General features: G+C 39.5%; 2 protein-coding genes across 2 annotated transcripts in view; one reads left to right on the forward strand and one right to left on the reverse strand.

Annotated features, from left to right (window-relative positions):
* Positions 1-3,843: 3,843 nt before the first annotated feature.
* On the reverse strand, positions 3,844-84,399 carry LOC139463986 (ETS translocation variant 1-like). The gene is made up of 10 exons (XM_071245464.1): positions 84,296-84,399; positions 72,378-72,488; positions 64,100-64,147; positions 51,043-51,102; positions 34,550-34,817; positions 29,999-30,246; positions 23,288-23,353; positions 22,635-22,721; positions 6,340-6,542; positions 3,844-4,291 (listed from the first exon to the last, which is right to left on the reverse strand). The coding sequence occupies exons 2-10, from the start codon at positions 72,478-72,480 to the stop codon at positions 3,851-3,853; spliced, it is 1,524 nt and encodes a 507-aa protein (XP_071101565.1). The 5' UTR covers positions 72,481-72,488; positions 84,296-84,399; the 3' UTR covers positions 3,844-3,850.
* A 56,233-nt stretch (positions 84,400-140,632) lies between these two features.
* LOC139463987 (arsenite methyltransferase-like) overlaps positions 140,633-144,179 on the forward strand; it is an 11,591-nt gene continuing 8,044 nt past the window's right edge. Inside the window, exons 1-4 of the mRNA XM_071245465.1 lie at positions 140,633-140,713; positions 142,281-142,456; positions 143,449-143,599; positions 143,837-143,967. Coding sequence (XP_071101566.1) covers positions 142,314-142,456; positions 143,449-143,599; positions 143,837-143,967 — 425 coding nt within the window. The 5' untranslated portion in view covers positions 140,633-140,713; positions 142,281-142,313. The remainder of the gene's footprint in view (positions 140,714-142,280; positions 142,457-143,448; positions 143,600-143,836; positions 143,968-144,179) is intronic.

Here is a 144,179-nt window from a genome sequence, read left to right on the forward strand (position 1 = left end):
CATCATGTTTCAGAAAATTTTAAATTTGGTATTTTCCTATCCCTGCTCTTGTACAAAACATTGTTTCTCACGCATCCATTTACATCAAGGACTGGTCACAATCATGTATTTATTGTCCAATCATATACTATTAAAACGGTTTGCATCCGAAAGTCCCGTGCTTGCTTCCAATTATTTTTATGATGATAATACGTGAACTTCAATACCATCTACATGGGATCTACATCAGATGAATATTACATTAAATTAAATTAAGTTAAGAATATGTAGAATGCATTTTCCAATTAACAACTTCTTAAATGCACTTAGACCATGATTTATCTGTCAAAGGCTGTCTTGAAGAGACAGGTTTTGAGTGTCTTCTGAAAGTTTGTTAGATTTTCTATTTCTCGGATATCTTGTGGCAGGTTGTTCCATAGCAATGGGCCAGCATGTTAAAATGACCTATCACCATATGTTTTGGTACGTGACTTTGGCAACACTAACAGATGTTGATCTTTTGAAAGGAGAGAACATGCGGGCTCGTATGGCGCCATCAGTTCCTGTCAGTATGCAGGAGCCACACTACGCATTGCCTCGTAAACCAGAGTGAGTAGTTTAAATTGCATTTTTTGGTGGATTGGCAGCCAATGCAGTTCAGACAATATAAGGGTGATATATGCAGTTAACCTACATTGTCTGTGTGGAGGTATAGTATTTGCAAACAGTACCAGGTCTGACAAAATGGTTTGATGTTTACGTCTTCCAGATACATGGATATTTTCACACTAGTAAAGACCACAATAATATTATCAACAAACAGGTTGTTTAACTGCTTAAACTTAAACAAGTGTTCATTGAGACTTGGACAATGTCTGCATCACCTTGGTACCTTTTCCAAAGTAATGTATAAATAATAATTTAAGAACCATATTCCTCCTGGAATTTGTGTAGAAGTAGAATTTGGGGCTCTTGAGCAGGGAGTATCTTTATATAAAGATGCACTATATAAATCTTTAATATATTACTATCATATATGGATGCATTTAATGCATATGGCCACAGTTTTTCCTTAAGATACTGCAAATTGTTTTAGTATCCGTTTATAAATACTGCAGTCATAGGTTTTAGCCCATTGATGAAGGGCCTTGTTATCATCTTCGTGTTGTCTGTGTTACTCAACTACAGCATAGCACTAAAGGATGTAGACAATGTGCCGATACAATGAATGAAACTGTACAGTAGAGACACACAATATGACAATGTGAAAATAGCACAACACTAAACACTGATAGAATCAACAAGATAAAGCCAAAGAATTATACACATAATTTGTTGAATATAAACCATATAACAGATATAGCTCATATAAATATATACATCGCACCAGCATCTCGGAACAAAATGAAAATATAACTTTTCAGATAAGTGTTATCTGAGCTGTATGTTCTAAACGTAGCTCTTGAAGAGTATATATACATCTCTTAAACAAGCTACATGTATCAGTATAGATATAGTTGCATTTGACAGTGTTTTTAACTTCCCTTACTATACTACTCAAAAGAAGTTAAAGAACACTCAATTTTATCATATTGCTATAGTAAATATGGCATTACAGATTAACTATAGTTATATGAAAAAATTGGGTGTTCTTTAACTTCTTTTGAGTAGTATATGAAGGTAATTAGATACCTCATGCTGCTTCTCTCACAAGGTATATCTGCCGGTATTATTTTGGTTTCAACTGTATCCCAGTTATCTGATTTTACCAACTTTCAGGAAAATGACAAATCCATTTTTGTTGCATTTTTAAAAAAAATATATTATTTTTTAAATCATTGAAAAAAGTCTCCCAAAAGACATGAAAACTAAACCAGTTTGGTTTTAAGATGAAACAAGATGATTAAATGAAAATTTCAGCATTAGATATTTTCATATTTGCAGAGTTGTTTAGAAGCCGGCATGAAACAGTCCTCTTGGATGTAAAAACAATGAGAAATGACAGTACATCATCTCTTATATGTGACAAGGTAGCATGAGATCTAGACTGGACAGCATTGTTGGACTACTGAAATGAGTCATCAGTTTTATGGCTATACCCCATGAGTACTTGAAAAAAGCACATTTCATTTCATTATTAAAAAAACATCCTTTGCAGGAATTGATATTAAAAAATATCATTTTTTTAACAATATGCATTTTGACAGTATTCATGATGTAGATTAAGGTAGAAAATACCTTAAATGTTCTACAAGAACTCCACGGCACTCTGCCACAGACTCGTTCTGTACAAAGTGATGGGTGATCCACTTCAAAGGATGTCAAAATAGTTCCCTGATTTGAATTGAGGAGGATGAAAAGTTGACTTTGTGAGAGGCTGTCTTCCATAACCAACCATTAATATTTTGGAGACAGATGGGATTTTTGTGAGGAACATATTATTTTTTCAGTCATAAAACCATCATAAAATATTTCATGAAATGCTGAATAATCTTTTTAGGAGTTGCATCATGTTATTTTTCAGAAGTTTGGGGAATAGATAAATTTCTTATATATTTTTCAAATCCCAGGCCTCCACAATATCAAATGGCCAGGTTCTAACATATTTCACCCAGATTCCTGAGACCTATCTGTTCCTTAAGCCTAACATGAAACACAAGCACTCAAACCCTGTCAGTCAGCCAAAATGTACAGTTACATTAATGTTATCTAAGACAGTAAAATAATAACAACTACCGGGTACCCATATACTGGTTTGACAGAAATAATCAAGAAGTTTCGTGAGATTGTATTCGACCTCAGTCTGTCTGAGACCTCAGAACACCACATAAAGTAGAATTTATGATTCCCCTGTAAATACAAATAAATATATATTCAACTGTACAACACATCTGTAACAATTCAAATCTGCTACACAGCTTTAAAAGGAATAACATGTTTGCATGCCCATTTTGAACTTTATTCAAATATTTGAAATTCTTCATGCAATTTATCCAAGATTTCCAAGATTGAAAACCTCCTAGCACCAGTAGAGACAGAAACTGGTTTGAGAATGATATGAAATATCTCTCAAAAATATATAATGAAATTGAAAGTTTCAAATTCAGGAAATTGATGGTGATGATGAGGAGTCAACTTGAATTTTCAAAACAATTCCAGATGAACTCTAGGATTCTTTCTCACTTGTGTCCATTTATGTTCCTCTACACTAAAACACTGCTAGTCTGGACAGTGTTCCCTCTGAACAAATACTGTGGGTCTACAAAGACTGGTAATCAAGGGGCGTTTAAAAGGATGCTTTATCCGATATTCCAGAAGTTCTTTAATCTCACTGATTTCACAGGGAAGATTTCACATCCAGAATAATGTGAGTGAGTGAGTTTGGTTTAACGCCGCTTGGAAGAGTATTCCAGTGTCAGATTATTATGAGGGGAAAGCCCGAAGTGTTGCAGGTCTCAGACGTTTACCACATTGGTGAAGCCAATGAGCACAAACCTAGAACCATAACAGGCGCACCCCAGGATTCGAACCCACGAAAATAGGTTACTGGTGCACCAAAGGGACACACGTCTGCACAGAGAATTGCGGTGCCTTAGATGACTGGCCATCCGTGCCCCCTCAGTTGGTATGTCAGCTTGATAAGTGGGAGGAAAGCCTGAAGTGATGCAGATCTTAAGCCGTTTACCACTTCAGTGAAACCCATGAGCACGGGTATCATTCATAGATTCCAACCATCCATTTTATCATCATCATAATCATTTAAAGTAAATTTAGATCATTCATCCCATTTTGAATATTGGGATTGAAAGAAAACAAATTGTAACATCTGATTTATTGTGTAACAGATTTGAAAAGGTTCTCCATGTTATAGTCAGTAGACACACCCCTCCATGTATGGGCCCGGGGCGTACATTCGCTGTACTTCTTGCATATATTGTAGACGATGTTGTTCTGCTGTCATGGGACTGTTGGTATGCTGGGACGGCATGTTGAAGCCACGCATACTGTGGGACATGTGAGGATTGTGGGCATGTGGGGGTGTTGTCGTTAACGCCAGCGGCTGATTATCTAGCTGCTGATTGGATGATTTTAAAAAGTCCTCTTTGTTTGGTTCGCCTTTCAGTATTGGACGATGGTTATCTGGGAATGCCATTGAAAACAGAGCCTCTGGGTCACAGACAAATTTATACACATAGCGCTCCCCAGCTACCTTCTGCATGATGCCTTTCTCATAGTAATATCGCAGAGACCGGCTAAGTTTGTCATAGTTCATCGCAGGGCGGTTCTTCTGAATTCCCCATCGCCTTGCCACCTGTAACATGGAATGTATTATTTATATTTTTTACATGCTGACATAAAAATACTGTGATCAATCACAAAAGCATGGTAAACAGTAGATTAAGGAAAACCTCATCCTGGAATAAACATCTTCTAAATGTAAAATGTCGACACCAGAGAGCAGTCTTGACACCAGTCTTGATTATCCAATGAAACAGATTACTTTGGGCATAAAAGGCAAAATAACAGTGAAAATGATTTGAAAGGATCAGTTATCTGAGTAACTGCTGACTGATTCTCTGCAGCACTGGTGACTCAAGAGAGGGTCGAGAGGTGCACATCAATCTCCAGACACCTGATTTTGACTGGTATTGTGGGCTACCAAGCCACACCCAATTCACGTCATCCCACAGCTTGTTATAAGAACACCATTGCTGCTATGTTCATATATGAGATAGCTATCCGATAACTAGCAAAGAACAAAGAAGAATGAACATGGTTTATTTCACGATAACCCATTGTTCTATTATGATGTCATTTCTGGATATTCGAACATGCGCTCGCAACTTCATGACGTCGTAAATTGGACAAGGTTATTTTTTACTGGGAAGTGTCTTGTGAGATGTAGTTGGGCAACACAGATAAATGCAATCACCTCCTAAAACGGGGGAGATATGATAAACATCATTGGGAGGAAAGGTACAGGCAATTGACGTGAGGATTGTGAGACTGTCTGAAATACCCACCTGTGCATAAAATGGACTTGTCCAACATTTCTGAAGTCAGAGTCTATTGAGGGAGTCATCATTATTAAAATACAGGTAAATATTTTTTCATCATCTTCCTGTACATAATGTTGATATATCATATGAGAAATAAATGACTCATGGTTGTTGTTTCTCGTACAATAAAATATGAGGGCCGCAGACCCGTGTGATTTATTCTCCCTGCAGTGTTTAATTGTGCAACACGCCCCAAGTGGGTTATTCTCCCTGCAGTGTTTTATTGTAGGATAAACAACTCCACTTGTTTAATTCTTGAAAACATTGCTACCATGGAGTAAATGCCAAAATTCACTGCATCTTCCAGATCAAGTGAAATGTTTTCAGTGCATCTCACTCTGCCAGTGTCCTGGCTTAGTGGGACTACTGTGTAACACACTGACCTGTGTGGAGGCCAAGGAATATCTGTTACCAGCCCTAACTATGTATAATCAAATAATTATATATATCACATCCAACCTGCAGGAGCACAGCCAGTATGTGACATCCTCAAGGACTTAGCACCAGATCATTACCACACCAGCACTGTACCACTGATCAATACCCTGTCTTGCCCTGGACATATGTACTGTCACTTCATGGAGGTCACTTATTTCCATGTAGCACGACTTTTTCAAGAATATTTGCATGTTGGGAAAAAATTAAGGAGGGAACAAACAATTACACTTTTGCCTTTAGTCAAACAGATTTGTAAAACATAAAATGTCAATGTCTCTCCAAAACAGTCCATTAGGCATAAAAGGCAAAATAGAGGTGAAAATTATATGCATGGATCACTGAAAATCACAGTGATGACACCAGGCGTTCACGAAAAAGGGCAAGCATGTCCTCCCCAACCGACAGAACCCGCCACCGCCATCCACCACAAAAGTGAAACAATTTCTATGTGGGAGTGGTCATGTTTGGATTTTGAAAAAAAAAAGACAGGAGAAATAAGAATGCTTGCTAAGGGGTGAGGTCGTGTTTTCTTTCCCACTGTTAAATATTGAAACTGTTATTGTTTCTACAATTTATGTTGGTAATACCAGAGACCATATAATAATCTATTATATGGTCTCTGGTAATACTACAATCATATCTGGTGATAATCACTAAAAGTGTTCAAGATAACAATGCTCCCTCTGACTGGCTGACAAAACAATGACTGATTATCTAGTACTCTAGTGTCATGTTTATTTTCCAGACTTGTTTCCCTGCGAACAATGACCTGTCATCATGACCGTCCAAGACACAATCGGGAAATGAATTCTGTCTATTCAAACTTGTGTATTGAAAGTTTACAGGCAGTTGGAGTACCCACCTCTTCTGGTTCGATGAGTTTAAACTCCAGTCCTCGCCCTGTCCAGGCGATGAAGGTGGAGTTTGACGGGTCGTCCAGCAGCGCCACCAGGAACTGCCACAACTGCAGCGACCCACGGCGCTGGTATGTGGGTGGGGCACCGTCTCTATGGTGATAGCGCTCAAGATACAGGTCTCTGTAAAACTCTGCCTTCATTTCCATACCTGGAAGAAAGGTAGACCATTTACTTTCAAGATACAATGAACTGACAGACATTATCATACAAATGTATGTCTTACCATATTGTTTTGAGTATAGCGCACACATTTTTTCAAAACACAACAGCTGTGTAGAAGGGTGTGTGCATTATACATGTCATTATGATTTGTGATGTTTTTTCTGCCAACACAAAGATATTACGGTGAGCATGTAACGACGGAAATACCATGTCAACAAATCCGTACTTGAGTATGCAATGTAATTTTGTAATTACACTGTAATTTTGAAAATACTTAATCCCCTTGAGGGGGATGTGCATTATACTGGGTGTGCACTATACTCAAGAAAATATGGTACTATCATGAACTATATCGTGTATAATTTACCACATCATGTCTACATAATTTACCATTTCAATACAAATTTACTATTTCATACCATGAGCTGCAAACCTGACTCTCACTGGTGTACATGAATAGGTGAACACATGTTCTGTTAGGTACATAAAGTACAGATGATATCAATAAAGCAACTTGAGATACATAGATGATATCAATAAAGCAACTTGAGATACATAGATGATATCAATAAAGCACCTTGTGGTACACAGATGATATCAATAAAGCACCTTGAGGTCCACAGATGATAACAATAAAGCAACTTGAGGTACAAAGATGATATCAATAAAGCAACTTGAGGTACATAGATGATATCAATAAAGCAACTTGAGGTACATAGATGATATCAATAAAGCACCTTGTGGTACATATACTAAACTATGGTTATAACGAACTCAATTGGCGCTCTTATTCTCGTTCGTTATAACAGTAGTTCGTTATAATCGCTTTTCGGCATATATACAGCAAATGGCCGGGACAGAAAAAACGTTACATCCGTCAATTCATTATAAGCATGTTTGTTACAAACATAGTTTACTGTACATGATATCACTGAAGCACCTTGTGGTACAAAGATGATATCAATTAAGCACCTTGCTAGTACTTTTACACTGAAATATTGATCGGATATATCAGAATCAAGGAAAGATAAAATATAGGTGAAACCTTGAATTGACATTTAAAAACTCAACATGCTCAAAGTCATGATTTGCAAAGCTTTCTAAGCTTAAGGAATAAAAGCAAAATATTTTACTTAATCCAAAATCCAAAATGTAAATTCAAATTTAATTCCCGAGCCAAAAAGACAACATTTTCTTTGACTTCAGCTAAGGACCATCTCATTATTCAACAATCATAAAATACTAAATCCTGCTAGTTTCTTTAGGGCGAAGTCCCTGATGATAAATTTACACCGCAGGTACCCAAACCAACACTGTTGATAAACCCAATCCATGTCACCAGCTTCAGCAGGGAAGTTTTCAATCAATCATGTCATTTTTTCATTTAAACGTCATCTCAGTACTCTGAATGAGAAGCGCTAAAAACCCAAGCCCAGTTGCAGCAAATCTTGAAACTATAGCGCCACTCAATCGAAATCCTTTGTTCGCTGACTCAATACAAAAACCTGTGTTTTTCTATACAGATTGCTCCATCTTGAATAATCAGGTGTTACTACAGTTTCATTTAATGAGATCATGCTAATCTTGACCTGAATACAAGATCAAGTGAATGTGAGAAGCCTTATTTGTGCATCAATCTCGCTATTGCTGTTTCCGTGGTCTCTAAACTGTCGCACATTGACGACAAATAACTTGTTGCTTTGTGGCCTCTCAAAAACAATGACAGTTATAAGATAGACACAGCTAATAAATCTGCCCATTTAGTGACAAATGCAGGGTTTTGACATAGTTTGGGGCCTCAGCTAACATAACATCAATTACTCTCTTATCCTGACACGGTTGGAGGGTGGTGGTTGTTGTAGTCAATTCAGCCACTACCTTATGCAAAACAAATAGCAATGGTCTTCATATTAAAAACATACATAAAAAGATTGTTGTTATTTTTTTCAGACAAGTCCCAGTTCAAATTGGTTTCAACACCAGTCTCAGGTCCAAGTTACTCCCAGTTCTGTTTACTAGACGATCACTATATGGAACAAGCCCATGGGTATTCCCGGTCTCCAACTACCTATGCTGGACGTGTGAGATGACCAAATGGATTGAGTCGTCCAGTTCGGTCACTTGGTTGATGGTGTGTCATCGTACCCCGACGACATGGATCGTTGTTTACACTATCAGTCACTGGATAGTCTGGTCCAGACTTGATTATTTACAGCTTACTGTCATATAGCTGGAATATTCCTGAGTGTGGTATTAAACAACAAACAACCAAACAACTATGAGGAACATCTACATTTATACCAACAGACATTACAATCATCCTGAAAATCCTGGTTCAATCATCCTGAAAATCCTGATTCGATCATCCTGAAAATCCTGGTGCAATCATCCTGAAAATTCTGATTCAATCATCCCTTGCAAATCCAGACTAAGTTATAAGACATTATGTCGAAATGTGTATTTGTTGTTTAATGCAACGCTCAGTATTATTCCATTATTATTATTATTGGTGGTTAAATAATCGAGTCTGGACCACACAATCCAGTAGTTGATATTGCGGTTGATTTTATTAACAACATTCGACACTGTCAGGTATTTAAGACGTGCAATTAACCGAGTCAGCAAGTCTGACCACCCGACTACAAGAAGCATGGGTTGGACCTTCTCTAACGCGGAATTTCCACAGGGATAAACCATCGCTTGAGCTAATTGCCTCGCCCTTCTGTGTTTGATATTTGCACCATCAACATCTAGATGTCAAACTTCAGGGTATGTATGCTTTGTAAGTACTTAGGAATTGGGAATTTATTAAACAGAGGTGTGGACCTGAGTGAAATCAGGAGTCACCAAAATACAGATACAAACTGATTGTGTCCAGGTTGTCTGCACTATATCCATGCTCGTGGGTTTCACCAAAGTGGTAAACATATTAAGACAGCCATAGCTTTGTGCTTTCCTCCCACATCAAGCAGCAATGCCGTGACATGGCGGAGAAGCTCAGAGAGCCATGTTGAACCCAACTCACAAAAACATTAACAGATTCAGGGAGACTGGGTCAAGGAATAAAAGACACACATCTGGGGCAACACTCTGGACATCTTGTTGGTGAGTGATCTCAGTAACAGGAGGTGTTGTTGAGTACTTCCCAAGCTGAGCTGTCTCCATCCTACGATCCCTGTGATTAACAAGTACACATATGCTAATCTAATATGACACTAGACGTGCAGTTTACTCCCTGTGGAGGAGTTACTGCCCTTGGCAAGATTTGGCACACTGATCCTGTGACAAAATCACCAAACTTTCTTTGAAGCTAGCAACACTAAAAAATATTCTGAGCATAAAAAGGAATAATTTATTAGGTAGGATTGCTTTGGGGTGGAGTCCCCATGGGGGGTCAATCTTGGGTCTGTGACATTTCTGGTTCAGTTATGGGAGATGGGTTTCAAAACGGATTGAAAATGTTAATTACAAAATATGGTAAATGTGACATTGTAATATGTCTATACCAAAATCGTTAAGATCTTGGGTTTGGCTACAGCGGAATATTAAAACTGACCAAACCTTTTTACTTCGATGGCAAGACCACTGGATAATACTGGTGATTACAGATGTATACGGACTGAACATTAGAGTCAACATCAGTGTCAACATTAGAGTCAACATCAGTGTCAACATTAGAGTCAACATCAGTGTCAACATCAGTGTCAACATTAGCGTCAACATCAGTGTCAACATTAGCGTCAACATCAGCGTCAACATCAGGTGAACATCGGAGTCAGCATCTGGCAACATCAGGTCAACACAGTAGTGAGCGTCAGGTGAACATCAGGTGAATATTGGAGTCAACATCAGGTGAACATTCAGTGAACATATAATCTAATTTCATTGGAGGACAAGCATCACCACCATTTTTTGGACAAGTAAATGGCTGTATATGTTTATCTAAGGGCATAAGTAACCAAGAATAACCTCTAACCACAAAAATAATTTCATATTATCAATTGGAGAACCTACTATGCATGGTTAACACCTGTAGAAAGGTATAAACACCAACAAGGGAAACGTATAATCTGTAACTATGGACAAGCATAAGCTTCTCTTTGGGCAAATAGAACCTTATCTATGAACAAGGATATCCACCACAAATTGACAAATAGTATTCACTAACTATGGACAACCAAAACCTTATCTATGGAAAAGTAGAACTTCATCTATGGACAAGCATAACCACACTTATGGACAAGCATTGCCTCAATCTGTGAACAAGAATAACCTCACCTATGGACAAACATAATCTCCATCTGCAGATACGCATAACCTCCATCTACAGACACGTATAATCTCCATCTGCAGACACACATAACCTCTATCCGTGGACAAGTATAACCTCACCTATGGACAAGAATAACCTCATCTATGGACAAGAATAACCTCACGTATGGACAAGCATAACCTCCATCTGTGGACAAGAATAAACTCCATCTGCAGACAAGCATAACCTCCATCGTGGACAAGTATAACCTCACCAATGGACAAGGATAATCTCCATCGGTGGACATTCATACCCTCCATCTATGGACAAGTATAACCTCATCTGTGCACAAGTATAACCTCATCTGTGGACAAGTATAACCTCATCTGTGGACAGGTATAACCTCACCTATGGGCAAGTATAACATTAATCTATGCCTGACCTACTGGTAGCTACCAGATTGTGTCCCCCCTGACACACATGAGCTGTCCGCAGGCTGCACCTTGCAGCTGTATAAGCTCTGTCACCAGCACATTAAGTATTAATCTTTCATTCAGATGATATCTGTCTCACAGAGACAATCATCAGCCTGCTCTGTAGGCACAAACCAACTTTAGAAACATAATTAATTTTGCAACGAAGTAAATTGACAAATTACAACACGATGTAAGATAGTTCGGACATTGGATGGACACTGCCATAGGTTACACTGAAACTGTATATCTTAACAGTGAATGATACGTTATCATAATAGGAAACTCATATATGGATGAAATATGTACAAAAATATATCTTAACAATTATTGTAGATCAGACTGTAATAACAAGTTATTAGTTTCACTTCGTCATTCCTTAGGAAGTATGACATGAACGTTAATTTGAAATTGCATTCTGTATACAAGGACATAGCGACTCGTGCCCCTCTGGTGGCCATTTTTGCGACCGGGTTCCGTCTTTGCGCAAACGGGCATACCTAAAACAATTGTCAACTCTTTGCGTAATGGTTCACATATATTTCCCTATATATTGTATATATTTCAGATGCAAGTTACAGCACATCGGGAGATGCGGAATTATACAGTATGATTGAACACACTTAACTGTGTCTTGGGTATATTTTAAGATGCAAGACATAATTAAAATCAAAAATTATTTCCGAGGGATTCTTTGACGACGAACTTGAAATCATACGCGCATTCTGATTGGTTTGTCGTATTTTCGCACATAACATTCATCGATAGGGGGACGAGTCTTCTTGCAGGTGACGGAAAGGGGCGAGTGATGACGAATGGGACATAGATAGCTGGTTTATGAGTGGGCCCGTTTCATACTGTATTGCTTCATATAAACACATTAAAAAGACACAACAGTGATTGATTATAATATATAGACGATATACAAAATTAATTATGAGATTCATGTCCCACACAGGAAACACACCAGGGAACTTCCAAGGCTTTCAAACAAAGTGTCCTTGGCAGGCAAACTGGGAAAACCTTTTAAAAGTCCTACTTTCTTAAGTTTAGAAGTACATATGTATCTCATCATTGCATTCAATCTAATCTCATAAAACTAAGCATAAAAGCCTCCTCTTCTCTATTGGTTCTGTTTTAAGTGAAATGCAAGTCACTCTACAAAACTATTGGGTGGTGGGGTAGGCTAGTGGTTAAAGTGTTCACTGTCATGCCGAAGACCTGGGTTTGATTCCCCACATGGGTACAAATATGTGAACCAAATTCAGGTGTCCCCGCCATGATTTTGCTGGAATATTGCTAAAAGGAGCGTAAAACAATACTTACTACAAAACCATACTACTTGTTAAAACTTCAATGATATGAACTAGAATTATTAAGTTTCAATTTGGGACATTTGACTGACACTTGCTGCAGACCTGGAGTGACTATGGCCTGTGGGCAGGTCCCGAGAACTCCCTGTATACCAATATGTTTTTGTACACATCAGCAAGCACTAATTGTCATTAGGCCTATCGGGCATGTTGCCGCTTTCCATTTCTAATTCAACACATAGCATGGGTCTAGAACGTAGTGACTCGAGTGGAAAAAACAGTATTTTTGTAAATTAGACTACACTTTGAACGCACTATAGCATGACCATACACAAGTTTCATTAATATTAATACCCCTACCCTGCTCCTTCCTCCCCCTCCCATTCACCTCCCCCTTCCCACCCCACTCCTCCCCTCGCCACAACTTCTATACTACCCTGTGGTGACAGCAGACAAGACTCTCTGTGATTCCCTCAATTATACGATAATCATCAATACTAGCAATTTATATTGGAAAAATTTACATAATTACCCTTGAAAATGAACTCAAACCTCAAGCTGTATAATAAAGGGTCATTGACAACCCCACAGTCATGAATTATGGCCTAGTAATTGCTAACCTAAAGATGATAAATTTTCACAAAACCTAAGAAAGGCTTTTGTAGGAATATGATATGGCATCTTCACATTATAGTAACCGTGGCAACGGGGCACAGCCACTTGACAGGAAACAACTAAGGTGGGTCATCAGTGTTGGAAATTCGACTTTTCTGACAGAAAATTTACTTGATGTGATTGAGATGATTGTAGTGTATTTTGACAATGTTCATGTTTCACATCACACTTGATAAGGTGGACCAGCACCCCTGATTGCAGTGAGGTGGTAGGCACTGATTTGCACAACTTATTCCTCCTGTTATTGATATCGGACAGATTTGCATGCCGTTGTCGTGATCATGTCTATTTGGCTGATTTTCACATGTCACTGGTAACTAATGTGGATTTTGATTCATGTTTTGAAACATTTTAGTGTTGAATCCTTCTAATTCAAATGTTCATTGACTTCGTGAGTGTGATCTCTAAATACAAACTGTGAAACTTAGGTTTTACGGCAGATACTTGTGTATAATTGTTTATGTATTTCTTACATAAATTCTTTAAGCTACTTACATATAAAATATTTTAAATGTAAGCTTATCTTTTAAAGATTTTAAGCACTAATTTTTCTTTTAATAAATATAATTTAGACCAAAAATTGTTTTTTCTAATAAAGTGTATATGCATAAAATAATACCGACGAGACATTGTTTAACAAAACAGAAATAGGCATCCTCAACTCAGTAACTATCTTCACAAAAATATTTACCATTCTCACAAAAATAGTATGAGACAACACAGTAAGTTTTATCTACTGTCTTGAACTGGTGTTTTAATAAACTTCCGTGCAAAGTAAGTACCAGTATACACCCATGTTTGATGGTGGCTAGTGAAACAAACAAGACATGGTTATTCAATGCTGATGTATTGAATAAAGGGGTCATAGTTGTTATTTGGACCTTACGCTTGCAGTGTTTCAGTGACTGTTTTCAGCATAGTAACGTTTCAAATTTTTTGGTCAGATTCATTTTTAACGTGTATATTTGTTTTAGGTTGGTAGTTTAGATTATTAATTATGGAAAATGTGAAAATAATCTAAACTAGATTGAATTACTTTAATCTTATCGTTTCAATTACAACCAAACCCACCCACCCCCCCCCCCCCCGCCTCCCCACCCCCAAAAAATGATCTTGTTCATCTAAATTTCCTAACAAAGCATATATTTCTTATAATATTGTACTGTCTGATTCTGATTCATAACTCCATCTCAGATAAAGACCTGTGAAATCAAACAAAAAAATTCCATATTTAAATAATCCACTTATTTCATGTTCAAAGTCATTATCAAGTGATTGAAATTTGATTAATTACTTCTATTAATCTTAAACATAGGTGACGACAATCTCTATTTCATTCCCATTTTGAAATTATGTAAAAATCAATGATGCCACTAAATAGACAAAATTACAACGGAAATCCTAAACGCACGGAATGAATGGATGGGCATTCAATTAGGATAATTCCCAATTAATTTTGCAAATGAATCCAATGTATTAATATTATTTCTCTGTCCCTTTCCCTTCTGAAGCATTAATCAAAGTGTTCATTTTGCCTCTTGTTATGCGTGGACAGAGAACAGGCCATGAAAAAATAAACAGCATTCTTATATGACTTTATACAGAAAATTCCCAATTATCAAAGTTCAACAAAATCTCTACAAAGGAGTATTAGAAATCCCCTCCCACCCACCCCACACACCTTTGCCATATGTTCCATCACACTATATCTGTCTATGAATACTCATGTCATAATTTAATTCACTATTTAAATCTCTGCATTTTGAATCGGCATCACTTACATGATTGAAAAAAGTAACTATTTTGAGAAAACATTTTTTGTTTATCTCATTGGCTTTGTCATTATATTGTTATCTTTGAACATTAATCCTTGTGTTAACATACAATCACATACAGATATATATACTCCATACTCCTACTGACTATTCACCTGATGAAGGGGAAAGAAGTAGCTCTGAAATGTCGTTAAAAAGAAAAGAAGTTATTTATCCATAAAAAGTGTCATGTAGTCATAATTTTGATGAAAAGGTTGTTTTGCTATTTACATACTCTATTTTAAGCTAACAAAAACAACAACTCCTTTGATAGGATATAAATATGACACATATATTCTGTGAAATCCTACGACAATCGCTTTGGACAAAAATATGAAAATTTCACTTCAATTTCATTCACTTCAGAATATTACTACGATAATTACTATAATGCACAATGACATTACAATAAACATACTATTCAATTAACAAGTCCTTGTCCTTGTTGTTAAATCACATGACAACAATGACCTTTGGCATTGATCAACTCATATAAAACATTATAGTGGCCAAACCCCAAGACCTTTGCTAATTGACCAATTATATTGCACCCATCACTTTCACTCGGCACACGACCCTAATGAAATTGCCACCAAACTTCAGAACGGCATCAGGGCAGGTCAGGGCCTGCACAAAGATCTAAATTAACCGTTCAGCTTGTAGATGTCCCGATCTATTGAAACTCAATCTAGACGTGATGAAAAGACCTCTCATAATGAACATCAAAAAGCCAGGGTATCTTGCAGCCAGACTCTCTGAATTACACGCATCTATTGGATTTGAAATTCCTCTGTGACTTTGATTGTACAAGGGCTAATTTCGTCAGCGCGATCAGGACTGGGATAATTGCAGGCCTCGACATGAGCCATATGTTAGCTGTAAACCAAATGCTTCATAAGACTCTATCACATCGCGATGAAATCACTTGAGAATGTCCGCAGCGAGACGATACAGCCCTCTCACAGCGCTGCTGAGTGCATTGCTCACGATGTTGAAAAATCATTTGGCTTGCCGTGACAGCCTCTTTCTGGCAAAGCCCAGCTGATGAGCACTGCTAGTCGCCTCACTGTGAAATCATCAGGGATTAATCGCAGCATGATGATACAAGATTGTCCACACTGCTTGATGAACAAAATCCAATTTGTTCAAGGAATCGCAGAGAGTCAAAGCAATGAGAAACCTGGCCTTGCTAATTCCGCATAGAATACCACTAAATATGCTCAGTGATTGCTATGTTGAGAGAGGTGCCTGATTAAATGTAAAATCAGATTTCAAACCCCCCTGTTCCAACTCTCAACACTAATCTTATTAATTACTGCCACTTTCGGGTATTTGCACTCAAATACTGTTATGTAATTTGATTGGAATCTCCACTAGAAAATATTGTTGTATTATGTGGTAGAGAGCAGAGATGTTGAAATAAAACTGACAAATACACAAACAATAATTCGAAACAGTTTTATCAGTTTTCAGTTTAAACTAAATCAAATCGTAAAACAAACATTTTATGTTTCTGGAGGTTAAGGGATAGCATTTGATATTTTCTTTCAATATAACATAGTTGAAGTTGAAAAGTAGCATACCTTTTTAAAAATGCATGTTATCATACTAAAACCATATCAGTGTAATGTCATGTTAAAACTTATTTTTGTGGTCAGTACACCAGGAGACCAGTGGCACAGAGACCTAAAGTTCATCAATTGTTTATTGAATGTCGCACTTTTGTCCATTGTGACAAGTGACACAGATCAAAACTAGGACGTTTTTTCTAATCTCAAATAGGTTATATTTATTACTGACAGATAAAGTTTACAACATATTCACATTTTTCCTTGTTTTCAAAAAGTGTTTTTCAATAGTTTTCCTGTCTGATTGGCTTAATTCCTTTTTCAAATCTTTCCCCATTTTTCTTCACGTGGAAGGAAAAAGAAAGCAACAGAAAAGAAGGTGCCGGGTTTGATTTGAAGTTAATTATAAAAAAAGACTCTTTGCATAGTTTTTTCAAAAAATATAAATGAAACATTTGGATAAAAGTCAATGCCTGTTTTTTTTCATTTTAAAAGTCGCATACAGTACAGTGTAAAATTTGTACCTGTAGAACTTGTACACAACCCCAACTTCACCAAAGTTTCCCCTGATGTACCATCTACGTAAAGAAAGCCTGTCAAAGGTTTCACATTAAGAAGTTGACAGAAGCAGCTATTTTAAACATAGGGCAGATAAACAAGTTCAGTTGAAAAACTGAAATCAAACAGCAATTCAGGAAAATTGTTTGTAGGGGACTGTTGAGATCAATAATGATTTTTTTCATCGTTGACAGCATTTTTGTTTCATTGGCCATTGCTGCAGACTGCGAAACCTTTGATTTCTAACCCTTCAAACGAGCAACGATGCAGCCTCTGTCATATCTAAGCTTATGATTAAAAGCCAAAGGACTTTTCTTGTTAAAAAGCTCTTAACTACCCATTGTGAATATTTTTTTCTTCCTCCAGGTAAATGGCAAATTTTCCTGACATCGTTTAACTGTATTTTATGGGACGCAGTGTTGAAATCAATGTGAAACTGCCTCTGCACTCATGTTTTCGTGTAACCTGCAAATCCCACATCCTAAACATCCCCCTCAGGTTTTGGTCCTATCAATCACTACAAACATAACGTTTGATTACCATTTATTAATTATTCATAATTACACTAAATAGGGTCAATTTTGGCATCTAACGACCATCAAGGCAGCACTATAAATGCACTAACCCAGCTTGGTCTTTTCACTACCTCTACTTCTAATGAACGAAGAGTATCGTGATTCTGCAGTCATATTCTATGTGTTACACAGTAGAATTTGACAAAATAGGCAAATTACGTTATCATCGACATGGCAGTAATAGTCTTACTGAGAGGCTTTCTAGGTGTGCACTTGACATTAACGTCAATGCAACTACTGTTGGGTGCAGTCTATTGTTCCGATGTCAGCGCTGTGAAGGTGTGCGCACAAAAGCATTTAAACTCTGTCTGAGAAAATTGGCTCAAAAATTATTTTGAACCTGTTAACACCTTATTAAACTACAATCCAAATCACCAAAGCATGTCACACTTTTACAATATTTAAAAAAGTACAATTATTTGTTTCAAAACTTAAAAAATTAATGCCATTAAATTTTTTATTTTAATTGATTGATGAATTCCTATACCAGTATTTGGAAAGAGTGAAGAAGTAATAATATAAAATGTTACTTTTTTAATGAAAAAATTCTTTCTTCACATGTTTGTTTGTATTATTGTTAAAAACCATCATTGCAAGATCTATAATAAGGAAAGTAACATCAAATCATCAATCCTGACACACCCAGACACTTTCTGAAAGGCTTGCATATTCACAATCCCTTCACATGTCATCTTCATGTTAGGGGGATTTCTGCTTCTAGAGAATTTCACCAAGAAAATGTGCAAAACAATAAATTGAAAAGGTCTGGCCTGAACAGAAACTACATATCTCAAGATATATTCACAAATCCCCAAAACATAAACTGACATCTTATTTTACCTAATACAAACTGAGTTCATTAATTTTTTGTTTTAATTTTTTTTTAAATAATTTAATGGATATTTTACAATGGCAAGCAATATTTTCTTTTCAATATCTATCAGATATTATCAAAAATAATCACAATATCACTTTAAACATGTTCAATATATTACAAACATAATTGGCTAACAAGCCTCCCACACAAGGTTGTCCCGATATAAATGATGTCAAATTTATGAAGTAATAAACATTGGAAAGTGATCAATCTCATGACACAATGCAATATTATTTATTCCATGGGTGTTCTAATTACATGGGGATCAAAATTCATGGATCACCCTGCACCTGCAAACGTTAACTGTCTCCAACAATGGTCTCTCTCTCTCCAGGTTAAAGGCATTATGAGGATGCAATTCTAATCCCCCTTGGCGGTCTGAGAATAATGGCAGAGACAAGTTTAAGGGAAGAGAAAATTTCATTTGAAATATAATTGTGGGCATCAAAATCTACTTTTCTTGTATTTTCCTTTATCAATGTGTTTCTGTAATAATAACCCTAATCCTACATTCTTCATAATATTAAATAGGGAAGTACATAAACTGCATGTCGGAGGTACTTTGTATGAGGAATAAAAAGGTAATAATATTTTTGTTAAAAGTTCGAGTTTTGTTACTTTATAAACAAATACACATTTCAGAGCACTTGCTTATTCAGATAACATAAATGTCCATAAATATATGTAACACAATTGGTAATGGATCTACTTTGATGCTAGAAAGGAGGAAATCTGTTATACAGAATGTACAGATATATGGCACACTACTTGTTTGATTGGTTGCAAGTGAGGTAGGGTGGCCTTGTGGTGAAAGTGTTATCCTGTCATGCCGAAGACCTGGGTTTGAATCCCTACATGCATACTACGTATAAATTCATAGACACAAATTATTAATGCCCGTCACTGTCATATTACTGGATTTGTGCTAAAAGTGACATAAAACCACTCACTCACTCTCGATTACACATGTTAACAAACATGACTTTTCCCACACACAAAAAAAATTAAAATTATTTTTATCACAATTTCAAAAAAGTGAGGAAGTTTATATGAAGATAATAACAATAATCCTATTTCTTGATATAAATTGTAACAGCAAAAAACACATCATAAACCTTGACAACACCTGACACAAACATCATTGTGTTATTCATGAGAAATTCCCTATAGGAAAACATGCGTGTATAGATGATTGTTCATCCATGCTAGACACGAATCATCTGCCATGTCAACGTGGATCATTTATGCTGTTGAGTCAGTAAAGAACTGGGTGATTAAGATTATATTAATGCCAGCCCGTGGAAACTGTTTGTTCAGTGGACAGTTTTATGACCAATTTATGATGTGAAAATATGGAAAGTGCTTCACAATTGTTTTAGTAGCTTAAGGCGCAATTAGTTACATTGTTTTTTTCACTAGAAATGATACTTGATATAAATAGTTGTCATCTCATTTATTGAGTGATGTCAAGTTGTATTATATCGCAAAAATTAGAGGCATTAATCAATCTCATTGACCTATTGTTTCAAAGATGTGGGGTTTCATTGTTTTAAGCCAGTGTGTGTGTGCTTGAGTGTGAGTGCGTGTGTGTGCATGAATGTGTGTGAGTGTGTGTGCATGAATGTGTGAGTGTGTGTGCATGAATGTGTGTGTGTGTGATTGTGTGTGCATGAGTGTGTGTGTGAGTGTGTGTGCATGAATGTGTGTGTGTGTGCATGAATGTGTGTGTGTGTGATTGTGTGTGCATGAGTGTGTGTGCAAGAGTGTGTGTGCATGGGTGTGTGTGTGAGTGTGTGTGTGCATGAATGTGTGCGTGAGTGTGATTGTGTGTGCATGAGTGTGAGTGTGAGTGCGTGTGTGTGCATGAATGTGTGTGTGAGTGTGATTGTGTGTGCAAAAGTGTGTGTGTGCATGAGTGTGTGTGAGTGTGTGTGCATGAATGTGTGCATGAGTGTGAGTGCATGTGTGTGCATGAGTGTGTGTGAGTGTGAGTGCATGTGTGTGCATGAATGTGTGCATGAGTGTGAGTGCATGTGTGTGCATGAATGTGTGTGTGTGAGTGTGTGTGCATGAATGTGTGTGTGAGTGTGATTGTGTGTGCGTGAGTGTGTGTGCAAGAGTGTGTGTGCATGAGTGTGTGTGAGACAGAATTAGACAGATGAAAAGAGCCCAAACAGAACATTCGAAACATTACAAGTACTATTTTCCTAGGAATAACTTAACTTTTATTAAGAGTAGTTTATATTATATATATAATAATATATGTGCAGCCCTATATCACAACTACTCTTAATGCAGTGCACAATGTGATACTTCAAACCACCCCAAAAGGACTGATTATATAAAGACCTAATCATATTTACTAAACTTTGGTTGATCAATTTACTGGGTCTGCATTTTTTAAGCCCTGGGCTTATTTATGTATTTTGCTTATTTTAATTGCATAACATTTTATCCATATTTAAGCCCAGGGCTTAAAACAAAATAGGACAAAAATAGGACAGGAAAAATAAATATCCTGCAAATGGAAAAAATGAGACAGCAACACTTTAACATAGGACATGATTTTCTTTTTCAACTTGAAAATTATGAGCAAAGAATTATGGATTTCCAAACTGAAATGACAGCTGTCAAAAAAGTAACAACAAACCAATATCGCAGTTATGCCTGTCTGCCCTATGCATTTGAAATGTCATACTGAGTATCCAGAATATCACCTACACTAGGGGTCAGTTTGGCATGTACATGTATGTGGAAACCTCTAACAGCCCTTAAGGTGCAGTATAGGGGCAAACTGGCCACATAGAAGCGGGCCACAACACTTGTTAAAGAAAATCCTGTGACTGAGATCAATCAATTCTTAAATTAAATTTAAGCCCATGGGCTTAAAATCGTTCATTTGTTTTCATTTTTAAGCCCGAGGGCTAAATAAGGAGGGAGTCCAGAAACTCGCAGTCCTGGTCCCATGTGGCGTGAAGACCATTTCTGGTGTACCCAACCGTGACATTGTACTCACTCACTCACTCAACCAAATCAACAACAGATGGAGATGTTTTGTTTAGCCAAAACATAAAAGTGGTCTATAATAACCATAATAATGCCAATGTTCTACGTTCAAATATCATATTGTATCGGTACATGATCAAATGATACAATACTTGTCACATATGGAACATAGTATTTCTATTCACTGACAAATTGTTAATGATTACAGCTTTAAACTAATGAGAGCCCATTTGCACAAGTCACAGTCATCATGGTCATAGGAATTAATACCATATTCGACGATTTTACACTTTGCACTAGTAAGCCCTCCCCCTGACCAAATTCTAGTCCAATCTGTAAGTAATCTTTTCAAGTGCCCTTTTCTTGTGTATATTACTGAAACCAGTAGCATAGAAGGGTGTGTAAATACATTGTAAATATTTTAGTTTTAATTGCTTCCACGTTTGAACTAAATTTGTTCCCTACTGCTAGATCTCTGAAAACTAAATTAACTTATTGAGTATTGTTTTTATAAGCACCCCTTTGTCAATTTTCTAAGCGCCTAGGGTGTTGATTGCAGAGAATACGATATAGTATTTGGGCTAAGAATGTTTGTGGAAATGGGCCCTGTTGACATAAGGAGGCGGGCCCATTCCACAAAGTGATCTTAGCACAAAGGTGATCATAAATCCCATACTTTAACACAGGGCTAGGATCATCTTCTTGCTAAGATCACCTCGTGGGACGGGGCCCTGAGCTATAGAGAGAGAGCCAGGTAGCTGGGAGTGGGAGGCCGAACACTGTTTTATGCCGCTGTTAGCAATGTTCCAGCAATATCATGGCAGGGGACACCAGAAATTGGCTTTACACATTGTACCGATGTGGACAGGCACTCTTGAACAAAAGAGAGCCTGTTTTCTTCGTTCCCATGACGTTGGGAGGAACTATGCCAGGGAGATTATGATAAAGATGAAATCAAGTCACTAACCTTTATGTTTTTCTCTCAAATGACTGAAGTATGCTGATTCGTCGTGATAGAAAAATCGCATTGTGTTGTCATACGGGTAGGGCATTCCTAGAAATAAGGAGTTCCACATAAACCTTTTGTAGAAAAATTCATCCAGTGAAATCATCTGCATGATTTTGTAACAGTTTGATGAAATTATCCTTTATATAACTGGTTTTGTTCACAACTCAACAAAGCTATTAAAGATATTTATGGGAGGATTTTATTCATTATTCCGAAATGTAGGGCTAGTCGGTATAAGGTTGTGTCTTATAATGTGGAAATTTAATACAGATTTAAATTTACTTGAGTTTCGTGGTACGGTACAGCATTTGAGAGTCAGGAGCATGGGATCTTCTCAGCATAAAACCCCACAATATCAACAATACAACACAAATATAACAAAATATACTTGTTCAGGTAGGCAATTGTATATTTGTCAAACAACAGGAAAAACATGTTATTTTTTAGAAATTTATGTCTGAATAATACCCAAAATTAAATATCTTCCACATATTTGGAGGAATCAAATTTGTCCAAATATTGGTGTGCTATGAGGGAAAGAAAATTTTATTGCAAAAATAGATTTGCTTTTGAATAATTAAAATAAAATATATATGTTAATGACAACTCACCTTCCTGCGGACTGCCATGGTTGGTAAAGTCTGGTCTCGGGAAGGTGGGACAGGGCCGTAGACTTTCTGATAACATAAAACCCACAATATACACACTTGTTTCAGTTGTACAAACCACTGTTGATACTCACTGAGCTGACTATCTCATAACCATCTCCAACCGAGGTGCAACCCACAGCCTACACGTTCATACCAACAGTCGGTCTCAACATTCTTGATAGCTCCAAGTTTCTCTCTCGCCCCTAACTTCCAGGTCATGTGACACCTCTGAACGTCAAGATAATGTGAGTTGTTCTTACTTCAACACAACATGAATCCTTCTAACTTTGATACAAAGTGAGTCCCTCAAACTTGATTATAATGAGAGTCCTTCTTACTTAAATATAATGTGAGTCCCTCTTACTTCAATATAATGTGAGTCCCTCTTACTTCAACACAACATGAATCCTTTTAACTTAAGTGAATACTTCTAATTTTGATATAATGTGAGTTCCTCTAATAGCCTATTTGACATAACCGAGTCTCTTTAATTGAGGTAAAGAGAGGCTGCTGTAGCCCACTGAACCTCAGACCTTTTACTCCAATACGATCATGACCAGCATCTAAATATTGGGAGAGTGAGTGAGTTCAGGAGGAGACTGTGTACAATGTCTGCTGATGGGGTACATTAGTCACAACAACCCACAAACCACAAACCACGATGAATTTGGGGACTTTTGGAAGGACGTTTAACAAAAGAAGCTTCATGTGGCCAGATTAATGCCTAACATATTTATCTTAATCTTGAAATATAACTTTACTTGTAACTAAACTTATGTCATGTTTGTTCTGAAATAAGTTCAAGTAGATTGGTATCACAATGTCACACAACATTATGAGGTTTTTTTATAGACAATGAAAACAAGAAAACCATATGAACTGAATTCATATTGACAAAGAAGCCTTAGGAGCTTGTCTAATACATTTTGTATAAAGAAATCGTAGCAAATTACAGTCAAGTCCCGTTAATCCGACATGGCTTGTTGCATATGATTATGTCGGATTAACGAGTATGTCGGATAAATTAAATTAAGTAGTACCAATGTTCGTCGGTCATAGTTCGTGAAAGATTCTTCTGATGTGACCTGTAATGGGATGTCCTCGGCGATAGCGAGAACTTGTATCTGATTTTAATGGGATGGAGGTAATCTAAGCATGTGATTAATCCAGTTTTCTTTATTTAAAGTATTAATTGTTTATTGTTAAGCATCATTCCCATCATTAGTGTTGGATAAAGCCGAATGTCGGATTAACGAGTGTCGGATTAATGAGACTTGACTGTAGTAGTATTACAAAAATATGTACCATTACATACAAAGTGATGAACATGAACAAGACTTCCACCTTTGTCCAGTGCTACTACCAAACTGGTTACATTAGATATTTTAAGAGTATAAAGTTATTTGATCATCACCACACAAAATTTAATTAATATGATTAATTTTTTTTTAAAAATACATTATACAAAGTTAAACTGGATTAATCACATTTTACCAATTTAATTTTAGAACCATTCAAAAATTCATGATCAATGGTGTAGTTGAGAAAGGATTGTACTTCAATGATAATGCTTCCTTGGGCCCACATGTGTCTCTTGTAGCCACAAATTAACAAGCAATTGTGAACCTTTAATGCTGTATCCCTGAATCCAAGACTTGCCTTCACAAAATCTCAAAACCTGATATGCTCTCTCACCATCAGGCTTAATTCAATTACATAGCCAGCGTTCTATATAATCAGACATCGTTCCATTCTCCAATGCACACTTGGATTATCAGGTAGAATTCATCCCTCTACATCTCCTCCATCCCTGTAAATTGAAAAACTAGACCCGTACTGTTATGGTGTCTTATTTTAATTCATTTTAATTAGATTCTAGCATAATATATGATCGAAATTCAGATAAGCTTGAAAGAAGACAAAACCTTCAAGACTGAATTTGGATTTATGGCAACATAGCTTTAATTCTGTGTAATTTGTGTTCATATAGTTATTCCATATTTTATTTTAACTTTTAAAATTTGAATTAAAGTTGGACCAAGTTGTCCTGTCTACATTGTTCAGTGTTTTCATATTCACTTGATATTTGAAATACACTTGTGCTCCACATTTGAAACTGATTAAAATGATATTATTCATCTAAGATATGTTTATGTATTTTCATAAAACATCTTGTGGAAATGTGTTATCAATCCACGACAGGAACTGAACTGTTTCTTTTCATAAAATGTAGAACACAGGAAAAGGGAATGTCTTTTAACTTTTATGTTTATAGTTTCGTTCAAAATTTGCAGAAATAATGCTAAGAAATGTATTGACCCGCTCTCCCTTTCTCACAAACTCGAGTGATGTTGCTTAATGTCATGTAGCAGCTCTATAGCTTGATTATGGCACCTATACAATAGCTTTAACGGGATGACCCAGGGTCAATAGTAGGAGCATAACCAGCAATCATCTACAGTGACACACAACCAGTAGCCATGTGCGTTTGTCATGGTCATTGAGCTTGTCATGGTCATTGAGTTTGTCATGGTCATTGAGTTTGTCATGGTCACTGAGTTTGTCATGGTCCTCTCCTACTCAGTGGCCATGTGACCATCCAATACCTATTCCACTCCAATTGTTGCAAATTGATGTAACAATGCCACACCTGGACCTTAAGTTAAAAAATCTACATATATACAGTGAACTTAATGAAAAGAATCTACCGATGATGTATGACAAGAATTCCTCCTGCCCAACAATGCCAAAACACATTTGACAAATTTTAGAAATGAAGAACTCTAAAAAATTAATTGGTTATGAAATTTATAGAAAGTGTTTAAATAACTTATAAATGGCATTTTTTCAAATACCTTTTACACTTCTTAGGGAAATAAAAAAAACTCTGAAAAGAGCTAGAAATGGCTCTTATGACAAGAAAGTGTTAAAGACATAGAGAAAGTGGTCAGTCTAATAAAGGGTTAAAGGGCTTGTTTTTCTATGTTTCTCCAAACTGTGATTTGGCAGTTCCAGCTGACTACAAAGGGCCCTTATCATACCTTTTTCTTCACGTTTTTTAAATTAACTTTTATAATAAATCAGTGGTGAATCCATGATTCATTGAATATGAATAGGTTGGCACAGAATACATGATTATGAAATAAATATAACAGCCGAAATCCCTATTGGACATACATGTTGACAGCATCCATGTGAACAATTTTCATAATACTGCAAAATAAATGGAAAGATGGTGAAAAGGAAGATTTGATTGATCACAATCATAATTATTCAAAATAATCTGCTTGTTGGCCACTGACATGACACATTCATCACAGCAAGGAATGTTTGTTAAAACCTGGGGATAGATCAGCAGTTGGAGAATTAAATAAATTGAGTCCGCAGTAGACTGTTTGAAATATGACGACAGAGTTTAAAAGAGTTATACAACACTAGGTGAAGATACAATATTTGTACAAAATACCCATAATAACTATAAAAATATATTCTGTACAACTATATCAGTTTGTATGTTATGATAGATAACAGTACTTCTGTGCTTCTCACGATTTGATGCTCTCAATGCCCACAACAATAGAATGGTTTTCATTTTTTTTAAAGTATATTATTTTCATATTTGCAAATTCGTGGCAGACACAAGAACAAAATGTCCATGATGTAGGTTCTGAAATTAGGTAAATAAAATAACATCCAAAATTTGATTTGTTGTGGCCTGTATATCCATCTAACACACGAACCATGCTCAAGAACTGGTGAAATAAACATCCGCATAATGAATTACGTCTGTGTCACACATTCAAAAATATTATTTTTTTTAACTGATATATTTATCACCTTTTTAAGCAGTACATTAATCATAAAAAGCTCAAATTGTAAATCAAATAATATCACTCACAAAATGAGGCGACAGTCAGTGATATTTAAATTGACATGACAGCTCTCAAATGTAAATTGATGTATTATTTGCTATCTTTTTCAATTTAGCAAAAAATATATCAATAGAGCAAATTTCTCATGTACCTGCATATCTATATTAAAATTATGGTAGTATCATTGAGAAGAACAATAATCAAGTCCAAAACTACATTACCTGTTTGGGAGATGTAGATACAAGAATAATATAAGTGGGTTTCGCAGTATGTGGGTGTAGAGGGTAGGGTGTGTGGTATATTTTAAACTTTTACATTCTGTGTACCGTATTTTCTTGAGTATAGTGCGCACCGATGTATAATGCGCACCCCCTCTAGCGGATTCAGTATTTTGGGGGAAAAAATCGAAAGTCAAGCGCAGAAAAAAAAATACACCATAGATCTACCCCTTCAGCGAATTCCGGTAAACGAACGGGTGATGAGAAACTTGGTCAGTACAATTTCAAAATTTGAGATAAAAAATCATGTATGTGTGTTGTGGTAGACCCTGGCCTTAATGTTCAGTATAGGAAATACTCCAGAAAAACAGCCTATGTTTAAGTGCGGGGTTTACAGGGATGGCTATGGGGATGAGGGTGCTGGTGTATTTCTCTAACACTAGGCCCTGATTAATATCTCCACTGATTGATGATTTGATGTGGCTGAAGTTGCAGGAACATTTTGTAGAAACATGTACAATTTGCTCGACATATGCAAGCACTTCACTTGAAATACATCCGCCTATAGTTTGTATTTGGTCCTGGGCTAGAGGTGTTTTTTAATCAGCTAAACGCTACTGCAATTGTAAATTAATTACCAACCATTCAGTACCACTTCTTCACATTCTAAATTTATCACAATAAATCTTTTTTACGAGAACAGAGTCTACTTTCAAACACAAACGTAGCAGGACACCTTTTCTATGCTCTTTGGTGAATTTCGGCTCTATACACAATTGTAGTTCTTGAAAAAACTCACAAAAACATGATACAAAATAGAACTGAGATCAAACTGCGCTCTTCAGACAAGGAGGTGAAAAAGAAAGGTGGTGTCGCCCTCTTGTGACCTGAGACAGGAACTAAGCCATTGAAAATCCTCCCACATAAGAGGGGAAAACTTGTTGGCCCTTAAGATAATCTAAACAATTGGGAAGGCCTGGATTTGGACAGCTTGATTGATACCATAGCTTTTGTATTGCCAATGCTTAAGAATGGGTGTACCAAGAAATTACATACACCTTAAAGTTCCATGACAAGTCAGATAAATATTACTATCATGGTAGATATTATTTGTGTTTGTTACCATGGTTACATGGAACAGAACAACTGGTTAAAGCAAAAGCAACATTATTACAAAATATATGTCAAATAATTATTATCTTAGGTATTATCATTTATTCTATCATCATCATCATCATCATCATCATCATCATCATCATCATCATCAACCTGTGAAGATCCGGGGTAGAATAGGTCTTCAGCAACCCATGCTTGCTGTAAAAGGTGTATGCTTGTCGTAAGAGGCGACTTATGGCATGGGCGGATACAGCTTTTTTTTAAAAGGGGGGGTGCACAATTAAGATCTATTTATTGTCTTTGGTGGTAATTTATACAGAAATAAAGATTTCTTTCGAAATAAAAGGGGGAGGGGGGTGCGCACCCCCGCACCCTCCCTCTGTATCCGCCCATGTTATGGGATTGGGGTGGTCAGGCTTGCTGACTTGGTTGATGCATGTCATCGCATCCCAACTGCATGGATCAATGCTCATGATATCAATCACTGGATTGTCTGGTCCAGACTTGATTATTTACAGACCGCTGTCATATAGCTGGAATATTGCTGAGTGTGGCGTTAAACAACAAACATTATCATCCAACAAGAGATATAAGAATCATGAAATGGAAAAGTCTTGAATAAACAGAATTAATTATTGGGACATTATTGTGAATGATAAAATATTGACAATATGGCATGAAGAATATACACATAGATTCACAACATAAAATGTCAACTTCAAAGAAAATGTATTTCCGACCATCTGCCAAAACAGACTCCAATGAGTATAAAAGGCAAAACCTGTGATGAAAATCACATCAATGGATCACCGAAAATCAGTGACGAAACCAGGTATTCTGACACCAATAAATGCTTTCCCTGATTCACTTGCATCAGAAACACCAAAATATACAAATGTTAGAGTAAAAATCAAATTCACTACTTGTTGATTCCTTAACACCCACCGTCTCCCTGAGACTACCCTTTATTCACAGGGGCACTTTAAGTAATATATTTAACATATGACAATACATTCTCGATTATTTAGACCACTATATCTCCATTCTATAGTTGTAAAAACCCTCGACCCAGCGTCGTCCCGGAAGTGACGTCATAATCCCATGTTCACATCTCTCCGCACAGAATTCTTTTCGCACGTGATTTGATTGGGTATCGTCCTATTTGACTGTCGCTCAAAACGAAGTTATGGTTGTGAATGTATCTTCCGTATGATTCAGATTGAATCGAGTTACAGTACTCTAGTTGAGACATTGTCTGTTGTCTTGGATATTTGAGACATAATTCTTTGTTCACATATAAGGGCATATTTTATTTTATTAAGAGAAATCCATTTAACATGTAGTAGCATTAATACCATGATATATAGGTATTTGAAGAACCATAACACAGCCCATTCGTGACCAACTCGTGTTAATCAGGGACAAGCCGAATAGCGAACATAGTCCGTTCTAGAAATACTACTTACCACAGCACTGACTTCCATCAAATGAAGTTTCTCGTGGTTCCTGTTTGATGGCCAGAGCTCCCGTGTGAGCCGCAGGGGCAGATGGGTACCCATGATTCCTTCCCATGTCGTAGTTCCGCTCATAGTCGTGTTTCAGCATTTGTTGATGGTAGGGGTGGGGCAGCACTGGAGGGGGGTGGGGAAAGGCTTGTGGGCGGGGCTCAGGTGTAGTGTAACCACTGCTTGGTTCCGAATGAGATCGCTGATATCTGAAATAAATATCAATAACATTAATATGGTTTTGTTGCTATACAGACAAGCACAAGTAGCGACGCACACACACGTGCCTGCAAGTGGCTATACACCCGAAATCTCCTCGAAAAGTAGATTTCATTGTACGATTCCGACTATATCATGCGCATGTGTAGATTGATCACTATCAAATACACAAATACACCGGTGATACCAATCATAAACACACTCAAAGGCAAGTCAATTTTCACCTGAAAAAGCACGGGAGCATGTTATACAAGTCAAGATAGGAATTTTATTATATCCCATCCTTTAGAACGATTCTTTCATATTACTATTGTCAATCTGTCATGACATATTAACTGTAGTAGAAGGGAAGAATCGGGTGTTCTTTAAGTTCTTTTGAGTGGTATATATTCCAATCTAACAGTCAATGATCGTGCATGAGAGATGTTGTCTCGTCTTGACACGTGGCATAATAAGGCTAACGTCTAGACATTATCAGGAAATAGGCACCAGACTGCGGACCACATATCCCCTTTACATTCACAGCTACAATGGTATATTAACCTACAACTGTTGTAAGTCTATGATTACTTATCATTATAATCTGAGGGCTAAGCTCGCTTTGTGCAGATGTATCCTTGGTTTAGAAAATCGAATATAGAGAGGACCCGTGAAGATGAGGGTTAGAATTTGTCTTCACAACCCATGCTTGGCGTAACTGGCGACTATGCTTGTTGTAAGAGGAGACTAACAAGATTGGGTGGTCAGGCTCACTGACTTGGTGGATTGCGTATATCGATGCTCGTGATATCAATCACTGGATTGTCAGACCGCCGTCATATAGCTGAGTGTGGCGTTAAACAGCAAACAAACAAAGACAATAGAGAGACTTCTAAATGACAGCAGAACCACACTGTTCCAGAGGCCAAACCTATATTTCGGAGACAGGATGTTAATCTTCTCAAAATAAACTTTTGACAAATGAGAATATCGCGCACAACAGTGCCTTAGGATATTCGTATTCTTACAAAGGTACATATTACTGACAGGTCTGTCTCGGAATGTAACACGTATTAGGTCTACCTAAGTGTCGACAACTGTGCTTCCTTCATTGTATATATTACTGTCAGACTAGGTGAGACAGATGTATGGGAAGGGCAAACTGGTGGATTCAAACACCAATGATGAGTGTTCACCCTAACATCACAGACACATGAAAGGAAAAAGGATGTGAAAAATGGAATGGACAAATTTGTAGTTATATTACAGAACGACAATTTGGATGAACACATTCAGGAAACGTTTATTATTTCATGCGAAACCCAACCCAACATTAAAATAATTTTATATTTGTTTTCTTTTACCCTTTTTAAAATTCATATTTTCTATTTCATATCTTTGTCATACAAACAGGACAATTTATTAACATAACATTTATTTATGATAAAGTATTACCTAACCATAAACTTTAAACCCTTTCTGACAGATAAGTAAAGATTTATAAACCAAAGACAACCATCTCAGAATGAACCATTTCATTTGAAGACTGTGCTATAAAAGGACAGAAAAGTGTGCACGTAATCCCATAAAAACCGCAGTGCACGTCATCTGCACGCGAAAAAATGTACGTCATTTGTGCCTTGTTTTTCAACCCCTGTCGGTTATTTTTTCAATTATGAATTATTGAAAACCAAAGAAACACGGATAATAAATAGGAATGATCGTCAACTGTCACCCAAAACGTATTCCATTATTTGTTTTTTAACGCAAGCACACATGTACAAATTGATGCAAGCAGCTACGGAGTTTCCCTTACGTAGCCGCGGGCAGTGATGACAACCCACGTCAGGACCGCGCGATCCCTCGAATCGAGAGTGCAATCAAACTATATTAATGGTCCAGAAAATTCCAAAGACACTCTCCCATACTGCAATTTGAAGCCAAATGTGCCCTTTTGCCTGCTTGACAAATAGAGAAAAAGCGAGAGCTGACAGAGGCGGTATGGCCCGGAGAGAAACTAACGCGACATCCATGCCTTGACTCGCCCCGTGATTCCAAATCATAGCTTTTACAATATCCACTATTAACACAAATTACACCTTTGAGCAATCGCACGCGTTCTCCCTCTCTATGAGAAGATTTCAATTTCACACAGAGATGCCGCTTCTTAAAACTGGTAACCAGGGCGACTGAAAGCTACCCTAGGTGGTTGCAACGCTTCGTCCTAATGGCTAGGATCAGATCTCGGACAATTACAACATTTAAACCCCTGATATGCTTGTTCGCGAATTCAACACCCTTATCCTAGCAGGAGAAGTGTTGATGGCTCTTCATATAGCTTCGAGCAGTTTTATGGTTGGAATTATTCTGATATGAATACAGGATGGCTATCAGTTTGTGCGACTGCCTAACTTACAATGATGTGAACTTCCCACATGAACAAAATGTTCTTAGAAACTCGTCTGTGGAAAAGTCATGGCATCAGAATCAGTGAGCTAACTAATGATAATGTAGCCTCTGCCACCGCAAGAGGCCCTCAATTAGCTGGCACAATAGCGACTGTCCTGTTCCCAAGCGTTCGGCCACTAATGTATTTTGAATCATTCGATGTCTCAAGCTGAAGATTTAATAAAAAAAAGACACGAGTACGTCTTCATTTGAATCGAAAACTATTGAAAACTCTCCATTTGGGTAATGCTTCTTTTGACATAGAAGGGCACGTCTAGGTTTCTATTAGTTTGTGTACTGAATGAAGAACAGTCACTTGTTTAGAGTTTTACTGACTTCGTAATATGTGTACAGTAAACTACGTTTATAACGAACACGTTTATAACGAACTGACCGATATGAAGAACTTATTTTTTAGTCCTGACCATTTGTTGTACATATGCTGTATGTGTGCTTATAACGAACTACGGTTATTACGAACTATAATTAGTGGTCCCCCCGAGTTCGTTATAACCGTAGTTTACTGTAATTGTGTCTGGTTCTGTCGGTGCCACTTTTGGTTTCGGTCTAATTTCGTTTGAGAGATGAATCTTGCCGTGTTGGTCTGTTTTACTGATTAGCATGTCAAAATGTTGATATAAATACAAGGGGCTTTAAAACTGGACCCAATTTCCGAATAAAGAAAGCGAACATGTGACGATCTGTAAATTGCCAACTTGAATGTTCAACAAAATGTTCACATTGTTATCTACATATGTCCATTTTGGCCAAGAAATCGAATCTTATAACAATTAAAATAACCACCAAACAAGATTATATCAAATTTACAGCGCTATGGTGACGTTTGTCTGTGATCATCATGTCAGACTACCGTTAATTGCATCGCGTAGACTTGGGAAAACCACTCTAAATAATATGTAGATATGACAACCAGCTACAATGAAGCAGTTATCGTCCAACCTATCATGGAAAATATCTTGGTAATGTGAAAGTATTTCTGTTCAAACTCTTAAATGATTTCCACGCGACTCTTCCCTGCCGTCATCGTCCCACGTTATCGTGTCGTGTCGTATATGGGCCTGCTCCCTCTGAGTATTGGCTGTACAACGAATGGATGGCTCTGCGTTGTACTATAGTACAATGAACACTTCTAACAGCGCGTTGTGAACACAAAGTTGAGGAATTGACACTTTATGTAGACTGAAATCAGTCTCTATTTCCTATATGAATTTAAAAATTAATTTAAAAAATCCAAGATATATTTTTGTTTGTCCCTGGTACGTTTTGGATCAATAACACCTTTGGAAACACGGTGGTAAAACGAAGACTGCTCCGGTCTTCCCTTCAAGAGGTTAAACACTAGGCTAACCATGCATGCTGTCACCAACACAAGGAAATGAATACACCATCGACGTGCCTATAATTCCTCATGACCTGGTGCGTATGTTTCAGCAGGATTCTTCTTAAACGACAAACTCGAGTATTTCTGAGTTAAAAGGATTGCAGCAGATTGCAAAATTAACTGTCTACAATTTTCCATTGGGCGCCTTGTCTGGATGCGTGATTGTGCTGGTATTAACGTATGTGTTCACATTGTATGTGTACATGTCGAGTTCATCCCATGCTTACCGTAACAGGCGACTATGCTTGTTGTAAGCGGCGACTAACGGGATCGGGTGGTCATGCTCGCTGACTTGGTTGATGCATGTCATCGTATCCCAATTGGATCGATGTTCATGATGTCAATCACTGGATGGTCAGATCCAGACTCGATTATTTACAGACCGCCGTCATGTAGCTGAAATATTGCTGACTGCGGCGTTAAACAACAAACAAACAATCACAAATACTGTACAGCCCACATACCTCTCTGACCCCGGCGGATATAACTCCGTGTGGTTACTGAAAGAGGATTCCTTGTAGGAGCCCGATGACACGGACTCTTTCCCTGAGGCGGAGGAACACGCGGACCCTGTTGGTGATGGGGTTGCATGTTCATATGGACTGTTTACAAATGTTTTTTCTCCATATTCAAACTTGGAGGCGGAGACAGCTTGTTTAGAGACGATTTGACTGCATGGCTTGGAGCAGTTGGTCGACTTCTGTTCAGCCTTGACCTTCATGTAGGGGTTCCCTGCAATAAGAACGTTACATCTTAAGTATGCAATACAAATACATATACAGTAAAGTACGTTTATAACGAACACGCTTATAACGAACTGACAGATATAACGAACTTGTTTTTTAGTCCCGACCATTTGTTGTATAAATGCTGTATATATGCCTATAACGAACTATGGTTATTACTAACTAAAATTAGTGGTCCCTTTGACTTCGTTATAACCGTAGTTTACTGTACTTACAAGTATTTGAAAAACCACCCCCATGAAATTTAAATTGGATAAATTAATCTAGACAACATGGTTCTCTGGGAATAGTTCCAGAACAATATGCATCATTACTGATGTAACTCCGGGCCGTTTACAACTTCGACATACACAGTGAAACCTCGTTAACTCGAACTTCATTAAGACGATATAAGATTCCCACAGAATCCTTAATTGCACTTGGTTTAATATCGTCCCTATCATCTCAAACTAGGGATGACTCGAATCATTCTATGGTCGAGAGGACTTCGAGTTAACGACGTTTAATTGTACATGTATTTTGTTGTAGTCATGCAAAAAATTACAATTGTATTCTCACGATTCATATCTAAGCAAATATTCAGTAGAGAAATCTTGATAGCGCATGATACCCGTGAAGCATACATGTTTCTTTAGTATATTCATGTGTAAACTTTTATATAGATATTTATACCGTTGTCATGTCAGTCTTGCTTGACAACGGTAAAAGGATCTCTACCGATACGTCTACTTGGTTATCAAAATTCTTGTAAATCACAAGGCCAAGAAGACTAAACAAACGAGCCCTTATTGAGTGTAGCAATGTTAAAAAAAATATCTGTATAAACGAGCTTGTCATGATGAAAGAGAACATCTGATTCGACATACATATATCATTCGACTCTAAAATCATTCACGCAAACACACGATGGGGGCCAATAACAGACAAAGGAAGGCTCTAATCGAGACTTTCAACCTGTGCCTGGTTCGTTGTAAATGTTGATAGTGATATTTCAAACGGATCCAATAAACAAAAAACACCCCATTCGCATTCATGTAATCTGAAATCCAGCCATGCAAAGAAGTGAAAGACATTTATCCGTTCCGCTATATTTATATTCATCACGGAATAATGGAATAGCAGATTGCATTTGTTAATTGTGCATACGATATCGGTCTGGGTAACCTAGATGGAACATTTCTATGTGTTTCATCTATTCAAATATCTAAAACTGGATAATATTGTGGTTTATTTTAGACTCAGATAATAATGACGGACAATAAACGACGACGAGTATGATAAAACTCAGAGGTGAAAAAACTGTGATCGTGTTTTTATTCATACTGTTTTTTCAAGATGCACATACTCTAAATTTCAACAAAAACATATTCTTCCTCAAAACCTTTGTGTTCGTTATACACGTTATGGCGAAATGTTAGGTTCATTAAAGTGGGGTTTGTTGTTTATGTTTTGTAACTTTTATTGTGTAAACAGTTGGGGGACTGCTCTTAATGCCATGCCGACAATAATATACTTAAATTATACAAATTATTTGCCGTATATGGATAACTATGTCCGACAACAGTCATGTTAACCTTAAAACATGCGTTTGAAAAACTCTTAAATGGTTCGACTGGACAGTGATTCTTGGGAGCACTAATGTTCTCAGTTATTGAGCCACGTTCTACAGAGCGATCGTAGCGCAACGACTATCGTACGTCTGTGTTAATGTATGGGCGTTACGAGGTCTAAGCTCTACGTCTATCGTACGTCTGTGTTAATGTATGGGAGTTACGATGGTCATAGTGGTAAAATCGCTTTGTTGAACGGGCCCTGAAGGGGCTGGCACGTCCTCTGGGCATAACTATGCTAAAACCACCTGATCCTCCTCAAAATTTGAAACTTTTGTTATGATAATGATGATAACTATAATAAAAAAAATAAAAAATTACAGTGACAATGATGACGACGATTATTCTAAATCCGATTTTCTTCCAGAAACGTTGTCTCTGTGCATAACGCTAGCCATATAACATATTGGTAGGGCGTAGACGTAATTAAATCGCCCTCTGTTCTGACTACAAAGCAACACGTGCCCAATTATTTCTTTTACCAATTATGTTTTGAAGGTTAAATAGACGTAATGCTATGTCCCATCTGTATCGATCCTTGCTATTATATTTCTATAAATCAAAATATCAGCTGAGGTTTATATTATATTGTGTAATGAGATTGTGGCCATTTATAAAAGCGTTTTGCCCATTTCGCTTACCTTTGTATAAATCATGGATTTTTCTTGCATTCTTTTTCATTGAACTGGGCTGTGTATTCTACGGGGCCTTGATTTACAATACTATTCATGAATAACCCTCCTCGTTTATAATCTCAGTAACCACTGTACGCAGCATTGATTCCCTTTCTGCAATATTCATATAATAATTAAAGAAAGCCATTACTCAGAAGAACTGCATCTCAGGTGGCAAAAGCATTACAGGTAGACGCTAAAGAAAGCAAACCAATGACAAGCAAAACATTTTTATTTGAATTCTACATTTTCAAACTCACTAATTCAAAGTTCGCAATGAGGACATCTATGGTTATTAACATCATTTCAATCCTCCATCAGTGATTCTGGATCCGTTTCGTTTCTCTCACTGTCCTGTTTCTGCCGCAGATGGTTCGACTGTGGATGATGTATATAGGTGCTCGACCCATGCCAATAAAAACTCGTCAGAATCGAAGGGAAGCTTCAAACTGGTCTCAGATTCGGTAATACTAGACTCTGGAATGGTTTCCTAATTAAAACGCTGAATGAAGATCCATAGCCATTATAGGCCCAAATGCAGGAGCACACTGAAGGCGAGAATAAGAATGTAATCCCGTTCTGTCAGTAAATTTGGATTGGGTCGTCCTGATATAATCCGTCATTGAACGACATAATTCTGTTGATGAATCTGTCATAGTCGTCAGTATGATTATTGTAGCAGTGGTAGCAGTCAGGGTGACTGCACACGCCCACGTTTATCGATGCTATAAAACAACAAACTCGCACGCAATTAATTTTAGAAGAAATACAACTGCATTTTACTTTATAATGGAATAAACAATTATATATTATTGATAACGAAGTAAAAGATGTATAGTTCGGCGAAATCTTCGTGTGTCTATACTTTGATTTATGAGAAAGGTTTATTTTCAAACGTCAGAATTGTCATGAGTAAATGTGGTGAAAAAATCAAAGCCTTGAAAAGTACATATGGTTTGGAAGTGGTAAAGTCTTTGCCAGTCGATAGCTGATTGAGCACCTGTGCTTTATTGAGCATAAAAATGCTTTCACAAGAAGAATAAACTCCCTAAATCACAAAAATACTGTCACCAAACGGCGTCTCTTGGTTTGGCCATACAGGCAACTCCGTGTACAAATGAGAAGAATGCATGAAGACAAAACTGGAAAGTCTATTACTGTGTTGATTAGATCGTTGTGGTCTACCGCAATTACCTTAATGAACAATCTGACACGTTCTTATTAGCAACTGATTCCAGTAATGTCTGTCAAACTTTCACATTTCACCTGAAACTGACAAGCTGCGATCCATCTTCATCCGTTCTTGTCACAAGCTGCACCCTCAATCTTGTCTGGTATTAACGACTTGGGGGGACTGAGAGAGTAGTACACCGATAGAGGCGACGGAATCTTGGATGTTTCCAAGAGAATACGAATTACTTAGAATACTAAATGATTTTGTACTGAGGTCATTTGTAAGACGAGCACACTTAATAAAGCCGACTGCATCTACTAATGGTAAGCCAACAGCGGAACATTATGGAAAAGATCATTCGCGTGATCGATATTATACAAAAACTAATTTTGACAAATATTTTTGTTGATTAAGTCGTTCTTTTCTATGTTAAGGAAAACTTTAATTTCTCCATGATTATCTGAATGTTAGATAAGTACATGACATGCATCTTTAATAGGATTTCGCTGTTTGGGAAATTATTTCTAGGCGTCATACAGCAGAAATTAATACAATATTTTTTCCATGAAATACTTTTTATGTTAGTTACTTTAACATTCAAACAATTAATGATGTTCAGACTGTAGAGAGAACAGCTCTCTTAACTAATATTTTTCATATACAAATGCAATTCATGAGAAAATAAAAATGATAAATTACATTAGAAACAAATCAAGCGTCTTCCCACAAATTCTTTGAACAAACATCCAAACCAAACAAACAACAATCAGTACAATAAATGTTACCGAGTCTGACCCCGACCCAATGCCTTCATCGTATATAACAAATATAATACTGTTTTGAGAAACCCGAAGAATTATGTTCCGGCAAGCCACAGCTCTTTCGGCCCTCATTACAGTCCCTGCATGGTAATACTACATCTAAATCATGTCTATAAAATACTGAAATGCGCATCAAGTTAGAGAAATCTATAAAGTTCTCGGACACTCATAAATAAAGGAATCACAGATCACGTTGAGTAGTCCCCCCAGAAAGTCCCCTTCAATCCTCAAGGGTTTGAATTACTATGCGGATAACGTTTGCCGAGCTTATTGTGAATGGGCGTAGGGGTCTCTCGCATTAAGGGCTCAATAAATCTAACTAACACTAGGGAACAAGGGGCGAAAGTCAATAGCAAATGCATAAAAGATCATCAGTCTCAGAGCTGGGACTGATTGATTGTTGTTCACCGCTATTCCGTGCATCCAAATCGAATCAATTGTCCCTGCCGTGGCTCGGCGTAACATAGGGTCATCTTTGACAGCCAGAAACATGCTCTGAAAGGTCGGGACTAACACTTAAGGGGCAAGGGTGCGCTTTTTACGACGTAAGGAAGACTTTGGGGGCGGGGGTGAGTTCCCGGGAGCAAAACAGTATGTTATTTGACAGAGGTGATGTCGAAGGCCCGACAGTCAATCTGGTAACGGCCCATGGCAAATTACATTGCCGTTTACGTCAAGATTTACAGGCCGGAGTGTGAACACTAGAAGTTGTTTGCATTAGTTTTGAGTGAAATACGGCTTTCCTTTTCCCATTATTGCCAGTACATTTGTATATTCCGGTTCTTATATAGACAGCGTGTGCAGGATATCCTTAATACTTCAACCATACGGAAGGTATATGACAAGAACGATATCGAAATAGAAATCGCCATATTTGACTTTCATTTCGGTTTGTAATAACTCAAACTAAGCTGATTAATACAGCCATATGTATATGTACGTGAAAATACGAACCACCGTTACCTAGCAACGGAATTATTTTTTTTATAATATTCCTACAGTTTAATAGTTGTGAATCAATATCGGAATTAACGATATACTATCATTAAAACATCTTTTGTGAAATAAAAACCTCAAATTGTTTTTATCTGTCTTATCTCACTAGTAACCATTACGGGGCAAAATGGATGAACAGCTGCAATGCGAACCCTACTGTCAGTGTAAGGAGATAATTCCTATCGTTACAACATTGTTTGCTCAGCAGCAGGACACCTGGGTAGATTGACTGACGGGTCAAGTGCATCCATTGGACACTGTCCATTTCTGAACTATGTCCATTACGCTGGCGCACGTCTCACATCAGGTGGTCAGCTATTAATGACATCACGTGACAATCACGTGACCGACACCCGTCTCCAATGCTGGCAGGTGATAGCGTCAATGGAAGGATCACACATTCAGTGTTATTATACTGAGATTAATATGGCTTTCTAATAGGTACGGGCGAGGGGGGTCATAGAAATTGCGAGAAATTAGCATGAGTGGTTTGTGGCACGATAAATGCATTTAAATTAAGCATGAGTTGCTAAACCCGAACACAATATGTCAACCGTCGGGTGACCTCTTTATTCACGAGGACTAAGGTATTTTTAGACATAAGTCGAGTTCATTATCATAAGTGGACTTGTCAAAATAATTGAAAATGCAAACGTTTGTCTCGATACCGTTTCGCAGTAGGGCTGAAGGTTAAGGAGAGAGCATAATGTGTGTATTCAGTGTGTGTCCACTAACGTGCAAAACGAAGAGAGGGAGGAATTCGCGGGAATAGTTGGGTGAGGTGAGGTGAAATTGGGTTTAACGTTGCGTTTAAGATTATTGCACTTATATAGCGGCGTGCATGTACGTGTGCGTGTTTGTGTGGCTGCTTGTACTGGTCCGGACTGTTGCCGATTTATAGTGCTAGCTCACTGAGATATCATACCGCAGTTTAACATGAATACCCCACAGTATACTGACTCCGAGCTGACCAGTCCTTGTTTTATCCCCTTAATGCCGATCGCCAGACAGGGTAACAACAAGTACCCTCTTTTAACGTCTTTTGGTATGACGCGGTATGACGCGGCCGGGGATCGAACCCCGGACCTTCCGCTCTCCGGGCGGACGCTCTACCACTAGACCACGGAGGCGGTCGTGAGAATAGTTGGAACAGAGAGAGGTTGGATGAACTGGCCCAGGGCTATGTTTAAGACAACCGAAAATGGAAATGTCACTAGAGTGAGTGATTATGGTTTGAAGCTGATTCTAGCAATATTCCAGCAGAATCACGGGGGACACTAGAGATGAGATTCACATATTTTACCCATGTGGGAATCGAACCCGGATCTTCGGCGTGACGAGTGAACACACAAAGAACTCAGTTACCTCGATTACCTTTTTAGGAAGGAAAGGTTTTAACTGAAAAAAAATATTGCTTAAAGAGAGACTAAGCTCTATGGTCTAGTTCTCATTTTCGGTCTAACTCTAGACGTAATTAAATACGCGACAAAACCCTTTTATAATCATAAGACCCCAGTGTTCGATTCGGAATATATCATATATCATATAATATGCATATAAAATCACGATCAAATGGTGATAATTCCAGGCGTACGCGAAAAGGTTAGCATAACCTGCCCTACCGGTGACACCCGTCACAAACACACGCAAAGGCAAATCAATTGTTGAATAACAAACACGAGAACATATTGCACAAGTCAAAATAGGAACTGCTTCTAGCACCTTATGCGTCACTGATATGTTAAATTGTCTTTTGGAAAGCTTCACTAAGGCCTTGAATGTTGCAACCTTCACCAAACAACGTTTTTGCTGCAGTAATATGCTCGACAATAAGGGAAGGTTGACTGTGGGAAAGCCGTAAATCTTGTCGTGTGATAGCATGTGACAGACTGAGACATTGTATCGAAGTAAAAACATACGAAGTGCTGTTAGAAGGACTTCAACCAAATTTGCTGGGACTGGCATATAGACCGAACCTTTTCCCTCCCTCTTAGAGAGGTCAATCATAAATGAAAGTGCGAGAGAATCGGGCTACTTTAGAGAAACTGTTTATTAAAAAGGCACAATATATGCTATTTATGGGGCGTGTCTGTTGCGTTATTTACTTTGATTTGTAGGAAAATCATTTGAAATTATAAAATCAGAGACAGTAAGTGTATAAACAGTTTAAGTAGCGGTTTGTAGCACTTACTCCTCCTTACAGCATCAACTAGACATTTAACACAACTTACGCATAGCATAAATGCTTTGAATACAAAACTATCCTGTATTTGTTGAAATAAAATCTCACCATTATGGTTTTAAGACTGCACGAACTACAAATAATTACCATAATAATTTGGGTGAATTTAATTGATCCAGTGCTGAACTAGGTTTCTGTATACGACGCGCAGAGCGGCGGCGTTTCTTCTAGTGTTGATGCACTCGCTTCCCTCGCGTCTCTATCGACAATCACTGTACAATAACACAAAGATGCTTGTAGCGCTATGACCACAAGACAGCGAGGAAGCTGGCTATTGTCTGGAAAATCTTTCGGAACTTTCGTGTATGCCGATGAAAACTTGACTCAACAAGCACCACAAAAGAGCAAAAGAGAATTACAGCCTAAGATCAATACATTCTTATTCAAGGCATGTAAAAACAGTATTTCTATTCGATGACGCTTTTCAGCTCGTCTGATAAAAGGATATGTTGCCCAATGGACATTTGCAAAGAAGCCATGCTTCGCCCTTTCATAGATGGCCAGTCGAAGCCATCATTATTTTACCCAGCGCAATACCAAAGAGAATGAGCCATTGTTGCCACACTGGGCAAAAGTCCGCCTGACGGGAAGAAGAAAGGGACATTGTAATTAGGCATTTGGCGTCCCAAAAGAATCCAAACACAGATTAAGCAAGCCTATTCTCGCTGATTTTCATAAAAGGTTTGATTTCATTAGTGGATAAATCCCTCTATCGGTACCTTTTGACACACGGCGACGAAATTCATCAACAAAATTGCAATTTACTAACGATCTTAATCCAAGGTGATGGTGCTGATGTCTTGATATGATTTGGAAATAGTTATGATATGTATACTAACGCCTAATCAGGGTGTTTGAGTGCATGTCTCTAGAAATATACACATATACACAAAGAACTTTAACGGTAACCTGTTTACATGGCGCTATGGGGAACTATTACCACGCCGATTGACGTATATATTTCATTTATTATACATGGGATGCAAAGTTCATTGTAGTGTACTCACGAATAATTTCAATATAACAACAAAATAGATACATTGTTTGTAAACATAAACAAGAACAAATTCTTGATAAAAGTCACGCTTCTGTTTCTCGATAAAAGATCATACGTCTGTTTCTCCAAAGTCTTTTTGTAACCGTTACAAAAATTTTTTTCTTTATTTCATACGATCATTGTTTCAGACCATCTGAAACTACGGCTCTAAATCCGGCATAAATCAGATACACCTCAAGTGTGCAAACAAAATAGATTAATTATAACCAGCTTATAATCACACATGATTATCTTTTTCAATTAGTAATCGGTCTGACCCATCCTAAATCCATGCGTGAAAAGAATCCGACACCCGAACAAATATTGGCATAGAACAGCATGATGCTCGAGTCCCGTATTGTCGCCAGCATATGTCGCCAGGCTAATTACTCTGATCAAAGCTTCCACCAAATCAGTCAAGTCACAGACATTGGGGTGACTAGTGGAGAGGAAAAACTGACAAAAACTATTGTTTTGGGCATTTAACTAATGAATGCTTTGTGTTGATGTTCTCTGACCTGCCAAGCAATTAGCACCCGTGCGGTTGTCGGCCCTCTTCGATTGGAACACGCGATTCATGTATTGCACGTGCATGTAATTTTCTTGTCAGTATGTTTGAAGGGGTATCAAGATCTTAGAAAAGGAATGGAAGGTTTGAGTCTCATGTTTCTTGATATCTGACTTGAGGTTTTAATAACCTTATTAGACAAGCAAATATTGCCCTCAGTGATGTGAACAATATAATAAGAAAGAGATTTTGTTTGTTTATTAAAATAAAATTTCGTAATATTTAAAGATCTGATTTGAATAAAGTATTTCGAATTATAGACAAATGCAAAACCAGCGATACAGTTAAATTGTTTTGAAAGTGTTTGCAAATAGGACTAACCTATATCATCAAACACATATTTGTGCAAAGAGAAAAAAACCGATCATGTTCTACTTAAGTCTCTTCTAGAGCTTGAACAGAGTGAATTCCACGATTTCGTTTCGTTACAAAAACCTTGTTAACATTTTACGGTTTTGATTGCACCACTTGTCCTATGAGGTAACCTTTCAATAATGGCCTTGAGGTGTACTGTAGAGCAAATGATCCAATCAAGACATTTTTGTAGAATATCTCTGATTATTCTAGTCCTTGTGGGCTGTCACCATATGGCGAAGAGGCTGGTCTAGCCTCTCCCATCTGTCACAAACTGCCAATTATCCCAACAGTCTTCTTATGGGTGTATGATATATTTTAACCCTAATACGTGCACGTTATTGAACGCGACGATTTCAAAAACTGAACCTCGAAATGGTTATTTTCTGAAAGCTAATTTTCAGCCAATTTAATCGGATTGTCACTTTTATAGATTGTTACTAAATGTTCAAGCTGGTTTTGACAATTTATGAATTGAACTTTTATCAGACAATGGGTTATCAAATGTATCCTAAGGCTAAAGTGACACTTGAAGTCTCAGGTGGCATAGTGGAAACATGCCTAAAAATTATTTGTGGGCTCTTATATGGCGCCAAAAACATTGTTAAGAAACGCAGGCGGTTTTAATTGGTTGTCCTGAAACACTTGGGATGCTTGAACAGAAATGGCTGCGCTGAGACAGCCGCTCTGAAATACCATGTAGTCAATATGATATGAAACGTCCACGCAAGAGAATAAAACCAGTCTTAATTCCACCGAAACAGATTTCATTTGGCGTTAAAGACAAAAAAGCGGTGAAAATTATATGAATGGACCACTTAAAATCAGTCATGACACCAGGTGTTCGCGAAAAGGGCAAGTAGGTCCTGACCTACCGGTAGGGCGTTCATAAAATCCTTTACTCCAGGTATTACAAGAAGGTATGGTCATAGGACGTTTGAATCCTTTAATCTAGGTATTACATGGGCGTTTGAATCCTTTTCTCTGGGCCTAACAGGAAGGGACGGTCATAGGGCGTTTGAATCCTTTACTCTATGCATTACAAGAAGGTAGGATCATGGGCGTTTGAATCCTTTATTCTAGGTATTAGATGGGCGTCTGAATCCTTTACTCTTGGCATTACATGGGCGTTTGAATCCTTTACTCTAGGCATTACACGGGCGTTTGAATCCTTCACTCCAGGCATTAGATGGGCGTTTGAATCCTTTACTCTAGGCATTACATGGGCGTTTGTATCCTTCACTCCAGGCATTAATGTGCGTTTGAATCCTTTACTCTAGGCATTACAAGAAGGTATGATCATGGGCGTTTGAATCCTTCACTCCAGGCATTAATGTGCGTTTGAATCCTTTACTCTAGGCATTACAAGAAGGTATGATCATGGACGATTGAATCCTTTATTCTAGGTATTACATGGGCGTGTGAATCCTTTACTCTAGGCATTACATGGGCGTTTGAATCCTTTACTCTAGGCATTACATGGGCGTTTGAATCCTTTACTCTAGGCATTACAAGAAGGTATGATCATGGGCGTTTAAATCCTTTACTCTAGGTATTACATGGGCGTGTGATTTTTTTACTCCAGGCATTAATGTGCGTTTGAATCCTTTACTCTAGGCATTACAAGAAGGTATGATCATGGGCGTTTAAATCCTTTACTCTAGGTATTACATGGGCGTGTGAATCCTTTACTCTAGGCATTACATGGGCGTGTGAATCCTTTACTCTAGGTATTACATGGGCGTTTGAATCCTTTACTCTAGGCATGACAAGAAGGTATGATCATGGGCGTTTGAATCCTTTACTCTAGGCATTACATGGGCGTGTGAATCCTTTACTCTAGGCATTACATGGGCGTTTGAATCCTTTACTCTAGGTATTACATGGGCGTTTGAATCCTTTACTCTAGGTATTACAAGAAGGTGTGGTCATGAACATTAGCTATCGGCTGTATTATTTGTTGCTTTGGTGTTATTATTTGGTAAGAAAGGGATTGATTGGGAAGCTTGCGGATTGCTTGCCCGATGCAATTCCCTATTTGAAATTGTACTATATTTTCCCGTGTTATTTTCAGGTGAACAATTGACTTGCCTTTGTGTGTGTTCGTGAAGGGTGCCGACGTCTGGGGAGGATAACACTTGTACCGTCACTATTTGATAGTGATTCATAAAAACATGCTCACGACAGTATCGTGCAGACTCTGGAAAGGAAACCATCGAAAGGTGGAAAGGATTTTGTCGCTTTCATCTACGGATAGAGATTGGTTATTTATCAATATTTTGTCATCATGTATCTTTCCCCGTCACGAAGTTATTTATTTTTCATTGACATCTTATGATTCAATCTTATGTTTGATAAGTTGATAGGAGATAACACTATCAGTTAGTTGGAAGATTAATTATTTACAGTTGCGTTGTTGTTTTTCTGGAGCTTCAAAGGACAACATAATGAGTGAGTATGGTGTTACGCCGCTTTTATCAATATTACGCAAGGGGGCTGAAATGGGTTTCAAACATTGTATCCATGTGGGAATCGAACCCGGGTCTTCGACGTGACTAGAAAACAGTGGGTTACACCACCACTTCAAACGACAACAGAACACGCTAATGGATCTACTGAAAATATAAGATAAACATAATACTAATTTTATATGATAAAAAGTCAGCTGAAACATCAGTATAGGAAGTAATCCATGTTGAACGTGCACAAATTATGTTCTTTCCTGCGTCCAATGAATGACATACAATAACAGAATGGGACATACATGTGTATGCCTGTGTCAAAGAACATACAGAGCCAGTATGAATGATGTATTGTATTGAAATCGGTTGAGGATATTCCAGTATTCCCCTTGAAGTACAGACATCAGACCACGTTGTGCAAACATAAGCTGGATCATTCAATCTCCCAATACTCGAGATGCACAGACTATCAGGGACAGGTCAAGACTAAACGCCTACACTAGAACGTTCCTCTGAGGTTCCATGGAGGACCAGACGTGGTCATCTAAGTTATAAACTGCCCAGGAAACCCACGTCATCGGCCTGTCTCATCAGACATTATACACAGGAGAAGACAGTGCAAACAACTTGCCTGGTCTAGACTGACCATCCCTCACAAAACCTCTAAGCTGGCACTAGCCACAAATCACGCCCAAACACTACGGCCAAGGCATACTGAGACCTGTCTAAAAGCTAGAGCCTCTCTATTTACTAACACCAATGAGCAGGTGCTCGTTCTGCTATAACGTTTCCCGTATCTCATTTAGGGAGAAGCCATTCTCGTAATGATCGCAATGGGACCTAGATCCTCGAATCCGATGCATATACAGGTGTTAAAAGTTCATCCATTCACGTTAATTACCTTCAAATCAAGCAAATATAGCAGGGACCTCACCTGGGCTTAGCGAGGGCAAAACCCAAGACACCTAATTAGTGTTTGATCGACGCACTATGGTTCGCAGTCAACGCAAGTTATACACTGTCTCCTAGGCAGAGGCCGTATTGTTATCCCACTCCTATAGAAAAGATTGTTCACTTTTTCTTACAAATGTATTTTTCCTAAAATGTATTTTCCAGAATAAACCTCTTTTTGGCTGAATTTTACACTCGGTCGTTTCTTTCTTCAGTTTTTTTCAAGAATGCCGCCAGCTTTGGGAATGTTCTTTTATTATTCTTTCATTGGAACGGTTCCCATTACAAATCTATATCCAACTCCTTTGGAACATAAAACGGTTCTTTTGAAAAAAAGAAAATCATATTAGTTATTTTAGATATGTTTCTTTGATATAATTTTTTACCTTCAACCAAATGACACGTTTTAATTATGACATTTGAGGCTGTAGGTCCCCAAGGTCGGTATGAACGACGTTGTTTTTGTTCAATTTATTATTTATTAAAGGTAACTGAACGAATGTTGTCCTGAGATAGTTACATTTGAAATATCTCAGTTATATCTAAATACCATAGCTACAAAATATGTATGTCCGCCATTGACATTTTAAGATGGTCCCATTGGTAATATTCATTCCAAGCACATGGCCACTGGAATGTAAACAACCTATATTCATCGCACAGCAACTCTATTAATAGGTATCATATTATACGTCAAAAGACCTTATTAGTGGGATGATGTCTCGCATGAAAAGACTTTATTCAGAAAATGAAATATTTGATTAAAACTTCCCAATTGTCATTGATAGTTTTCCCAAACGTGTACTTTTTTATAACGTATTATCTTTTACACGTCATAATTACTATCAATGAACCATATGTACAAATAATATTACTTAAATGCATTATGAATGACTAAAAGGAATATGCCTGGTAATAAACTGGTGTTTACTTTCATAAATCAAAGGAATCGGGGTAGCCACATCAACATAATTAGTTTGTTATATGAAGCATTTATTTCTGACATAAGCCTCTTCATAAATTCTTCATCTTCTCACAATATATACTTGTGTATCAAAGGATGAGAGATAAGGTCCATGTCAGGGTTATCACCTGAGTATGCCTCTTATCAACCTAAACACACCCCTTTAAGACACCTATGTGACAAATCCATTTCTGAATTGGACAAATATTTCTTCAACTAGCTACCTTGTCCTGGATGAGATTACAATGGGTACTATCATCCCTTGAATCGTTCCCTCCACAGATACAAGTCTCGCAGCACGCAGTCATTTTCATTTTGCACGGAGCTCCAAAAATGGCTCAAGGCTTTGACTGACGCTTGTGATATGATGTTGTATCTGACATAGAAATATTTTCTTGGCGAATGTAACGACGGGTCCGCGAATTCCTGTCTTTAATTACTTCATTCCAATCTAGGGGTTGGTTGTTCCTTAATAAGATTACCCACCGTAAATGCAGTGATTCCATCAGGATTTGTATTATACACTGTCTATTGAGCTTTTGACTCTCAACAGCCCCTCTCTACACATGCGTGGATGCGTGGGGTACTTAATAATCGTCATATTGAAACTTACGAAGGGGTAGAGAAGCACTTAGATAAAGCAATACATTTTCGATCGGAATGTTTTTGCTGGACAAAAATTGAAACTGACGTGTTTGATAACGAATCACAAAGCCGAAGTCCACATGTTTCTCATCTGACATATTGAAACTGAATGAATCTTGCCATTTACCATGTGATGATTAGTTATTAACATTGTGATGAGCTTTTGTCATTCAATTGGATGTGATTTTACGTACATTTAGATGTTTATAGTGGCTCGAAACAGAAGATGGATATCAACTCACATTATAATTTGTTTTCTAATGCAACTGCTTTCAGTTATTCTTTAACAATTCTAGGTAACTGTGATGTGAAATATTACAATGACAAGTACACTGATAATTAATTAGCTCCGACTCCATACTACCATTGTGCTATTCATACTCAAACGTCTTAACCAGAAATGCTATATTAGGATTCCATATTTCATTCGCACAATGACCACTACAAAGTGACCTTAGAATTGACAGGGTTAACAGGAAACGATTTAATGTCCATGTCTAGACTTTGTACCAAACTGAGCCATTTTCTCTGTGCATTTAGGATCTTTATCAACTGCTAGATTGATAGACAAAATAAAATTGGATCTTAAAGTCAAACAAAGTCGGTTTTGAATTAAATTGTCTAGGTTTGCAAATTATCCCGATCCTTGTTCTCTTTAAGTGTTTATTGTATCAACCAATATCTCATGACATTTCCGCATCTCAGTGGACGTCATAAGATATATATTACCTCAGCATAGTACCGACACAGACTACACTATTTCCTTTGGCCGCGTGAACAAGAACTGTCTTTTTTCCCATATTCTACATTGCCAAACAAAAAAATAAAGGGAAAAGTCTCTCCGAGCTAAGCTGCCAGATTTACTAGGTCCAAAAGAAACGCATTTGTAGATATTTCCTTCTGTTGGTGTTTACCCAAAAGCTGTTGCTCCTTGCTAAAGGTGAGATTTAAACTTGTATGTTTGACTTCTCTGTCACCTCTACTACTTTTTTCCTCTAGAAAGCGAAGGACACTTAAAGTTTGGACATTTCTGTCGATTTTTTGGTCTCCTCGACCTTGTTACGGGAGGATAAACAGTCTTTGCCATTCCAATTCCGGTGAGAATTTTAATTATTTGCCGATAGCTAGTCAGGCTTCAGGCATGCTGTATAAAAATTAGATAATTGAGTTAAAGGTATTTTTATTCTGTTTGATTTGATTACGTAAACTAAAGAACATTTTCACAGTGTACATACAGTAACACCGCTCTTGAATTGAATGATATCTAGAACTTGGATGAAAGAAAAACGACAACGTCGGCGTGTAACCAATGACACCCTCAACTTGTCATGCTTAGCCTGATCTTTTGAATTAGTTGTAAAGACTTAAAGTTTCTATATAGCCGCTATTGCAAACATTACTTTTGTTATTATTATGATATACATAACAAAACCATTTACGGTCGTTCAGTGTAAAAAAGGAGGCATGTAGAAGATCTGAGTTTGATTCCATGTGTGGTTACAATTTACTAAGTTCGGTCCTGGACGCACAATACCGAAACCATTCACCTATTCTCCGCTAAAGAAAGGGTGTAAAAGAGAGAGAGAGAGAGAGAGAGAGAGAGAGAGAGAGAGAGAGAGAGAGAGAGAGAGAGAGAGAGAGAGAGAGAGAGAGAGAGAGAGAGAGAGAGAGAGAGGAGGAGGAGGAGGGAGAAATGGGGTCTGGAGAGACTCACCATTGGCTGCAAATTCTGGGACGTATTGTTCACCCTCTTCGGTGCCCGAAGTGTAGCGGGCTGCAATAAGATTAAAAAAATAAAATCAATTAGCTGAAATTGGGATGTATTCTTTTCATTGTATAAGAACAATTGAGTTTTCATTTTAAATAAGGGCATGTTTTCCATGCCATTTCAGCTAAGCAATCATTTTGAGTTATCTGTTTTTAAGTAAAGTGTTTGCATGATTTATTTGAAGAAAAAAAATAAGGTATCCAAAGCAACCGCATCAGAATATGTTAATCTATCATCCAAAACTGGCTTCCACAAGAGATATCGCCTGGGAGATATCGCTACAATTAAACTGCATCACAATGCTTTTCAGATCATTGTATCGTCAACGGTTACCATGAAGTCACAATCAAATGACATCACTATATCGTTTATCTCGTAAAATATATCAAAAGACACTCTGGAGAGATGCCGCGTCTTCTGTATTCTAAATTCTTTCAGGCATAAAAATGTCAAAGAAGATTGTTTGGGGACACAACCATGTAAAATGACTACTGGATAGGAGAAAAAGGTCATACCCAGGCATATGTATCAATCTGTTTTCAGAATGATAGGAATAATTCGTATTGTTAGATATTATTCAAACTGCATAACCAAATTGGTTGTATCACGGGCTGTGACCTCTAACTGGTGTTCTCATAACATCTGTTGGTAGGGCAAATATTTTGTTTCTCCATTTTAGATCACATTGTTGACTCAATTTGAGTAAATAACCCTCCTCTCATTGTCAAATATCGCCAATCTCTGGCATTTTATGTCACAAATTGCGGACATTATTCACAAAACTGTTTTTGCTTTCTTCAAATCTAACGATTGGTAACCACACATACGAGCATTGGCTTTTACACCATCGGCATCATTCTTGTCGTTCATATTTCAGCAATTTGGCATATTAAACACTACACTGTTTGAAATGATGCATGTTGATAAATAGTGTCATGCCGTGGAAGGAAGATAATCCTCCATAGCAAGGCAATGTCAATCGTACAAGGAAACCAACACAAGGCGAGAAGTTTAAACATCAAACAACAAACTTAAAAAATATTTTTAAAAAAGATGATCACGGCTCCATGCCCTCTGTTGCGATGATGTCATACTTTGGAAAATCGTATAATTCAGCTGTATCAGACATTATTGAATTCCATAGGTTATGTTTGGACCATTTGCGTTAGATTTGAAACTTCTTAGATCAACATGGAACGTGATTATTGTCGCCACTAATTTTATTTGAATATAGTCAGTGGCCGTTGATAAATATTTCTTGTTTTTCAGTGTCCCATTCGTTATAATGTTTATCACTATTCTGTCTTTTACGCCATTCGTTATAATGTTTATCACTATTCTGTCTTTTACGCCATTCGTTATAATGTTTATCACTATTCTGCCTTTTACGCCATTCGTTATAATGTTTATCACTATTCTGCCTTTTACGCCATTCGTTATAATGTTTATCACTATTCTGCCTTTTACGCCATTCGTTATAATGTTTATCACTATTCTGCCTTTTACGCCATTCGTTATAATGTTTATCACTATTCTGCCTTTTACGCCATTCGTTATAATGTTTATCACTATTCTGCCTTTTACGCCATTCGTTTTAATGTTTATCACTATTCTGCCTTTTACGCCATTCATTATAATGTTTATCACTATTCTGCCTTTTACGCCATTCGTTATAATGTTTATCACTATTCTGCCTTTTACGCCATTCGTTATAATGTTTATCACTATTCTGCCTTTTATGCCCAATGGAATCTGTTCGGCTGATTCAATGCTTATTATTCACTAGCGTTGACGTTTTGAATTTACTGAATTCATTTTGGACTATATAAATAGTATTTGAAACTCTTCATTGTGTGTCATGTAAAATGATTACGTCGCTGATATGTGTATTTGAAACACAATTTGAAGAAACCTGTGTCCTGAGAGTACAGACTAGCACACAAGAAAGGTACCCACAACTCAAACTATTCAAATCTCTGATTGGAGTATGATCATGATACTGTTCATAATAGAAATTATCTTAACCAAATGGGTCTATTTTGCCTCCTTTATGTACTTTCCCCAACACTGAAATGTTAACAGTGACGTTACTTTCAGTATCGTTATTATCAAGTAATCGCCTGTCAAATGCATTCCTTTTAAGAGATAGTCTATTTCAGTTTATCAATGGAAACACTTGACGGTCTTCCAATTTGATAGTAATATCTGATACAATCGATGGTACTTTCAAAGGAGCATTCAATTAAAAATGCTGGTACCTGTTTAATGAGTAATCAGATTCAGAATAAACAGGCCTGTCATGTGAAATATTTGACATGCACTCAAGCATGGCACACCCATTGCAAGAAGACGAGTTCTTTTAAGGACCAGATATCAATCGCGAAGGCGTTATAGACAAATGACAATCTCTTGATATCTTGGTATTTTGATTCACTCAATAATCTCCTTTCTTGGCCATGCACCATTACTACCATCGATAAGTGGCTCTGTGGGGCGTTCAATGGAAATTTACGTGAAATAGATTTGGTCATTGTGAGATGTGTTTATGACAACGTCTAAAGGCAAAAGTACAATATAGGATTTGGCGGATAAAGACAGTCATGTGTAATACACAAGAGTCAATATCACTTAAATGGGACATGAAGACAAGAACAATGTCTATATCGTGTCAATACTCGTTTTTCCTTCCCGTTGCTTTTTTCTTAGTTGTTGATGGAGGAATGATTTCAGATTGCGCACTCCAGCTGGCGATCATCCATTTTCTAGTGGTCTGTGTACGATCTCAGCAACGCGGTACATGATGCTGCTATCATGCTGGATTGTCGTTCAAAATATATGGTTTTAGTCAGGTATGTGACATTCAAGCATTAACGTTTTTCAAACTAAAACAATATTTGCTGCTTTTGAACGTGTTCTTTCAATCTCAAAGAAAATTAATCTGAATCATAAAACACCTCAGCTTTTTCGGTATTAGGCTCTTCAGTTATCCTGTTTCACAATAGCACACAAACCAATTCAAGTTCATTTTTACGTTGCTCAGTTTAAAGGCGTTTGATGTTTGAAAACTATGTCTACCGCAGGATACAGACATGTTTCAAATCCTTTTGTCTGCATGCAGCATGATTGCTGTGTTCAACTGCAGCCACACCAGGCATCTAAATGCTTCTCTGAGGAGAAAACAATCTCTATACCTGTTGAAGTCGTGCAAATGACCATCACTATAAACGCTCCCCAGATCCAGGATTGATCAACATACGGAATCAAAATTCTCAAGCAGCAATACAAAAGACAGTTTGTGTGACGGCTACCTCAGCGTTTGGATTCAGTGGCGAACATCTTGTCAATATTAGCTATTTAAACACCGCAATCATTCTAAACAATCGATCTCGCGAAGAGAATTTAATCTTATCATTGCTAACACTGAGGGGGGCATTCGGGAAGTCCGAGAAGGCCATGCAAGGGCCCTAACAGGAGGGACGACTAGAAGGTGTTTGCTCACCGCCTTAAATGGATACACAGCGCGCGCTAAAACAGACGACACTTAAAACATGATGCTCCCTAGAAAAATATTGAGATGTCCTCAATGAAAATTAATTGTTTCTCGTTGCGGCAATCACATTTATAACTCGAGTTTTGTTTTACATTCAAGAAAAACTTTACTTTCTTAGAAAAAAACACACTTCAGTTTGGCATCGCGTGATGACTGTGCGATTCCACAGCACTATTTCTAGACTTAATAAGTGTAACAAGAAAGCAATTACGAAAGGGATCATATTGTGAGTGAGTGTGGTTTTAGCAATATTCCAGCAATATCACGGCGGGGGAGACCAGAAATGGGCTTCACACACTGTATCCATGTCGGGAAGCGAACCCGGGTCTTCAGCGTGACGAGCGAATGCTTTAACCACTAGGCTACCCGACCGCCCCGATAATACTGTGATCATAACTCCAAGTTCACTGTATGATATAAAACAAATAGCTGGTATGTTATATAGGATCATGAGAAATGCTTAGCAGACATGGTTACTGGTTGTGATGCCATGTATTAAAAAATATCCGACCAATTAAGACCGATCAAAACAAACAAGAAATATAAACTTAATGAAAATAATACAACGTTTATAAAAATATTATAATAAAAAAAGTAATGAAAAATAATAAGGATAATTCATGATATTAATAAAGGTATCGGAATGAAAATAAGATTCATTGAATATATTCCATAAAATGAACAACAAACAGCCATAGCAAAATGTCAAGAAACAGGATAATTCGGTAACCCACACCCAAACCAATTGCACCCCAACTCATCAAAACTGACAAAGGTTATCCTAACCAAATGCACCATGACAGTTCCTGACAATTTCACAATGAAGACACATTATTTCACGCTCCAGCTGCCTTCAGAATCCAACAACGTGAAACAAAGAAATCATGATTGGCCTTACAAGGTCCGAACACCATAGTGCCCGTCAACGCTGAAGCCCCACAGCGTGGTAAACACGTTAGAGTATACCTGTATGCCGAACAAGGATTAGGTATTCAAAGACGGTACCTTGTGGTGGGCTGGACCACACCAAACACTTTGCAAACCGTCTTAATCCATCCACAATCGCCCAAATTTCGTTTATCCCCCAAATGTCAATATTTAACAATAGAATGTTTCGCCTTCCGTGGTTTTGGTTAGGTTAATCACACCATGCAGGTAAACAACTGAACAGGGAGGACATCTCTGTGAAATACGTTTGCGCAATTTGCATTTTGTTAAAAAAAAAAGAAACGATAAACAATGTTTATACGTAACACCAGTAACCCTCTGTCTAATGCTGAACGGGAACTGATACTGAAAGATATTTGATCAATTAGCATCCGTTTGATCAAACCCTAGGTGGGTCTGTCGCAGTCTGTGAGGAGAGGATAATTTGCAGTAATAAATCCACTATTTAACTCTTGTCACAACAACTCCAAACATATGATTAAATTGTCTAAGAGACCACTAAAGAAAACAATAGTGAAAGAACGGATATCAAACTGAATAACCTTTCCGTTTGTATTTTGTGCTCCAAATCTCACTTTACCACATCGCTGTGGAAAAAAATCAAAGAATAGACTCTGTCTCGTATATCGCTTCGGGTAAAATAAAGTGTATTTTTTTTCAAGAAATAAATGTCAAATTGTAATTCCAATTTCCTTATTTCATTTAAGTAACCGCCTTGGTATGACATAGCCGGAATGGCGCAAGACTAGCTTGTAGAAGAGCAGACAACATCTCTTGTCATCCTATTGTTGCCGCCATCTTTTTTGGCGACAGTGCTAGTTTGCAATCAGCGAATTTGCATCAGATCTTAAACTGACTTCCAAATTCGAGATCGATAGCTGCCTTGTTGATGCGGCCTTTCAAAAGCACGGCCCGGCTGTGTAGAAAACACGTGCAAGTGACAGAGGAAAATTCAAAATGGCGGCTACACCTGTTACGCAGACGATAATTTGAGAGTTAATGTAGAAAAAGGCGCCAAATCATCTTTAAATGAAGCTATTGGAGAACTGGGTTTCCATTTACGCCCAATTTGATGCAGTTGTCGTGTATCTGTCATAATTTCGTGTCGTTTGTCCTTTCAACATACACCGGTCAACTCGTGTCTAGCCATTTCCAAACCAGAATAACAAGTCTTTCCAATATGTCAATTGCCCCGTTTAACACCTACACTCCACGACGAACATGTTCATTCCGCGAAATTTAAAATATATAAATTTAGAACAACCATTAATGATAAAATGTTAGTACACGCGTCCTTTTAAAGCACACTTTGAATTGGAAGCCATCACGATCAGGGAACATATTTGTTTACACTATTAATGATTTTAAGATATTTCAGCAAAGAATACTTGACACTTTTTATGTAGCAACTTCAGTGAACACTTGATGAAGGAGCAAGAAATTGCTCTGAAATATCGTACAAAGAATAAAAGAAGATGCTACTCATAAAAATGTTTCATGGCTCCATGTTCTCCCAACTTCTAAATGCCTATCAAAGACTTCATTTCTGCAAAGAATTTTCTTTTCACACCACTCATTATCCTTAATCCGAATATATCTTATCAACTGTGACAAAGCATTAGTTTCCGAATTGAAACGTTGGCATATCAAATAGTTCACAATTGAGGTTATAGCCACACATTGCATGATTTGAAAAGATACAAAACAAATCTTTAAAACAACCATCCACCCCCAAATACCAAAAAGGTGAACCACGAAGGAGGGTACATTTGATCAAACGCCTACCCTGTATCACGTTCTTAGTTTCAAAATAATTTACCACTTCTCAAAAGTAAATTTGAAAGAAAGGTGAACTCCCTTGAAAAATTCAAAGTGAGGATGGTCCCTACAAAGTTGAATTGTATCTCAAGATGAGAGATGGTGGTGTTCTACTCCCACAAACAACAGGCCCAAGTTTGGACGTTGAGGAGACCCGCGTCTTTCAACTGTTGTAGACACGCGGGCTGGTGTGGTGTGACATTTAAACATCACAGAAATACACGATAACATGCTGATGAAACACGCATCACTACAGATACATGGAGGAAACACACTCTGTTTCGCCTTTTAACACAACTAGCAACGGATAAAGGGGACAAAGACCTCAAATAATTACTATCTAGAGTAATGAAAATTCATTTAAATCCCCTATTCTGAGAAAACATCGTTTCCTTGAGAGGACACACGACACCAGCAGATAATGTGTTAATCTGAGTCGTCGCTTAGTGCGTTGGTATATTATAGCGTTGCCCTAGGACCATTTACATTTACCGTTATATAGCGGTAAAGCATGAGTAAAAAAGTGAATACTAATTGTTTATTGTGTGATTATATGAGCACATATGCTGATTGTGTGTTGTTTAACGCCGCACTCATCAATTTTCAAGCTATATGATGGCTGGCTGTAAATAATCGAGTGTGGACCAGACAATCCAGTGATTGACATCATGAGCATCGATCTACGCAATTGGGATACGATGACATGCATCAACCAAGTCTGCGAGCCTGACCACCCAATCCCGTTAGTCGCCTCTCACGACAAGCATAGTCGCCTTTTACGGCAAGCATGGGTTGCTGAAGACCTATTGTAACCCAGATATTCACGGGGAGAGCAAGAAGTTGCCATTGTGGTAGCCAGTTTTGAAGCTGTCAAAGTGGCAGGCAGTTTTATGTTCAAAATCTTTTAATTCAATAACAGTTTAATTTCCTTTTAACCATGATATTTTGTTCTCATATGGTTAATAACTAAATCATATATGATATATTTTGTTACACGTAAAGTAAATCTATTGCACGTTCCTAAGAAAAATCTCATTTACAGTTTTACACGGATTTTTTATCGGTCATGCTTAACATAATAACAATGCGCAGCAAGGATTATTCAGAATCAATGAAAATCATAATTAAATATAGTTGATTCAGTAACATCATGTATGTTCACAAAAAGATTGGTGAACTTGAATCGCAGCTGTTGCTTTCGCCAAAACGCAACCGGCACGTACTTGGAGGCGACCCCGCTGGTACATAATGTATTATATTGAATGGTCACATTGAGGCAAATATTAGCTTTGTTAAAATCTACCACCCGTTGTGAAATACGTGACTTTTACTCTCCCTAACCATTTACTCGCTCCATTTTTGTTAGAACAGAGATGCCATCATGATGTAGAAAATGTTGACTTAATGGATATCTTGTGGTCTCTGATGGCTTTTATTCGAGAACTCCAAATTCGCAGGAATTTATACTTTGTACCATGTTTCTATTAACAGGATCACGACCACTGATATCGTATTCAAATATTTACATAATGTGTGTTAAATATATTGATATATATATCACATTTTCGTTTATGTCAATTGCAGTTAGATCTGCTACGGTAACACATTTTGTCAAAAGAAAACTCTAACACAATAATCTCGCTCGGACGCTGTTTTTGTGTTAATTGACGACCACTTTAAAAGCGCCTCTTTGCGAAACTCCATGTTCATATTTTCAGCTAAGCATTGATATGTTTAATTTGTGATATTTTGCTCAAAAATACAATTAATAAAAGAAAAGTGATAACATACTGTTGTAAAGGTAAATCGAAACATGAAATTCTAAGATTTCAAGTTTTAATTAATTGAAAGTTTTTGACCTTTTCTTGTAAATGTCAGTGATTTAACGGTCATTTTAAAGGTCGCCTTGGCAATGCAGGATTATGCTAATACCTATGTTCACTGGCCCTTGACGTCTTCTCATAGTAGATCATACAGCGGAACGAAGGGTCAACAAGTGATCTTTTCAAGTAAATTAATAATTAAATATCTCATAAAATACTGTCGTTCTATCAACATAACCCTCATGTTTTGCATTTGTGGTTGATCGATTCTTTCTTATTATGACTTGTAATATTTTAAAAAATTTTTTTAAAAAACCCTCTGAACCAACACATTTCGTGGGTTGTCACGAAGTGGGTGTTTATTCAATATGATATTGGAAGATCATTCTGAAAAATAAACAGATTAATCAGATTCCCACATACATTTACGGAGTCAGTTTTGAAAAAGTACATGATTAAGCTTATGTTGGGTTATTTAATTAACTAAGCACCATTATCATGATGTATATGTTTGGAAAATAGCACGTGAACTCGCATAGATGCATCTCAACTTCTCAAAAATGACAGGAAAAGAGGGGAAAAAACGCCTTCTCCCTCAGCGTGATTGAAAGGCAAGACAGGCACGTTAATTGATAATTTCGTAGCCATATGACGAGAAAACTGGCAAAAGCTTGAGAAAAGCCCAAATTATTGATACATGAGACATGGGCTGACAGTTGTTTCTATAATGGCCTCGACTTGGCTGCGTCAAACTAGGCCAAACCGGAAGCTTGGACTCTTCTCGGATCAATTACTCGCGTGTGATGATGCGAGAGCCTCGTTCACAGATCGAGTGCAGCCTCGACTTGAAGCCAAGACACTGCTACATGCTGTTTTTACGTAACATGTAGCTTTTTATGCAATGACATTTTATAAAATTGGGATTGGTGATAGTTTGAAGTATATCTTGAACAAACTCTATTTTTGTATGACATAGCGCCTCTAGCTTCTTCTATACGGTTTATTCCACGTACAGAGAAACTACAGACAGAGAAGTGTGACCTCGTGTTCAAAGTATCTGTAAGTTGCAAACATCGGCAGATTTTCTGCAATATTGATTTATAATCACTTTTGGTGTATCCTGATAATCCGAGGATCTTGAAGATACTCTTGAAGAACACGCATTAACTGAATGTGAAAGAAAAAACTGTTAGAATCTGAAGGAAACCTCTAAATGAAGAAGGCAGCAAGATATGTTACATCTCTGAGAATCAGTTTTTAACATTTCTTTTTGCAGTTAAAACTTTTTTATGTTGGCAAAATTTTAAATCTCTTTTACAAAATCATACCAACACATTAAACTGCAAAAAGCCTTCACTTAAACAAACTCTACGTGGTATTATTCTGCATTTATAACTAGTTTTATAACAAACTTACGCCAATTCCTACAAAATGTCATTCATTCGACGAATGTTTCAGTGCCGATCAGGCTTACAAGAATGTTTATTAAGCCCTCCATAAAATACCGAAAACGAATATTTATGAATGTTAATATGAATATATGAATTAATATGAATTAATATTTATATACAGTTAATAACTGTAGAACCTTCTCATAAGGTATCATGCTAACTGTACATTTTAGTATTGTTGTATACACTGCAAGAACGCGAAGAGTGCATCACCTGGTTAGACGGCAATTATGAGGTATGCGAAATGTCAGGGTATTATCGCGACGATAATATGATATGTCGAGACTCGTCAGAAATTCACATGCCATGACCAATGACACTTTTGACATTTTCTTGGCAAATTAATTTATCTATTTGATCAGCGAAATGACATAAATGCCCTCCCAATAGTCTCAGGCTGGGAAACCGAACAGATTTGACATAAGCACCACCACATTCGGCTCTGTATCGAGCTAAAACATTACAAGAGCTCTCATTACATAATGACGAAGAAGTATGCTGCGCCGAAGAGAATATAATTAATAATTATAAAATAGGGAGTCTTCACATTCTCCCAAAAGTTCTGTGTGGGTTAGACAAGGCAGCACTTTCTAGGAGAAGTCCCATTCGCTGTCTGGGCTGCGTGTAGATAGGTCCTGAGCTGATGATGAGCCTAACCAGTCCAACTCTGCCAGGATCACCCAACATCTCTATGCTGCATTTTTATTTCAATCTGTATATAATAATGAAGCAATATATAATACGCCAGATTCCATCATGAGGGTCTAGGAGGTTTACAGTCACACTGCCATATCATCTTACCGGGTACCCAATTCACTGCTGTATGAACGGGGGCATAATGCCACGAAGGAGCGAAGCCCTAGAAACTCACAGGGGTCAAGCTGTCCGACTCTCTCCGCGATCAACGCTGCCTAACTAATTTGTGGTTTGTCAATAATTTCAATCTTTAACAGTTCTGCTACTTGAAATGCCAAGATCAAATGGGCTTCTTTACACTCTATATCACCTTATAACTAAACGACAAACATTTTATTCCTTACTGTATGTCCTGAGCGAAAGAAGTACGTCACGCAAGCCATTACATGATGCAGACATAAATGTGATTTGATTTTGCTAACTAGATTCATATTTAGTAGAAGTATTCTGATAGAAGAATGATTAGAAATGGTCAACTAATCTGTCGTTAATTCTGCCAGTAGGGCTCTTAATTCAATCCAAAGAAACATTTGCATCACTCAACGAGTGTCCAATTCATTTGTAGACATTTGACGAGAATCTAATGGCAAGATGCACGAGAAACAACCATCAACAGCACCCATACATGTTAGATACCATCAATGGCAAGAAAACACCTGCATATGGGATGAAAACAGTTGTTCAATCAAGAGAAGCAATGCTGGTAAAGGCGGTGGCACATTACCAATTCAAATATGGAGATCGGAGTCAATCTAGCTATCGCCTTGTCCCTACATATGGCAATTGGGTCTATGACCCTTTCAGACTCAATGCACACTGTTGACGTAAACTAGTTACCCGCGTGTCATAACCAAATCAAACCAGACTAATGTGGATTTAGATGTCCGCAGAGTGGATAGCATGGTCAAACGGCTTAAATTTTGTGGCATGTTCTTTTAGATCGTTGGCGTGTGATTGAATTGGCATAAAGACTTAAGCTGATCGGACTTTAGGTGTTTACAAAGGTGTTAAATGATCGGGTAATGGTCAGAGTAGATTATTCCAGAAGGTAATAATATCATGTCAACTTCGCGGTTCCTTAACCCAAATGAAACGGCTTTGAACAACGGGAGATGCGGATCCGTGAGGCATCTGTACATGGTACTGCGATAGACAGAGTTTGATAATATTTTAGAGAGTAATTTATAACTGTACCTATTGTTTTGTCGAGAAGCAATTCTTCTGTAATAGTTTCTGTATTGCACATTTCATTTCCCACATAATGAAATGTTTCCACTGCTTAATGCTATGATTCCTTTACCACATATGAAATGATCTTTCCAGCAGACAATAAATTTGTATCACTAGATCGATAGATCCTTTTCAGATTTCATGACACAATAAAATTAATGTAATTTGAATGAGTTCGATTCAAAGTAAGGTCAGCCAATGGTTTATATGTTTTGAAATGGTATTGATGTTACCAAAGTCTCATAGAGGTATTATATCGTACTAGTTGCACAAAGTTGCACCTTTCGCGAACACCAGGTGTCATCACTGATCTTCAGTGATCCATTCATATAGTTGTCACCGCTATTTCGCCCTTTTACGCCCAATGGAATCTGTTTGGGCATAATCGTTGTATGTACTAAATATAAAACGTCAAATGTTTCCAGAACCTCTCCATGTCTTTACCTTCAAGAGAACAGATCCCACTGCATCTTTGGGCATCACGAACATGAAGATCAAATCATTCTTCGGGAAAAGTAAATTGGAACATTGTGCACTGCCCATCGTTTGATATCTGGACTTTCTGCATGACTAAGTATGTCCGTGTATTGTCAAAGATGTGTAACACATTTCGTGTAAAAGTTGAATCACTGAATAAGTATGTCGAAGTGTATCCACAAGTTAATTATATCGCCCTCATTAACTTGATTGAAACTTATAGCATGGATACTGTTCACATGTCTCTTGAGATTAGATGTTCAAAAACTGTTATTTCTTGCACCGGTTCCACAACACTGCTGACAGCTAGATTGATTTGATAGTCAGGCGAGCCCTTTATGTGAACTGCAACAATTGTGTTGAGAAATCGATAACTGAAGACGAGAACAGATCGCACATCTTTACTGCACACATGCGCGTGCACTTGGTCCCTGTTCGTACCGTACAGACGCACGGTGACGTGTGAGCACATACGGGCCATCTGAGACACATACGGACCATCTGAGACATACTGACAGGGAGACATTTACGAAGACGTGATCCCTCCCACATGCACATTCAAACACACATTGTCTCACTCAATATATACAAAAAGACATTTTGGTCATCCCACGGACTTTGCATTCAACATGGCCGTATGCATGACGCTGAAAGACATACAGTCACACAGATTGGCACATAAACGTTCGTGTCTGAGACAGTGTCACACGTTTGTTCACACATCGTTCCACAGTTGCTCAGACACTTGGCACATATATATTTCAGATGTCATTTGACCCAACACACCAAGGTAGTATCCGAGATACACACACTCACACACACTCACACACATCCACACATGTCTCACACACTGCCTGTCTGGAGTTGAGTTTGTTTTTATACAAACATATATCCACAATCGGATATTTACAGACATCCACAATCCGATATCTGATCTACAAACATATATATCCATTGAACAGTGTGATATCTGCTAACATTGCTCCACAATAAGAGATAAACTAACTCACCTTCTGCTAACCACGTCTCCTGCATTTGACTCAAGTCGGCAAAAAGTTCTGAAAGACCATACAAACATACATTAACTCTACAGCATGACGTATGACTCTCAGTCGTATCCACCTTCAGGACAAGGGGTTTCAAGACAGAGGCATGCATTTTCGATAGTACAAACATATCTCAATTATAAATATTCCAAAAGATGTGTTTATACATTTTCATAATCTTTATTTGTATTTGTCGAGCAATATTCCAACAGCTCCACCCTTTGGTGTCTACTTTTTGAGGTACAATCGAGCATGCTCTTACTTCGAAGTTTTCAAAGAGCGTCATATTACTCTTGCTCAAAAGTCTTTGATCAAGGTTACAACATTCAAGGACTCAGCGAAGTTTTCAAAATGTTTTTATGGTAGACATGTGCTTTTTAGGTGAACAAGTGCCTTGTCTGTGCATGTGTTTGTGACGGGTGCCAACGGTGGGACAGGATAAGATCACCTTTTCGTGAACACCTGGTATCATCGCTGTTTGAAAGTGATTCATAAACAGGTGCTCATGATATAGTCGGATCGTACAATCGACTCTGCTTTAGCTGATTTGTTTTAATGATTATGGAAACAGCTTCTGCCGCTTACATTTATCTGTATAAGACTATATCATTGTGCTTAGAGGATGTATCCGAACCTACTAAAAACACTTGAGCTTTCCAAGGGGCTTACGTTTGTAGACCTACATGCCTTAGTAGTGTCTGACTCCGTGTCAAGTTTTTCCCCTGATATTTCGTTTGTTATTTTATCTGTCTATCCATCGTTATTTCCTATTACAAATCCCAATCGCTTTTCTTTCGTTTAAACAAAAGCTGTTACCCAGGTAAAAACTCACCAAAAGATATATCTTATTAATGTATATTACGATACTGTTTAGTAATGGTTCGTTTGTTTGTGTATGTAATTTATTTTGTTTCTTTGTTTCAAACAAGAGTAAAGTCGTTACCAGATAAAGTTGTTTTGTTACCTGGGATAATACTTAGTAGAATATTTTTCTATATAATGTATATTGTGATACCTTATTTTAAATGATTCTGTTTGTTTATGGATTTGATTTGTTTTTGTGTATGGTTAGGGATGATGGGAAAGGAATGTTAATTTTATCTTTGAGAACACTTCTCTGCGTATCAGACTTGGTGGCATACGCCGTCTTCAGAAAAAAACAAACTATACGAGTATACATTGAACTCAGTAATAAACGTACGTCTGTTATTGACATGACGTTAAAAGCTGTCGTGAAAGCGAGACAATACCATCCGTGTCCACTTCCCCAGCGGAAGGAGGTTCGCGACGACGGTAAAATGAAAAGTTATAATCATTTGAAGCAAAGAGAGAGAAAAGCAATTATTACACTTGGAAGCAGGTTCCGCGCATGCATATTTGATATGATATGCTTAACATCAGAAACAAGCATTTTGGATCACTGCTTTGGCCTGAATATATAATGAACCAGCCTTAATCTCTTTATTATAGCCAATCTGATCATTTTCCCGCCTTTGGTCATTCCTGGATTAATTACAAAGCGCCATTTTGAATTAAGATCTCGCCTGTCCGCGAGAGCTCATGTTTCAAATCTCGCACCACGGGCGAGAAGACAATCTCGTCTGCTCGCAAGTTGCGGGTCATGCGCACGTGCTAAGACGTCACTGGGTGGTGAGAAATATGGATAGAGTTGCCAGCATGGCAAAGGGACTTTTGTGAAATATTACACAATTAAGTGGCAAAGAGTGACTGAAAATGCACACACACCGTGTTGAGATAGGACGCGGACGGATCTCCCGTAGAGTTGTATGAACACTTGGGCCTGGCGCAGCCCACAGTAATTGCTACCATCAATAAAACATTCTCATGTAAAATTCAACACGTCTAAATTGAAACCTGGAGCGAGGTAATGTCCAAGTGTCGCAGTATGAATGGGTTTTTGTCGTCACCCGCACTTCATTTGGGAATTTCCAGAACAGCAACCGCACTATTTTGTTTATGGGTGATTATTTGCGGAAGGATATATTTCATATTTCGGTCAACCTCCTTATCCCGTCAGCTTCAAATACATTTATAACAGTTCGCGCTACTATTCAAATAAGGCTATGGGGTCCCTGCGCGACAACAGATCTGGTTGTTATTTTTTTTATAATAGCAATCAATTTTTTTGTTAAGTCTCAAGTTATTTTGATGTCTGCAAATTTAAAACTCTGCATGCTATCAATGGTGTATAGTACGTATTTTTGTAAAGTTCAAACAAACACAAAACTGTACGACGAATCCTGAAGCTCTGACATTTTAAAGAAAAAAATGGACTACGGAGCAGTATAAACGAATACTGCTTTGTTCCTCGGTTTATTACCTAAATACATTTTATGTAGGTATTTTTATGTACTTCAAGATACAGGTTATTTCCTCGAGTGTAACCATCGTAATTTATTATTAGTAGTAGTAATAGTTGTATGGTGGTGGTGGTGGTAGCAGTAGCTATAGTAGTAGTAATAGAATCAGTAGCAGCAGCAGTAGCAGAATTAGATTCAGTAGCCGTCTGTTGCTTACGCCGCACTCAGCAATAGTCCAGATATATGACGGCAGGACTGTAAGTAATTGGGTCCGGACCAACCAATCCAGTGACTGACATCATGATCTACACAGTTGGGATACGATGACTTGCATCAACCAAGTTAGCCATCTTGATCCCCCGATCCCACTAGTCGCCGAAGACCAATTCTAATCCGGATCTTCACGTGTAGTGGTAGTAGTAGCACCAGCAGTAGTAGCAGTTGTTGTTGTTGTAGTAGTAGGAGTAGTAGAGGTAGCAGTAGTAGTAGGAGGAGGAGGAGGAGGAGGGGGAGTAGGAATAGTAGTAGCAGCAGTAGTATTAGTAGTAGTAGTAGAAGGAGTAGGAGTAGTAGTAGTAGGAAGAGGAGGAGGAGTAGTAGTAGGAGTAGTAGTAGTAGGAGGAGTAGTAGGAGGAGTAGTAGGAGTAGGAGTAGTAGTAGGAGTAGTAGTAGTAGGAGGAGGAGGGGGATTAGGAATAGTAGTAGCAGCAGCAGTAGTAGTAGTAGTAGAAGGAGTAGGATTAGTAGCAGTAGTAGTAGGAGTAGTAGGAGTAGTAGTAGGAGGAGTAGTAGTAGTAGTAGTAGTAGTAGGAGTAGTAGTAGTAGTAGAAGTAGAAGGAGTAGTAGTAGTAGGAGGAGGAGTAGTAGGAGGAGTAGTAGTAGGAGGAGGAGTAGGAGTAGTAGTAGTAGGAGGAGGAGGAGTAGTAGGAGTAGTAGTAGGAGTAGTAGAAGTAGAAGTAGTAGTAGGAGTAGTAGTAGTAGTAGTAGTAGTACTAGGAGTAGTAGGAGTAGTAGTAGGAGTAGTAGTAGTAGTAGTAGCAGGAGGAGGAGGAGTAGTAGGAGGAGTAGTAGGAGTAGTAGTAGTGGTAGAAGGAGTAGTAGTAGTAGGAGGAGGAGTAGTAGGAGTAGTAGTAGGAGTAGGAGTAGTAGTAGTAGTACTAGGAGTAGTAGTAGGAGTAGTAGTAGTAGTAGAAGTAGTAGTAGTAGTAGGAGGAGTAGTAGGAGTAGTAGTAGAAGTAGGATGAGTAGATAGCAAATCAGAATGAGTAACAGTAATCGTATGATTTACTTAAATTCAAAATATTGAACACACATACTGAATAAAACGGAGACAGAAATGGCACATTTGTCACTGGAGACTGCGCGAAAAACAGCCCCGTTGCCTCCTCCAGCTCGACACGTTTTACGGCCTCTTAGATACAGTGACTTGTTTACCCTGACAATGTAATTTGACACGTTGTGACATTGCTGTCGTGCTTGTGGTGCCCGCTATTCCAGGATGACGGGGCTTTAAACACCCACAAGGAGGTGAATGTATATCTTTATCTTAATGAGATATTTACAAGCAATTGAACACGTTAACTAAATGGCCGGGCAAAAGAAAGTAAAGACTTGAAAATCAGATTCGATAAAAAAAATCCAACATTATCAAAACGTCAAAACTGTCGCAGAAACACTGCAAACTATGAGACCAATATCAAATACATCACCATCGAATAACCAGTTCTTGTTTGGTTTACGTTTATCCAACATCAAACATGTGTGTATACCTTCTTTTACCCGGCAGTTAATGGTTTCCATATTAAAAACAACTTGGTGTTTTGTTTGAATGACGTACTTGAAAATCCTTGGGGTAGATATGCCCTGTTAACCACCCAATACGGATGGACTGTGGCACATTTGGGGAGTGATGGATGGTATAAAGAGGATGAAAGGCTAGGTAGTGGGATATAAAGAGATTGACTTGTTTTATCTTGAAACATATAACAACTTTAGCTATTAATGTTTTGGGTTTTTTTAATATCAAACAGAGAATGAATAATCTGTTTTATCTGCCGAAACAGGTTCCAATGGACGTACAAGGTAAAACAGGGTTGAAAATAATGAGAAAGGATCACCACAAATGTGTGAAATGCCTGCAAGTCTTCAAAACCCTTGATTCATAAGCTAGTTGTTTTCATGTCTTTTTCATAGCAGTAACTCACACAGTAAAAATATAAAAAAAGAAAACTTTATTTCGACGCTACCTCAAAACATTTTCAGTACAATACAAAAACGACAGAAATATCACAAAATCAGCATTTCACACAAACACAATCCTGACACAATAGCGACCCAAGCGTCTCAACACCATCACTATTTTCGTAACAGCTATCTCCTTCCCCGCCAACTCAACAACCCAGCTAATGATGTGTAGATGTATTTACATTTACCCGGGTCAAAGTGGCTTATGTTCCTAAGCTATAAAGAGACCTTTTGATTCCCCCGCCCTTTCAAGTAAGGCTAATCAGACCCTTGGTGTGCACTTTTTAGTTAGCGTTTTCTTGAAGTTAGGAGGGTCAATCTTGGTGACGTTACTATTGCCTACGCAGAAACCATACATGTTGTTATTCAGAAACAAATGCAGTGCTGGTATGAATGGCTGGTATTAATATGATGGTATTACTGTATGAAGCCCCGTGTTTATAATTTGTGTAGTCTAAATGTTAAATAAAACAGAAATACACAATGATTGAGCACAGGTTACTAAACTGGTCACATAAAGGATGGCTTTTGGCTCGCTTTGTTTCTTCTTATTAGTTATTTTCTTCTTATCGGTATTATTGATTTAGTTTGATCATTGTTTTTATTTTATTTTTGATAATATATCATTTAGTTGGGGGTTTTTCTACTTGTTTTTAGTTTTAGGGTTATTGGATTGAATAGGTGGATCTACTATTTGATAGTGATTCCTAAACACATCCTTCTGATACAGTGGGAATCGTACAAATAACTCTGCTTTCAGAGCTTTTCATATGAAAGCGTTTTCGCTTTTATTCTTAGGAGTTTATGTGGCACTTGGATTAGTCTGAGGTCGACCCGATTTTATAAAGTATATCATAAATGTCAACCATAAAAAAATTTCATAATTGTATTAAATAAAACTACTGAAGACATCAAACAAAACATGCTAAATTTTCATATTAATGTATGTTTTGGTATGAATGCCATAACTAATTTTAGTTCAGTGTGTTGCATGATAAAGGTCTAAATAAGGCATCACAAATGTTGCGAAATAGTCACCTGTCACAAAACCTCCATGTGTTATTTAATCATGAGAAAAGTTTGAATTCCATTTTAAAATGTTTAAATTCTTTCAATACTTCTACATGATTCATTGCAATTAAAATCAATTAAACCAACATCATGGACGATCTAAACACATTTCACAATTTGCTCAATTTCCATCGACCCACCACCAAGGTTAAACCGCATTGTGTCCAATCTTAGTCAACAACACAAGTGAAAAAAATCACGTCCCTAATTTGTAAGTAGAGCACAGATCCTCGGTTTAACCTCAAGGTATGGGAGGTGCGTTGATTATATTGGAACTTGGCTGAAATGTGTCATTGTTGCATGAGGTTACATAAAAAATAACGACGTCACTGGCCCATATTCGGCCCCTCGCAACATGAAGTTGACATGTGACATTTAATGCTTAATTCCAATAGAATGTGGAATTCTTATAGCTTTGACGTAGTTTAGCCAGAACTCATGCCAAATAGCTAAGAATGAACAACTTTTAAAATATTTTTTTTGTAATTTCTAATAAATCTTATTTATTAACTTGAAAGCGCCGAATCCGAGTTGTCGTTGTGTATGTAGGTGTTGCGAACGTTGACACAACGTTCGTTGATGAGTAAAAGAAATGTTATTTGTTCCTCATATCTAACTTATGCTACATCACAGGCAGTCAAAGGGTTGAGGAAAAAACAACAAACACAGAAAAGACAGAAATTGGAAAGGAAAATAATGAATTTCAAAGAAAAGGTTCCTATAACAACAAACCCCTGCCAAAGCAAACCAAGTCACATTCCCAGCCCCAAAACGCCCAACGTGTGGGACGGGTTCCAAGGTTTCTAACCCACGACACAACATCGTAAGCCGTATCCGGAGCCAAACCGTGGAAACCCTTCAAAATGGTGGCCCGACCCTCACGCTTGAACCCGAGGGCTTGACAGAATTATCACTTCCTTGTTATGGTAAGCACGTGGAGACACAGGTTGCTGCCCTGGGGACAAGCTCGTCTCCCAGGGGTGGGGTTCTTACCCCATGATGATGCTCCCTAGTGACAAAACACCCATCTTCCCATCTTCCTATCTTGACGTACATGTGGACATTTCATGTTCTGATTTCGCTTAAATAATGTTAATGTGAGATGTTCAGTGCAGTTATGTATGTATATTTTGTATGATCAGAGCAATGATAAATAAATACGTGAAATGAAGCAGTATACCCACCATTCCCAAAGAAGTGATTTAGAAGCCTATGCTAAAAGTCCGTGAGGCTGGGCTAAGTCGTTTAAAGAGAGTTGTAATACTCTTTGTTGTTTTAGCCCATCCTTCAAGTGATGGAGTTACAGAAACAGTTATCCTTGTGAAGTGGCAGTGATATACCTGATCATAACGTTACACTGGAGACCATGTCAAATACTCCAACGATAAAAGTCGTTTTAGGTGTCCCGGGGGAATTGTCAAATTCTTTGACCATTCTAAGTATTCATTTCTCTGACAACATCGGCAGCTTAAATGAAGTAGTAAATATCCAACACTGAGTTGCAACATTAATAATCCTACTCCAGAATTTTTGTTGTTTTATTTCAAAGTGAGTTAAACTGGCTGAGAAACGTCAGGCACAGTAACAATAAGTACCATCTTCTAACGTCTTTTTGTATAATGAGGCCGGGGATCGAACCATCGACCTGTCGCTCTCCGGGAAGGCGTTCTCTTCACTAGACCAAGAAGGCGGTCTGTAAGTTGAGCTAAACAATATTTCAGTGATCACACGGCTTGTCAGCGCAGATAAGCTACTGTCAGACCAATGATTATGATAGGATAAAATCTAGAATTCGAAACAACAGCAGATCCTGGCCAGACAAGGGGACACAATTGTTCCCAGAAATTGCGACGCCTGAGAAAACCCGTCCTCGTGACCCACTTACAGTGTTTATTATGATATGATTGTTATCCATTAGCGTGATTCCAGTAATAGATACATTTCAGGCCTGACGTCACATTGTCGAAGACCCGTGAGGATCCGGGGTAGAATAGGTCTCCAGCAACCCATTCTTGCCATAAGGGGCGTCTAACGGGATTGGGTGATCAGGCTTGCTGACTTGGTTGATGCATGTCATTGTATCCCAATTGCGTAGATCGATGCTCATCTTAGATTTTTCTTAAGAACATGCAATAGATTTACTTTACGTGTAACAAAATGTCTCAAATATGATTTAGTTATTAACCATATTAGAACAAAATATCTTGGTTACAAGAAAATTAAAATATTATTGAAGTAAAAGATTTTGAACCTAAAACTGCCTTCCACAATGACAACTTCATATGTGCTCTCCCCGTGAAGATCAGGGGTAGAATAGGTCTCCAGCAACCCATTCTTGCCATAAAAACCGACTATGCTTGTCGTAAGAGGCGACTAACGGGATTGGGTGGTCAGACTCGCTGACTTGGATGGTGCATGTCATTGTATCCCAATTGCGTGGATCGATGCTCATGATGTCAATCACTGGATTGTCTGGTCCAGATCCGATTATTTACAGGCCACCGTCATAAAGCTGGAATATTGCTGAGTGCGGCGTTAAACAACAAACATACAAACAAATAAACGTTTCATGAAGGTGCATTGTATTTTATATGTAGTTTACGTACCTTCTGAATCGTGTATTAATTCTGGATCCGGGTTCTTCCGCTTGAGGCTCACGCTCATGTCATGGGGACTAGATGTGTCTCTGTCAGAACTACTGTCCTTCATCGGTTAACCTGTGTTAACAAAGTGGCGGTTAACGTCAATTATACACAGCAGTAGCACTATAGTACGTAATCGGTTAACGCAGTGTATATGCAACGGAGCACTGTTACAGCACAGTGTTGAAGCAGGCACCTGCTAGCACACAGTGTCTTAACCCGTGCCGTATGCAAGAAAAGTAGTCTTGTAAATTATCGGTTAACATAAAATATATACAACAATGGTTTTGTGTTTGTTTGTTTGTTTGTTTGTTTGTTTGTTTGTTTGTTTGTTTAACGCCGCACTCAGCAATATTCCAGCTATGAAACGCAGTCTGTATATAATAGAGTCTGGACCAGATAATCCAGTGATTGATATCATGAACATCAATCTACGCAATTGGGATAGGATGACATGCATCAACCGAGTCAGCGAGCCTGACCACCCGATCCTGTTCGTCGCCTCTTACGACAAGCAGAGTCGCCTTTTACGGCAAGCATGGGTTGCTGGAGACCTATTCTAACCTGGCTCGAAATGGGTCGGTGTTGTAGTTAACTGTCGGTTAACATGAGGTATGTAAAACATATGTACTGAAGCAGCACATGTTAACCTTTGGTATATGCAACAATCCACTGGGTATATTTGAAGCATCAGCTAGGCTGTAGTATGTGCAACAACCTTTTGCATCGAATCATCGTTTAACCTTCAAAATATACAAATTGTACGATATACCCAAAGGCTTGACAGATTAACTATGGTAATATAAAAGAATCGGGTGTTCTTTAACTTCTTTTTAGTAATATATATACAAGAATGAGAATTGTATTTGGCATAAACCAAACATATTGTAACAAAACTTTTATCAACATACCAAACACATTATGTCAAGACATCAGTTAACGTGAGACTCCCCGACACCGTACATGTCGAGATATCGGTTAACATGAAGTGTTCCTGACACCTTATATGTCGAGTAATCGGATAATGTGTAATATACCATCGCACTATACGTCGAGACATCGGTTAAGGTGTAGTGTTCCTGACACCTTTTATGTTGATACATCGGTTAACGGGTAGTATAACTGACGATATATTTTGCCACATCGGTTAATATACAAAGATCTTATGTATCGAACTGCCAGTTATATGGTACACACAATAATTGTCCCACCAAACATGAGCGAGGATTCACAAACATCTTTTACTCTTTGGCATACGCTTCATTATTGGTGGCGATATTTAAAAGCCTTCGTGTGAAGTAAGATATAGAAAATAGAAACATACACATATTCCTTGTATCCCAAACAGTAGATAACCCTGTGAAATGAGTAACACCAAACATCAATTAACCTCTTGTATCGGCCACATCCGTGTTAACCCCAAACACAACCCCAAAACAACTACAATGGTGTATACTTCATCTATGTTATATACAAATATCCATCAGTCGGTGTAGAACTTTGTGTCGCTTAAACCATCAGCTACAATATCAGCAGCCTTATCCAATCGGTTTAAGTAGGGACAAAGCTGTGACACGTACTGGATCAGAACTTTTATATAGTTCCCCGTCCCAGCAACATCTGACGTAACTTGCTCCTTGAGTTGAGAACACCAATATTCTGGGAACTTTAGTGCGTCAAATCGCCAGTAAATCCCCCTTCGCCCCCCCCCCCCCCCCTCTCCCCCCCAAAAAAAAGAAAAAGAAAGAAAGAAAGAAGAACTTGAAATTCTTTCTTAGAAGAAAAAGTAGTGAAAAATAATTATAGTTATTGTTTTTATTGTTAATATGTTTTATATTTGTAAACATTATTTTTATCATGTTCCTAAACCCCTATTGAAGCCTCCCTTTTTACCATTGTTCATCAAAGTGATCCAGTGGCAATCAGTTGTTTAAGTGATGTATCTCTATAAGAAAGTTTTCACTTTGCATCTAATATTTGGAAAGTGTATTTAAAAAAATATTTCATGTAAGTACAATTAAAAAGCAACAAGATGCGTGAATATGTTTCTAGAGATGTAGAAACCACTCATGTACCTATGCCAGTGACGTATAAGAACGTTATTGAATTCGTGTCACAAAATATGTTCACTCCTTCCCGAAACCACATTCTAACCATAAACTGAAAAAAAATTGTTTTGTGACTAAAAAATCCCCTGTTGATATAGATTTCGTGTTAGATTCGTAGTTGCAACTTATTTTCACCCATATTGTTGAATTATTGATGTTGAGTAAACACGCCTTTCCAACCTATGGCTCCTTGTAATTTCTTTAACAGTAATGCAGGTGACGACTGCGCACAAAATGCACCACAAATGGATAATCGCGTATGGTGAGGTTTGTCTTCACGTAATTAACGATGTCCCGAGCAGCCATACGTGATGTACATCTCACATGAAGAGTTGTTCAATAAAGAGATCTTGACATACAAATCATGTGCGCACACATTATCCAACTTCCGGCTTGGTGCTAAACAACTTCCGGAGGATTGACAACCCAAATTACCAGTCTCTCATTGACTTGGGAGAGTACAGTCACGTGACCTGTCCTCGAAGGCCTTGGAGACGGTGATCTGGCGACACAGAATTTATTCCCTTTGACTGGACTATTTACAAATGTATCCCATGCTGCCAAACATTTCTTATATAAATCCATAAATCCCTGATGTGTAAATGCAAAAGACAGCCATGATATTCTGAAAAGTAGGTCTTGGAATTTGTATTGACGTACCGTGGAACCTTATGAAGCAATGTTGAGAGTCGCCCCTGTGCTAGAACGAGGCAAACATATTGCTCAAAGCTTTTGCAACGAAACGTTGCTATAATGTGTTCTTTTATTACCAATCATTAGTGTATATTGACGACTTCTAAAAAAAGTCTGGTTTCCACATAGTTTATCCTTATTAAGAATACGCATCATTTCCAAATTGTTATGTTTGTCATTTCTCGCTGTATAACCGCTATTTTAAGAATGATGTATATGCCATGTCTATGATGTCATTAGCCAACTAAAAAGGGTTGTATTAAATGTGTTAATGAACGTTCATTTTAGAAGAGGGTGGTGAGTGAGGCATGCTGTTTAACACCATCGTGAACAATATTAAGCTAAAACCCTGCTTATCTGTTATATTTCAAGGCTTAACCAAACCAGTGGTCGAAAGTGTGAGCATGGATGCACTTCCGATTGCCACGATACACCATCAGCCAGGTGATGATGAGAGTGGTATCACGTATCAAGTTTATCCCACATCCAAGTACCGTTCACACGCTGCATCTACTGCGACATCCGATCCCCATTTAAGTGTCATCAGTGACTGAGTGAGTGAGTTGGGTTTAACGCCACTTTGAGCAGTATTCAGTTATATCAAGGCGTGTCAGCTTAATGTGGGAGGAAAGCCCGAAGTGATGCTGGGCCCCGGCGTTTACGACATTGGTGAAACCCACGAGCACGGATATGGTGCTGACAAACCTCGAAACAAAATCGGGGCGAACCGGGCTTCGAACCCACGATCATAGGTTTCAGGGAACGCAACCCTGTACAGCGAATTGCGGCGCCTTAGACGACTGGGCCACTCATGCCTCGTCTTCTCACCAGAGTTAGCTGGGGGCTTTTTTGCTGTTTGGTGGAGACGTGAAAAGAGCAATATATCTTTGTAAGTTGCAGCTTAAGTAGAATCAGCTCTATCATATAGCAGTACACTCGTGGGGAAGCTGTGTGAGAGCATACAACCCCAGCAAGCTATGATTGGCGTACGGAGTGACTAAATGGTACCGGGTGGTCAGGCTCGGTGACTTGGTTGATTGCATGTCATACAATTGAGGACATGGATGCTCATGATGTCAATCGCCAGTCCAGACTCGATTATATACTGGATATTTATAATATTGCGAAAATGTTGCTAGGTGCGGCGTTAAGCAACAAACAAACCCATATGGCGATATGCAAAAAGATCCCTTGGTTCAATATGAACTATCCTATGATAACGAGAACAGACTGTGCTATTTTTCAACGAACTAGATAACATGTACACTGATGGTGATTAGACTGGGGAGATAACACTGTACAGGTCACCACCGTGTTGACAGACTGCAGACTGCTGTTCAACGCTAGTTTACCCAGTAACCTTGGCTCTCGTAGAATGCCCTTATAGAGATTCAGCACTGAACACATTAGCATAGTAACCAGTTGACAATTCTACATGGGAAAACTCACTCACGCGTGTACCATGCTGTGTTAAAGGCACATGGACCTCATCTATCGTTCTTCACTTTCGTTGACTAACGTCAAGGTGTGTATCATATTAATCATATTTGAGATTTTTTAAACTAAACAGTTAAGATTTAATTTATAGTGTAATACCTTGTAAAAAGGATTCGCAAAAGATAAATGGTAATGCAAATAAGTATTTGAAGGAAAGAATAAAATCGAAACTAATTTAACAAGAACGAATTTAACATCCCATATTGTTTTTTCCTTGCAGCTAATCTGACAGCACAGCTTTAACACTGCATAAACTACTGCCCTGCATTTGCATTGATTTCTTCCAATTTCAACCTCAATTCACCGATGAAAGACCCACATATGTGGTATTTTGGTCACCCTTTGCACTTTCTTTATACATAAAACACATACAGCGCCACCAATAATGGTACACAGTTTGGAAGTCATATTCTATTTCAGGGTCTGGAGAAGATCCCCTATTATTCTTAGCACATACTACATGTGCAGTATAACAGAACAGGAATAAGTATTGCCTACATACACACACTGGTTTCTCAATGTAAGTAAAGGTCCATATGTACGATCAATGATGCGCTAAAAAAATACAAGAACAATAGAGCATGGACCGGTCTCGTGTCGAACCAGTGACACGATTGGCTGTGAGGTCTCAGAGTGGGGGTTTTAGGGTGAGGGTTTCAGAGTGAGGGTTTCAGAGTGAGGGTTTCAGGGCTAGGGTTTTAGAGTGAGGGTTTCAGGGTGAGGATTTCAGGATGAGGGTTTCAGAGTGAGGGTTTCAGAGTGAGGGTTTCAGGGTGAAGGTTTCCGAGTGAGGTGTCAGAGTGAGGGTTTCAGAGTGAGAGTTTCAGAGTGACGGTTTCAGAGTGACGGTTTCAGAATGAGGGTTTCCGAGTGAGGGTTTCCGAGTTAGGGTTTCCGAGTGAGGGTTTCAGAGTGAGGGTTTACAGAGTGAGGGTTTCAGAATGAGGGTTTCAGAATGGGGGTTTCAGGGTGAATGTTTCATAGTAAGGATTTCCGAGTGAGGTTTTCCGAGTGAGGGTTTCAGATTGCGGGTTTACAGAGTGTGGTGTCAGAGAGACGGTTTCAGAGTGAGGGTCTCAGACTGAGGGTTTCAGAGTGAGGGTTTCAGACTGAGGGTTTCAGATTGCGGGTTTACAGAGTGTGGTGTCAGAGAGACGGTTTCAGAGTGAGGGTCTCAGAGTGAGGGTTTCAGATTGAGGGTTTCAGAGTAGGGTGTCAGAGAGAGGGTTCCAGAATGAGGGTTTCAGAGTGAGGGGTCCAGAATGAGGGTTTCAGAGTAAGGGTTTCAAAGTGAGGGTTTAAGATTGCGGGTTTACAGAGTGAGGTGTCAGAGAGAGGGTTTCAGAGTGAGGGTCTCACAGTGAGAGTTTCAGATTGAGGGTTTCAAAGTGAGGTGTCAGAGAGAGGGTTTCAGGATGAGGGTTGCAGAGTGTATAAAAGGATCTTGAACAAGAGAACAGAACGCAATATCATAACTCTTTCAGGCAAAACAAATTTATTTATTTTAACCATTGCGAAAATCAATGGTTTTAGGTCTAGATTGATGAACCAAGGCATTATTTGAGCATATTCTTGAAGTTTTATAAATTGTGGAATTATGACTACCCATAAGTAACTGTTCCCAGGTTCTGCAGGGAGATGTTATCCGACGCAAACATAGTATTCACATTACCGTGTTCGGGTCAGACAGGGCGTATTGTGTCCTAGGGTTTCATTAACTGATCAACAGATTGACAGCCTGTATAGAAGGGGGACGATATCACGGCTGATTGTGTTGGAGCTGGCACAGACAGGCGTCTGTCTACTGTCTACTGTCTCTGTCTACTGTCTCTGACACCTTCAAACACCCTTCTACAAAAACATACAATGAATGTTAATACAAATACTGATCTTCTCTCTCCTGCTGTTTCTCTGCACACACACCCCTCTCTCTCTCTCTCTCTCTGTCTCTCTCTCTCTCTCTCTCTCTCTCTCTTTCTGTGTTTTCAGAGCTCTTTTAAGCTTCCGTTTTCGGTTTCTAAAAGTCATGCCACTTCCAATAGCTTCGAATAGAAACCCCTCTCTTAAAAACGCTCCATCCTTAGAGTCACTCGTTCTTTTCGAAATTCCTTCTCTTTCAAACTCCTGGGTTTTGAACCCATTCCGTTTGTAACTAGTATACCTCTTCAAACACGTCCGTCATATACGTTTTAATTTGCCTTATGTCAGCCCCACCATCAACACCAATCCCACCCCCACCACCACCCCACCCCACCCCACCCCGACCCACCCCACCCCCATCCCGCCATACACACACATATTTCTTTGACGTATATAAAAACTGCACTGCAATCTTTCTTTGTTCCGATAATGTTATATAATTAACTGATACACATCGTGGGATACCCTTGATCTGTTTTGTTTCCATAGGCAATTTTACGCGTGGATTCCCAACGTTGTATTCATGATAATATGGATGTTAATATACGAACAACCTTACAAAGAGGTTTCATTTGGGATGAAATTAATCCAACGAAATACTGTTATTACCCTCAATTTCCACCGTGACGTGTTGTAAGATAACACATGGCAAGTGATGTGTGTCAAGGAGATAGCACACACAGAAACACAGCATTAATAAACCCCGGACACGCGTGTAAGGGCTTGTGATACACTAAATTGACAATATTGTGTTTACAGATTCCAACTGTTAACTACACAATAAATAAATATATACGATATACGAAAATTGGATCGAAAGAGATCCATATTGTCAATAAAACACAATTAATAAATTGCCATCTGATTACTTGCAGCCATATTAAACATGGTAAAACTGCATTAAAGCACCTGTTTCGGCGTATGTGTCTCTAAGTGCGGTTGAAATGTATTTCACAGTTCTAGAAATTTCCAGAGTAGAGGTAGAGGTATTCAAATTTGATTTGAAACATTTGCTGTGCATGTTGTTGAACATATCCATTGTATCGTATCCATTGACTGTTTTTAAAAATATACTGGTAATACAAAATAAACAGATAAAAAGCATACTTTTTATAAAGTGACAACCTTAGTATATGAATATATATATGTACATAGTTCTCCCTGTAAATTCATATATAGTTATGATAATAATGCGAATAGAATTATTCAGAACCCTTTTCTAGAAAAAGAATCTCACATTCCGACTACAACAGTAAATTAGTGTTATACTGGCACTCCATGAGAACTTTCAGAGTCATTTTGTGTGTACTTTAACAATGTAATAAGGAATAAACATCTTCATATCTCGAATACCTCAATAACTCGATTAACCTAGTATTGCTTGAAGAGTTATTTATATATATATTAAAGCAAGTATAATGTATGTTTCAAATTGGTTTGTTCATATTCAAAATTTTGAACAGTAATTAAGCTGATGATAGGTTCGGTAGTTTGCATCGCTTCAGCAGATCCTAGAGATTGTGACCCATCTGGCACACGACATCCGATGACATCATTGTAAACATAAGACCACGTGTTTTGTGGCTTTAGCCATTCAAATATAACACGCTGATATGAAATGGCCATCGCATGTGTAACAAGCTTTGAACGCTTCTGAAGACAACACGCGCGAAGGACATGATCAAGGCGGCAGAGCTTTTACAAGACGGAATTGCTTGTTTGTCTCCTGGCTGTCTTTCCTATCTTTCTCAATGCTCTTAGCATGCACATGTTACAGATATATCCCCACTGCCAGAGCATGTATGCATTAATGCATCATGTGCTGGTGGTAAAACAGTTCTGGTCATACTTGAGATATCAGTATTGTTTCATATCATATCAGAACATGAATGATTTCATGAGTCGACCTACGGATGTCAGCTTCTTTATTCTTCCAATGCCATGTTTCTGTTCATATGATAGTACCCTGATCAAGCAATTATATGAAGATTTAAAAAAGGTATCACGTTATACATAAATAACACAGAAGTGTAGCTGTGCGGTCTTCACTACATCGTTTTAGGAGATTTCATACAAAGGTTGCGAAGAAACAATGTAAATAAACACACTTGTTTATATTTTAAAGTTGATATTTATATTTTCAGTAAATGTAAGACCAGTTGAAAGTCTTCAATATCTTCTTTAATACAATCGCTCAAAATGATCAAATTATACCTAATTTCGAGTAAAAGCATGTTGCCATATATTGTTCTATCAGTTTAAACGTACCAAACTGTGAATTCAGGACGCTCCCATATCATTAACACGTGCCTGTCCGATACCATCTACAGTAATAACTTAGAGGGAAGCATAAAGTCATTATCAAACACTTTATCTGGCAACATCTCATACAAATAACACACGGGTTCTGATAGGATTCAGCACTAAACAAATATTAGTTTAGTGTATAAATGAACGAGTCCCAGGGTCCTTCCCACGTTCGATGTAAAACGGTGTTAATAGCGGGGTCGCATGCTTCAGTAAGGGATATTAGTTGATAGTATCCTTCATAAAACTAATATTTGTAAATGAGAATATTTTATATGATATTTATTACAAATATGAAGGTCTAAGTAGCTGTGGGTTAGCTACAGGGCGTCACTTAATGAGGGGGGTAAATGTGCAGATATACAGAACAATATGTTCATGATGATATTTCCTTGTTCGTTTACTACTGGATTGAAAGAGTAAAATACCGATGGATATCTCCTTATACAAACTTATAACCGAAATAGTGTTTCACACAGTCAGTGCAAATTAAATATATATCAGCTTGATTTAATTAACATGTAACATTTTTGTGACTTTTATGATATTTAAAGTATTAAACATACTTTAAATATCATCATTGTTTTGTTTCGGTGTGGAATGTTTAGGATATTTCGAAATATAAATACTGTTTACTTTTTCTCTTATTTTTTAGGGACACATCTCTGTGTCTCTAAAGATGCTTAGAGAATTTTATATGACATATTTTATTTAATAAAAATTAACTCGCATCTACAAACAGTCATAGTTTCTATCAAGCTTGACACGCGCTGGTGATCATAGTGTTGGAACAAGACGTGATATAAATTCCTGATTGGTATTTAGATCTGTGTCTGTTTACACCGTCCTGGCAATTATGATCTGTCTGTTCCCATCATATTTTCCCTGCCAAACATCCCGATAGTGTAGATGGTTGTTTTTTGTTATGTATGGTCATATTTTATTCAACATGTCTCCCTTACATGCAAATGGTCTTTCACCAGAATTGTGACATGTTATAACATATGTTCGATGAATACATGTTTACATTGTATTGTTATTCATTTAACGACCTTTTAATTATAGCATGTATTATTTACGCAATATATATAATATCAATCATAATATATTCTTTTAATTGTCTTTAAACCAAGTTAAACCGAAATATGCAGTTTTCTCATGTGCTTAACATACCCAATAGTGTTACTCCGCACAGAAAACCCTTCTACCCCACCAACCTTGTATATTTTTATGTTACCCAACATGCGTGTTCTTTTGGAATCTTAGGGCGATAATTCAGTGTTAATATCTGGAGAAATGTTTGCTGCACATAAGTTCAATGCTACACAAAGCAAATATACTCTGTAGAGAAAGGTCTATATTTTTCGACCAATAAAGTTGTTACATTATATAGATATCAAACAGCAGTAATACATTGTATATTTATTATAAACATGAGATAATCATAAATGTGTGTTAAAATGAATAGCTTCTCATATTTTGATGTACGATCGTATAATTCCGCTATACATATTTTACACTAGTCGTGCGTTATGTCTATATAATGTTATTAATGCATACTATATTTTTTAAATGACAATATTATATCAAACTATTTGAAAAACATTTTCCATATTAAAGAAGCGAAAAATGTGTCAATGGGTAGTTCGTGTGTGTGTGTGTGTGTGTGTGTTACTGCGTGTGTGTGTGTGTGTGTTACTGCGTGTGTGTGTGTGTGTGTGTGTGTGTGTGTGTGTGTGTGTGTGTGTGTGTGTGTGTGTGTGTGTGTGTGTGTTACTGCGTGTATTACTGCGTGTTATTGTTAGATGTAAATAAAAACGAAAAATCTGTCAATGTTCATACGACAACACTGCTAGAAGCAGAGTTGATTGTACGATTCCGACTATACCATGAGCATGTGTTTTTGAATCCCCATCAAATAGTGATGACACCAGGTATTCGCAAAAAGGTGAGCGTATCCTGTCCCAACGCTGGTACCGCCTCAAACACATGCAAAGGCAAGTCGACTATTCACCTTAAAACACGGGAACATTTGGTACAAGTCAAGATAGGGAATTGTATCTGACATCATTTTTGTCACTGATGCGTCAGATTTGGGAATGTCCTCGACACGTCTACCATAAAACCTTTTGAAATCTTTCCTGAGGCCTTAAAACACTTATATGTTGCTGTTAGCAATGTAAATCCTTGGACTTACATCCCCACATTTCATTTATCTACAATCATTGATACTGTCTCACATCATTTAATGAGTCGGATGAAGAGACCATATTTCAACTACCATGCAAAGATGGTAAAAACTGTGTTCCATGCCATAAATGTAGTTATTCCTTCGTCTATGTAATATAACAACGATGCCATAGAACATTTTAATTATCAAGCAAATAACACGTTTTGCATAAGAACACCTTCGTGGATCGTTCAATGATATTATAATTTGGTTGTTAAAAGGTAATATTATGTATAATGCTATTGTTCAGTATGTTGAAATAACATATTTATTCTCATATGTTTGTATGGTTTAGGATTTCGTTAAGATTGTCTTCTCAAACCAAGCACATTCATGAAAATTGTTTTATTTTTTACAGGTATACAAAGTAAATGAATTAAGACATAAGTGGAATATATTCCTTTACGTATTTTATTGTTGACACTGATAACAGATCTACAGATTCTTCCTTTTAAGAGACATATCTTACATAGTTTATAATATAGTTACCACTGATTCCTATCACATACGTACAGTGTGGTGTTTACTTACTGCGTACACCATGTAAATACGAAGTACATGCCAAATGTCAATAACAATTACCAAACATTAAACGTTCTATTGAATATTTTTAACTACCGAAATCTAAATTCTTTTTTTATAAGATAAGTTGCACGTCCATATGCAATGGAAAAGATATGTTATCATGTTATTACTTTTAATAAACTAAATCGCTCCTGTCATTTAAGATACACGTATATAAGCATAAATATATATACTGTCACCCTTTCAGATGCCTTCAGAAAATAAGGAACGTTAGTTGCTGATAACACAGCGAAATTATTTTTGCTGCTTTGCGAAAGTAGGTTGACCTATGCATGATATTTACAAGCTATAAGGCCAAAATAGAAAGAAACTCAGAGTAAGATATATGAATAAAGAACAGAAATTTAAATGTGTATTGTTTTCTACATTCTGTGTACTTCACATTAATACAGAATTATTAAGGTAAATAGCTAAATTTCACAAGTGTACACTAAAACATACACTTCCATGTGTGTAGATGCATTGTCACGATGATGACGTTAAAAGTATGCATTTTGGATTCGGATATGATAGAACTATTGTGTTATAAAACATTGACCTACCTGTGCTTATTTGATAAAATCCCAGGCTATGACAAAGACATGGAGATATAATCCGAGGTTTCAGTACAAACGCCAGTGTAGATATCTGAACCACATGTCATCCAAACTCCGTGATAATAGTGTTTAGAGTGTCCAACTCTCGCAACTTGCCAGTGTTGCATCTTCATCCCAGTCCGCTCTCATTGGACGAGGCGGGACCGCAGTAGGCGTGGCTAGCTTTGATCGACGGCGCACATCTCTACCTGGGATGAAATCGCGACGACACGTGATTGTATTACGTCATTCCCATGGTAGAGAAGGAATGAAGCGTGTGGTTCTGTAACTGCCCTGTGTTTGGCACGATACACTTGATAACGGTACATGCAGGCTCGACAAAAGCAGGGCGTAAATGCACGTGAACGAGAAATGAAACACGAACTATCGTAGTACATAACTACAATGTATTCATTAAAATGGCTTCGGAATGAATTAAAACATGCCCACAATTATTATAATAGTTAAAAACTATATGTGTATTTTCACCTTGTCTGTGTTTAGCTTAAGATTAATTATTATGATTCGGCCGTGAGTATAAAAAACAGAAACTAATTGATACACGTAAAGAAATATTTGATCAATCCTTACTTACAATCCTATCTTACAATCCTAAACAGTTTGTATCCTTGAAAAGCAAATAATAACAATATAAATAATGATAGTATGGTTTAAAAAATATATACAAACGACATTAAAACACAACAACCAATCATGTTCTCAAGGTGTCATCAACACGAACGGCAGCGCTATAGTGGGGAGCGGGAGAGAAATCAGTGCGGACAAGCCTTTGTTCTGTGTACTGAGATTGAGCGTTGCTCATTTGGAGCCGGATCGATGCTGCATTGTTGTCAGATTGTATTGTGGCCGTAGCACCCGCCGTCGTCAACGTCCCTAACACCATGCGCAGGGACCGGGATCTTAGCTAGCGTCATCTTCGGTCGGCAACTTCAAGTAGCTATTGCACTTTGTGTGTCGACATATATGTAAAGATTCATTTTCCCGCTGATGAAGTAAGATTCAAGTGCAGATGTGAAGAACAGGTATATATATATATATAACTGACATACGTATAAACAATCAAAACCTATCGACCTCGGGATGATTTTCACCAACACATCATGTTGTCAATTGTAGAAGGCATTTTAAAAGTTAATTGCGTGTCGTAGCGTTGGTGCTTTACGAATATGAATTATAGAATAATAATGGATATCGGGAATACTTTGTACGATTGGGTATTAAATAAGCATATAGTTTATACTGTTATGCGTACTGGTAGTATTAGACAATATTTGAACGTTTTCATTATATCAGGGTGTAATATTTGACAACTTCTTTATCCATAGAAACGGTGTCATATATTCATTATTCTAAATGTCAATCAAAGACGTGAAATAGTTGACGCACAGTACGTGATCAGTTTGTTATTGTTTATAGGTGTACTGTTCCAATATCGTGCTATGCTTTAACATTAGTTTCTTACCTTGATTACATATAAAGAAAACGATAAATATTAGCTATTATCATATGTGCTTGTCATGTGAAGAGGGGCCCACGTATGCACTTTACACTTAGCTCATTGAAAGGTCTATATGGGATAAACCAAATGTGTTATGTTGGAGTGACAACATTTGGTGGGAAATTTCCAGTTGACCATTCCCCACGTTACAAACAAAAGCGACAAAACCCTTTCTACGGCCACACACACAATATCTGCTCAAAGCACAGTCCATTGTACGAGTCCGACTACCATGAGTGTTTATGATCACTACCAAATAGTGATGAGACCAGGGCCCACTTGCACAAAGCGATCTTAGCGCTAAGACTGTTGTAAGCCAATGTTAAAGTATGGGAATTATGATCATCTTAGCGCTAAGATCGCTTTGTGCAAGTGGGCCCAGGTGTTAGCGAAAAGATGAGCGTATCCTTCACCACCAGTGGCCAGTCTTTCCCTATATGAATTACAATCGTCAAATAGACTAATGCGAGAAGTCAATAGCTACTTCTTTTGCATCCATGTCTATCCACTATCCACTATCCATAAATGGTTTGCGTTTACTTGAAATGTCTAATTTTCCAATCTGTAACACGCTAATGCGTATAGTGCCTCACACTAATCGTTTCACTCTGAAATAACAACACCAAAGAAATATATGTATCTCGGTCACATTTTACACAGTCTAGAGAAATAGGGAGCATAATTACTTCAACACAGTGCAAACTGGCTTTCATATATTAGCAGTATTTCATAAGTGTCCGCTCAAGTTGTTGACAACGTACTATATAAATATGGTAACTTGCATAATTATAATTTATGGAAAGTATATGTAATTATATGAAGCATGGACATATAATGTTTGAATCAGAACAGAACGAAAGCGTTTGCTTTCTTTCTAAATTTTAAAAGCCATAAGTACAAAACAATTCTGAACATCTGTAATAAACAAAACCACAAATAATTGGATGAAGAAAAGTAGTTAAATGTAACTTAATATGGAAACTGTTTACAAATAAACAAAGAAGCCATTAAAACTCTGAAAATAAAACGTAGGTAAAAGAGTGGGATTCAATAACTCGTTTTACAAATTAACATACAAACTGAAAGAGTGTAAAAAAATATCCATAATGTGTAACACTACCCTATTTTATTTATTATCATAAATTAATACATGATAATGAATAATTATATATATATATTACTTATTGAAGAAATCAATCTTATTATATCTTATTTAATATGTAAGTATATGAGTCAGCCAATGTTAATTTTCCTTCGATTTTAGATTTAAATGTAATAAATTGTTCCGCGTCAAAGAAGTTGGAAATACCATAAAATGTTTTCCTCAGCTGAAGAGTATCCTCTCAAACCTGTCAAAGAGAAATATGTCCAAGAGATTAAGAATATTCCAGAGCTGTGGAACACATGAACTGGCAGGTACCACGATTGATCAGCGTTAATGGTGCCAAGGTGAGCTAACATGCGCTAACCTGCTTGTACTGTTATACATAGATGAATACACAGCCTGATATATTCCTCCCACCTCTAATCCAGACTTGTCAACACCGATGTTCCCGTATTTAACTGTTAAGTGGTCTTAAGACAGCTAAAGGATAATGGTTGAGCTAGCTTTGATTATTTTAACAGTTTACCAAACAACCCATTCTCTTCAAAGACATTTTCGTCGCCCCTGCTAAAGAATAGAGGATTTTCCGACACTCGAAATAGTGACAATGAATCCAAGCTTTGCCGAAATACCAGATGATTCCACTAGCTAGCGTTCTTGGAATACAATTAAATGTATAGCAAAGGAACACTGCTTTTCTTGCAGGGACGTACGTATATTCCGTAATGAATTGGACGTACGATTTCGTCGGATTGTTTAAAAAAAGTTCCGCGTTTTAGAGTTTGATGTTTGAAAACAAAACATTTACCAGAAACGATTGAGGCCTATGATGTTTTAAATGTCGGTCAAATATATTTATTTGCTGATACATCTCTTAGGATCAAACTGATAGAGTTATGGTGTACGTTCTCATAATTATGCAAATGAAATTGACAAAATTCAACGTTTTATCATGAATGTCTTTGTTACAGTTAAATATGAATGTTTTTGGTTATGAAAACTGTTTTCTGCATTTCTTAATATTTTGTAATAACATATGTTCGCATGTTAATAAATTATAATCTGTTAAACTTTCAGGTGTTGCATTTGTTTTCTAAAACAAATCATATCAAAATCAGATACAGGTTACTTTCAAACACGTTTCATATTGTAAAACAAAATTATGATAGTAAATTTATAGAGCGCATCTCATCCAAATAGTCCCCGCTGAAGACCACTCGTCTCTGTTCAAGATCGCTCATGACTTCAAAACGTCAGAGAATAAATTTCAAACTTTTGTAATGTGAATTTATTTATTGCAGTTTCAGGAAAGATATGACAGTAATTTTAGCCTTAAATTAAGTACAAACCTCTTTCAGATTCAGTGTTGTAAAAATACAATATCATCAAAAGAAAGCCTACCCTTTCCTGCCTATCTGACAGAAGGCCGGATATCAGGCATCGTTTCTATGCTTAAATGATAAATTTGACATTTCTCCCCTCTTTTTGAAAGCATATCATTTGTTGATGTTTATTCAGAAAACCGAGTCCTCCAGTATAACATTGTCTATGACAAAGCGTCTACATTGCACAAACTCCACGAGTTCCTGGCTTTATCCACTTGACAAAGCGTCAGGTTATTTGGCTGAAATATTAACAAACGAATTGCCCTCTGTTACTTTAAACAATCCCACTCACAGGGATATACAGATGGACGGCACATGTCCGGACGATAGCACAAATGACCTGGATATCATTGTATTTCCAGTATGTCATATAAGCGGTTTAACATTGGTACTCGGTGCACCTAAATACGAGGCGCACGGATCCAATCGACATTTTAAGTCTTTAACTTTTTTCAGTGAACTCATGATAATTCACGTATTTTGTTCATTATTATCCATTACATATTCTGAAATGAACCTCAAAATTACAAAGAGCAGTATTGGACTAAATACCTAGTCTTTGATAACTGGGATTTTGACTTTACAACTTCGTGTCTATTCATATTTGTTTTCTCTACGCGGCTCCTTACAAGGGTTTAGAACATCCATTAAATAGTATCACACCACCGACTTAATAGTATTTAGCATATGGGGCTTAGTATGATATCCAACTCGTGTAGAGATTAAGAACTCAGAGTGCTCAAGAGTGAGTGAGTTGTGTTTAACGCCGCTTTTAACAGTATTCCAGTTATATCATGGCGTGTCAGCTTAACTTGGGAGGAAAGCCAGACGTGATGCAGGTCTCAGACGTTTATCACTTCGGTGAAACCCACGAGCACGGGTATGGGGTTGACAAACCTAGAAACATAATTGGGGGGGCGAACCGGGATTCGAACCCACAATCATAGGTTTCTGGCATACCCAAGGGACGCAACTCTGCACAGCGAATCGCGGCGCCTTAGACGACTGGGCCACCCGTGCCCCCGAGTGCTCAAGAAGAACAAATAAGACGTCATACTTAGATTAAGTTGGTATGAAGAATAACGTTCACAAATGACAATTACCCTTGACAGAAATATTGCTCTCTTATTCTCTCTCTTGCCTGCCTCTCCTCTATTCTCTTATCCTTACTCCCATTTTCTCGCTCCTACCATCTATTACCCTGTCGTTCATCGTTCCTGCTCTCTGTTCCTCTCTATCCTTATCCTCTCTCCTACTCTTTAATCTCCCTCGAACTCCTCTCTCTCTCTCTCTCTCTCGCTCTCTCTGTCTGTCCGCCTCTCTCTTCCTCTCTCCCACTCTCTAATCTCCCCACACTGTTATACTCTCTTTCTTCCCCCCCCCCTCTCTCTCTCTCTCTCTCACTCTCTCTCTCTCTCTCCATCGCCTGTGTAACCGTCAACAACCCAATTTTCAGTTTCTTACAAAACCAGACAAAGCACCATGATTTATTATTGTTTGCAAGTGCTTTACATTGATGCCACACATATGCATGCCGATATAAGCCAAACACTGACCGATGCTTCAGTACAATATTGTATTTATAGGTAAATGAAATCATATCTTTGCCACATGGACCCAATTCCAACTGAACGGAAATGATCAAACGCCACATGACATCCACACTGAAACGGTTGTCTTACCTAAAAAGCACAACACAATGATCAGTGTATTAGAAGCTACCTCCAAATTAACATCAGGTTAGGTATGCATGGAAAATCTTCAGAATTCTGCATGTAGACACATTACAATAGGCTGTTGTGCCTGTCACAATAGCAGCTTCTGTTACATGCATGATCAAATCCACTGTCGGAGATATTAAGACGCACTTGATGCACTGTGGGATGTCCTTGGAGCGAAAAGTGGACCAGATTCATACGGAACGCAAGCCCAGTGTTGATCCTTGGGATAAAGGTACTGTGACCAACTCTATGTTTTATGTTTTCATTACTACGAGTGATTGAGTTTAGTTTTACGCCGTCCTGAACATTATTTCAGTCCTACAAGGCATGCCAGATTGATGTTGGAATTGGGACAAAGTTTGGCGCCTCGTTCGACAGACATTGTTTGCAGGGGACCATTTCTTATACGGAATCTCCACAGGAAAATATATTCAATGATGCATTCTGTTACAAAGCACTTTGGCGTTGTGTTTCAATATGTTCACCATAATTATACTAATACATGTATTATTCGACCCGTGAAGATCCGGGGTAGAATAGGTCTTCAGCAACCCATACTTGCTGTATAGGCGACTTTGCTTGTCGTAAAATTGCGTGGATCGATGCTCATGATGTCAATCACTGGATTGTCTCGTTCAGACTCGATTATTTACAGACCGCCCTCATATAGTTGAAATATTGCTGAATGCGGCGTTAAACAACAGACAAACAAACAAAACATATCTCATAATATTCAGCATCGCGATTTACTTTTATGTGTCTGAGTCATTCAAGCTGAACAATAAGCAAATTCTGTCATTTCCAGATGAAATTTCCTTGTACCAAATATTCAATAATAACCGCAAATCTGCAAAAAACACAAACGTAAAATGCATATTTAAGTTAAAGGCAATCATCCGCTGCATTCTACTTCTAATTGTACTAAAATAGATTGTGCAACAGACATGACGTCATTGTGGAGTGTAATGACGTCATCGAATGGTGTCATATTTGTCAAGGTCAACGGAAATGTCAACTAAAGTCAACTAAATAATTGTTTCGTCTGTGTTATTAGTGAAACTGAATTGTCATGAACACATTTCATGAACCGTGCCCCGTCTTAAAATTTGGAGAAGAGGTTTAAATGATTCTGATAAAGAAAAGTATTCAGTAGCAGTGAAAAGTGGGAATCTCAGGCTACGAATAAACTATTTTTGACTAATCAGATTGTCTTTCGTTTCACACTAGCATCATGACAAACTCGATCTTTAAATCAATCTAGCAAAATAATGAGTGCATTTTATACAAAATAGGCAACGAAGGACTGTTTTTTTAAAATACACGGAAATCTGACATGATATCAAACAGGATGTGGTTATTAAAGCCATGTCAACAAATTAAGATTTCCTAAACATAACTAAGATTATAACAATGTTATCATAAAGACATCTTCACCGTTATCATATCTTCACTCTGCTTTGTCTGTTTGTTAATGTGTATTGCCTATATGTGATAATCATGGCTGTCCATTAGCTATAAGGCATTATTGTAAGTGTTGTGGGAGACATTGACCGGAATTATGACATTGTTGGGATTGCTTTTAAAGTTTGATTAATCTTCTTTTTAAATGTGCACATATTTGTGCTAATTAACATAGATTTCACAAACGATTGTCGTAAAATCATAATTTTACTTGACTGAGCTCAAACACGTAGCCACAACGTTCTTAAAAACCTCGAGACGTTTGGTCCGTTGACTAATCCCCTCCAGCAGACGGGTGGCAATTGGTTAAGATAAGTTTTATTGCACCATCAAATGTTTTTCAGGCAGAAAATGATGCAGTTTAAGTACCCTTACAATCCTAAAGGCTGGGCAGAAGTCTTTGTTACGTAAACGCCAGTTGACGATTGCAGGTTGTTCTCACAACGAACGCTGGTTTTCGACACCTCATCGTGCGCTCACCACTGATCACAAGAGGGCAATTTAAGTTAATCATCTCTTGCCAACAGATGTGCCCCTCCTTCCCGATGGTCTCCCCTTTCACGGAACTCTTCAGCGCGTGAGACACAAACAAAATAATGGATGGTTAACAACCACGCCGTTGGCATGAAGACATATTCTTTGAGTGTGCATATTAACGAACCAGTAACAATGATAGTAAACATGAAGTTGTTCGCTGACTGGCAACATTGTTGCTATGTATATTCAGTCTTCACAATGAATATAACCTTCACTGTGATTTGTAAGCTCGGTGTAATTTAAAAGTTAAAATTAGAATGAATTTATATCTATCATGATGAACATTGGAGGTCAATCATCTGTGCTCCAGCTGATAATGAAAGTTCTTTAAGTTAGACGTCATGTGCACAGCAAATGTTATCAACAACAACAATAATGAGCTTCGTGGAGTCAACTGATTTGTTGCTTGTTTATTTGTTTGTTTGTTTTGTTGTTTAATGCCGCAATAACCAATATTTAAGCAATCTGCAAATAATCGAGTCTGGACCAGACAGTCCGGTGATTGACATCACGAAAATAGATTTACGTAATTTTGATACGATACCATGCCTCAACCAGATCAGCGAACCTGACCACCTGATACCGTTAGTCGCCTCTTAAGACAAATCTTAACCCGGATTTTCACGGATCTGGAATTTGACATAGGAGTGTATATCAATGATAAAACACAGACACAAAACCATTTCCATGATCATAAGTAATGATTACTATTCCGACAGTAACATGAGCAGGCGTTTATGAATCACTATCAATTAGGGATGATACTAGTTGTTCACGAAAAGGTCAGCGTATCCTGTCCCACCGGTGGCACCCGTCACAAATACACGCAAAGACAAAACACTTATTATATTATTGGTAATGTATAATGCATAATGTCCTTAATGATGTGTTCACATGACTTATTTTCCAATTCATCAGTTATTATGTGTAAACAATAAAGAACACCACTTCGAATCCTGTCAATTCTTTGTGGTGTGATCTATTAATTCATGGAGTCAATGAAACATTAAGATGAATTAACACGGTTCACAGTTCGTGCCTAATTTTGTTTGAGTTTTGTTCAACAAATTGCTTTGGGCCTTCAGAGATCGATCGCGACAATTTGAGATTCGGTAGGGGGACAGTTGTTTCAGAAAATGATGATTTATCAAAAGTGGCGCTTCAGGTTGTAAAAAAGTATACAATTATTCGCTGGAGATCGGACATACCCCACCCCCCTCCCAGTTCAGAGATTTATGTTACGTCTTAAAACAGTAAAGTATAGTTTTTTCTAACAAAATATTGGTTCAGCCCTTCTCAACGCCCTCCTCCCTCAACGCCCCACTCACTATACTATTCCATTCTTAGTCCATTATAGTCCCTAAAACAATGTTAAGTTGTGGACCGAACGAACCTAATGTTCTTGTCCAAGGGCGCCCGTGTAAGCATGTGTATTTAAGAGGAGCGTATATTTCTGTGCAGTTTGCTCGTATTAATTACACCGAGCTGACAATCGATAGAGCCTGAGCATTGATGGAATATATGAAGAAGATATGGATAGAAATAGCTCAAAGCAATAGCTAAACTATTATTTCCGATATTTTTATAGTCATGACTTGTTTCCGCTAGTATAGTGTATCAATGGTATCGCATATCATATCTACATAGGTATTATCCCAGTCGCCCTTGGAGACTACTATCTTGTGATCCCCACATGCTCCATACAGTAACTACATACAATGTCCTGGAGCACATCTTGACCACTGGTCAGTTCAAATACAGACACAATCAGTTGCAAGCTCTATTTTAATTCCACAATTACGAGCCCCTGGGCACTTGAGTCTGGACATTGTCCCTCGCGTGTTGACCAGCTGGCCTCGCGAGGTGAGAGTCCAGCTGACAGATGACGTCATTACTGGACGATGTGGTGTACATGCGTTTGAGAAAGGTTTGATTTGAATATTCGAGTACATTTTGCATAAGATATTGCATTCTTTCTACAGTAAACCGCTTCTTTCAAATTAACACATCCACTGAAGAGACCGTCCTTAATATCTGTGGACTTGCATGTCTCTATTAAAATGGGGGGGCGGTCGGGTAGCCTAGTGGTTAAAGCGTTCGCTCGTCACGCCGAAGACCTGGGTTCGATTCCCGACGTGAGTACAATGTGTGAAGCCCATTTCTGGTGTCCCCAGCCTTGATATTGCTCATAGCCATACTCACTCACACACTCTAGTAAAATGGGTTGTTGCGGTAGCCTTCTTTATTAAACGTTCGCTAGTCACCCTGAAAGTCCGGTTAGATTCAACACGTAGGTATAACGTGTGAGGCCTATTTCTGGTGTCCATTGCCGTGACATTACCGGGGTTTTTTCAAGAAGCTGCGTAATGTCCAACTCACTTACTCACTCTCTATAACAGGAAATTAAGTTTCAGTTCATATGAGGCCTTAATACAGTATTGGCTCTGCATCTACCTATTCATGTTATTTCGAATAACATTTCTTTTGACAAATTACACCTCTAAGTTGTGGAGACTTTTAAAGGGTTTAGAAAGTCGTACAAATAAATGTCTATTTGTAAACCCGACCACAACTGCATACTTCCTACCGACATCGTGAATGTAACCAAGTTCATATTATTGGAGCATGGGTTCTTTTAACGTACAGGGCGTCAACTGTGGCCTGATTAAATTGGTTCAAATATCTCAATGAAATGTTCAGAGTTAATCTGTCTGTGACATGTATGGTAGCACACTTTAACCTCTAGAATTAATTTCTTTGTTGTAGTGAAATTGGACTGTTAATACATTTCAACCAATACACTGCATCTTAGTGACACCAACGCCACCTTCCGAGACACCTGCATCAACAGGTCTACATATCTTAGTGACACCAACGCGAACTTCAAAAACACCTGCATCAACAGGTCTACATATCTTAGTGACACCAACGCGACCTTCCAAAACACCTGCCTCAACAGGTATATGCATCTTAGTGACACTAATGCGACCTTCCAAGACACCTGCTTCTATAGATCCATACATCTTGGTGACACCAATGCGACCTTCCAAAACACCTGCCTCAACAGGTCTACACAACTTAGTGACACCAACGCCACCTTCCGAGACACCTGCCTCAACAGGTATATGCATCTTAGTGACACTAATGCGACCTTCCAAGACAACTGCCTCTAAAACATAACAGTCAATGATGAAAGACATAATTGTGGCACAGGGTTAGCCTAATGATGCAAACGCTCGCTCAACACGCCAAAGATCTGGGTACGAGTCCCCTTTTGGTACAGTGTCGGAGACCATGCTTTGTATCCCATGATTCTCTATTGATGTTTAAAGGCGGCGTGCTAGAGGAGTTATACAACACTACCGCATCCCAATTCACTTACAGATACGACCGGTGAAGATCCGGGTTAGAATAGGTCTTCAGCTACCCATGCTTGCCATGGCTTTGCTAGTTGTAAGAGGCGACTTACGGGATCGGGTGGTCAGGCTCGCTGATTTGTTTGATGCATGTCATTGTATCCCACATTGCGTGAATCGATGCTTATGATGTCAATCACTGGATTATCCGCTCCAGACTCGATTATTTACAGACCGCCGTCATATAGCTGGAATATTGTGCGGCGTTAAACAACAATCAACAAAAACAACTTACAGATACACAACAGCAATACACACGTGAATGACAAGGCAGTGACATAATCGTTTCATCAGAGCGAAACCAGACACATTCACGTCTCTGTTATTGAAACAATATTTGAGTCAATTCTGATTACAAGGCACCTTTGTTCGCTGAAGACATTTGAATCCCTTGACATGGGTTAGTTGGCATTCAAGGTTAATAATGGACTGATTGGTCACGTGTTGGCACGTGCACGTCGTGATTATGCGCGCGCAAAATCAATACTGAAAGCACAGTAAGGATAATTAGAAATATTTGATAGCTAGTCAATCAGATCGGGTTATCATCAAGGTGTTTGAACGTTTAGAGACCTTTCAGATGGGCGTTGAGTCTTAACGCTTGACTACATGACATTTCAGTGATCAGATAAAACATTTGTAGTTCGTTAAATTGTTTCTTTCCACCGTTAGATCATGCTTTTTTCGATATCAGATTTTTTAATAATACAATTCACATATATGAAATGAAAAGTGAATTTCAATTCTGAATGTTTGTTTGTTTCAGTTTCATTAGGAAACATCCTGCCAAAAAGAAATTACGAATCGAAGTATTGTGAGAACCCCAATGAAACGCTTTATGTTTTACAGCGATTTATTATCGTTTTAAAGATTTTTTTTGCAAAACTATGTTTTTTGAAGTTTCAAATGGTGTACGAAAGTGTCGAAGCGAAACGAACAATACATTAGCAGAACAGTCGCCACGCTCGAGTGGCTCAAACAAGTCTCCCCTTGCAAAGAACAGTCATCGGCCTTGATTAATATTGAATTTTTATTAGGTTACAAACTTCATATTCATAAACAGCCGTGTACATAAAATCAATCTGTTTTGTCAACTGAATTAACCGATGTAGGGTATTTAGCGGCCGATTCTTTCTCCTTTTATCTGTATTAAATCTGCACCTACCTGACACGACAAGAAATTTTACCTTTTATTGTTTGCACTTTGTAATTCGTCACGCAAAATCGCTCTCTGTTAATCCTTGCATGGCTGAACCGAATTTGTATGGAGCAAATCCAACCCGATTATTAAATAGCGATATATGTTCATTTCAAATAATTGGATTCAAATGAGTATTATTTGGGATGTATGGCCAGCATATATTTCACTGCCTTCTTTTGCGGAGAATAATACTTCAATAACGCTGCATTGTTCACAGGCACGTGGGTGCCGACTGTGCTTTATACCTGATAAACTAAATCCTGTAATGTGTTCAAAACAAAATGGAGATTAATTGTGCTGCTGCGGTCCTACCGGAAGTGTAGCTGCATCAGACACCCGGATGAAGGTATTAGCAGTGTGATATGGGTGTGTAATCCAATCTATCTTTAGTTTGGCTGCTTCTTGTATAAAGAAAATCAGGTGATGTGAGGTGAAATGGGGTTTATCGTGGCGTTCAAGATTATTGCACTCATATTGCGACGTACATGCACGTGTGTGTGTGTGTGTGTGTGTGTGTGTGTGTGTGTGTGTGTGTGTGTGTGCGTCCGCGCTTTTTCTAGTCCAGACTAAAGCCGATTTTATAGCGTGAGCCCACTGAGATACTATGCCGCAGTTTAACATGAATACCCAACTCAGACACAATGTACTCCAAGCGGACCAGTCGATTTAGCCCCTTAACGCCGAGAGCCAGACAGGGTAACAACAAGTACCATCTTTTAACGTCTTTTAGTATGACGCGACTTGGGAACGAACCCCCGACCTTCCGCTCTTGGGATAAAAAAAGATGATAATAAAATTTGGTTCTTGTGAATTTCAAGGTGCCCGTTTCCATGTATGTATACGTGGAGGTATATCAAGGTTTCTGTACATATTACATCGGGTCATACTTAAGTGATTTGAACATCGTTATAATTATTGTTATGTGAAATATAACTGATAACATTATCTAACCTATCTGGCATTTAAAAGTTAGACATTACATTTGTTGAAAGAATACTTAAAACTCGTTTTGTCTCGAATTAAAAATAAAGTTCCAAGCGCGACCACTTGTAACATAAACAATACGCCGATTGTGGGTGTATGAGTACTTACGCCAATTTAAGCACTATTCCTGCAATATTAAGACCTGGTCTAGGTAACCTCATCGCCCACTTTTTGCGGCATACTGAATATTAATACAGTTTGGAGATCGCCAATATTCTAGCTATTCTATGACGGCGGTCTGAAAATAATAGTCTGGAACAGACGATCCAGTGATTGACATCATGTGCATCGATCCACGCAATTAGGATACTCTGACGTTCTTCAACTAGGTCAGCGAGCTTGACCACCCAATCCCGTTAGTCGCCTTTTACGACAATCAGGGTCGCCTTTAAATGGGAGAGTACATGAGGTCTTGCGCCTCTTTTAGCAGCAACTTGGACTTGATACATTATGCTCATTTCAAAACCTAACCTAAGCCATCGGTATAACTTTGGCGGTGGTTTCGTTAGATAGTTGAGAGGGACGGTGGATATTTCGTTTATCCTTCATGCGCGCGCTCATCAGATGATCACTCATCTGGCTAATTGAGGGCGTCATTGTTGAATCACCGTCTAGGGGCAATGCATACATATATAACTTTTGGAGGGAGTGGGGGAGGTATGGGCGGAAGTCTTTCCCTTGATTAGGGCATGTCACTGTATCCCAATCGCGTGGATCGTTGCACACGAAGTCAGCCATTGGTTGGTTGGTTGTTTAACGCCGCATTCAGCAATATTACAGCTATATGACGGCGGTCTGTGAATATCGAGTCTGGACCAGACAATCCAGTGATTGATATCATGAGCATCGATCCACGCAATTGGTAACGATGACATGCATCAACCAAGTCAGCGAGCCTGACCACCCGATCCCGTAAGTCGCCTCTTACGGCAAGCACAGACAAGCACCCCGGATCTTCACGGGTCAGCCAGCCATTGAATAGCCTGGTCCTGACATGATTATTTACAGTAGCTGGAATATTGCCGAGTGTGGCGTTAAACAACAAACAAACAAACATTACGGCACCAAATGCAAAGCTAGATACGCAAGCTGACGAAGAAAGCATATTAACACACCCTTCCATGTACACGTACATATCATATTTGAAGAATGTCGAAACTATTTTGTTGAACAGCATGGGAGGGATGTATCCAGAATAGATGAGAATATAATTGCCCCTGCCTCACGGTGGGGTACATACCCTATCGCTGCAGGTTCTCTTGCCGGGTGATGACAAAAGAGGCTGGACATTTTAATGACTTATATCAAAACAACAGGCTTAACTGTAATCAGTACTGTTACATCTTAACGTTTTTATAATGCCGACATTCCCTTGCAGATTCACCTCTTCCACCTTTCAATTTACATAAGGCCAATCACACATTAGGCAATGCTGTGAGATCGTGGAAAGATCACTATGGCCTGAGTCGGGGGTCCGTTCTAACGATTTCTGGAACATGATCCGCCCTTTCGTGTTGACTTGCGCCTGCGGGAGACAGCAAACCCATACACAGACATTCCTGCCACTGCACGTGCTGCCCGTGGAAACCGTGACTGTCCCGCCTAAAGCGGGGACGGCAGACGACACTGACATGCGGGTGTTTCTGGGATAAATGACAGCGGGTGCTTTCGTTCTGCTGGGCGGCTGGCTTAATGGGCTCCGATTATCAAAGTTGCGAATGCTCCTTTCGCTTGAGTCATTTGTAACTTCCATTTGTTAAAGGATTGTACATCCGAATCATGTCATACTGACAGCAGTGCCATTTATATTGTCCTCACCGTGACGGGATTCCGTGTGAGAGTGAGTCAGTGAGTATGGTTTTACGCCGCTCTTATAGCAATAGTCCAGCAATATCAGGACGGGTAGACCAGAAATTGGCTTCACGCGTTGTACCATGAGGGGAATCGAACCCGTGGCGAGCGAACGTTTTAACCACTAGGCTACCCCACCGGTCCTGGGGGCGGTCGGGTAACCTAGTGGTTTAAGCGTTCGCTCGTCACGCCGAAGACCCGGGTTCAAATCCCGACATGGGTACAATGTGTGAAGCCGAATTCTGGTGTCCCCCGCCGTGATATTGCTGGAATATTGCTAAAAGCGTCGTAAAACCAAACTCACTCACTCACCCCCACCGGCCCTCCGTGTCAGAGTAAGCACTCAGTTTGTAATACCTGTGGTAGTTTAGTGGTTGAAGCATTCGCTCGTCGCGCCGAAGACCCAGGTTCGATTTGACACATGGGTACAGTGTGTGATGCCCATGTTTGGTGTCCCAAGTTGTGATATTGCTCGCATATTGCTAAACGAGGCGTAGAACCACACCCACTCACTCACTGACTTCTGCTTGTCGTAAGAGTCTACATAGTGTATCGGTTGCTCAGGATTTATGATTTAGCTAATTGTTGGATCGTTGCTCATACTCTCAGTCACTGGTTTGCCTTGTCCAGTTTCGGTCACTGACATGAATTAGGTGGAATATTGGTTACAGCTGCTTTAAAGCAATCCTTGGGTTTCGAAGACAAGAATGGGACAATCCACTAGTGGATTCGGACCAGGTGAAGATTCGGGTAGGATTTGTCTTCAGCAACTGATGCTTGTTCTAAGAGGCGACATATGGGATCCTTGGTCATGCTGTCTGACGTGGCTGATGCATGATATCGTATCCCAATTACGTGCATCGATGCTCATGACATCAATCACTGGGTTTTCTGATCCAGACTCGATTATTTACAAACCACCGTCATATAGCTGAAATATTACTGGGTGCGGCGTTAAACAAACACACCCATAACAACCGTCAGTCCAAAATAGGGATCGGGAGATTACAATGGATTCAGTTTGGGAAGATTATTGCACTTATATAGCGACATGCATGCGGGTGTGTTTGTGGCTGCTTGTACTAGTCCGGACTGATGCCGACTTTATAGTGCTATCCCACTGAGATACCATGCCGCAGTTTAACATGAATACCCCACTCAGACACAGTATACTGACTCCGAGCCGACTAGTCCTTGTTTTAGCCCCTTAATGCCGAGCGCCAGACAAGGTAACAACAAGTAAAATCTTTTAACGTCTGTTAGAATTATGCGGCCGGGGATCGAACCCCGACCTTCCGCTCTCCAGGCGGACGCTCTACCACTAGACCACGGAGGAGGTCAGGTTCGGTTTTGAGCATATTGAATACTTTGAGGGCTTTGTAGAAAATGGGATCTTGCTGATGGAGTGTGTCATCGCATACCAGTTTGTCTGATCCATTGCACGCTTATTGTTGCAGACCACCATCAAATAGCCGCATCCCTCCAAACAACAAACCCCTCACTGTTAGTTCAAAGTCTCCATGGATTAAGCCTCTCTCATCATTTCCGATGGTCTGTGTGGGCAAGATACAAAGTCCACATGCACCTAAAATAATGCGAGACACCCGATAGGGTTCCAGTTCGTAGTTTTGCTCTATGGGTCACAGTGGTTGCTGGGCGGTCAGGTAGCCTAGTGGTTAAAGCGTTAGCTCGTAACGCCGAAGACCCGGGTTCGATTCCCGACATGGGCACAATGTGTGAAGCCCATTTCTGGTGTCCCCCGCCGTGATATTGCTGGAATATTGCTAAAAGCGGCGTAAAACCATACTCACCCACTCACTCACTCACTCACAGTGGTTAGTAAGTATGAATAAATTCCCTCGCTTTAATACGGTAGGGGTGGCTTCCTCTCGAGGAGCAGACCGCCTCCGTGGTCTAGTGGAGAGAGCGTCTGCCCGGAGAGCGGAAAGTCGGTTTTTCGATCCACTGACCGCGTCAAAAGACCTTAAAAAATGGTACTTGTTGTTACCCTGCCTGGAACCCGTGTGGATTCCGGGTATCAATATAGGTACCTGAACTATTACCCAGCAGCCACACACACGCACACATGTTATATAAGCGCAATAATCTTGAACGCAGTGTTAAACCCCATTTCACCTCTCTGGAGCCGCATTCCTCTCTGCAGATTTGCGTCCCTTAATCATGCAGGATTCGATGATTCGATAAACTTTGCCTAGTGAGGATCCTTTGTTTTTAAGCACTATACAGTGTTCATGGTTTTCACAAAAGTGGTATACTTTTAAGACCGTTGTCGCTTAAGCTTGCCACCCACATTTTGCTGACACGTTGTTATATAAGTGAAACCCAGTTTAACAGCGTTAACTCTATGTATCTGGCTAAAATTGCATATTATCTCTTAAACAATAAAACACAATGATAATCAACGTTAATGTTGTCGCGTTGACTGCTACGTATAACGTCATGTACATGTTCTCTTAAACTGAAAGTATAATACCGTTAAAGGATTACGTTAATTTAACATCCCAAAGATGTCTCGTCCTACGCGCCTTCACAGATAGCTTACTGTTTCAACTCGTAATTAAAACAGTAGAGTAACCAAGATACGATTAATATTTTAAAAAAGACAGCTTGTTGTCGCATGATCTTAGACAAACAATTGGAGACACTGCGTTTTTTAATGTGTTGAATTACCATGCAGCTAACCAGGTTGAACGATTAATTGGCTTATGTTCAACTCTTGCCACAATGCCACTATTTCCCCACGGGATACTACCAGCATACCCTTTATAACGGCTATATGAAGCTATATACTTAAATCACTGTAGCGGTTTCATTACACGAGAGTGGGAGGATTTGGTATGTTCCGGCTCATTTGTAACAGCTTTCATGATTGGTTCTCCAAGGTAATACCACACGCGAGTACTCTTATCCTGGATGTTCGCGCAAGTTCAGCTATCTGTGGCGTCTGTGGCGCGTAGGGGCTGCGACTGCCGACAATAGAGCAAGTTTCATGTTTGACTATCAGGAAGACGCCTGTCGATTATAAACAAAATATCGCATGTTCTCGGAAACCGCGAGACGAGAGTTACAACCTCCATCAACATCTGGCTATGTTTCATCGGCTCTCCTTGTTGACCCTAGGATCAAAAGTTAGGAGTTTATATATTAACGTGGTTTTGAAAGGAACTGAACGCTCTGTTGTGCTTAAGGTCGGTGTGGTTTGGTCGAGGGTTGATTTTTTTCAGCCATCTTAGCGGTCACGTGGGGGCAACTTTCGGCTTAATCACCTCGTATGAAAGGCTTAGTTTGAACATATTTGTAAATAAAGTGTACAAACACGGACTGCCGGCAGTTATCGAAGTATGTCTGTGTTTCGAATACCGTAATCCCCGTTAACACTTATATGATTCTGTTTGTATTACATCTTGAAACTATCCACTTCAAAAGGATCTTAAAGTGACGGCAAAGGGTTGTAGCATCCAATGTTTGTACTAAACAAAGTGATACCATAATGGGCTTTTTCAGTTCTGTGTAAACACGCGTGTTCTGGTTGTGTGATGTAAGATGGAAACTGTATCTCCTTCAGGAGTCTATTTATTCATCGCTTAAACACTGGCGTTATCAATCTGTATGCTTTGGAAAGGAAATATTCATTTGTGAAGGCTTTCGAGGAATTACCATATAGAGGTATACAAAAAAACATCACAACCATTAGGGATCATCGCTTTAGATATTATTGTTGATGAAGAACACCAAATATGAGAGGGGCGGTCGGGTAGCCTTGTGGTTAAAGCGTTCGCTCGTCACGTCGAGGACCCGGGTTCGATTCTCGACATGGGTACAATGTGTGAAGCCCATTTCTGGTGTCCCCCGCCGTGACATTGCTGGAATATTGCTACAAGCGGCGTAAAACAATACTCACTCACTCACCCAAATATGAACACTAATTTCATGCAGAGAATCGAACTCGAATCTTCAGCCTGAACGAGGACATTATCCACAAGGCTGAGATGCCTCCCAAGAAGGGAGTTAAACACTTAAAGTAAACTTCATTTTTTGTCTATCTTTTTGTGTCGATTTTGTAAACTATATTTCGTGTTCTATCTGAAATTGTACCAAATTAACGATTATTACCCTTTTTCCCTCAAATGGTGGGAAGGGCGATAGCCTAGTGGTTTATGTGTTCGCTCGTCACGCCGAATACCAGGTTTGATTCCCAAAATGCATGCCATATATGAGGCCCAATTTTGGTGTCCTGCGCTCTGATATAGCTGCATTTAGTGGATGGAGCTTTATCCACGTGCCTTATGTGATCTCTCGTCACACCTAATACCATTCCCAATGTGGGTGCAATAGACGATGTCTACTATAGATTATTGTCAAGAAGAGCCACAGTCATAGTTATTGGCCCCCGCTCACGCACCCGTTACGGGCAAAAGCTTCAGCCGTTATCTGTTGCCACCCTGGACCCTACAGTACGTATTAAAGTATGTCCAATGTTGTCTGAGACAATGGCCACTCTCCATTAGTAAACAGTATTAATAATCAGCGACCGTCATGTTCGCTTGTCTATCTGTTTGTACAGACTGATAAATGTATGCGTTCACAACTACAACACATTGACTATCTATCACCAGCGTCCATATGCTACACAACACATTTTACAATCGATGAGGATTCCGTGAATTATATTTGCATGTTTGAGACGATTTTTATGTTAAGATGGGTTATTAACAAAGCTTGACCTGGCATGTAGCTCACGCGCAGTCAGACGCGGCAATACCATGAACCACAGGAACCGTAGATTCTCTATTGATGTTTAGAGGCGCCGTAAAACCCTATTCATTCACTTGTGCTAGAGGAGTAATAGCAACACTACCGCATCCCAATTCAATACCGCATCCCGTGAAGATCCGGGTTAGAATAGGCCTTCAGCTACCCATGCTTGCCTTAACTACTATGCTTGTCGTAAGAGACGACTAACGGGATTGGGTGGTCAGGCTCGCTGACTTGGTTGATGCATGTCATCGTATCCCAATTGTGGAGATCGATGCTCATGATATCAATCACTGAATTTTCTGGTCCTGGCTCGATTATTTACAAACCGCCATCATATAGCTGTAATATTGCTGAGTGCGGCGTTAAACAACAAACAAACATACACTGGTTTATCTGGTAAAGACTAGAGTAGTGTTATACGCATGTAGTTGACACACATCCAGATACGGCTCCACGATGGATATGGACCACTGGTTACGAAGCTAAATGACGACCCACAGTTAAGGCTGTAAGCTGTAACTGGTAAGACCGATGCCTGATTACCATTCGTGAGCAACTCGTGTTATTCCGAGGCAAGCCGAATAGCGACTCGTGCCCCTCTCATGGCCATTTTTGCGACTAGGTTCCGTCTTAGCGCAAACGGGCATACCTAAAACCATCGTCAACTCGTTGCGTAATGGTTCACGTATTTTTCACCACATATTATATATATTTCAGATGCAATTTAAAGCACATCAGGACGTGCGGAATTATACAGTATGATTGAACACATTTAACTGTGTTTTGGGTTTATTTTTAGGTGCAAGACATATGTAAAATCAAAAAGAAATTTCTGAGGGATTATTTGACAAAGAACACGAAATCATACGCGCATTCTGATTGGTTTGTCGTATTTTCGCACATAACATTCATCGATAGGGGGACGAGTCTTCTTGCAGGTTACGGTATGTATGGCCTGATTCCGTCACCCTGCAGCCATCCATGCGCGACTGGGTGTCTTACTGTTGGCAGAATCGGCTGCACAGCTTGTGTGATATCGAATCACCATTTCACCAATTTCACTCTCTCATTCACTCGTCGAGGAGTGTAACATGATTATGTGAGATGCTTTCAGAAAGGCCCCTAAAAGGGTACTTAGGTATCGAAGCAGTTCAATGGACACATCATTGACATCATTTTCAAGCTCTCATACTCGTTAACTGGATGAGGTTGGACCTTCGTGGATCTACGTGTAAAATATATCCCTGAGATTTAGCTATTGAAATGGAATCCAGCAACTGATATGTTATTTTTTAATTTAAATGCTAAGGAAAACACTACATTAACTTTAAAACACACATAGAGATAATTGGCTTTCTTGGTCAAAGAAACATTGACAAAAATTGACAGAATTGATATTTTCATGAGAGGCACAGCCACGAGTGAAAATATAAACTTTTTCAGTTAACAAGATGAGATAAACATGTTGTTTGGCGAGAAAGGCGAATTGTTTTATTAATTATATATTTTCTTACTCGTCTATTACACTGAAAACCGGCCGCCTCCGTGGTTTAGTGGTAGAGCGTCCGCCCGGAGAGCGGAAGGTCCGGAGTTCTATCCCCGGCCGCTTCATACCAAAAGACGCTCGACATTAAGGGGCTATAACAAGAACTGGTCGGCTCGGAGTCAGTATACTGTGTGTGAGTAGGGTATTCATGTTAAACTGTGGCATGGAAGCTCAGTGGGCTAGTACTATAAAATCGGCATTAGTCCGGACTAGTACAAGCAGCCACACACACATGCTCACACATACAGTCACACACACACGTGCATGCACGTCGCTATAATCTTACAATAATCTTTAACGCGACGTTAAATCCCATTTTACCTCATCTGACACCACCTGTTCTGTCGTACATAGTAAGGTAGACACCCACAACCCTTCATTGTATATTAACGGTACACACATAGTGGCGTGTATCTGTTATGTGCTACCTGCTGTATTAGTGAGTGAGTATTGTTTTACGCTAGTTCTAGCAATGTTCCAACAATATCACGTCGAGGGACACCATAAATGGGCTTCACACACTGTACCCACTTGGGGAATCGAACCTGGGCCTTCGGAGTGACGAGCGAAAGCTCGATACAAAGGTGTTTAAATTTCGTTTGTGAGGGACTTTTCAATTGCTGTGAATGTGTGTGTATTAAAATCGATATTCCATATTCTGGAGACCTTTTTAGATGTTCTTTAGGCATATTCATTTCGAGTGGTCACTCTGCTAGCTTGTCTAATATACCGCTTGTCACGACAGACACGTTGAACTGGCCCCCTAGTGGTGGGGCGACAGCGAGGCTCGTTGTACGCATCAGCCTCGTTGTGATGTCAGAGCTTATTAGCTGCAAGGTGTAAACAGAATGTTATGTTCTCTTGTGATTAAGCTTGCTGCCTTAGGCAAGAGGTTATATTTCAATTGAAGTAAATAAATTGAATTTTCGTTAATTCACATATTATATGCCAATATGACGTAGGTTTCTGCTCAGGGTGAAATAGTAAAAACACATATTCCTCAAGGCTGTTGATGAGAAGAAATACATTGTAGTTGTCATATTTTTGCGTTTATGCAAGTTTAATGTTTTGTTCAATTCCAATTTTTCAAGTTATTTTTTATCAACATTATTTTCATTTTGCACATTTACTTTATTTCGACAAGAAAAGGCCATATTTAGAATGCATACCACTGAGGTTGAGATGCTGGGATTCCTATACAGTGAGGGGCACGGTGGGTGGCCCAGTCGTCTAAGGCGCTGCAATTCGTTGTTGCAGAGTTGCGCCCCTTGAGCACTCCAGAAACCTATAATTGTGGGTTCGAATCCCGGTTCGCCCCGATTATGGTTCTAGGTTTGTCAGCACCATACCCGTGCTCGTGGGTTTCACCGAAGTGGTAAACGTCTAAGACCTGCATCGCTTCTGGCTTTCCTCCCACATTAAACGGACACGCCGTGATTAACTGGAATACTGTTAAAAGCGTCGTTAAACCCAACTCACTCAATCATTCCGATATATAGTTAGTGGGAACTGGTGGCCCAGACGTCTATGGAAGCTGTTGTTATTTATTGTAGTGTCAACGAAGCATCAATGAGTATACTTGTTCAACTTGTTTATTTTTTCAGGTTTGTTGGTTTTAGTTACTGTCACGTCACCGCGTATACAGCGTACACTATATACTACTCAAAAGAAGTTAAAGAACACCCGATGTTTTATATGACTATAGTTAATCTGTCAATCTAGTGTTCTTTAACTTCTTTTGAATAGTATATTTAAGTGGCATTTGGAAGCTGTAGTATCAGTGAAGACGGAGTTGACTTACATATTTCAGTTTGTATATATGTTCTATAGCGTATATAACTTGAAGGCAAAGGAAATAAATAGTTTCATATTTATGAAACGAATGAAGAAAGTTAAGTGTAAATGGCGCTTTCCGAACAGAAGTTCTGAGTTTACCATTAATATACATTCAGACTCCTCAAATGATTTTTTCAGATAGATTTATCTTGTGAGAGAGGTATTTGACAACATACAATCAAGTCCAAATGCTTGGACTAATAAGATGACCCTCACTTGTAAATCTCCATTGTAAACATGCTTCATTCAACCCTCTGTTGCCAGATTCGCTAACACAGACTTGACACTAAGATGTACATAAAGGTAGTTCACAATTCGAATCAGCCTCTTTGTCCAAACCATTAATTTGTTCTACCTTTTCCCACCCACAATTAAGTCAAATAAATGACGTGTGTGGTGGACATTCTTCTTTACTCCCTTATAACTATGCCCTATATCTTAGAGTACAAACATATGTCCGGTAATAGGGTCGTGTGTCGAGGCTTGATACACACTGGTACTGATACTGCTGTTTGGTTGTGGATATAGTGGATGAGGAGTTATGATAAATAAAGCACGTACGCCAGAAATAGGGATTAATATGGTACTAGAACCAGAGATACGACATGCACGTTGCCATGTCAGTAGCACTTTAAGTATTCTTGAAACAGATTCTTAACATACTTATAGAGTTATATAGGGACTATACATATTATCAGTGTGCTAGAAACAGTAACCTGGTATGTATGCAGTGTAGCGGTGAATAGTACACGCATGCTTGACTCAAAACATATATGCGTTAAGTGTTATGTGGACATTATACTAGAAACAAAATCTAGTATGTATTTAGTGTAGTCGGGAACACAAACACAACACTAGAGTGAGAGGGTGAGTGAGTAGGATTTTACAGTCTGTTGGCAGTATTCCAGCCATAAAAAGTGATCTGTTACGTGGTCAAATGTAACAAATGTTATATTTGGGACAACACTATCTTGGTGAAGTACTTTGTGTGCTGGCGATTAGGTGCCTCACTCTGAGAGTTGGGGTTCGAATCCCGGATGGGACTTAACCCCCAAAAGTAGAATTTGTACTTTACCAAGAAAGTGTTATCCCAAATATTACATTTTTTACATATGAGGGTGGTACCCGTGGGGATTCCGGGTAAGAATGTAGGTCCTCAGCATCATATGATTGTCTCTCTGTGGGGATTCCAGATAAGAATGTAGGTCCCCAGCATCATATGATTGTCTCTCTGTGGGGATTCCAGATAAGAATGTAGGTCCCCAGCATCATATGATTGTCTCTCTGTGGGGATTCCAGATAAGAATGTAGGTCCCCAGCATCATATGATTGTCTCCCTGTGGGGATTCCGGATACGAATGTAGGTCCCCAGCAACCTATGCTTGTCTCCCTGTGTGGATTCCGGGTAAGAATATAGGTCCCCAGCAACCTATGCTTGTCTCCCTGTGTGGATTCCGGATACGAATGTAGGTCCCCAGCATCATATGATTGTCTCTCTGTGGGGATTCCAGATAAGAATGTAGGTCCCCAGCATCATATGATTGTCTCTCTGTGGGGATTCCAGATAAGAATGTAGGTCCCCAGCATCATATGATTGTCTCTCTGTGGGGATTCCGGATACGAATGTAGGTCCCCAGCAACCTATGCTTGTCTCCCTGTGTGGATTCCGGGTAAGAATATAGGTCGCCAGCAACATATGCTTGTCTCCCTGTGGGGGTTCCGGGTAAGAATGTAGGTCGCCAGCATCATATGTTTGTCTCTCTGTGGGGATTCCGGGTAAGAATGTAGGTCGCCAGCAACATATGCTTGTCTCCCTGTGGGGGTTCCGGGTAAGAATGTAGGTCGCCAGCATCATATGTTTGTCTCTCTGTGGGGATTCCGGGTAAGAATGTAGGTCGCCAGCAACATATGATTGTCTCCCTGTGTGGATTCCGGGTAAGAATATAGGTCGCCAGCAACATATGCTTGTCTCCCTGTGTGGATTCCGGGTAAGAATGTAGGTCGCCAGCAACCTATGCTTGTCTTCCTGTGGGGTTTCCGGGTAAGAATATAGGTCGCCAGCAACCCATGCTTGTCTCTTTGTGGGGATTCCGGGTAAGAATATAGGTCGCCAGCAACATATGCTTGTCTCACTGTGGGGGTTCCGGGTAAGAATGTAGGTCCCCAGCATCATATGATTGTCTCTCTGTGGGGATTCCAGATAAGAATGTAGGTCCCCAGCATCATATGATTGTCTCTCTGTGGGGATTCCAGATAAGAATGTAGGTCGCCAGCATCATATGATTGTCTCCCTGTGGGGATTCCGGATACGAATGTAGGTCGCCAGCAACATATGCTTGTCTCCCTGTGTGGATTCCGGGTAAGAATATAGGTCGCCAGCAACATATGCTTGTCTCCCTGTGGGGGTTCCGGGTAAGAATGTAGGTCGCCAGCATCATATGTTTGTCTCTCTGTGGGGATTCCGGGTAAGAATGTAGGTCGCCAGCAACATATGCTTGTCTCCCTGTGGGGGTTCCGGGTAAGAATGTAGGTCGCCAGCATCATATGTTTGTCTCTCTGTGGGGATTCCGGGTAAGAATGTAGGTCGCCAGCAACATATGCTTGTCTCCCTGTGTGGATTCCGGGTAAGAATATAGGTCGCCAGCAACATATGCTTGTCTCCCTGTGTGGATTCCGGGTAAGAATGTAGGTCGCCAGCAACCTATGCTTGTCTTCCTGTGGGGTTTCCGGGTAAGAATATAGGTCGCCAGCAACCCATGCTTGTCTCTTTGTGGGGATTCCGGGTAAGAATATAGGTCGCCAGCAACATATGCTTGTTTCACTGTGGGGGTTCCGGGTAAGAATGTAGGTCGCCAGCATCATATGCTTGTCTCCCTGTGGGGATTCCGGGTAAGAATGTAGGTCGCCAGCAACATATGCTTGTCTCCCTGTGGGGATTCCGGGTAAGAATGTAGGTCGCCAGCAACATATGCTTGTCTCCCTGTGTGGATTCCGGGTAAGAATATAGGTCGCCAGCAACATATGCTTGTCTCCCTGTGTGGATTCCGGGTAAGAATGTAGGTCGCCAGCAACCTATGCTTGTCTTCCTGTGGGGTTTCCGGGTAAGAATATAGGTCGCCAGCAACTTATGCTTGTCGTGGGGGTCAAACTCGGTGACTTTGGTCCGGATGCTCATGATTTCAACGACTGGATTGTCTGGTCCAAACTCGGTTATTCACATGCCGCTGGAATATTGCTGGGCGCGGTGTCCAACGTACAAAAACACAGAACGGAAGGGACAGTTGAAACTTAAAAAAAACACCTTCTGACATTGTATACACGTCATTGGTTTTCATTTAAAATATTTGAACAACATGGTTGACAGGTTGACAGCATCTGAAGAATAACGGGATCTGTAAAAAGAATAACCTACTCAACATGTTTATTGTGTGAGGTGACTGTTGAAGGTTGAATATGAAAATATAACAATAAAATCAACCGAAGCACATTTTATGCATAAATATTCAGAGTAACATTAAATATCCACAAGACTATATGGCAAGAGGGATGAATTTATAGTCAATAGTCAACCTTCTTTTATGTCGGACAATAACCAAGCAGCTCCAGCTTTTGGTGTCTACTTACACAACTCTTGAGGTGCAACTGGGCAGGCTCTTTCTACGATTAATATTACAACTCTTGCTCAAAGGTTGTTGGATCAAGAGGGGCAGTTCCATATTTGAAGCATCAGTACCAAAAAAATTGTCTGATGCCATTCCTTATTTCGACTTGTACCATGTGTTCCCGTGTATTTTAAGTTGAAGAATTTACTTGCCGTTGCATGTATTTGCGATCGGTGGGAAAGGCACTTGCTCCTTTTCGCGCTTCTTATGATGATGGAAAGAGCGTTCTAACTTTTTTTTGAAGGGGTTCATCAAAACATGCACCATCATATTACATACACCTGGAAAATGATTAAGTACCACCCACTTAGATTATTTTTCGTTTGCTTTGTTTGCTAGTTTGTGTGTTTAGACGCCGCACTCAGCATTATTCCAGCTATATTATGGCGGTCTGTAAATACTCGAGTTTGGATCAGATACTCCAGTGATTGATATCATGAGCATCGATCCGCACAATTGACATACGATGACATCCATCAACCTCCCTGTGAGACTCGCCATCTGATCCCGTTAGTCCCCTCTTAAGCCAAGCGTGGTTTGCTGAAGACCTTTTCTTACCCGGATCTTTTATATTTTCATATATCCGATAACTACCATGAACATTTTGGAAATATATCAAATATAATAAATGTCAACGCATCACATTCCCGATGAAACGTTGGCACAAGCAGTATGTTTGCCCAGATGGCCAAAGTACTGGTATTGTGTAACCGTGAGTAAACTCCGGTCATAAATGTCAAGGTTTTGATGCAGTGCACACTGGCTGGAAATAGAAACTGGTAGAAAACTTAACATCCCGCGTGAACAAAGATTTTGGAAACTTTGTAAATTTGGCCTAAAAGAAGACGAGTTTCATTTCCTGCTTGTGTGCCCTGCATATACTCAAAATATTATCTGCACCCCACTGTCCATAAGTTTAATATTCTTTTATCTACAACCAACACAAAGCTGATTATTAATATCGCTAAGTATCTGTATCAAAGTAAAGAAGAAAGAACACGTATTTTATCATTGTGACTGTTGCCATAAATATGTCACACATTTTGTACAAGGGCCTGTGGCCTGTACTGTACTGAATAAAGAATTCAAGTCATAAGAGGGGTGGCCGAAAATTTCTGATCCTCAGTATGATGGACTGCGTTGATGGATTTGGAGGCTGATTATTGTAGAACAATCCCCTCCCGGGTTCCCACGGCTCTGCCAACCTCGACCATTCTTTCTTCAGGTTTGGGAAGAGGTGGGAAAATGACGATGGTGCCCAATCTGGTGAATACAGAAGATGTTCAATGAGTTCAAAGCCACAGTCATCATTATATGTTCCAAAATACAATTTGATTTAAAACTTTTCAGTATTGGAAAAATTCGCATAATACACAATTGCTGATGGGTATCTTACACTGACATCTTATCTTTCAAAATCAATATTTCGGCACAAATTTTCAACATTTCAAACATAGCTGCAAATTATTTTTTTCCGAGTCTTCTCTGAACCAATATATTCTGACACAAAATTACCCAGCCACAGATTACTTTTTACAAACTGTTGCAAGAGTGAGTAACGGTTAAATAGACAAAATCAAATTTAACAATGGTTCCTTCACTTTTCAATTACATAAAAAATAAACTAGGTATTCTTTCATTTGCCCTTCAGTTCAATAAGTTGTTTTGAACCTTTCCAAGTGTTTTAGGATATATTTTCTGCTGTGGGGAGAAGTTATAAATTTCTTGATATAAAAAAAGAGCAGGATATGTGTTGTCATGCGTGCGCGTGTGCGTGCGTGCGTGCGTGCGTGCGTGCGTGCGTGCGTGCGTGCGTGCGTGTGTGTGTGTGAGTAAACTAAACATATCGAAACTTTATTTTTTGGTGAATTAAATCATATTAATAAAGTTAAGGAAATTATTCAAATAATTTATGCTTAACCATAACATGTTTTTAACAATATCATGTAATGGACATTTAAGAGGACACGAGACTCCATGTTTCGTTTATCCGGAAACCTGTGAGTATTGATGATGTTTGCTGGAGAGCTAAACGTCTGGTTAAACAAGGGTCTACTGTAGCTAACCATTTCGAGATGACGAGAACCGTTGTTCGTGTCCTCGTGTGGATTTCATTTTCATATTTTTACTGTTATGAGATGTTCTAATGAGTGTTAGTGACAATTTTAAAGTATTTTAACTGTGCCAGATCAATAGAGAGCGAAATATCTGACGAGCAGAAAACCTTTCAGTGCCGATACATTTATTGATTCTTCGCCTCGCCAAGGCCCGTCTTGTTGCTTCACATGTTGGCTTTCTGCAGTTTAAATGTTTCGTGAAAACATCACTTGTTTGCTAGGCCGAGGATTTCAAAACAATGCTTTCTAAAAATCTTACACAAATCAAGAGATCAGGTTTAGACAAATTTAAGAATTTAAACGAGATTTCCTCGTTCGATAATCTTGCTGCAAGAATTTTAAGAGATTTTGTTTAAAATTTTGCAATTTGGTGATTTGTAGTCATCCACAGGTGCTTAAATAAACTACACGACATGGATTAAGAAAAAGATAATCTTTTTTTCTGAATACGAAAGTTCGAAAATTTGAAACTAAACTTTGATCTTTTAACCTTGAATCGAAATCGTGGCTGAATTTGATCGAATTTTCGAAATGCTCTTTTTCTTAGGTGAATCACTGTACAAGCGGCTCGGGTGTCAGAGAATACACTTTACACGCTCGACACTCGAGATATTGGAATTTTGGAGTTAAATGTCAACAGGCAGTGTGAGATTTTGCCAAGAAGACAAAAAAAACTGTTACTAGTGTTCTGTTCACCGCAATATTTGTGTTTAAGTTGCAAACAATAACATTTGCAAGTGGGTCATTGATACTGTCCGTTATTCTACGTCAAACGTGAATAGGAAAATTCGTTCATTTTGTGTCAGTTCTGGTATGTGTTTTCAAATATACCAGTCGAAACATGTCTCAAATTATTGAAGATGTATCAGTTTGTCATTTGGAGTTTTAAGATATTTTCGTCAATACCTGTTCTTTAATATTGTTTTGTTGATGGTTTTGTACATTATACTCGTAAGATAATTACAGTGAATAAAGCTAATAAATAATTATTTGTAGCAGGAAATAATATTAAACACAAAACCCTTTATTGACACATGTATTATTAAGAAGTATTTGAAATACTTTTTAGAAACAAGAATGAGTGAGTGAGTATTGTTTAACGCCGCTTTTAGCAATATTCCAGCAATATCACGGCGGATACACCAGAAATGGGCTTCACACATTGTACCCATGTCGGTAATCGATCCCGGGTCTTCGGCGTGACGAGCGAACGCTTTAACCACAAGGCTACCCGACCGCCCCCTTAACAAGAATGATGAAACCATTGCCTATGTTATCATGTAACAAGTTACAATAGTGTTAAAACAAAACATGCCTGAAAAGATATGTTCATTTCTATATTCATACGAACTACTTTGACTCAAAGTTATTCTGATGATGCCTGGGTATATAGTCAATGCTAAGATCAGCCCACCTCATAAAGGGTCATCTTTCCATGAAAATTAATACTACTCAAAAACCATATGGAAAAATTTAACGTTACCTTTATCATCTTGTACAAACTTGTTTTCATATCAACAACAATATTGTACCATGATATTATCACCATTATGTGTAATCCGTGCAGTACAAATATTTCTCCATCGAAACTCTATTCCGAGTTCTCTTAAGTGGATGCATGTTGGATGAATGCGAACACCCGGTGTTATCACTGATTTTCAGTGATCAATTCATATCATTTTCACCGCTAAATCGAGACTGGTTATTCTCTGGAGTTGAATGTTTATAAACTGGAAAGTTTATAGAAAGTATAAGTCGAGTTCCATGATCGATAAAAAAAAATTAACAAGAAGAGGTTTTGTTGTGAATTATATTATAATCTAGGGAGGGGTAACAAAAGATTGATCAACCACAGTTTGAATGAAATTGTGCAATCACAGGTAATGTAAGCTCAATGGTGGGGTAAGAAATTTCATTTTCAAAAGTTGTCTGAAATGTCACCAAAAAATTGCCAGACACACTACAAGTTCATTGTCGACACAGTTGCCTTCAATAGCGTGTATGACGTCCAGCTGCCTCAATGCATGCTGTGATACGCCGCCGCATCGATGACGTCAGACTTCTGATGAGGTGGACTGGAATCCGTTGCCACTCGTCTCTCAGGGCTTGCTGCAATTCTTGTCTGTTGACGGGAGGCTGATGGCGTGCTCTAATCTGTCTGTCAAGATGGTCCCACAGATGTTCAATAGGATTATCGGGTGAGTGCGCAGGCCAGGGCAAAACGTCAACGTTCTGCTGGTTTAGAAAGTTCTGAGTCAGTCTTGCAGTATGGGGCCTGGCATTGTCGTGTTGAAACAATGTCCCCTGCTGTTGGTTTTGTAAGAACGGAAGCACAACTGGTTGCAACACTTGGTCTCTGTATTGCACAGCGTTCAGGTTTCCCTGTATTATCACCAAATCAGTCTCCACAAATACCGCCCCACACCATGACACCTCCCCCGCCGAACGGATGGAATACACGCCGGAGCCAAACGTTCCGCTCTGCGTCGACAAACTCGTTCTCTGCCGTCGCTTCGAAACAAGTGAAACCGACTTTCATCAGTAAACAGCACTCGACGCCAATTTCTCACTTGCCAGCGTCGAACCTGCCTCGCCCATCGCAGTCTCAGGCGTCGATGTTGAGCAGTCAGTACCATTCCTCGGAAAGGATGATACGCTCGGATTCCAGCAGCACAAAGTCGTCGTAGTACTGTACGTTGGCTAATGGGATATCCCAACGCTGTTGCTGCCGTCGCCGTCGCCGTTACGAATCTGTTTCGCAGGTAAACGAGCCACATCTGACCGTCTTCCAGTGGTGTTGTCACGCGTGGTCGTTCGGTTCTAGGCCTTTCCTGTGTCCTTCCTGTCTGCCTGTACCGCTGAATCAGCCTGGCTACTGTCAATGGTGTATAACCAAACCTTCTGGCTATTTGAACCTGTGTTGCCCCCATTTCGGCCATACCGATGTCTCTCTCTCTCTCTCTGCTCCTGTGACAGTCATGGCATTTCTTTTATGCGCATTTATACAGCAAACATGCACGTGCAGTTTTTGCCATAGGTGGGAAACCTGTTTCACCATTTTTTGGTCACCGCACGAGCGCCGTCAAAGGTGGCGCGTTCGGGTGAGGTGTTTTTTGGTACCTGTTCCTGGGCAGTAATATTCCCAATACCCACTTTCCACTAGTTATCGTTGTTTTTAGGAAAATTACAAATTGCCAACCTATGCTTTCTTTCGCCGCTTAGTTTGTTTACGACTACTCGCCAAATACTGTCACTGGGTAACAAATGTTTTACCACAAGAGTGCGTAAGTGAGTTTATTTTTACACCGCTTTTAGCAATATTTCAGCCAAATCACAGTCGGGGGACACCAGAAAAATGGGCTTCACACATTGTATCCATGTGTTTAGTTGAACCCAGGCCTATAGCGTGACGAGCAAGCGCTTTAACCATTAAGCTACCCCACCGCGTCTCATCCACAAGAAGACATGAATATACTATTAAGGAAGAAAACAGAAATCACTGTCAAATGACTAGTTCGGCTGTAATGAGTGAGTGAGTGAGTTAGGTTTGACGCCACTTTGAACATCATTGCAGTTATATCACATCGTGTCAGCTTAGGGATGGAGAAAACGTGATGTATGATTTAGAAGTTTATTACTTCAGTGAAACCAACGAGCACGTATGGTGCTGACAAACCTAGACACGTAATCAGAAGAATCGAACGCAAACCGAAACGTTTCTGTCACCTTCAAAGATCTCAGCTCTGCACAGCCAATGATTTATATGTCTGGGTCATCCTTGTTTATTAAAGAATACTATACTTCTATATGCGGATGTCGTTCACTCTATGAATGATTTACTGCATGTATATCACCGTGACCTTCACCATCTGTGTCAACACCGACATAGTGGCCCGCACGGCCTCTGCGCGGTTACGAAGCCGTCACAACCCATATATCAATGCTGAAGTCTTACATTTTGAAACGAGACTGACAATTTTCTGTTATAAATTACAGATTATCTCCGATGAATCTGACCTTTATGCATAAATTTCAGAAGTCAAATGATTAATGATAAAATAATGCTGCAAAGGGAACAGCACACCTAGTGATGGTCTACTGGGGTCTTTACATAGGGTTAGCCACTCTGTATAAATAACGTTGGGCAGTGTCTCATTTTTAACATGATTAAAATAACACCTAATAGTATATTTGATATGTAATTATTCACTTAATCATTCCAAAAGACCTCAGAAGATGGTACTTGCTGTTACCTTGCCTGGCTCGGCGTCAACACCTTGTAACGAATAAAGCAGGAAAACACACATGCATGCACGTCGCGACATAAGCGCGATGTTTCATATATATCGTATCTGCTCACTGATATTGGACACCTCGAAATGAACCCCGGCCGCTTCATACCAAAAGACGTTAAAATATGGTACTCGGCATTAAGGGGCTAAAAAAAAGGGACTGGTCGGCTCGGAGTCAGTATACAGTGTCTGAGTGGGGTTTTCATATTAAACTGCGGCATGGTATCTCAGTGGGCTAGCATTATAAAATCAGCATTAGTCCGGACTAGTACAAGCAGCCACACGCACACGCACGCACGCACGCACGCACGCACACACGTACATACATGTCGCTATATAAGTGCAATACTGTTGGACGCGACGTCAAACCCCATTTCACCTCACCTCGCCTCGCCTCACTATTCTACTACGACTACGACTACGACTACTACAACTACTACTACTCTACTTCTACTAATACTACTGCTTCTCATTATGACCTTCTGATAGTACCGATGTTCTACCCTAACTGATGTTCAATCCACAGCCAATTGACGTTCATACTGATATTCTAACATGGCGAATACATTATCAGATATATCTTCTCGCATATCGAACATAGCACATAGCACATAGCACATGGGGTTGCAACGACATACAAACCACCAACGTTCTTCTACTACTTCTCTAATCCAAAGTTTGCCTTGATGAGCCTTCTGGCTCTGGCAGTACTATGCTAATGCTCGGGGACTGACCATATGACCTGGGGACTGACCTGTCCTGTAAGTGTTCAAATGGTTTAATAAGCCATACTGACTTTAGAAAATGCGTGATTTCATTAACAAAACATGAACATGCCAACATGTCAATTTACAAATCCATAGTGTGTGTGTCCTCCTCTAGTTGCGATGCAAGCAACACATCTTCGTCTCAAGGAATGGACCAGGAGTCGCACAAAGTCCTGTGGGATATCGGTCCAAATCTGCTGGAGCATGTTTCGAAGTTCCTGGAGTGTCTGTGGAACACGTGGTTGACGTCGAAGGCGCCGATCCATCTCATCCCACATGTGCTCGATTGGTGAGAGATCAGGGGAGCGAGCCGGCCAGGGGATGACATTCACGTTGTTTTGTTGAAGAGAAACCTGAACAAGTCGAGGAATATGAGGCCGGTCGTTGTCATGTTGAAAGGTAATGCCTGGTCCATGACGACGCAAAAACGGTAGAACAAGAGGACCGATGATCTCGTCGCGGTAGCGCTGTCCATTGAGATTTCCCTCTACCACTATCAAACGGGTCCTCTGTCTTGCTGTAATCCCATCCAATACCATAACGCTGCCGCCCCTGAACCGATCTTCTTCCATTACACAATGATTGACTTAACGGTCACCTTGACGTCAGTACACTTGAATCCGTCCATCGCTGTGGCTGAGGTGAAAACGAGACTCGTCAGTGAATAGAACTTGTCCCCACTGCATGGCCGTCCAGCATAGACGCTGTCTGCACCACTGAAGACGTGCTTGACGGTGGTTTCCTGTCAAAATCGGACGTCTGGCGGGTCTTCTGGCGACAATCCTTGCACATCTGAGATGAGGATGCTTCTTGCTGTCACTGTTGGTGGCTGGAATCGATTTCGTAGGTGTGTTGTTCGAATCCAGTTGTCTTGTCGATTATTGGTTACGCGTGGCCGGCCACTCCGAGGATGGTCTCTGACTGCATTCGTCTGTTGCCAACGTTGCCATAAACACTAAATGGTGTTTCTGTGGACGTTAAATTGTCTTGCAACATCACGTTGACTCGATACTGCTTCAAGCATACCAATAGCTCGCAGACGCTCATTTTCGGACAGGCGTGGCGTTTCGTAATGTTGAATAATTGCGTAATTTTGTTGTTTTTCTGAGTGGTTGTTGTCAGCACGATGCTAAACAATGCATATGGAATCCCGTTAACGCACATGTTTTTATATCCATTCTTGGGTAGTGAAAGGCATGGGGCTTGCATAAAAGTCAACTTTCGCATGGAATGCATGCTTTTCTGTAGCAGTTGCGTTTTTGTGACTTGATTCCATACATGTATTACAATATTGAAAAGCAAACTTTACTAGTTTGAAAAAAACACTAAACTATTGGTGTCACAGGAACTTTTGTTGTTGAGTATATACATGATTTCACTGGATTTATCAAAAAGGACAAGATCAGCTTGTTGGCCTGGCTATATTTGAGGCTATACACGGGCCTATTCCAAAGGATTTTGTATTCATCATTTTCTATGATGCCCTCTACATATTCTGTGTCGCATACTACTGCGACAGCAGCAGCAGCTACGTCTATGACTACCACTACTTCTACAACACCCACAACGGCTACTTCTTCTATTGCTATTATCTCTCATGGGAATGATTCTACGCTTGATTCCCTCTCGCTGCTACTGATACCGGGTATATCTACCCCGAAAACTTCAAAGAAATCATTCATAGAGATAGAGATGTTGCAACACTACCCGACACGACTTCATCAAATAGAATCATTCTCAACCAAACCCCCCTCCAACTACAAAGAGGACGCAGAGAGAGCCGGAGACACTAACTAATGTCCACGGTGGACCAGGCCTGACCTCCTGGATTTCTCATAGTGTTTAGGTGACGACATATTATCTTCCTCACACCCAGAAATTACGAAAACAAACAGTGTAATCCCCGGTGCTGAAGGCATTGCGAAGATAGAAGACATCGGGGTGGCTGATGTCACGGGAACGGAGAACGGCCACATTTCGCATGTACCCATTGCACGTTGACACGTTGACCCTCAGTCAATATCAGAATCAAGGCCATTGACTTTATTTCAGATCGGTTATTATTATTTCTGGGTGGAAACTACGGTTTCCTTGGTTTGTTAAACATCCGAGTTGGCGTTATTACTATCACTGGTGCTGCTGTTGCTGATACAACATATCAATGTTGTTGACACAACTGATACTTCTATCACTGCATTACTGTTGACACAACTGATACTTCTATCAATGCATTACTGTTGACACATCTGATACTTCTATCAATGCATTACTGTTGACACAATTGATACTTCTATCACTGTATTACTGTTGACACAACTGATACTTCTATCAATGCATTACTGTTGACACATCTGATACTTCTATCAATGCATTACTGTTGACACAATTGATACTTCTATCACTGTATTACTGTTGACACATCTGATACTTCTATCAATGCATTACTGTTGACACAATGGATACTTCTATCACTGTATTACTGTTGACACAACTGATACTTCTATCAATGCATTACTGTTGACACATCTGATACTTCTATCAATGCATTACTGTTGACACAACTGATACTTCTATCAATGCATTACTGTTGACACATCTGATACTTCTATCAATGCACTACTGTTGACACATCTGATACTTCTATCAATGCATTATTGTTGACACAATTGATACTTCTATCACTGTATTACTGTTGACACATCTGATACTTCTATCAATGCATTACTGTTGACACAATTGATACTTCTATCACTGTATTACTGTTGACACAACTGATACTTCTATTAATGCATTACTGTTGACACATCTGATACTTCTATCAATGCATTACTGTTGACACAACTGATATTTCTATCAATGCATTATTGTTGACACAATTGATACTTCTATCAATGCATTACTGTTGACACATCTGATACTTCTATCAATGCATTACTGTTGACACAACTGATATTTCTATCAATGCATTATTGTTGACACAATTGATAGTTCTATCAATGCATTATTGTTGACACAATTGATACTACTAACAATGCATTGCTGTTGATACAATTGATACTTCTATCAATGCATTATTGTTGACGCAATTGGTACTTCTATCAATGATTTACTGTTAACCCAATTGATACTTCTATCAATGCATTATTGTTGACACAATTGATACTTCTATCAATGCATTACTGTTGACACTACTGTTACGTATATTACTGTTGATACAACTGATACTTTTATCAATGCATTATTGTTGACACAATTGATACTTCTATCAATGATTTACTGTTAACACAATTGATACTTCTATCAATGCATTATTGTTGACACAATTGATACTTCTATCAATGCATTACTGTTGACACAACTGTTACGTATATCACTGCATTACTGTTGACACAATTGATACTTCTATCACTGCATTGCTGTTGACACAATTGATACTTCTAACAATGCATTACTGTTCATACAATCGATACTTCTATCACTGCATTGCTGTTGACACAATCGATACTTCTATCACAGCATTGCTGTTGACACAATTGATGCTTCTATCACTGCATTGCTGTTGTGTTACTACTACTGATGTTGGTGCTACCAATGCTGTTAATGATTCTTGTACTCCTGCTAATGCTTCTTCTACTCCTGTTAATGTTTCTTCTACTCCTGCTAATGCTTCTTCTGCTCCTGCTAATGCTTCTTCTACTCCTGCTTATGCTTCTTCTACTCCTGTTAATGCTTCCTCTACTCCTGCCAATGCTTATTCTACTCTTGTTAATGCTTCTTCTACTCCTGCTAATGTTTCTTCTACTGCTGCTAATGCTTCTTGTACTGCTGCTTAAGCTTCTTCTACTCCTGCTAATGCTTCTTCTACTCCTGCAATGGTTTTTCTACTCCTCCTATTACTTCCATCACTAACTTTGCTGCTACTACCGTTGATGCTGCTGCTGCTTCTACTACTACTTCTCTTACTACTGCTGTTTCTACTGCTACTGATGCTATTGGTGGTGCGTCTAATACTACTAGCGATGCTGCTACTATTTCGTCAGCTCCTAATGTTGCTACTGCTGCTGCTACTACTGTTGCTTTTGCTACTACCATTGATAGTGATTTAGAACTATGGAAAAGTGTCTTTTGGTCGTCAGTTTAGTCGTAATCGTACAATGGAGTCTTCTGTTAGAACAGTATTCACATGATTATGGAAAGAGGTTTGTCGCTTTAATGTGTAGAGACGAATTCAGGACCCCTATAATCCATGTATATTCTTGACATGAAGAATCGTTCGTTGTCTGATTTTTTACATGGATGCTTCAGCCACTTCGTCTAAAACCTCCGGTTTGGATTAAACTCTTTTCTGTTCCGTCACAGTCCGCTGACGCTGTTAGCTACCGGTAACTATGAAGGTTCACTTTACACATAATAATCACTGATGTTACACCGATGTTAAACTGAGTTAACGCCGACTCTACGCCTTTATGCAACATCAAAAGGCTTATTATGATCATGGAAAGTGTTTTGTCGCTTTAATTTACATGATGGTTTTATTTGGTCGCTTACGGGAGGGTTAGGCCGAATTCATTGTCTTCACAATATTAATAAGACGAAACTAATTAATGGAGTAAAGTGAATGAGGAGTGGGGTGTTTAGAGTTTTCAAGTGGTTGATAGTGTGACCACACGCCACACCGTCTGTGCACAAAATTAGATTTAATCCGTTAAATCACTCATACATTAAAAGCTGGTCCTACAAGTGACCACCCTTTCATCTCTCCAGTTCATGCCGCCATTTAAAGCCCAGAATCATTCATCATTTCCCTGGATCGCCCCGCATCTTCAGATATGCATTAAGGCAAAGGACAAGTCGACATTTGAGGATAGCTAAAAATCGACTAAAAAAGAACCTTTCTGTACTTTTATCGAATAAAAATTCATTACTTTTCAGAGTGTTCTGACCGAACAACCGAACAACTTGTTTGTCTATTTTATTTTGGCAGTTAAGTGAGAGACGGTTGTGTTGGATCTCCACACCATCGCAAAATAGATTCTGAAAAATTGATTTTTCACACCCATCTGTAACAATTGGAGGTGAGCTGATGATAGTAACAAGTGTACAGAAAAAAGTCCCCCATTATCTCAGCGTGGTGCTCCTCATCGAGGACATGTTTGGCAACAGAGGACTTGTTTTGATTCACGATCCATACAAGATGGACGAATGTCCAAGACAATCTGAATCATGGTGCGAGTGGTTTAAAGTAATTGTAGTATCAATATTGTGAAATGGTTTTTGAACCCAACTATTCTCAACCTCTGTTTTGTTTACTGCATGGTAATTTAAATGATTAAATTTCATCCTTAGGAAATGTCAAGTGTTAAGTCCTGTTCGATGTGTACTGTGGTTCGTGATGAGGGTATAATGTGATGTACAATTATAAACATAACTTATATCATATGTTCTAAAAAAGGGTGAGTGAGTATTGGTTGACGCTGCTGCATAAACAACTGTTGGAGGCATAACACCTTCCTGTATGCCATATAAACTCAGTAACCTTTTCGTCGAATGCTTCGTGTCCAAACACTGAGACAGGGGTGTTGCTGTGTTCTTTTGATGACCATATGATCTATTTTTAATTAATAGCAATGCCCTTTGAAATTCAAATTATAATGTCGAGCAGAAGAAAGAATATGCTTGAAAATTGGATTTGACCAAATATTGCAAATATACTGCAACTAGGCTGAAAACAGTTGCCGAAACAATGCAAACATAACTATGACATCCGTATGACATACATCATCATCGATTCAGCATTTCTTGTATGTTTCATTTTCAGCCACCGTCAAACATGGGGTATATTTTCTTTTGCCAAGCAGTTTATTATCAGTGAAATAACATTAGCCTTTCTCGAGTCCACTAGACGCATCCTATTGCTAGGAGAAGGACTAGGCCCCATTGAAGCCGATAGCACGGGTGTTTATTTCAACAGGTACATATTGCAGTTGTCTCAATCTCTGTTAGATTGACGTCGTATGTACAAATATAATTAAACATTGTAGTCCAGTTCGTCAACTTACCCCCTCTCAGCTAACAACTGTAATATTCGGTTGGCTGAATTTATATCTTCTACTTTGTAAAATTGCTGATTCCGATCTGCATTTATGGTTTTTAATTAGGGTGAGAATTCACACAAAAACACGTCTTTGTCACTTAAATTGAACAACAGAAAAAGAAACGTCATATAGTTATACTCTAACCAATTATGAGTTTTCTTCAATAAATCTATGCTAAAATATATTGTTATTTCAACGGTAAAGTTTCATACGGAAATACATTATTGCCTTAAGTTTAATTCGGATTCAAATCTCAGTTTCGTTTATATTTTTCGTGGATTTTTCAGTAGAGAACAATTACGCTCTCCCTCGTGTCGGGCTTTTCTCACACATGAAGTTGACACGTTATATCTAAACATATTTAAAGCGTACTTCAACGCAATTCATTCGCTCACATTAATTCTTAGATGGTTAGCTTAGTGATTGATAAACACGTGTTAATGATGTCGGGATCGTATAGACGACTCTGTTTGGGGCAGAGATCTCTTAAGATTATGGCATTAATTTTGTCGCTTATATTTCGGACTGGCATAATATTGTGAAATTGCGATCCGGTTTTATTAATTCCAAACGGTAGATTTACACTATATGAAAGAAAATTCATAATGCTACACTTATACAACATTGATACTTTAACATGAAAACCTGGTGCTTAAAAATATATCTTTTAAAATGTTTCGTGTTGTTACTTTGTTGTCTTCTAACAACAGAAACTAGATACAACAACGTACGATGTATCTTCTCCAGCGCAGACACACGATTGACATTACTAGAATATTTAAGAAGTAGAAACAGATTTACTTAGCTAATCCAATTTATTCAGTCCTGCTTATTTCACACCTCATGTGGCAGGTGATGACGAGACAAAACTACAAACATGCCTTCATTTTTAATAACAAGTTCAAGTTCACATCACTGTATTTTAAATGTTTTTGTATTATGCTTTCGCTAACCTGAGTCCTCCATATATTAGTTCGAACCTTTGACAGTAATCTGTAATATCCAACAGAACACAATCTGATGGTCCCAAACAGATCTGAATCACGACCAGCCTGTGAAGCGTGTTTAATTCTGTTGACTGTTGGCGGTTTCTTTTAAAGTTTGAATTGTGAGTACATGCGCTTTGTTTGAACTAGGGATATTTAGAGATTCGTTTCGTTGTCCAGACACCTTCGGCTTTTAGTAATCACCGTGTTTGTATAAAAACAGCAATCACGAGCCCGCACGCGCAGGCATCGCGCCAGACTTCCGGTGGCTCATGGCCTGATTCAGCCTGCTGTTTTACATCTGGGAGGAGATACATTTGTTGAAGATTTCGAGTAATAAATGAAGTTTTCGATCACTTAATGTTGAGATGAAGATGGAGTGCTTGTATGTCGTTGGCCGCCCATGGTATGATGTTGCTGTGTAGCCGATCCTTCGGTCTGGTATTTTAACATTTACTTGGAAGACAACCGTCAGTTCGCAATGTCTCTTAAACTAATGATACTTACTTCGAATGAATTGTTTCGTGGGTGTTTTCGTGTAAGTTGTTACAACATTTTACGGATACGGTGTGTACCGATCAACCAACAAAAGTTAACGATAAGAACAGGAATGTAAATTAACAAGGAACGTCTCCTAAACTGGTCTGGGCTAGTTAGCTAGTGCTTATTTCCACACCGAAACGTTCCATGAAGAAGTCAGTTTGGTTTAACGCTGACATGAACAGTGTTGCGGTTTAATGAGAGAGGACAGGACTAAGTGACGCCCGTCAGACGTGTACCACATGAAAAAACCCGAGCTCGGGAATGGTTCTCAGAAACAATCACAATCAGAGCGGATCAGGGATCTGAACTCGCCTGCTGGACATCTCCGCACATCGGTACTGGCCAATTCTGGGATTCGAACCCACGATAAGCGAAGTCAAGGAACACAAATACACACAGCTCATTGACTCGACCGTGCTCCCTACCGTAAAAGATTAGATTGACTGCTGGAAATACGAACCTGTAGTTTTAAAGTCGTGACTATAAGAATATGACATGCCAAGCATGTTCAAGGCCCACGTAGTTCAGAATATTGAATTTAATATTCCTCTTTTTGAAATTATGATTATTCTCCTTGTTTATTTGTTGTTTAAATCCACACAAAGCAATATTCCAGCTTCATGACGTAGACCTAGAAATAGCCTAGGCAAAACAGTGATTGACATTATAAGCAACGATCCACGCTATTGGAATGCATTGACATACCATCAGCCATCACTGTGTCTGACCACCCGATCCATGTGGTCACCCCTTACGACCAGCATAGGTTACCAGATATCTTTTTCTGACCGGAGCCCCTTTGTATTCTCTGTTTATTCATAAACAAAACAAAATGGTTCAATATCCACTCCACGCGTCTGAAAGGTTCGCATCGTCTTTATCGTATAATAAAACTAACTCACCACAAGAACAAATAATTCATTCACAATTCATTAAATTGGAAAAGAAGTTGCACCCCCTCGAGGCTTTTGGAAATATCATCTGCCCGACTTCCCAATGTCTATAAAAAAGCCTCTCTCATCAAATATTAATATATTGAATTATCTTTCATACATTACACTGTTGTCAATTATCACGTGGTCGTATGAGTGGGTGAGTGAGTATGTTTTTTACGCCGCTTTTACCAATGTTTCAGCTGAGTATGTTTTTGCGCAGCTTGTAGCGATATTCCAGGCGGACAGTCACCAGAAATGGGCCTTGCACATTGTACCCATATGGGGAATGGAATCGAACCCCTCGGCGCGACGCTTTAACCACTGGGCTACACCGCATCCCTTTATGATCGTGTTACGATGAAGATGCACTTTAAGAAACAATTGATAAATAAATCCTTTTTTATCACACGTAATACTGCGAAGTGACTCTTTAAAGTTCAAGTTTAAAGGTTACAAGTGGTCAAAATACCATTGTTTTCATTAAGTCTGAAAGGTCTTTGCGTAAGTTCGAACACAATGACGCAAGCTGATTTACACGCTTTGAGCCGGATGAACTCTTGACAGCGCTGCTAAATGATGTGAGGAGTAATCAATTTGTTGACCAATCAGACAAATAGAAACAACCACTTTATAAATACTTGTGTGACCCTCTCTCAAGCCGAGTGTACATTATAGGACGCTGCGGAGTTTCAAGGCTAAACAAACGTTTAATGAGACAGGATAAAATCACCACACTGTTAGTTTCGTGTTCTTGTCAAATTGTTCATTGTTTTTATTAGTTTGCTCGTCTCTCAAGATAGCGATTAAATGCGACACTTGTTCGACAAAAAGACGCGTTTGGGGTGAAAAAAGTGAAGTTGCTCAAAATTCTAGGAATTTTTCCCTGTGATTAAGAGAATTTTATTTATTTAGTGTTTCTGATTCTTTTTTGTTATTTCTAACATTTGTATTTAGCATCTGAGGTCGTTATTTTTTATCAAATTCGGTGGAATAATGCTTTTATTGAACATGAAGGGCCTTGTCATTGACCATGTAGCTGCAAGAATAGGATTTGTTGACATCAACTACGGGTTAAGGAAAATATCATTAAACGTCCCTTGCTGTGTCGCAAAGAAGTATAGACCTCGTAACCTGATTTATACAAAACTGCTACACAAATATTTTCTTCGATATGACATTGTTTTTGAGAGAATATAATTTAAACAAAGAAGCCAAATAAACAATACCCCACAACTGATATTATCATATGTTTGATTTTGAAATGAAAATATATTATGTTAGCTATATTAAATATGTGAAATGAAATGTACTGGCGATTAGTCAGCATTCGAAGAATGCTTCTACATAATTTTATTTTTTTAAGTATTATTTGATGTAAAGATTTTAGAAATTAAAAACAAAAAAGTTACATACAGTAAACTAGGGTTATAACGAACTTAAAGGGACTGCTAATTTTAGTTCGTTATAACCGTAGTTCGTTATAAGCATATATACAGCATAACTATAACAAATAGTCGGGACAAAAAAATTAGTTCGTTATATCTGTCAGTTCGTTATAAGGGTGTTCGTTATAACCGTAGTTTACTGTACAGGGACTGCTTATTATAGTATGTTATAACCGTTGTTCGTTATGAGCATATATACAGCATAACTAAAGAAAATAGTCGGGACAAAAAAAATCAGTTTGTTTTATCCGTCAGTTCGTTACTTTACTGTTATACATAACTTCTGGTTGTTATCTTTAAAAATCAATAAATTTACATTTTTACGACACAAATTTACAACATTTCAAACATGGTAGGGGTGAAGCAGTTGCATCAATATAGTTTTACACAACATATCCAAGTCACAGATCACGTTTTACAAACTGTTGCAGGAATGAGTGATGGTTATACAGACATAATTCAATTTAACAACAGTTCTTTTAATTTTCAATTACATTTAAAAAACAACTAGGTACTCCTATTGTCTTTCGGTTTATTTCTATTTGGAAGGCATAACAGAAATATATATACATTCCTTCTCTTTCACACACATGTTCAGAAATATCGAAACGTTTATACCTAAATAAGTGAATTTCGGGAGTTCAGTCATTTCGTGAAGTTTCAGATAAATCTCAGTCAGAAAGCTATAGTTTAATCAACAAAGCGTTGCAGATATATAGAACCAGCGCATCTCGCCAGCCAAGGGATGCAGTTAGGTTAGTATGACTCAGATCCCGTTCCACAAAGCGGTCTCAGCACCAAGACTATCTTAAGTCTCGGTTAAAGCGTTGGGAACAGGCCCCATCGCATCTCGCCAACTATGGGACACAACTCTTCGGAGAAACTTTCATATTGTCATTTCATGTTTGTGTTGTTTGGTCACATATCGTTCAGTGTTTCCGCAACGACGATTTTGATATGATGTTTTACTATCACACCAAAAGTGTGTGAATCGTGTTTATCGCCGGCTTAGAACTGTAGTTTAGTTATATCTAGGCTTGTCAACTTAATGAAGTATGTAAAACCCTACAAACATGCTTTACAATAAGGGCCACGGTGTGTTATATGTCAAACTATTAATCAATCTGTGTTAAAACAGACCATCAGACCGTGGAGCAGAAAAAAGGGCAGAAAAAGATATCGTTCCACCCGACACCTCAGAACTGACACTCTGTTTATCCAACACCTCAGTGCTCTGACACCCTGTATATCCAACACCTCAGTACTCTGACACCCTGTATATCCGACAACTCAGTACTCTGACACCCTGTATATCCGACAACTCAGTGCTCTGACACCCGGTTTATTCAGCACGTCAGTACTCGAACACCCTGTTTATCCGACAACTCAGTACTCTGACACCCTGATTAACCAACACCTCAGTACTCGGACACCCTGTGTATCCGACACCTCAGGAATCTGACACCCAGTTTATTCAACACCTCAGTGCTCTGTCACTCTGTTTATCCGACAACTCAGTGCTCTGACACCCTGTTTATTCAGCACGTCAGTACTCGGACACCCTGTTTATCTGACAACTCAGTACTCTGACACCCTGATTATCCAACGCCTCAGTACTCGGACACACTGTGTATCCGACACCTCAGTACTCGGACACCCTGTGTTATCCGACACCTCAGGAATCTGACACCCAGTTTATTCAACACCTCAGTGCTCTGTCACTCTGATTTTCAACACCTCAGTACTCTGACACCCTGTTTATCCGACACCTCAGGAATTTGACACCCTGTTTATCCGACACCTCAGTGCTCTGACACCCTGTTTATCCGACAACTCAGTACTCGGACACACTGTGTATCCGACACCTCAGTACTCGGATACCCTGTGTATCCGACACCTCAGGAATCTGACACCCAGTTTATTCAACACCTCAGTGCTCTGTCACTCTGTTTATCCAACACCTCAGTACTCTGACACCCTGTTTATCCGACACCTCAGGAATCTGACACCCTGTTTATCCGACACCTCAGTGCTCTGTCACTCTGTTTATCCAACACCTCAGGAATCTGACACACTGTGTATCCGACACCTATTTGCTCTGTCACTCTGTTTACCCAACACCTCAGTACTCTGACACCCTGTTTATCCGACACCTCAGTACTCGGACACCTTGTTTATTTAACACATCAGTGTTCTGACACCCTGTATATCCGACTCCTCAGTACTCTGACACCCTGTTTATTCAGCACGTCAGTACTCGAACACCCTGTTTATCCGACAACTCAGTACTCTGACACCATGATTATCCAACACATCAGTACTCGGACACACTGTGTATCCGACACCTCAGTACTCGGACACCCTGTGTATCCGACACCTCAGGAATCTGACACCCTGTCCTCCGACATCTCAATACTCAGAAAAACATCCCACACTCCTACCTCACCCCAAGAATCCACCGCTCCCTTACTCCAACCTCACCAAACCACCAACCCCTAACCCCTACTCCTACCTCACCCAACCATCCACCCCAACTCCCTACTCCAACCTCACCCCAACCATCCCTACTCCTACCTCACCCAACCATCCATCCCCATCCCTTCTCCTACCTCACCCAACCATCCACCCTCACCCCCTACTCCAACCTCACCCCAACCATCCCTACTCCTACCTCACCCAACCATCCACCCTCACCCCCTACTCCAATCTCACCCTAAATACACACACCCATCCCTACTCTTACCTCACCCTTACTACCCACCCCACTCCCTACTCCAACCTCACCCCAACAATCCACGCCACCCCTACTCCAATCTCACCCTAACTACCTACTCCCATACCCTACCCCTACCTCACCATAACTACCCATCCCATTCCATCCCCAACTCCTACCTCACCCAACCATCCATCCCCATCCCCTACTCCTACCCCACCCAACCATCCACCCCCATAACCTACTCCAATCTCACCCTAACTACCCACCCCATCCCCTACTCCAATCTCACCCTAACTACCCACCCCATCCCTACTCCAATCTCACCCTAACTACCCACCCCATCCCTACTCCTACCTCACCCTAACTACCAACACCCATCCCCTACTCCAATCTCACCCAACTACCCAACCCATACCCTACTCCTACCTCACCCTAACTACCCACCCCATCCCTACTCCAATCTCACCCTAACTACCCACCCCATCCCTACTCCTACCTCACCCTAACTACCCACCCCATCCCTACTCCAATCTCACCCTAACTACCCACCCCATACCCTACTCATACCTAACCCTAACTACCCATCCCATCCCTACTCCTACCTCACCCTTACTACCCAGCCCATCCCCTACTCCAATCTCACCCTAACTACCCACCCCATCCCTACTCCAATCTCACCCTAACTACCCACCCCATCCCTACTCCTACCTCACCCTAACTACCCACCCCATCCCTACTCCAATCTCACCCTAACTACCCACCCCATACCCTACTCCTACCTAACCCTAACTACCAACCCCATCCCTACTCCTACCTCACCCTAACTACCCACCCCATCCCTACTCCAATCTCACCCTAACTACCCACCCCATCCCTACTCCTACCTCACCCTAACTACCCACCCCATCCCTACTCCAATCTCACCCTAACTACCCACCTCATCCCTACTCCTACCTCACCCTAACTACCCACCCCATCCCTACTCCAATCTCACCCTAACTACCCACCCCATACCCTACTCCTACCTAACCCTAACTACCAACCTCATCCCTACTCCTACCTCACCCTAACTACCCACCCCATCCCTACTCCAATCTCACCCTAACTACCACCCCCTCCCTACTCCAATCTCACCCAACTACCCACCCCATCCCTACTCCAATCTCACCCAACTACCACCCCATCCCTACTCCAATCTCACCCTCACTACCCACCCCATACTCTACTCCTACCTCACCCTAACTACCCACCCCATACCCTACTCATACCTCACCCTAACTACCCACCCCATCCCTACTCCTACCTCACCCTAACTACCCACACCCATCCCTAGTCCTACCTCACCCTAACTACCCACCCCATCCCTACTCCAATCTCACCCTAACTACCCACCCCATCCCTACTCCTACCTCACCCTAACTACCCACCCCATCCCTACTCCAATCTCACCCTAACTACCCACCTCATCCCTACTCCTACCTCACCCTAACTACCCACCCCATCCCTACTCCAATCTCACCCTAACTACCCACCCCATACCCTACTCATACCTAACCCTAACTACCCATCCCATCCCTACTCCTACCTCACCCTTACTACCCAGCCCATCCCCTACTCCAATCTCACCCTAACTACCCACCCCATCCCTACTCCTACCTCACCCTAACTACCCACCCCATCCCTACTCCAATCTCACCCTAACTACCCACCTCATCCCTACTCCTACCTCACCCTAACTACCCACCCCATCCCTACTCCAATCTCACCCAACTACGCACCCCATCCCTACTCCAATCTCACCCTAACTACCACCCCATCCCTACTCCAATCTCACCCTCACTACCCACCCCATACTCTACTCCTACCTCACCCTAACTACCCACCCCATACCCTACTCATACCTCACCCTAACTACCCACCCCATCCCTACTCCAATCTCACCCAACTACGCACCCCCATCCCTCCTCCTACCTCACCCAACTACCCACCCCCATCCCCTACTTCTCATTCACGCCAAACTCACTCACTCATACCCGTAGTTCAGGCTACTCATTATTATTCGCTTTTTGACAATGGGAGTAAAGTGGATCCAAATCTTTTTAACTATTTTTCACGTTTGCATATTTTTCTTGTACTTTATACCAAACATGAATAATGATTAAGCGATTCATCATCGATTCCTTAAAGTCAGCGTTTACAGGCGGTTGAGCGAAACGTGCTTGCTATCCCATCCCATCCCTGACGCGCCCCAACTGTTTGACAGGTAAATACCGCACACACACACACATTCATCAAGCACGAACAATACTCACCATGTGTGTGAAATTAGTCACATTAAAATCATCCCAAAATTTGAATTAGGTGAGATTGCATTTCTTATAAAATCCGATCTACTGAATCCAGGTTGTCACAGCTAATCCTTCGAACGCGAAAGAAAGTACACACTTCAAAATTGGATTTGTCACTAAAAAAATACAAACGTTATCAAAACGCTACTAAGCTGAAAATAGTCGCCGAAACACTGCACACTTCTCGTCCAAAAAACAACTATGATACCACACTCTCAAATGCATCACGATAGAATAACCATTTCTTGTTTGTTTCATTTTTAGCCACCATCAAACACTGGTGTAAACATCTTTTTTGTCCCCTATTTTTTTCCACAATTTTTAACGCGTGGTGTAACTGGTGAAACTCTTAAACGCAGTTGGAACATTGGACGTTCAACAATAATTTACAAATTACCAGGCATGAGCTTTTCTGTGTTAGCCCTTAGTCGTACGCCCTATTTGCGTTAGAACGGTTTTATTTATGTTCAAAGAATTGAATGAATGATTTAATGATACATACGAAAAACTTGTTTATTCGCTTAGGCAATGGATTATCGATGTTATACCGAAGTATTCGAAGCTCGAGATGAGCGGAGTGCCTATAACGGTTCTTCCGGTTTATACCGTTACATCGGCTTAAACGATATATCATCAGTGATTAGACCAAACGAAGTTCCATTGTGTAAATTATGAAAAGGTTTTCTTTGTAGGAACATGCTTTTTCACATTAACAGTTATTAATCTGATGATTTGGTGTTGGACTGGGACATCGAACTTTCCCTAAAAACGTAGTACCGCGACATGGAATAACGGCTAGGGACCACGACATGGAATAACAGCTAGGGACCGGGACATGGAATAACAGCTAGGGACCGGGACATGGAATAACAGCTAGGGACCGGGACATGGAATAACAGCTAGGGACCGGGACATGGAATAACAGCTAGGGACCGGGACATGGAATAACAGCTAGGGACCGCGACATGGAATAACAGCTAGGGACCGCGACATGGAATAACAGCTAGGGACCACGACATGGAATAACAACTAGGGACCGGGACATGGAATAACAGCTAGGGACCGGGACATGGAATAACAGCTAGGGACCGCGACATGGAATAACGGCTAGGGACCGCGACATGGAATAACAGCTAGGGACCGCGACATGGAATAACAGCTAGGGACCGCGACATGGAATAACAGCTAGGGACCGCGACATGGAATAACGGCTAGGGACCGCGACATGGAATAACAGCTAGGGACCGGGACATGTAATAACAGCTAGGGACCGCAACATGGAATAACAGCTAGGGACCGCGACATGGAATAACAGCTAGGGACCGCGACATGGAATAACAGCTAGGGACCACGACATGGAATAACAGCTAGGGACCGCGACATGGAATAACAGCTAGGGACCGCGACATGGAATAACGGCTAGGGACCGCGACATGGAATAACAGCTAGGTACCACGACATGGAATAACGGCTAGGGACCGCGACATGGAATAACAGCTAGGGACCACGACATGGAATAACGGCTAGGGACCGCGACATGGAATAACAGCTAGGGACTGGGACATGGAATAACAGCTAGGGACCACGACATGGAATAACGGCTAGGGACCGCGACATGGAATAACAGCTAGGTACCGGGACATGGAATAAAAGCTAGGGACCGCGACATGGAATAACAGCTAGGGACCACGACATGGAATAAAAGCTAGGGACCGCGACATGGAATAACAGCTAGGGACCGGGACATGGAATAACAGCTAGAGACCGCGACATGGAATAACAGCTAGGGACCACGACATGGAATAACAGCTAGGGACCGGGACATGGAATTACGGCTAGGGACCGGGACATGGAATAACAGCTAGGGACCGCGACATGGAATAACAGCTAGGGACCAGGACATGGAATAACAGCTAGGTACTGGGACATGGAATAACAGCTAGGGACCAGGACATGGAATAACAGCTAGGGACTGGGACATGGAATAACAGCTAGGGACTGGGACATGGAATAACAGCTAGGGACTGGGACATGGAATAACAGCTAGGGACTGGGACATGGAATAACAGCTAGGGACCAGGACATGGAATAACAGCTAGGTACCGGGACATGGAATAACAGCTAGGGACCAGGACATGGAATAACAGCTAGGGACTGGGACATGGAATAACAGCTAGGGACCAGGACATGGAATAACAGCTAGGTACCGGGACATGGAATAACAGCTAGGGACTGGGACATGGAATAACAGCTAGGGACTGGGACATGGAATAACAGATAGGGACTGGGACATGGAATAACAGCTAGGGACTGGGACATGGAATAACAGCTAGGGACCGGGACATGGAATAACAGCTAGGGACTGGGACATGGAATAACAGCTAGGGACCACGACATGGAATAACAGCTAGGTACCACGAAATGGAATATGTTCTAGGGAACGCGACATGGAATAACAGCTAGGGACCGCGACATGGAATAACAGCTAGGGACTGGGACATGGAATAACAGCTAGGGACCGGGACATGGAATAACAGCTAGGGACTGGGACATGGAATAACAGCTAGGTACCGCGACATGGAATAACAGCTAGGGACCACGACATGGAATAACAGCTAGGGACTGGGACATGGAATAACAGCTAGGGACCGCGACATGGAATAACAGCTAGTGACCACGACATGGAATAAAAGCTAGGGACCGCGACATGGAATAACAGCTAGGGACCGGGACATGGAATAACAGCTAGGGACCGCGACATGGAATAACGGCTAGGGACCGCGACATGGAATAACAGCTAGTGACCACGACATGGAATAAAAGCTAGGGACCGCGACATGGAATAACAGCTAGGGACCGGGACATGGTATAACGGCTAGGGACTGGGACATGGAATAACGGCTAGGGACTGGGACATGGAATAACAGCTAGGGACTGGGACATGGAATAACGGCTAGGGACCGCGACATGGAATAACAGCTAGGGACTGGGACATGGAATAACAGCTAGTGACCACGACATGGAATAACAGCTAGGGACTGGGACATGGAATAACAGCAAGGGACTGGGACATGGAATAATGGCTAGGGACCGGGGCATGGAATAACAGCTAGGGACCGGGACATGGAATAACAGCTAGGGACTGGGACATGGAATAATGGCTAGGGACCGGGGCATGGAATAACAGCTAGGGACCGGGACATGGAATAACAGCTAGGGACCGCGACATGGAATAACATCTAGGGACCACGACATGGAATAACAGCTAGGGACTGGGACATGGAATAACGGCTAGGGACCGCGACATGGAATAACGGCTAGGGACCGCGACATGGAATAACAGCTAGGGACCGCGACACGTAATAACAGCTAGGGACCAGGACATGGAATAACAGCTAGGGACCGGGAAATGGAATAACAGCTAGGGACCAGGACATGGAATAACGGCTAGGGACCGCGACATGGAATAACAGCTAGGGACCGGGACATGGAATAACTTATGACTGATCAGATTCACTCAACCACAGTAGGTACCTTGACATCGAACGAATCTTTCCCTACCGCGCTGTACAGATAGAATTCGATGTCCCGGCCCATCACCGCTTATTTCGCTTTTGTATTTTGTATATTCTCATTGGAGAAGTATTCATACATATAGACTGACACTATTGTTTCGTTATGCTGTCAAAATTTCAGTAACTGTTCTAACCGTAGGATGCCATTTTTTTACATTTCAATTAGTTTACTTATAGTTTTATCAAATGTTTCACGTATATGAAGACTTTTGACAGATGGTCATTTTATGTAAGGACGATAAAGGACGATACAGGACAGATACTGGATGAAACGGCAATAAAATCCTCATCGCTATGTTGGTTTGGTTAGTTCCACCCACAATGTTGTAACCTTGATCCAACAGCTTTTGAGCAAGAGTCTTTTGTCGCTCTTTGAAATCTTCGTAGATAGAACATGCTCGATTGTGCCTTAAAGTTATACAGTGTAGACAACAAAGGCTGGAGCTGCTGGAACAATGCTCGACATAAAAGTATTATTGACTATTGTAAGTTGTGTTGAGTTCCTTGCTCTGTTACTGAGAACTGTTAACACAACATGCATGCCCTGCACCATTGCATTGGATGTACAGGGAACAGACGGGGACTTCCTCAAGGTGGGCGGGTGTCCTGATAAGTAGAAAAACACAGCAGTGTCATCTGTTTTTGTCGGGTGAACGTTCCAGCACATAAAATATTATAGAACATTGTGTAGGCACAGGTTTCTGAACAATTTAATAGACAGATAATATCACATGTATATTAAGTTGTGTCTCCCAGATAGTATCTCTTGGAATCCAGGTATCGTTGCTTGGAATCAAGGTATTATCTCTTCGAAATCAGTAGTTATCGCGAAGAATCCAGGTTTCTGAACCATTTGAGAGAGTCCGATTATATTACAAGAATATTAAGTTATCATCTCGAGAAATCCAGGTAACTGAAAGGGATGCACATCTATCTCAAAGTTTAGAAAGGTATTAGATGACACAATTTGTTTGTTTGTTTGTTGTTTAACGCCGCAGTCTCAGCAATATTTCAGCTGTGTGTCGTCAGTCTGAGTATCGATCAACACAATTTGGATACGATGGCAAACATCAACCACCCGATCCCGTTAGTCTCCTCTTACGACAAGCATAGTAACCTCTTTAGGCAAGCATGGGTTGTGAAGACCTATTCTACCCCGGATCTTCACGTGTCTAGATGACAGAAAATAGCCTCACATCTAAGTGATTAATTATGAAAAGGGAAGGACATTCGTGTAAATATATATTGCAATATGGCAGTGTAATTGATTAAGTTATTGTTGTCAGGAATGTAGTACTATATAATGTAAGCAGTGGTTTTGAAGTTACTATAATTAGATGCTCTTTGGAATCAAGTGTAATCTTCCGGAACAGCTCGACTCTACCAGCACTGTCTGGACACTTCTTGAAGGTATTTAGGCTAAATACGATGACAAGAACGTGCCTCTCGCATCTCACATTACATCTCACATTGCATCAAACCAGCGGATGTGTGAATATCATTGTTTTCACCCTGAATATCCGACGGAGGCCCACTTTTGGAAGCTTGACCACTGTTGAGGCTGGGTGAATATTATTACCACTGCCATTTGTACTGTCACTTTATTGTATACTGTAATTGAAATTACTTTGCAGTAATTTGTATTGATTTAGTAAACCTAGTTGTTTGTTGGTTTCACATTGAATTATTTTACGTACAGATTTCTGGGTTAACTTATTGTTAAGGCAGTAACTGAGAAGGTAGTTTTGGTGTTTTGTGATGGCATCTTGAGAGATGGACTTGGTTTTGCGATGGTGGCGTATTCGCTCTGTGACGAGGTGTTGCGAGGCTTTCTGTAGGATGGTGCATGCTGCTGTTTTCTTAGTTGTAGACCTTTAGAAATTGATAAATCTCCAAATTTTAAAATGGCCGCCAGATACAAAACAGCAACGAGACCTAATTTGGAACACTGCAACCTTGATACGCAAAATGGTTAATTTGCAGAAAGAAGACTTATGCCATGCCCTTGTCACATTCAACAACACAAGTGCCTGGTAGGCAACTCGCTTTGTGTTTTTATACAATGCTGCAGCTGTTTGTGGAATATTCTTAATTGAACAGTTCTTTTTGATGGAATCATTGGCACTGACATTGTTGCTGGTTCGGTCATACGACAGACACACAAAGCAATGTGCAGTGGGGAAGATTTTCTTCCCATCATGTTCAGTAGGTCCAGAGTGTTTGAAATCCATCAGTGACTTCTGTGTCAACAAGTATCAGATCAAGTATCAGAAAGTCTTACTTCATGCTAAAATATTCACCCATGTCCCAAGGATATCCATTAAATTAAATGAATATGCTCTTCATGAAAACTATATACACATACACTTGACTTGCCTTCGCATGTGTTTGTGACGGTTGCCACCGGTGGGGCAGGATACGCTCACCTTTTCACGAACACCTGATATCATCTCTATTTGATAGTGATTCATTGACACTTGCTCAGGAATCTGCTTTATGCAGATATTGCTATTGGATGTGGAAAGGGTTTTGTCGCTATATTTATAGTGTCCATTCGATGTTTATCTTTCTGACGGCACTGAGTGGAAGGGGTAGGCCACGCCCCTAAAAAGAATATACAATGTTAAAATGTTATAATCAATGTTAAATCTAGTTAACTTGACACGCCTCTGTTTGTGTCATACTCTTGACATACATGGATTCCATACCGATAACACAGGTCTCCCCACAACCAATGTAACGGATCTGTATATTCTCTATCCGGCAGGGGGCAATACCCAATCAACTTGCAGGCCTAGCCGGTCGTGCTACTTAAGCCAGGGCTCCTCGTTAGCAAAATCCTTGTGCGAAATACGCTTCAGTCGGAAAGCGCACGTAAAATCTCCTAGTGTAAGTAAGTAAGTTAGCGAAATACGCTACAGTCGGAAAGTGCACGTTAAATCTTCAAAATCAGTCAGTCAGTTAGTGCCTTTAAGATCCGATTGGGCCGTAACAAATACAGACCTCAGAATACGCACTTTTAATAAAGCTCAACAGTGCTAAGTGTACATTTTAACACTGTTTTTCCCCACTTCGTATTGTACACCATACTGGCTATATATTTTAATGATGTAAGAAAAATCTATTACTATTTTTCATGATATTTGCACTTAATGTATATAGATTTTTGAGGGGGTGTAAACAAGTTGTAATTATACAGGCCTTTTCTTTTAATATAAATATACATTCCTTTATGTATCGTATATCATCCATGAACATGGCAGCTTTTGTAGATAATGAAAGCCATATGTCGCACGCACCCTACAAATAGGAGACTTAATACATGCAGATTGATTTAAGGTTATTTAATCCGCTTAGCGGATTTTTACAAACGTTTGCACATCGGTCAGCTAATCATAATGCAGGAATTACAATGAATACAACGAAAAAATAATTATATTCATTAAAACAAATGCATTTGTCAGATTGAAACTGATCGTGTACACGGCTGACGCATGTGTATAAGTCTCACTGCATTTGCTGGATGACGTAAAGAGGGACGAAACAAACAGCAGACCGTTCAGGTAAAGAGGGACGAAACAACAGCAGACCGTTCAGGTAAAGAGGGACGAGACAACAGCAGACTGTTCAGGTAAAGAGGGACGAAACAACAGCAGACTGTTCAGGTAAAGAGGGACGACACAACAGCAGACTGTTCAGGTAAAGAGGGACGAAACAACAGCAGACTGTTCAGGTAAAGAGGGATGACACTTCAGCAGACTGTTCAGGTAAAGAGGGACGACACAACAGCAGACTGTTCAGGTAAAGAGGGACGAAACAACAGCAGACTGTTCAGGTAAAGAGGGACGACACAACAGCAGATTGTTCAGGTAAAGAGGGACGACACAACAGCAGACTGTTCAGGTAAAAAGGGACGAAACAACAGCAGACTGTTCAGGTAAAGAGGGACGAAACAACAGCAGATTGTTCCAGTAAAGAGGGATGACACATCAGCAGACTGTTCAGGTAAAGAGGGACGACACAACAGCAGACTGTTCAGGTAAAGAGGGACGAAACAACAGCAGACTGTTCAGGTAAAGAGGGACGACACAACAGCAGATTGTTCCAGTAAAGAGGGACGACACAACAGCAGACTGTTCAGGTAAAAAGGGACGAAACAACAGCAGACTGTTCAGGTAAAGAGGGACGAAACAACAGCAGATTGTTCCAGTAAAGAGGGATGACACATCAGCAGACTGTTCAGGTAAAGAGGGACGACACAACAGCAGACTGTTCAGGTAAAGAGGGGCGACACAACAGCAGACTGTTCAGGTAAAGAGGGACGACACAACAGCAGACTGTTCAGGTAAAGAGGGACGACACAACAGCAGATTGTTCCAGTAAAGAGGGATGACACAACAGCAGACTGTTCAGGTAAAGAGGGACGAAACAACAGCAGACTGTTCAGGTAAAGAGGGACGACACAACAGCAGACTGTTCAGGTAAAGAGGGACGACACAACAGCAGACTGTTCAGGTAAAAAGGGACGACACAACAGCAGACTGTTCAGGTAAAGAGGGACGAAACAACAGCAGACTGTTCAGGTAAAGAGGGACGACACAACAGCAGACTGTTCAGGTAAAGAGGGACGACACAACAGCAGACTGTTCAGGTAAAGAGGGACGACACAACAGCAGACTGTTCAGGTAAAGAGGGACGACACAACAGCAGACTGTTCAGGTAAAGAGGGATGACACAACAGCAGACTGTTCAGGTAAAGAGGGACGAAACAACAGCAGACTGTTCAGGTAAAGAGGGACGAAACAACAGCAGACTGTTCAGGTAAAGAGGGACGAAACAACCAGACTGTTCAGGTAAAGAGAGACGCCACATCAGGTTCCGGTTAAGTGCTCTGCACGATCGTCAGTATAACCTTCGGAGAAAGCTAAAACCGACTCAAGCGTCTTGGTTAGAGGATAGGTTGACGTTATTTAACAGTTATTTAACACCACCTGGATAAGAGGTTGTTTATGTAACATCTGTATGTGAGATAGTTTAGTAAAACAGACGTGTGTGAGGATTTTTGGTTAAATATTGTGTGATTGTTAAACGAAGTGTCGTAAAATACATCCCAATTTTTCAAGTTTACAGCATTACGATTTGAGAAAAGTCAACCCAGCAAAGATGAGTGAAATTCACGACTTTTTGAGAGACTGCTACGACTCCACTTCTGTAAAGTGCGACTTCATCTGCGCTGTCAACGACTGGAACCTGACGCCCAACATCAAAAACATCGTGTCTCAGATACACCCTGAGACGATGAAGAGGTAGGTGCATGAGATATGATGTGTGTGGGATGAGATTTTGATATGCCCTGGAGTAGGTCTGTATCTCACGTCCATGAAGCGTGCATGATGAGAGCTTGATATTCCCTGTCTCTGTCTTATGTCTATAAAGCGTGTAGGATGAGAGCTTGATATTCCCTGTCTCTGTCTTATGTCTATAAAGCGTACATGATGAGAGCTTGATGTTCCCTGTCTCTGTCTTATGTCTATAAAGCGTGTAGGATGAGAGCTTGATATTCCATGTCTCTGTCTTTAGTCTATAAAGCGTGCATGATGAGAGCTTGATGTTCCCTCTCTCTGTCTTATGTCTATAAAGCGTGTAGGATGAGGGCTTGATATTCCCTGTCTGGAGTAGGTCTGTGTGTCATGTCAGGCGTGTAGGATGAGAGCTTGATATTCCCTGTCTGGAGTAGGTCTGTGTGTCATGTCAGGTGTGTAGGATGAGTGCTTGATATTCCCTGTCTGGAGTAGGTCTGTGTGTCATGTCAGGTGTGTAGGAAGCAGATATTGGAGCTTGATATTCCCAACTGTTTTGGGTACTTCTGTATCGTTTTTCTGTGGACGAGAAAGCAGAGCGTAACGCCTTGTTTTGATGGATGAAAGATATCAAACTCCCTTTAAGTATCCAGGTGTTGCTGTAACAGTTAGGACAACAGGCTACACAGCATCCAACACTTTATCATCTGATCTGAGGTCCAATGTGTGTGTGTGTGTGTGTGTGTGTGTGTGTGTGTGTGTGTGTGTGTGTGTGTGTGTGTGTGTGTGTGTGTGTGTGTGTGTGTGTGTGTGTGTGTGTGTGTGTGTGTGTGTGTGTGTGTGTGTGTGTGTGTGTGTGTGAGATGAGGGTTCGTAGCCATAAGTTGATGGTAAAATGATTAGGAAATCATGCCAAAATGGGTAACTGTCCTGCCAACTGGTAACACACGAATATGGGATCCTTGTAATTGGACTCGAATTTCTTTCTTTCTTTCTAGGTATTACGGTTGCGGACTCAATACCCCCGAAGGCATTGAAGGGAAACGTGTCCTTGACATTGGATGCGGATCAGGCAGTCTCGTTTTCCTCCTCAGCAAATTAGTTGGCCCAACCGGAAGTGTAGTTGGTGTGGACCTGTCGCCAAATCTTGTAAGTGTCACGTGGAAAGTGTATACAAGAAAATAGATTCAGTAAATATATTATGATTTCATCATAATTAAGGTACTCCTACCGTTTGCAACATTTTGTAGATGCAAGTATTCCATTATCTCCATATTTTTTTTATCTCATTGTAAAATGAACTGACACATATCCGATCCACATAATCGTAATCATAATCATCACAATAATTGAAATTGTAGGAATATTGCCATTTTCTGTTGTCAGATTGCCGAGTGTGTGAACAGGGAGGACTATCACCGCAGCAGATGGGGATACGACAAGAAAAACACGGAGTTCTTTGTCGGAAACGCCGAGAACATGTCCCAGCTTAAAGATCAAAGTTTTGATGTCATTGTGTGAGTGGAACAAAGTTTATAACTTCTTTATTTTATAAATACTGAAAAGGACTATCCCCTCTAGATAACTATGAAGCATGCTCACGCTCCGAACATCTAGGGAAGGCTTTGCAACGAACAAATCCAAGGTGAATTTTCATCACAAGTTTCACTTTCTTCACGTCTATCTCCTGACTATGGAATTACTCGCGGTCAAGTGTTAGAACACTATT

This window comes from Haliotis cracherodii, unplaced genomic scaffold, assembly GCF_022045235.1.
Source record: "Haliotis cracherodii isolate W230 unplaced genomic scaffold, xgHalCrac1.p SCAF_16, whole genome shotgun sequence".
In the NCBI taxonomy this organism is placed as follows: Eukaryota; Metazoa; Mollusca; class Gastropoda; order Lepetellida; family Haliotidae; genus Haliotis; species Haliotis cracherodii.

Bases quoted from the DNA above. Each gene is read 5' to 3' on its own strand.
- LOC139463986 (XM_071245464.1), bottom strand. From the start codon at position 72,480: ATGAAGGACAGTAGTTCTGACAGAGACACATCTAGTCCCCATGACATG. The intron at 64,148-72,377 runs GTACGTAAACTA...ATGGTCTTTCAG, and splicing joins ATTAATACACGATTCAGAAG to AACTTTTTGCCGACTTGAGT. The intron at 4,292-6,339 runs GTGGGTACTCCA...TCCATGTTACAG, and splicing joins AACTCATCGAACCAGAAGAG to GTGGCAAGGCGATGGGGAAT.